Source organism: Elgaria multicarinata, chromosome 3 (genome assembly GCF_023053635.1).
Source record: "Elgaria multicarinata webbii isolate HBS135686 ecotype San Diego chromosome 3, rElgMul1.1.pri, whole genome shotgun sequence".
NCBI lineage: Eukaryota > Metazoa > Chordata > Lepidosauria > Squamata > Anguidae > Elgaria > Elgaria multicarinata.
The window spans coordinates 144,892,991-145,036,318 of NC_086173.1; the positions used below are offsets into that span (position 1 = coordinate 144,892,991).

At 45.3% G+C, this 143,328-nt stretch overlaps 5 protein-coding genes across 5 annotated transcripts; all 5 read right to left on the reverse strand.

The window, feature by feature from the left end:
* Positions 1-22,166: 22,166 nt before the first annotated feature.
* Positions 22,167-29,515, reverse strand: RPS5 (ribosomal protein S5). Its single transcript, XM_063122248.1, has 6 exons — positions 29,410-29,515; positions 28,214-28,319; positions 27,856-28,065; positions 24,936-25,064; positions 24,762-24,860; positions 22,167-22,284 (listed from the first exon to the last, which is right to left on the reverse strand). The coding sequence occupies exons 2-6, from the start codon at positions 28,316-28,318 to the stop codon at positions 22,216-22,218; spliced, it is 612 nt and encodes a 203-aa protein (XP_062978318.1). The 5' UTR covers position 28,319; positions 29,410-29,515; the 3' UTR covers positions 22,167-22,215.
* Positions 29,516-31,526: 2,011 nt separating this feature from the next.
* TEKTL1 (tektin like 1) lies at positions 31,527-49,137 on the reverse strand. The gene is made up of 7 exons (XM_063123461.1): positions 48,572-49,137; positions 40,386-40,490; positions 36,909-37,107; positions 34,515-34,681; positions 33,487-33,582; positions 33,216-33,329; positions 31,527-31,748 (listed from the first exon to the last, which is right to left on the reverse strand). The coding sequence occupies exons 1-7, from the start codon at positions 49,127-49,129 to the stop codon at positions 31,548-31,550; spliced, it is 1,440 nt and encodes a 479-aa protein (XP_062979531.1). The 5' UTR covers positions 49,130-49,137; the 3' UTR covers positions 31,527-31,547.
* An 8,265-nt stretch (positions 49,138-57,402) lies between these two features.
* LOC134396869 (1-acyl-sn-glycerol-3-phosphate acyltransferase alpha-like) lies at positions 57,403-81,724 on the reverse strand. Its single transcript, XM_063123462.1, has 6 exons — positions 81,540-81,724; positions 73,779-73,912; positions 71,502-71,677; positions 69,984-70,079; positions 61,110-61,182; positions 57,403-57,584 (listed from the first exon to the last, which is right to left on the reverse strand). The coding sequence occupies exons 1-6, from the start codon at positions 81,722-81,724 to the stop codon at positions 57,412-57,414; spliced, it is 837 nt and encodes a 278-aa protein (XP_062979532.1). The 3' UTR covers positions 57,403-57,411.
* A 20,415-nt stretch (positions 81,725-102,139) lies between these two features.
* LOC134395473 (zinc finger protein 883-like) lies at positions 102,140-118,939 on the reverse strand. The gene is made up of 7 exons (XM_063121636.1): positions 118,860-118,939; positions 115,342-115,416; positions 113,228-113,464; positions 109,216-109,851; positions 108,238-109,092; positions 105,369-105,601; positions 102,140-102,175 (listed from the first exon to the last, which is right to left on the reverse strand). Exons 1-7 carry the CDS (start codon positions 118,891-118,893, stop codon positions 102,140-102,142), a joined length of 2,106 nt encoding a protein of 701 aa, XP_062977706.1. The 5' UTR covers positions 118,894-118,939.
* Positions 118,940-129,936: 10,997 nt separating this feature from the next.
* Positions 129,937-131,067, reverse strand: LOC134395475 (zinc finger protein 418-like). Its single transcript, XM_063121637.1, has one exon. It carries the CDS (start codon positions 131,065-131,067, stop codon positions 129,937-129,939), a length of 1,131 nt encoding a protein of 376 aa, XP_062977707.1.
* Positions 131,068-143,328: the final 12,261 nt, after the last annotated feature.

Genomic DNA, 143,328 nt, shown 5'->3' on the forward strand with positions numbered 1-143,328 from the left:
TTCGTCTTATTTACAGCAAGTCTCTTCCTTCCGGCTGCAGCCCGGTTGCCCGCAACAGGTGGGCCCCGTAGGTCGGAGACCGTCGGCCTGCATAAATAGTGTTTAAAAGTGATCCATTTTACTCCTGAACCAAGCCAGTTTGTAGCACAGTCCATGCCGTCGTGCACAATTGGGTCTCCTAAGCACTTTCGTATGAATGAACCTGTAACATGTTAGCCTAAACAGTTCCATTCCGTTAGTCTGGAGTGAATTGATTTTGTACAGTTGTTGTCGAAACTGGCCGAACAAGGCCTGTGATCCAATTCTGATTGCCAGGGCAAGTGACCACAACCAGCCACACATGCACACGCACATTGCCCGCCTGGTCGTGCCTAGAGCCGCTTTGTACTTTGGGATCTCCCACAGCACTCCTGGGATAAGACTGCAAGGAGGTCATCTCAGCATGTAAAGTTGAAGAGGGATGCACAGGGATGATGGAGGAGAGACTTGAAGATAGTTAGTTTGTAGAGGTGGTGGTGGGGGAGGCCTATACATTCCCAACTGCAGAATACAATGGGTAAAAATGGACCTCTTCTCGAAACCTACAAGGCACTTTCAGAGAGAGGGAAAAGCAGAAACATGAAGAGGTTGCCTCGCTCCAGAAATGGGGATTAGCCACAGGAGCACCGTGGTGGTTCCCTTTTACCAAAGGTTCTTAGAAAGAAAACAACGTTCCTAAAAAAAAATTGGGGGTGAACACTTCACACGTCTCAAGCCTGAGAGCTGTTTTTAAAGTGTGGTCTGCTCTTGCGCAGAGGCTTCACCCTCCTGGGTTGGGCAGTGGGGTCACGGGGAAAGGCCACAATTGCCAGTAATGCCTTCATCTCTCTGCCACCCACCCCACACAAGGAGCCACGGTGGAAGACAAGAGTTGGCCAGGCTGCCGATAAACATTAGGAAAGGGGGTGGGCAGCAGCTACTTGACGACCAGCCCTGAGGCGTCTCAGTAGCGTACGTGTGTATGTGTGTGCAAGCATTGTGCCTGCATGTGTCGGTTCCAGTTTCTCCCCACACGTTTCCATTTTGAGCACTTTATTGTCCCAGCAGGCGTGGGGAGTAATTGAGTGCTGCCCGGGGTGGGTGGGAGCTCAGATGCCTGCCAGACATTTCCCATCCGGCATACAGATGTTCTGCAGTAAATGATACAACATGAGGCTTGGACTCTTGAGTCATCTGTGAATTAGATGCTTTCATGAACATGCGTTCCCTCTTTCTGTTCTTGTGCCAGCTGTGAGCAGAGCACAAATTTGGCTTTTGTGCGACTGGGGGCAAGGGTGGGGATCCTAAGAAGTCCATGAAAAGGAATTGTCTTTGCCCTACGCTTTCTCCACGCTCATAGATATAAGCCATGAATTCCCTGGCTTACAGACCAATCTTATGAATGAATGAATGTCTATTCAGGAATATGTCTCAATGAGTTGGATGGGACTTACTCCCAGGTAAGTGCATATATAGGATTGCTACCTTATTTTTTTATCTTTTTAAAGAGAAATGGCTTTTTAAAGTGCAAAACTGCTGGGGATTGAGGATGTGGAGGTTTTTTGGTGCCATTCCAGGCGCTAGCCATTTAGTGCTGAGCACAGCTGGCTTCTGCAAACTTGCAAACCTAGTTCTTTTTTGCGGGGAGAGGGGGTTTCCAACTTGGCCCCACTACTCTAGAAATGATGTACCTGACTCTAGTATAGCTCGAGTGATGAGATACAAAAGAGGGCAGGGCTCCTGCAGCTTTAACTGAAGGGAGAATTTCACCAGGTGCTGCATGCATACAAATGACACCTGCTGAAATTCCCTTTTCTGTACAACTGTTAAAGATACAGGAGCCCAGTCCTCCTTTCCATATGGTCACCCTAGGTCATGGGCTCTCCCACACTAGAAGCATTCAAGATGCAGCTGGACAGCTGTCAGGGACACTTTAATGTGGATTCCTGCATTGGGCAGGGGGTTGGACTCGATGGTCTTATAGGCCTTCCAACTCTACTATGATTCTGTGGGCTCTTAGAATTCCTGGTTGGTAATATCTCAGATGTGGATTTGTTTATATGCATATTATTCTAGGATATGACTTGGGGCTCAGTAATTGCTTCTGGTGTCCCGCACCACACACACCACCACCATCATAATAATTTTGCATCTGGCTCCCACATCTCAATGGACCTAGTATATTGACTGTCACCTTTTAAAATCAATTCATACCTGTATGTTTTGGGTTTTTTGGTGTGATCTTGCAGGATTTTATTATTTTTTAAATATGCAGAGCCATTCTGGAAAAATATTTATTTGTGGGAAAGACAGAGGGAAAGGGGGAAAAGGGTATTTGGGGAATCTCTTCATTCAGTCCCCTCGGTAGCAATGGCAGACAATCTCCGTATTGTCAAGTGTCTATCATTTAATGAGGTGTGTGTGGCAAGGGTGAGTCAATAGAAATCAGTTTGATCAGCTCAGGGAAAGCCATAAGGAGAGAGAGAAAAATAAACACACCATCAGTCCAGAGCAAGCCCTCAATGTGTTCTTTAGAAATCCGTGAGATTGCACTTCGGATAGATTTATTTTATGTACATGGCTATGTGAAATGTAACATGCCAGGCTCAGAAGGCAGACTTGAAGCTTCTCGGGGCAATGGGCTGCATTATTTTGCAAGCTGGACTAATTCCCATGCAAAATGGTAGCAACGAGGCAGCTCTGACGAGCATCTGAGAATGAGACGCTACCAATTGTGGGACCAGTAGCATAAGTAGGGATGAAGCCATGTTGGCTCTTGTACAGCTATGTAGAGGGGAGAGACTAAGACCAAAATAAAAAAAAAACAATTTCTGGGGCACTAGCTTTGAGGGATGCGAAAGTGGGGCGCCAGTTTCATTTTTGTTTATTGAACCAGCCCTTGCTGCTGCTGCTGCTCCGTTTATAGCCGTTTGATCTGTCTGTATTGGCAGCTGATCATTTTTATCTGCAGGCTTTTCACTTTACCAGCTGATTTCTGCATTGTAGGCTGCTGTTAAAGGCACAAGAACAAGCCAGGCTGGTCTCCCCCCCCCCCCCCACCAGCCAGTTGGCAAGTCTAGTCCAATAACAGTTACGGCTCTTTGCTGGAGACGGAGATCCCAAGCCCAAAACGGATTGTCCTTGCTGATGCATCGGTTACCGTCTCCCACTGTTCTCTGTTGCCAAGCAGGCCCTGGGGCCTTTAATAACCATATGGTAGGTAGAAATTTAGCGGGTGAAGCCCTTCTCTCCAATTACTGGATGTTAGGGAAAGCTTTGCTGTTTGAAATTATTATTATTATTATTAATTTATATAGCACCATCAATGTACATGGTGCTGTACAGATTACACAGTAAATAGCAAGACCCTGCCGCATAGGCTTACAATCTAATAAAGTTGTAGTAAACAATAAGGAGGGAAAGAGAATGCAAACAGGCACAGGGAAGTGTAAACAGGCACCGGGTAGGGTGAAGCTGACAGTATAGGGTCAGAACAAACTCAATATTTAAAAGCTATAGGGAAAAGAAAAGTTTTTAGCTGAGTTTTGAAAGCTGTGATTGAGTTTGTAGTTCTCAAGTGTTCTGGAAGAGCTTTCCAGGTGTAAGGGGCAGCAGAAGAAAAAGGACGAAGCCGAGTAAGGGAAGTAGAGGCCCTTGGGCAGGCGAGAAGCATGGCATCAGAGGAGCGGAGAGCACGAGCGCCTTCTGTGCAGCTGTTCAAGGCACAGAGGCTGTCAGGAAAACAGCAGCAGCCCTGCTAGCAAGTGCAAGTAGAAGAGCCAGGGGGAACCCCGGGAGGTGCCGCAGGCCGGATCTGGCCCGTACACTGGCGGTTCTGCACCCCTGCTCCAAACCTACCTGGAGTTAAAAGCCCACAAGCTAATTCCACACACAAGTTCCCATCCTTGTCCCTGTTCCATAAGCTAGAGAAGCGATCAAGGCCTGGGATCTGGGCTTGACGTTCGCCTGATCTCAGGGCCAGCACCAGCAGTTAGCATCACCAGGCCCATAGTCCTGACCAGGGGTCCATTGCTGACCTCACGCTCCCACCCCAAGCCCTGTCAACCTCTTCAAGTGCATGAACAGTGACCGGAGCAAGCAGCAGCTCCTGCTTGCCTCTCCCTCTCCTTCATGGCAATGGCACAGACTGGGCTCAGAGGCAGAGGACAAGTGAAGGGGCCACAACAACAGAGAGGCGAGGACCCGTGGGGAAAACCTCAGGCCAACACTTCCTGGTCAATACATGAAGCAGAATGAAATGGTAAACTGGACGGTACAACATCAGGCCCCATGTGTGTGTGGGGGGGGGGTACCATCTTCAATGGCTTTCCCATGTATCAAGCTTCACGCCTGTAAAAAAAACAACCCTTAGCACATCGAGATGATTTAGCTATAGCACATTCCTTGCTCTGCTAGTTTTCTGATTGCAAGGAGGGTTTTTCATTTGTTTCATTTTGTCATAGAGAAGCATTCCAAAAACGCAGCGCGTGCACACCCATCTGAAATCATATACTTCAACCTTCTTGAACCTCGTGCCCTCTGGATGTTTTGGATTACACCTCCCAGCATTCCTGACCATTGGCTATGCTGGCCGAGGCTGATGGGAGCAGAAGTCCAAAATATTAGGAGGTCACCAAGTTGGGAAAGCCCAGTACGTGTTCTACTTCGGCAGGCCTCTGCCATCTTGTTCTGCTGCAATGCACAGACCGAGTGTAGGGCTTCAGGAGAACCCGTATCGTACCCCTGCACTGAGAAGATGTCACAGGCTCCCATTTTCACTGCCCTGCTCCTTCCGAATGCAGTCAGGGGATAAAGGAGGAACTAGACCATGGGATATGATCTAAAGGAGACGTGCACCTGGCTGTCCATGGTGGGAACTTCCTGTGCAGTTCCAGCAGCAACTCTTTGGTAAAGTGCTAGTGCAACCACTGCCTCTGCGGATAAAGTTGAGCCAGGTGAGTTCAGTTCCTTCCCTGCCCCAGCATCCTGAACGAGGCAAGGTGGTCTCTGTGCAATCAGAGACTGCAACTGGCACAGCAAACAGAAGGAGAGGCAAAACCCCTCTCTTCCTCTTTTTAGCCCTATGGCAAAGGCGGGTTCTTTGTATAGGAGTGGTTTCCCCAGGTGTGATTTCCCATTGAAACATACATGGAGGGCATCAAAAAGATGAAAATGCCACAGATGATTAAGCCGACTGTAACCACGAGGGCTACCGCCAGGGCCACATAGAAGGGCCAGCCGGAGAGCCCGCGGCCTGTTCCTCGGGGGGCCGGCCTCCCGACATCTACGCTCAGGCTGATGGTGTCAAGGGGGGCCCCTGGCTTGGGCCCGACTCGAGCAGCGCCCCCCTTGTTCCCGCCAGGCAGGTACAGCAGGCCGCGGCGGCGGTCGAAGCGCACCGAGCCAGGGGGAGCGGGCATGGCGGAGAGCTGCTCCAGCAAGTCCCCGCGGGTGGGAAGGCCCGGCAGCCCCTTGCGGGAGGGCAAGGTGGTGAGCGCGCGGCAGACGGGGCAGGTGAGGCTGTTGACATCCTCAGAGGAGACGTTGATGCGCGCCAGGCACTCCAGGCAGAAGATGTGGCTGCAGCTCAGTTCCTTCGGCACTCGGAAGAGCCGGTTGTAGGGGGTGAAGCAGATCACGCAGTCGAGGGTGCCGGGGTCCGCCCCGTCCTCCTTGCAGTCCGTCTGCTGCGACAAAGGCTCAGGCTGGAAGCTGATGTTAGGGTGGGCCATGGCTGCCCCGGTCTCTGCGCTGGGCCCGGAGACGGACGAACCAAGGGCCTCGGCGTCTTGCGTCAGCAGTCAGCATCTCTGCTCAGTTGTCCAGGAGAAACAGGCTGGGCCTGTGTTGACATTTCTGGGAAGGAGAGTGAGAGAGGCCAAATATTTACCCTAAATGATAAGGGACAGTGCAGCCACAATGGTTCAGGGAGCTGCCACCTCCAGGTGGATTCAAAAGGAGGCACGGCACTGCAGCTGGATAAAAGGTTAGGAAATGCAGACAGGTGGAGGAATGCAGTTTCCAACCACAGTCTCTGTCTCTGTACCTCACATGCACACAGGCAAACTACCTACCTTTCCATCCATATTCTCTCTTGCACATGTGCGCATGCAAAGCACCTCCTTTTCCAACCACAGTTATTGCCTCTCTCCCTCACATATGCATGCAAAGCACCCCCGTTTCCAACCATAGCCATTCTCTTCCTCTCCTGCACACATGCGTAGCGTTTTTATTACAAGATTTTATGCCTGCTATTGTCAAGAATTTGAATTTACAATTATTGGTTCCATTATCCCCAAACCTTATTGCCACTGTTTAGGCAACAGACAATGTATCTGTGATGACAGAATGTACAGGGAGCGGTTGAGATTTAGGTAGGGTGACCATATGGAAAGGAGGACAGGGCTCCTGTATCTTTAACAGTTGTATAGAAAAGGGAATTTCAGCAGGTGGCATTTGTATGCACTCAGCACCTGGTGAAAGTCCCTCTTCATTACAACAGTAAAAGCTGCAGGAGCCCTGCCCTCTTTTGTATCTGATCAAGAGGGCAGGCCTCCTGACTCTTTAATGATTGTAATGAAGAGGGATTTTCACCAGGTGCTGAGTGCATACACATGCCACCTGCTGAAATTCCCTTTTCTATACAACTGTTAAAGAGACAGGAGCCCTGTCCCCCTTTCCATATAGTCACCCTAATTTAGGCAAGGATTTTCCTATTTTGAAGCCATTGTTCCATGATCCCAGCCTTCCGAACTTGGTTCCCTCTAGATCATTTGGGCTACAATTGGGGGATGCAACACATCTGGAGGGCACAAGGTTGGGGAAGGTTGCTTTATCCCATCCGAGAGCCTTCTCAACCATCTGGATACCTAGCCATTCTTACAGAATTGCCCCAATTGCTATGTAAAGGCACAACACCTTTCTGAAGAGGTCAGTCTTGCACTGGTGCTCAAAGGAGTCTTGGTTTGGCCTGTTCCGAAGCAGCCTTCTTAAGGGAGTAAGTTCTGCAGGAGTTGAGGTCCCTACCCTGCGGAAAATCTGCTTTCTCCTACCAGAAATTTTTCTTCCTTAGTGTAGGGTGACCATATGAAAAGGAGGACCGGGCTCCTGTATCTTTAACAGTTGCATAGAAAAGGGAATTTCAGCAGGTGTTATTTGTCTATATGGAGAATCTGGTGAAATTCCCTCTTCATCACAACAGTTAAAGGTGCAGGAGCTATACTAGAGTGACCAGATTTAAAAGAGGGCAGGGCTCCTGCAGCTTTAACTGTTGCGATGCAGAGGGAATTTCCCCAGGTTATCCATATATACAAATAACACCTGCTGAAATTCCCTTTTCATTACAACTGTTAAAGATACAGGAGCCCTGTCCTCCTTTTCATATGGTCACCCTACCTTAGTGTAAGGAATAGTCATGCAGGGGGCATCTCCTACTGATCTTGATGAGGCCGGGCTCACAGAGATAAATAAGGTACGCAAAGGCCAGGCTGGTGTAAGGATCTAGAAAAAGAAAAACATGTTCCTTCCAATTCCCCCTCACCTCCCAGACTGCTAAGGAAAAATTAGAGGGGGAAACCGAAAATTAGAGATTTTGGGCTCACAGAAACAAATAAGGTATGCAAAGGCTGGTCATGTAAGGATCTAGAAAAAGAAAACCATGTTCTTCCCAATTCCCCCTCAGCCCCCAGCCTGCTCAGGAAAAATTACAGGGGAAAACCATTCCATTAAATATTTTCTTTCCCAGTTTTTCTACAAATGTGATCAAAGGAAGAACAAAATAAGTTACTTGGTTGACAAGTACTTCGAAACTACTGGAAGCAAACTTTCGAGTTACACAGAGCTCTTCTTTAGGCAAAAGCATGTGTCAGATATTCAGCTGATATAAACCTGGGAGAAAGCAAATGTTGATGTTACAGCCCTTGCAGCTTGCCTCACACTTGCGCTGTTGATGCTGTGATGTTCACAGACGGACTCAGGCAGGAAAGGGGTGCACGCTTTGGGGGCACATTCAGCTTGCAAATCTTTCCAGCCTGCGCACATGCTCCTTGAGCCGCTGCAAGAGTAGTGTGAGGCACTTGCGCATTCAGGTGCCTGCAGTGCCTGAAATGTCCAAAGCCAGAGTCTAGAACTCATTAGAACAAAGGAGCAAAAGACAATTATGCTAAGGTAGAACTAAGTGAATTACAAATGGCCTTTTTCTTATGCATAACCTCCAGGGATAGTGATAAAAGAGCAGCAGCAAGTTATGAATATCTGGTTTAACCGCCCAGAGAACTTTAGCTAATGGGCGGTATAGAAATGTAATAAATAAATAAATAAATAAAATTAATTTAACCAATCTTCTTATAAGAGTACCTTGAACCCAGATTACTACTGGAAATAGAAAACTGCCCTGCAGACTAGCTTTTGTTAAAGCGTATTTCTCTTTCCAGTACCAATTTGGGTTCAAAGGACTCTTATAAGAGAGCCAGTAAGTTAAAACAGACATTTGCAGCTGTAAGAATATTGTTATTACCACGCCCAAAGAATTTAACAAATTTTGAAGGAATGCAAATATTTGTGTTTCCCCAAAAATGTCATTCTTCCCCCCCCCACTTTTTCCTTTGATATTTCAGAAATCTTTTCATCTCTAACCAGCATGCCTAAATCCTCCCCAACGCACTTCTCCTCCTTCCCAGCTCAGCAAAACGTCCTCTAAGCCACTCTGCATGTCGCTGTCCCCATAACTGTCTCTTTACTATTTCAACACTCACCATTGCTTAGGGAGCTCTTGTGTTGCAGAAGACAGGACACCTATAGTATCCTATATATTTTTTCTCAAATTATAGATGATCCCCTTTAAAACCCGAAGTATTCCATACATTAACAGACCTCTGGTAAAACTCTAGGATTGCTGAGTGAGTAGGGGAAGAAAAAAAAAACCTCTTGTGCCTTTAACAAAAGTCTGATCTGTACAAATCAGCAAGGGATGCTTTTCACAGAAAGGAGATAAGTGTTATCACTGGCTAACGTCTGCATCACAAGCTACTGTTAAAAGCACAATTGCAAGGCCTGATTTTCAAAGTCTTGGCAGCTCTAGGTCATATGCCCTCTACTTGGGGGTCCTGAATGTCGACATCCAAAGAAATATCCCACCACCAGAATGTTTTTAAAATGATGACATTTCCTTCCTGCCCCTGCATCCCAGAAGTTCATTTTAGCCTTACAACAAGCCTGTAACAATTTCTAGAGGGTTAGCCCATATTAGCCTGTGTTGCAACCAAAATGGCAACAACCCTGCAAGGTAGGTTTATGCTGCAAACGGTGAATGATTGAGGCTGCAATCCTATAAACCCTTGTCTGAGAGTCAGTCTCACTGACCGTGTTGAAACAACACGCTAAGCCACAGTGGCAAAGCATTTTGAGCTAAATATTATGGCCTAGCGTGTCATGTGTACCATGACTTAGCATGTGGCGTGAACTATTCCTAATGTTCCAAAGTGCCCAAGGCACAATACGACACAATATATATACAGGGGGAAATAGTGATCATTAACCTTATTTATTTACAAATATACTTGATGCATCACCTGCATGATCATAGATGGCAACTGTGCATACAATTTACTCATAAGACAATCATCTTTTTACAATAAATACTTTCTAATACACAATATACATATATCACAGTCACAGTTTTAAGATACAGTCAAGTGCTGGTAATGACATCAAAGTAGTACTGTTTCAACTATATTTCTAGTACAAGATTGTGTTTATTTTCTTAATTCTTATCAGCGTTATGAACTTGACAGGTCTCCAGATTATTATCCTCTTTTCGCAATAGCTTCTACGGAAGAAACGCAACAAACGACGAGTCGGCTGAACCCAGTTAATTATTCTGGGTTAGACACCTCCAAAGATCATTGTGGGGTTGAAGCCAGTCGCGTTTCTCCAGGCTTGAGGCATATATCGGCTGTTGTTCATTTTGGAGGCTTCAACCCCACAATAATCTTTGGAGGTGTCTAACCCACAATAATTAACGGGGTTCAGCCGACTCGTCGTTTGTTGCGTTTCTTCCGTAGAAGCTATTGCGAAAACAGGATAATAATCCGGAGACCTGTCAAGTTCATAACGCTGATAAGAATTAAGAAAATAAACAAACACAATCTTGTACTAGAAATATAGTTGAAACAGTACTACTTTGATGTCATTACCAGCACTTGACTGTATCTTAAAACTGTGACTGTGATATATGTATATTGTGTATTAGAAAGTATTTATTATAAAAAGATGAGTAAATTGTATGCACAGTTGCCATCTATGATCATGCAGGTGATGCATCAAGTATATTTGTAAATAAATAAGGTTAATGATCACTATTTTTCCCTGTGTAGTATTGTGCCTTGTGCACTTTGGAACATTAGATTATTTATACTACTACCTTCCTTCTTTTTTTATGTGAACTATTCCTAACCACGGTAGCTACATATACACAGTTTAAACACGCCTACTAACCATTTGCTGCAAAAGGATTAGCAGCCTTACCATGGCTTAGCATGTTGTCTGAACAGGCCCATTGAAAACATTCTATGACTCAATAATCTTTCTTTTAATTTTCACCATCATCAAATGTGTGAGATAGTTTAAATTGAGATAGGCAATGATCCAGGGCCACCCTTTATGACTGAGGAGGAATTTAGATGTTAGGTTTCTTCCATGTAAGTTAACTAATATCTACTACCACATACTGGTATCAGGGTGACGGGTGGGAAACCATAGTACAGCCCACGCACGCCAGAGGCACCAGGTGCAATTACTGGTGACTCCAGTGTAAAAGATCAGGTGGCAGGAATTGGAAAAGACCTATGACCATGGAGAGGTAGAAATTTAGGATGGGAGAGAGTACCTATGGCCCCCCTGATGCTGTTGGACTACAAATTCCATCCTCCCTGACCATCAGCAATGCTGACTGGGGCTGAGCAGAGCTGGAGTGCAACAACATCTGGACACTGACAGTTTGGGGAAGATTTGGGGAGGCACTGTCCCCTGCACCAGCATACAGTGGCCCTGTTCAGAAGACACCTTAAACCATGGCTTTAGCTATGGTGGTTAAGTCAGAAAGCCAGGCCCTGTTCAGAAGACACCTTAAACCACGGCTTTAACCATGGTGAATAAAGCAAAAGGCCTTATTCACCGTGGTTAAAGCTGTGGTTGAAGGTGTCTTCTGAACAGGCCCAGTGTGTACCGTTATTTCTGTATTGCTCATCCCATTGTTTGCAGCATCCAATGGGGTGCAAACATAACCTACACAGCCTTAATACATGCCGACTGAACCACAGAATTAGGACACGTTGTTGGGTGGAGGATGGCTCTTTGGGCTTGTTTCTTCTTAGCAGACCGCTGTGTTTTCCCTTCCTCTGGCCACTGCTGGGAACTTTCTAGAAAGGTTTCCGAATTAGAATTCTACTCCTGCCTTGTAGCCCTGATCAAGCAAAGCTGTTTGCACACAAGACGAGAACTGCACAGACAGCTGATAAGCGCTTGGAAGTTTCCACTTGCGCTGCCCAAGAGGCCAACTGCTTTTCAGTTTCAGTTTGACAATTTAACCTGAGAAGTCTTCAGAGAACCCTCTAGCTCTTCAGTAGTTTCCTCTGGTATTCCAATTAAAAGCTGTACAGCACCATGTACATTGATGGTGCTATATAAATAAATAAATAAATAAATAAATAAATAATAATAACTGCAGAGTCCGAGGTTCAGGAACTGGACACCAAGTAGGTGATGATCTTTTAACTCCACAGGGCTTCACTGTAGTCAGAATTCCCCCTAATTCCAGATCTGGTGCACTACCCCGTAGAACAGGGGTCAGCAATTTATGGTCCTCCAAATGTTTTGGCCTAAAATCCCCTGACTGCTGCCCGCTTCCTTGGCTAGGCTGGCATTTGAGGCATTAGATACTGCTCCCTATGCTGAGTGAAATATTCCCCTCCCCTAACTACCCAAAGCACCTTGGAGATCCATTCTCATTTTTAAACAGTGAGCAGAAATTGCCTTCAGAAAAACTTCCTGCAACTTTGAGGACTAGAAGTATGTACTTTTCTTTCTTTCTTTCTTTCTTTTAAAAAAGGAGAGATGCATTTGGTAGTTGCGTTTTGCCCTCCAAGGGGCAGTTTCAAACCTGATATCTCATAGCCATGCACCTGTGTATTCATTTGTCTAAACCCAAACAGACGCCTTCTGTCCCCCGTCAACTGGAGCAGCGACGAGAGAGCCCGTGCACGCCAGGAAACCACCGAGTGCATCATTAGGAGCTTCACCAACTTGTGGCCCACCAGGAAATTAGCTTTTGGCCGCAGTTTGCTTTCCCTTGAACTTGCCCCAATAAGCTCCATATGCTCCCACACCCCAAGAAAGCCATCCATCCATCCCCCTCTGGGTTGACAACCTGATTTTCGCCCTCACTGCCAGCCATGCTCTGAACAGCTGCCCTAACCTTAGGCCTAGGTGCACCTCCCAAGCCCTACTGCCTTGCCAAGTCTCACCTGATCTGCAGAGGCAGGAGTTTCTCCACGCTCCGGGATCTCAAGCCAGCTCCAGCTTCCTGCTGGGTTCACTTCTGGCAGCCTCGTCGGTGCTCCGAGCACTTTTGGGCTCTCTCCTGCAACGGTCTCCTGCCTCCCGCTGCCGTACTCGTAGCCACTCCCTGCCACTGGAATCTGCCCCCTGGAGAGAATGTATTCCTAGGTCACACCCTCCCTCAGGGCTCCGGCTGCTGTGGGGCGAGGCAGGGGTGGCCGGGCCGGTGCCGCCACATTCTCTCCTGAAGGCTGTTTGGGAGGAATTGGCCTGCACTGAAGTCGGCGTCATAGTTCCCAGAGTGCCGCCTTCTGAGCCACGCACCCGTTGCGGCCCACAGATATCAGCTCTCCCACACTAGAGGCCCCTTCAGCCCCACTGCCCAGTAAATAGGGCCTTACAAATTACTCCCCTCCAAACACAAGTCCTTCTTTACCACATTCCAGTAAGTACACTTATTTTACTCCTTCGGATCATGGGTATATAGAGCAAAAGCCCTCCATTTCAAGGAGGGGGGTCTACTCCCCCCACCCCCGCCCATGACTTCCCATTAAATAATTTCAGAAACCATCACTATTTGTTTGCATTGAAATTCCACATATCTGTAGGCTGATTACAGTGTGTTATAAATCTCCCTCCCAAATACGCTATTTTCTTACACCGATGGTCAGGGAGCATTACTGATGGTCAGGGAGGATGAAATTTGTAGAATATGAGGCGCAAGAGCAGTTTTGTAGATAATGGCAGTAAGAAGGTTGGCTCACTAAGGGAGGGGACCCATGGAGGATGTCTGACTTTTATCCAAGTGCCCTCAAAACCTGGGACAGGGATTTTTTGATAGTGGTGGTATGCTGAGGGGTGCCTTTTTTAGTCAGCACAAAACTGTAAAATCAAGCGTTCAATAAACAGATAATCACAAGTTGCCTCATCCATAGAAACGTGTTTCATTTATTATAGGATGTAATCGTATCAAACCAAATTGTAGTAGAATAGCCAGGGGTGTTGCTAGCTTCTTAAAAGATCCGGGGGCACAATAACCAATCGAAAGTTTCAAGTGTCTGCCAGGTATTCCAACGCCTTTGAACTCATTGGCATATGGAAGCAGGTTTACTTCTTATCGAGCAATTGGGTAGAATAGCACCTTATTTCTCTAAGTAAAGGTACTAGAGTACTAAAAATATATAATGACAAGTGAGACCTGCAATAGCATACTGTATCCCTATCCCCCTAAGAAGCGCTTCTCTTCAGGGATTTCCTATCCCTTGTGCGCCCCTTCCAACTCTACTATTCTATGATTCTATGGTGGCTGTGATGTCAGTGGGGTGGTGAATCCACTCTGGGGTTTCAGGTTTTTTTTAATGTATTTTATTGTTGTAAGCTGCCTTGTGAGGGCTTCTGCCCTGAAAGGCAGCCAAGAAATGGTTTAAATAAATAAAAATAATAATAAAATAATCTTCAAAGGAGCTGACATCGGGGAGAACTAAACTTCGCTAGTTTTACCTCTGTAGGGAGTGTCCTCCACCTCCCAGCATATAGCAATCACTCCCTTATCTTGCTTCCTTATTTCCCCCTATTTCATTTCCAAACTGAGAGGCACTCAAGCACCTGCATTTGGTAATAAGAGGAAGTATTTTCTTGAAAAGCTGAAAATTCAGTGATAGGGGCTGGGATATCCCTGAGGCCCAGCCTTGCCATGCATCCTGGCCACAGCCATGTTGTGAGGGAGGGATTAGGTACCAACATCTGCAGCTGCAGAACACATGGCTCTTTAACCTCCTACAGCTTTGTGTGGTCCCTGTTCAGGTCTGACTGGCCCAACCAGCCTACCTTAACTGACAGAACCAGATCTCAACTGCCTTTGCAAGAACTGAACTCAGAGACAGGGATGACCCTATGGAAAGGAGGACAGGGCTCCTGTATCTTTAACAGCTGTATAGAAAAGGGAATTTCAGCGGGTGTCATTTGGATGAATGCAGCACCTGGTGAAATTCCCTCTTCGTCTCAACAGTTAAAGCTGCAGGAGCCCTGCCTTCTTTTGTAAGTAATAAAGCCAGCAGATGGCAGTCTCCCTTCATCACGGTTTCTGGCTGTATGTCATCAAGACACAGGATCTGACCTAGGACTAGAGCAGCCCTAGGAAGAAAGTAGCTTTAACTGTTGCGATGAAGAGGGACTTTCACCAGGTGCTGCATGCATACAAATGACACCTGCTGAAATCCCCTTTTCTATACAGCTGTTAAAGATACAGGTGCCCTGTCCTCCTTTCCATATGGTCACTCTATTCAGAAGATGCTGGGGGTGCGAGGGGAGTGATATTCCAAGACTGCAGAGAAACCCCCCCCCCTCTCTTTGGCCCTCCTTGCTCTGTGTGAGAACCCCAACTCATCCTCCACACCAGATGTACCAACTGGAGAAACAGATGCAGAAGAAGAGGAAGCACCGAGCACCTACATTTTTCATTGCGTAGAACAGGATTAGGCAATCTGTTTCCTGCTTGATAATTTGGACTACAACTCCCATCAGCCCCAGCCATCATGGTCAATGCCCCCTCAAATGCCTTCCCCCCCCCCCAAAAAATATATATATATTAAAGATCTTCCTTCACATCTGGTCTGGACCGAGATCCTTCCTTGATGTTGACCACCACTTACTTTTGTCTGCCACAAGACCGTCACTCTCTGGCAACACAGGGAACTTTCTTCCTAGGACTGCTCTAGTCCTAGGTCAGGTCCTGCGTCTTGATGACATACAGCCAGAAACCACGACGAAGGGAGACTGCCCTCTGCTGGCTTTATCTTTTGGCAACGTCGTTTTTTAAACTTACAGCAACTTTTATTGGCCAAAGAAAGTGTGTAAGCGTGTGCGTTACACAACTCTTGGGCTTTCCCCCTCCAACTATTTCTACCAGTTCCTGGCTTTTCTACGTCTATATAATGACATCACCACCGCAGCACCACCTTTCCATTTTCCCAGGCGTTTTACTTTTTCAGTGCTGTATTAAATCTGGTACTGTTATTTTAAATCTTTGCACTGCTGCTAGGTTCTGTTTGATTATTATTCTCATTTTATACTGTAGCTTTAAACGTTTATATTGTATTTTATTGTGTTGCATGTTATGATTTTAATGGTTGCAAACTGCCCAGAGAGCTTCTGCTACAGGGCGGCATAGAAATGTAATAAATAAAATAAAATACACAATCTTTAATCCAGTGCCTGCTCCCACCCCATGAGACTGTTCAGGAGGAGTGGTCCGTCAGAGCACTTGAGTTTAAAAGCTATTTATTACATTTACATCCCACCTTTTTTCCTCCAAGGAACCCAAGGCAGCATACATAATCCTCCTCTTCATTTTATCCTCACAACAACCCTGTCAGGTAGGATGGGCTGAGAGTCTGTGACTGGCCCAAAATCACCCAGTGGGTTTCCATGGCTGAGTGGGGCCTAGAACCCAGATCTTCCGACTTCCATTCGGACACCTTAGCCACTACACCACACTGGCTCTCTATGCTTTTAGCAACTGCTTGTATTGTTAAAATCACCTTCCTACCTCTCCACCACAACAGGCTGTGTCAATTGCATTCATAACAGTGGAGAAAGAAAATGGGTACAGGATAAAGGCCTAAAATTTAATGGTTTTACACACACAAAAACACTACTAGGTTTAAATTATTTAAAAACATTTTTTCAAATGTGTCCAAAAACTATTCAGAGTCAAGGGAGCTGTGAAGAGAAGGTGCAGTGTTTAATTTTTTTAAAGCGGCCCTGGCAATTTGGCCTGTGGTGCATCCCTGCCATCTGAACCAGAAGGAAGATCAACTTCTTCATTCTCAATGACTTGGGAAAGGCTGCAGTTATAAGAAAGGAGCTCTGCACATGCTCACAGGTCCTTTTTTGTATGAGGGTGCAAGGCAGGAAAGCATCCAAGATGAACACAAAATGGGAAGAAATCTCAGGATGCTATAGAAAAGTTTATACTACAAAAGCCTGACACGTTTGGGCCTCTTGGTTTTTTAAGGCCTTCTTCATAAAAAAAAAACAGGCAACACAGCGTGTGCATACATGTACGTATTATTTCAGCAAAACGCGTAAGTTTTATAGGGTTCATTGCAGATATCGCCTCTTATAATCGAAAAAGGTTTTAAGTTCTGTGTTGTCTGTGAAGCCATCATGGCTAGCGGCCATTGATACCTTTAAGCCACAATCCTATGTATGCTTAGACAGAAAAAAACCCACACAATTCCCAGCATGCCTGGCTGGGGCATGCTGGGAGTTGTAGGACTTTTTTCTGCATAGAATTGTGCCTTAAGGCTATCAATGGCCACTAGTCATGATGGCTTCATGATGGCTTCTCAATACAGCTACTGGAGAACATGAGTGGGAGGATACCTTTGCACTCGTGTCCTGCTCATGGGCTTCCTATAAGTATCTGGTTGGCCACAAAGTGCTAGGCTAGACTAACTAGCCCTTTGGGCTGATACAGCACAGCTCTAATTGAGTAAGAGGAGACCTGCTTGTTGAGACCGTGTTGATTCTTCTTCAGGCAGATGCAAAAGAGAGATGGCTCAATACAGAGGGGTTGGGCTAATGGTACCTTCCGGGGACTTTGTTGTACTTAATACCAGAGTCACGTGCAAATATTTACAAGTACAATAGGGAGATAGGTTTGTATATAAGGAGTTGCTTTGCCTTATCCACGAGAGTCACATCTATAGCAGTAAGATTTTGATTGACAGCTCTCCAAGGTCCAGGGCCGGCTCTATCATTAGACAAAGAAAGGCGGCCACCTTAGGCAGCCGAGGCTGGGAAGCAACCGCTAATTGCCAGAGGGCAGAGCTGTGTACGCCATGCAGCCTGGCCTGCCATATCCACCCCCAAAGCTAGTTAGCTGCCCGCAGATGTGATGAGAGGATGCCGTCCTATCAGCAGTGCTGAAATTAGAAGATTCAGGCACCAGCCTGGTTGGCTTTTTTGCTCCTTGTCCTTCACCTCAGACTGCAAAATGTCGCACGCCGACCTGAGTAAGTTCACAAATTGAGCTCTTTCCAAGCACCCCTACAAGGTTTCTCTTTAAACAAAATTATTTATGGAGAACAGAGTTACAATGTAATGGAGTAGGGCAGGAAGTTTCCCACACCGTTCCCAGGGTATTTTGGTCAACACAAAGCTTTTGGCCTTGGGGTAAGCCTAGTTGCCTGGTATGTGGTCATAACTTGTTCCAAGCGGCACTGAAAGTGACATGCAGCAAGACAGGTGGGACCTGCCCCACGAGTTATTGGCAGGGTCAACTGGGGCAACCCGCTGTTTTACATGCCAGGGACACACATTTTTCAGTGTGGGTGGCTGACAGTGGCTTTACGTGGTCAACAGAGTCACAACACATCCTCATGCAAAGCTGTGGATTTACGAAACCTGTGGCCCTCCATATATTGTTGGGACCACAACTCCCATCCCCATTGGCCTTGCTTGCTGGGGCTGATGGGCATTGAGATTCAAACACCTGGAGGGCCACAGGCTTTCCACTGCTGATCTCTTTCAAAAAAAACTATTTACATATGTGGAAACGACCACTGATGTATCTAAAGTGACCTACAATCAAGCAACTTTGTGATCTCTACAGCCATGGAGCAATTATTCATGTTTGCTCCATGGAACTTCCATGGAACAAAGCAGTTAAGATGGAGACAAACAGGAAAGGCTATGGTATTTGTATTCTGCTTGTGAGCACCAGACCTTATTAGGTTGACCCCTTTTGGAAACAGTGCAGTGAAGTATATGAACCTTGGCCTGATCCGGCATGCAACCCTTACATTCCTACCTTTTCATTGAGGTTAGGGAAGAGTCCTACTGCGAAACTGACTGGGTTATCATGACAAAATCTTTGTAGGAAACAAATGGCTTACATAGATACAGGAAGCGGAATGAGAAAAACTTTTTAAATAGTTAGAATGCGCTCTGCTTTGCATGTGATTTTTAGAGCACTTTGGGGATGAAAATCACAGCCCGGCACACATTTGTCATTCAAAATCTTTTGTAGTCATGTGAGTGCTACAACATAAAAGCATTGTTTGTGAACCTGTGCAGGGGTGGACTGTGAGATGTACCTTCAAAACAAGTATTTCAAAACACTTTTCTTTTCAAGAACAGGTCTTACAAAAGGCATAAGCTTGTGTTTAGATGCAGTTCAAATCCCACGTTTTTTATGGTGTGTATGACTGAAGTCTGAAACTCAGCGACTTGTGTACATAATGAACACACAAGTTATCAGTGTGCACCATCTCTAAACTGGAATGGAAAAATCTCCAGAGGCCGGATGACTTGAAGCAAGGTGAGTGGCATTCCAAGCTAGCACTTTCAAGTAAAGGTGCAAGTGTACACACACAACACCTTATCACCAATGGAAGATGAACAGATGAGGTAACCTAACCCCTTCTGCTACTGCAGCTAAGTGGGTGATGATACACAGTTCTGGGGAACAGCAACTCTTCCACATTCCTTTAAGCAGGTTGCGAATGTGATCCACATGTATGCGTTGGGTGGGGGAGACGGACAATGATCGAAACTCACTTCAGCCATGAACTCACTAGCCATCCTGTGTAAGTTGTGCCATGGATACGCTATGGTCTGATACAGCTAAAGCTAAGCAGACCTGGGAGGGAAACTGTGTGGTGGGCCAAAGTATGCCACCTTCAGTTTCATGATAGAAGACAGATAAGACATGTTAAGCCATGGTTGTAAGCATTGTAAGCCTGCGGGCAGGGACTGTCAAGAAATATTTGTGTAAGCCACCATGAGAGCCTTTTTTGGCTGAATGGCAGGATAAAAATGCTTAAATAAATAAAAATAAAATAAATGGTTAGGAGCGAACCATTTATTAGCTGGCTAGTGTTTAAACCATGGTTATGCGACATGCTAAGCCATGTTTAGCTCTAACCAACATGGCTTAGCATGTCATCTGAACAGGGTCAATGATTCTGTGGGTATGATTTAAATTGTAACCTCCTCAGGAAAAGGCTATTTTGATAGGTTACTTGTTTTATAAGGTAACATGTAAATGCAAAAAGAAATAGTACCATGCTAGAATTCCTATTCCTAATATAGTTGCTTTTCAATCTATGTTTTTTGTGTATACTGTATGTTTTTATGGTTTAAAATTTTGTATATTTTGTTTGAATCCCAGAGAGCTTCAACTATGGGGCAGTATAGAGATGTAATAAATAATTTCCAGCTGTACATGATTTTAACAATGTCAGTGAATACCCAAGGAAAATTATTCTCCTTGGATGTGCATAACCTCAGTGGAACAATCTACATAAATACAAACCAGGCTTAGAGGATTACCCGTGAAGACTTGATAGGTTTAACTTGAGAAGGTACTTACTCATGCCAGATGGAACTGATGAAATTTCTACTGTTAGAGGATTGCTTAAGGTGCCATATAATTCTTGCATCTGTCATTGTGGAACCAACTGAATGGAGGATCTTCCTATTTGATTGCACTGGGGCCTTCATAGGAAGTGTAGTTTGGATCACAGCTTTTTAAATTTATTACCTGCTGCTACACAATGCCACACAGGACAACTCTGTCCGTTACATCTAACCGCCTAGGAAATGAAGGATGAACCAATTCCCGCCTGACACCAGATATTATCTGACTCACATTGGGCTGCTTATGATGAGAGGCCTTTAATTCAGTAGCAAAAGGGCTAAACCACTACAAGGTGGCTGTATGATTTGGCCTCCAGCCACACTGTTAACAGCCACTCAAGGCTGGTTAAGTAAAGGCCATGGGAAGTCTGCTCAGCTTTGACAGCCTGGCTGGTTCTTAACATGCTGTCAAATCTTAAGTGCCATTGCATCAGAACTTTCAATTCCACTCTTAGGCAAAGCAGGAATTTAACTCCACTTTAATGTCATGGGCTTAGGAAAAGTTGATAAATATCATGCTTGCAATACTGACACTCCAATGTTACCTTACATAGGTCTGCAGCCACAAAAGTTAACATAACAGTGATTGCTGGTTGGAGCTTTGTTTTGAATTGCCATTTCAAAGAGTAGGTTTTATTGAAATAAAAATGTTATGTTTTGTGGTGGCTTTTATGCAGCCAGCCTTGGCAAGGTTTTGCCCTAAAAGGCAGCCTAGAAATACCTAAGCATACACATTTGCATTCTTACATAAGCAAATGCATTCTGTGACAAAGAAATATGCACTAGCCTAGCTCTCCAGATTGTGTTAAGACTTACAATTCCCATCATGACAAGTCAGCATGACCTTTGGAAAAGGCTGCAGTAACTGGCCACACTGAAAGTCCTCCTTGCCAGCCTCGTACTGTGAGTTGTTCACAGTGAATTCAAGAGAGCAAAGAGCTACTTGGAAGGGGATACCTACTGTTTCCTCTGCTGCTGGGCGAACAAAAAGGAGACTATCTATTACTCCTGTTCTCAAGGAAAACCATGCCAGCGCCTCAATATGATTGCAATAGGCATTTATAATGAAGTCAAACATTTAAAAAGCTGAGCAGGACAACATATTCAGTGAAAGAATTGCAAACTCCAAGTAAGCAATAGCAGGGTGAGCGGCTCCTCAAACCCCTGCAAAGTTGCCTGGTAAAGTAGTTGCTAAAAGATGTTCCCTCCTGACAAAGGGGCCAATGCTGATTTAAAGAACTCTGTTCTCCCAAAATGCTCTTTCCCCAGGGAGTGTCTTGACTTATGTCCAGCCTTTCCTTTAGAAACCACAAACCTCCCTCTCCCATGCACTACTGTCCCTTTTGTGACAACTCCCCACCCATTATACCATGGACACTTAGCCGGCTCCCATCAGGGCCTTTTACCACCCCTGGTACCCAGGGCACATGAGTCCACCGCTGATCCTTGGAATAAGCACGCCTCTTACCTCACATGTAGATCTTAGTTTAGAACAGAGGCAGGCAACCCAGGGCTGACCAAATCCTATTGGAAGTTGCCCTGCATCACACCAAGTGTGACACCACGCATCACACTCTTATGCCACAGTACCTCTACAGAACTACAAGCATTCACAGCTCTGTGCCTGCCTCTCATGACACAGTGATGATATTGCACTTAGTCAAGTGGGTGGGATGTGTCAAAGATGGGCAGAGACGTGTATAGAGCACAGCCACCTTCCCCAATCTGGTACCCTCCAGATGTTTTGGAAGACAACTTCCAGCATTCCTGACCATTGATCATTCTGGAAGTAGCTGAAGGGAATTCAAGTCCAAAACATCTAGAGAGCACCAGGTTGGGGAAGACTGGTGTAAAGGACAGCAAACTGTCAAGCTAACAGGAGGACTCTAACTCTACAGGACACAAACGCAGTGTCTGACAGGACTTCAGCAACACTGCAAACCAATCTGCAGTGTGCAACGTGACCGCACCTCTCCACTTCACTAACAGTTGAGTCAATATACACAATGCCTTTGGATGGCGCTCTCAAACCACGACCCATCATCAAAAGCAAACTGCCTGTGAGGAGATGACCAAGGAAGCAGGAGCATCAGAGCAGACAATTTTTCTCTGATTCAAGTCAAAATCCCACATGCCTCAGAAAGTAAACTGCAATTCAGAGAAAATGAAACAGTATGAAATAAAATTTATTTGCTTCGGACTTCCAGCATGGGCTCTTTAACGGTTGGACTTGGCCACACGCTCCAGCTCATCCTTTTTCTTGATGGCATAGGAGTTGGAGGAACCCTAGACAGGGGAAAGAACAGTGAGATGCAACCCAACAAAACAAAAAGCGTTCCCCCACCCACCCCAGCCTCGCCTGAAGCGTTTGCTCAGATAGTCCCTCCCCCACAAAGGTCTGAATTCCAGTCACGCCCAGAGATCACAGCGGAGCTTCTTGGACAGCAGAAGGCCCTGCTGAAGAATAGCTGGTCCAATTGGAATAAACAATGCACATGAGCGAAAGGTTAAATAAATTATAGCTCAGATGTCACTATATCATCAGCCCTTTTTGTGCCAAATACCAGATTACATTTCAAGCTGTCAACTCACAGCTGAGAAGATGTTGGCAGCAACTCTGTTATTAAGAATGCTGTTAACAGCTGGAACTAGAGCATCCATGGATGTAGCAGGAAGGTATTTTCTCAGTTTCAAGTCTGTATTTGCTGCTTTAAAAGCTAACACTCTTATGTTGGGCACCTCTGCAGGAAGCTTACTATTAAAGCCTGCAAGCTGTGCTACACTTATTTTAGGTATTTTTAAGCCACCTTAATGGACAGAACACTGTCAAGGCGGCATCCTGTAAGAAAGTTAAGAGCCCTGTTGGATCAGACCAACTAGTCCATCTAGTCCAGCACTCTGTTCACACAGTAGTAGTCAACCAGATGTTGACCAGGGACCCACAAGCAGGACATGGGTGCAATAGCACCCTCCCACTCATGTCCTCCAGCAACATACATACATACATACATACATATATATAGACTTACTGCCTCGGATACTGGAGCTAGCACATAGCCATGAAGACCTGTGCCTATTTATAGCCTTCTCCTCCAGGAATTTATCCAAACCCGTTTTAAAAGCCATTCAAACTGGTGGAATTCATGTGGTGAATTCCATAGTTTAACTATGCGCTGTGTGAAGAAGTACTTCCTTTTATCTGTCCTGAATCTCCCACCAATGAGCTTCAGGGGATGACCCATTTCTAGTATTATGAGAGAAAAAATTCTCCCTATCCACATTCTCCACACCATGCATAATTTTGTACACCTCTATAGGTCTCCCCTTAGCCTCCTTTCTTCCAAGCTAACAATCCCAGAAGTTGTAATCTTCCCTCATAGGGGAGATGCTCCAGTCCCTTGATCATTTTAGTTGCCCTTTTCCACATTTTTCCTGCTCTAGGATATCCCTTTTTAGGTGTGGTGACCAAAACTATACACAGTATTCTAAGTGTGGTCACATCATAGATGTGTATCAAGGCAGCATAATAATGGCAGATTTATTCTCAATTCCTATTCTAATGACCAAAATGGAGTTTGCCTTCTTTACAGCAGCTGCACACTGGGTTGCCATTTTCATGGAGCTGTCCACCACAACCCCAAAAACCTTTCTTGGTCTGTAACCACCAGCTCAGATCCCATTAGGTTATACTTGAAGTTGGGATTTTTTGCACCAATGTCCATCACCTTACACTTGCTTACATAGAACTGCATCTGCCATTTGGATGCCCACTATCTCAGCTTGGAGGGATCCCTTTGGAGCTCCTCACAATCCTTTTGTGTTTTAATCACCTTAAATAATTTGGTGTCATGGGCAAACTTAGCCACTTCACTGCTCACTCCTAATTCCAGATCATTTATGAACAAGTTGACAAAACTGGTCCCAATATAGATTCCTGTGAGACCCCACTACTTACTTCCCTCCATCAGGAAAATTTACCATTTATTCCTACTCTCTGCTTTCTGTTCTTTAACCAGTGACTGATCCATAAGAGGAACTCTCCTCTTCTTCCATAACCGCTAAGTTTGCTCAGGAGTCTTTGGTGAGGACTTTATCAAAAGTCTTTGGGAAAGTCCAAGTAAACAATATCCACCCACATCACCCCTGTCTAGATGTTTACTGACACTCTCAAAGAACACTTAAGACTTGTCCTTCTATATGCTTACTTTTCTCTTAAATAATGCTTTCAACCAATTTACCTGGAACAGATGTCAAGCTAACCAGCCTGTAATTTCCTGGATCCCTTTGTAAATTTGGTGTTACACTGGGACAGAGGCTGGGCTTAGGGACACATTGCATATTTTGGTTAGGAGATCAGCAATTTCATATTTGAGTTCTTTTGCGTATTCTAGAATGGATACCATCCAGCCTGGTGATTTATTTGCTTTTAATTTGTCAATATCTTGTATATCTTGCAGTTCAAGAAAGCTGTCTTAGCAAAACAACTCACAATCAGTATGACAGTGAAAACAAAATAATCTTGTGGCGCCTTAAATGCTGACACTTATGGCATTAAGGCCATTACACAGTTACAGTAGGGGGCATATTTACTATCCCCTTCACCTGGCTTCAAAAGCTGTACTGCACCTATGTTGAACAAGTTTAGAAAGTGCCAGTGCCAAGGCCTGGCCTCTGTGCATTCCTGCCCATGAAAACGATCCTGGATACTAGCTGCTATTGAAACTTGAGATCCACCCCCCACCATAGTTTGGCTTCATTCTCACCTTAGCTGCGTTGATCAGCTCATCTGCTAGGCACTCAGCTATGGTCTTTATGTTACGGAAGGCAGCTTCACGTGCCCCAGTGCAGAGCAGCCAGATAGCCTGTAGAGAGACATAGAGGTAAGTTGACAAGAAGAGTCAGCCGAGACAGTAACAGCCTTACAGGACCAACCATACCTGATTGACACGACGCAGCGGTGACACATCAACAGCCTGTCTCCTCACTGTACCAGCTCGACCAATACGGGTAGAGTCTTCACGAGGACCACTGTTGATGATGGCATTCACCAGGACTTGCAGGGGGTTCTGTGACAAAGATAAAGCAGGTTAAGACCACAAGTGTAGCCTATTCGGGGAGGAATATACAGATTTTACAACAGCCAATATCTCCTAGAACATAGTCCTAAAGTCACATCTTAGACCGTTTCTCCTGTAAAATGGACATGCATCGCACAAGTCCAGATTAGCAAAAAATACTCTGTTCATATGCCAGAATGAATATTATACTACAATTCAATTAATTTCACCGTTGAAATTAAACTACAAGGCCCTACCAGCCTTCAAGACAATGAGATTAGTTAACTATCAGAACATTCTGCAGTTATCTCTGCAACAATCTCCCAAATGAAGGAGACAATTCCCAAAGCATAAATATGCATCTATCTGTGGAAAAGACTGAGATCATCCTGTAAGGCCTACCTGCCCCATCCATCAACCCTGAATATCTTGTGAGATGAAAACCTACTCAATCTCTCTCTCTCTCTCAAACACACACACACACCATAGTATATAAAAGAATTACTAACCATAATATGAGCCATGCTATGAACAGCAAAACAAATTTATTTATTTATTTATTTATTTATTTAATTTCTATAACGCCCAATAGCCGGAGCTCTCTGGGCGGTTCACAAAAATTAAAACCATTCAACGTATAAAACAACAGTATAAAACCATAATATAAAATACAATATAAAAGCTCAACCAGATAAAAACAGCAACAATGCAAAATTACAAATTTAAAACCATGTTATTTAAAATTTATAGATTGTTAAAATGTTGGGAGAATAAAAGGGTCTTCACCTGGCGTCTAAAAGCATATAGTGTAGGTGCCAGGCGAACCTCCTTGGGGAGCTCATTCCACAGCCGGGGTGCCACAGCAGAGAAGGCCCTGCTCCTCCTGGTAGCCACCCACCTCACTTCCAGTAAAGTTAGCCCAGTAAACACAATGTATGCAACTCTATACCTATTTTGTTTGTTTTGTTGAGTTTTTGGCCCATACATATAGAAAGCTCAATAGTTGAGATGTCCACTGGAACTGCCCAATACCGTATTTCTTCAATTCTAAGACACTTTTTTCCCCCATATAAATATCTCTAAAAATGGGGTGCATCTTAGAATCGCGGGTGTGTCTCAGGGTTTTTTTTCTGTTGGTGGTACTGAAATTAGTGTGCGTCTTACAACCAATGGCGTCTTACAATCGAAGAAATATGGTAATTAAAGTACTCATTAAAATGCTAAAATATTAATTTCTCCATGACTGCTGAACCCCTGCTAAAAGCTATCCCAAACAAGGTGATCTTGTAGGAGCTCTGGAAACTTGCAACTCAAGTCTTCTATGTATAAATTATGGCTACTAACAGTTAAGAGAAATAGCTGTTGAATAACCTCTAATAATCTCTTGTGCGAAGGCTGCAAGGAGATCAACCAGACCCTGTATTGCTCTCTCCCCAAATCTTGTGCAGCAGTACTTGCTCTCAACATCAGAGTACTGCACTGCACTGTGTTACAGCAACTACCAATCTCCCCTGGCCTTAATATCAGAGGAGGAGGTTCATGCAGCTAACATACCAATGCAACATATTTCAGACCTGGGAGAGCTCAGCACTATAGTTGCAGAATCGTGGGCATCTTGCCAGGGCAACTGCTCTCCATTCCTGGCAATCACACAGCTGCAACATACACATTTAACAGTACCTTGATCATTGGACCATAAAAGTACAGATTTAAACCTCCACTCTGACCAACATCAATACAATCCTGAAAAACACTAATACCAGAAGCAGTAAGCCAATATACACCAGCTGCTGGGGAGCATGGGCAGGAGGGTGCTGTTGCAGCCGTGTCCTGCTTTGTTGGTTCCTGGTTGACAGCTGGTTTGCCACTGCATGAACAGAGTACTGGATTAGATGGACCCTTGGTCTGATCCAGCAGAGCTCTTCTTATGTTCTAGAAAGGAAAGGAAAGCAATCTCTCGTGCAAGCACTGAGTCATTACTGACTCTTGGAGGGACGCCAGCTTTCGCTGACGTTTTCTTGGCAGGCCTTATAGCGGGGTGGTTTGCCGTTGCCTTCCCTGGCCGTTATTACCTTTCCCCCAGCTAACTGGGTACTCATTTTACCGACCTCGGGAGGATGGAAGGCTGAGTCGACCGAAGCCGGCTGCATGAAACCAGCTTACGCTGGGATTGAACTCAAGCCGTGGGGAGAGTTTCAGCTGCAGAAACTGCTGCTTTACCACTCTGTGCCACACGAGGCTCTCTTATGTTCTAACACAGTGTTTAATACCCCACTCGCAATGGCATGATTTGATACCTTGTTAAGTTAAAAAGTCTGCAGTTTAAGTGTGATTTTCAAGCTAAGCAATGCTTTAAAGATGCTTAGGTATGCTATGTGCAGCCTTCCAGGGCATTTTCTCTAGATCTGTATTTCTTCAAAATAAAACAACTGGAAATCAATTTGGTTTGCCTTTTAATAGGAAGTAGTAATGGGCTCCATCAGTGAGTAGGGAGGCAGCTTTGATCTTCCATACTTTCTTATGGACCAAAACATAGCAAACTATTATTCCCAGAATGCACTGCTTGCATGTGACAAGAGCAGCCAGTTATTCCTTAAGATTACTCCTTGATTGCTACCTAATCAACGTTTTCTGCCGTTTCATTGTGCATGGCTAGGTCTCAGGAAAAATTTCCAATGTTTCCTTCTGGTGAATTTGAATCCATTTCCTCTTCCCCTGGCCTTTAGGATCAAAAGCACATCTCATTCCCACAAAGCTTTTCTGCCCAGTGTCTGCGCATGTGTCCTCTTCCCACACTCACCTCTCCTGTGAGCAGATGGATGATCTCAAAGGCATGTTTGATGATGCGCACCGTCATGAGCTTCTTGCCGTTATTGCGCCCGTGCATCATCATGGAGTTGGTGAGGCGCTCCACAATGGGGCACTGGGCTTTGCGGAAGCGCTTGGCAGCATAGCGGCCAGCACTGTGGGGCAAATACTTCGCATATTTCTCCTTCACAGCAATGTAATCCTACAAAAGCATAAGTAAAGAGCCATGTGTTAGGAGGATGGGATTTTAGGAGGAAGGCCAGCCTGCAGGTCTCCCCCATCCACAAACTCAGCCAGAAGACAACACTGCCATAGTTGTGCCAGTTCATTTACACTCTTTCTTCTCGTACCTGCAAAGAGATGTCGCTGATCTGCACATCATCTGTGCTCCATTTCCCAAACAACTTGATATCAGGGGTCTCTGCCACAGCAGGGGCTGTTTCCCAGTCAGTCATTCTAAAGACAAAAGAGAGAGCTATTAGATTCTAAATGGGCCTACCGCTACCCTTCTGGCACTCCGATAGAATATGCTTTTATTGCCACACAAAAGTGGCTTTCTAACAAGTTTTAAGTGAGGACCTATATGTGTGCAGGCCTTTGTACAATTGCATGAAGTCTGTCTCCCATCTACAGACTTTTGTACCAAATACCAAAGGGTAGTGGGTTACATGATATACACAGCATCAAGGCAGGGCTATGCAACACAACCCCACTGTCTATTCATATATAGAAGAAAGGGGGATTTTGAATACCAGAATATGGATGCAGAGACCTTATCTTTGGATAAAATGTGGAGGCTTTGTGACTGCCCTTTTCCCTTCCTTTTGGAGGAAGAGAGAGCGAGATCTGCTCGTTTTCTTTTGGGAAGAGTGGGGAAAAGATGAGGATACGTGAGTTGGGCATCATATTTGGTGACAGGGGGAAGTAATGGAGGAGAGGATGGGAAAACAGGAAAAGCCCAGCAAGAGGTGAGGTACATAACAAACCCAGTAAAATGAAATATTTGGGGGTGGGGAAGGGGCGGGAACACCATGTGACTGTTAAACTTGGTCAAAAACTGTAGGGAAGCCCTTGTTAACTCTTGTGCAATCCTCTTTTTTAATGGTTTATAGCGTTTTATCCCGCTTGGGGATGATGGGAGTTGTAGCCTAATGCATCTGAAAGGCGCGGGGTGGGGGGTGAGAAAGCAACCCTAAGGAGTAGCTCAGGCTGATGTAACTGGCGATCCTTTCTCCCGCGGCAACTCCGTGTAGGGAATACGTGGGAATTTGAACCCAGGTGCTCCCCGAACACTCTTGCCCGTCTGACTAGAGCAGCTTTACCGCCGCTGCTGCCCTCCCCTGGATTTCTCTCGCCCTCCCTTCCTCGGCCGCCGCATGCCTGGCAGGCAGAGCTCTCCCGGCCGCCTTCCCCACCCCACCCCTTCACGTGGAGGGCCCTTTCCAGCCCTCACCCTGACCGGTATCTTCTCCGCTGCCCCACGAGCACCACCGCCACCCTCCTCCGACCACACTTGCGCCCCCTTCCCCGCGCGGCAAAGGCTCACATGGAGGATCTTCGCTCCCCTCCCCGCGTCCCGCTCGCTGGCTCAGGCGGAAAAGGGCCACACACGGGGCTACCCAGGGTCTTATCCACGGGCTACCGGCTTCCGGCCACACCGTGCGCATGCGCACCGCCGCTGACTCCTTCCATAGAGGCGAACGAACTCCTCGCGTGGTTTGGCCCATGTTCTGCGCCTGCGCAGCTTTCCTCCTTTTCCGCTTCCGCTTCCGGGTGGCGGTTCGCAGGGTTGGTTGAGAAAAGTCTGTTTTTCTTAGGTTATGTTCCTTTTTCTTGTTGTTGTTGTTTTAAGAAAAGAAATCCTGCTACAGTTTTTCTCTCGCAATTTTAATCAACGATGTCATACAAGCTACGCCTGCTAAAATCCGTCTTTTCCACATAATGACTAAAAGTGCGCGAGCCCTGCTCTCCCTTGTATCTGGCCAGCCCATAATAGCGAGGCCTCTAAGGCAGCCTTCCCCAACCTGGCGCCCTCGCGTGGTGTCAGACTGCAAGACCCATCGCTCCCACCCATCACCGCCTCACATATACAGACATTGTTGCTATGAAGTCTTATTTCTAAGCTGTTACAGATACTGGCATACCCTAAATTCTCTCCAGGCATCGCTCTAGTACTGCTCTGCCCTCGCCAGGCTCTCTCCTTGCAAACCACAACTGCTCCATTCTCAGTCATGCTGTTGCCATTCCCTGCACTGCCACATGAGAACCCCAGATCTCTTTATCATTCACTGCCCTTGCTCCTGGTGCAATAGTGCATTAAAATTGAAACTAGGACATGGTGGAAGTAGTTAAGCCACATTAACTAATATGGTGCATAGGAAATGTGATCATACGTACTTGGCACTACTTCTAACCATTCTCTTAACCCCCAGCCTGTCACTTTATTGACTTTAAACTAATTTGGTTTCTGTCTTTTCGGCATATGTTGTATTAATTGCACTGTTCACATATGCACACCTCTTCTCCCTCTCCCATTCCTTAGCCTAGGAGAAACCCTGCTGCTGCAGGCCTGTGTTTTAGAGCCTTGCCAGGGAGTTATACATAATCCTGTTAATGAATCTGTCATGTTACCAGATTTGTGTTTGGAGTCAAGATGCAACCTGTGGCAAAGTGGCTGTCTGAGTGGGCTGCCTCTTACAATGTGGATGCTGTCTGGTGAGCCCTCTCCTAGCTTGATTAGTCCTGGTGTGCTCACCTGGCAGCACTGGGTGGGTAAGAGACACCATATATATTTCCTTCAGTTCCCCGGAGCAGTGCTATGGCACTGTGGGAAACTAAAATAACCCTTGGCCACTTGGTGCTGTGGGTAGACATATTTAAGGAGGGTCAGGGCAGGCATTATCAGTGGGCTGTGCTGTGGCTTCAGCAGCTACCAAGAATACAGCTGACATCAAGCCTGAATAGACAGACAATACCATCAGTAATATTAAACAGCAGGCTTGCAAGCTATTTGCACCTAAGACTGATCCTGGTGACAGGGATGCCAAAGAAAGCAGGAAGATTTCTCATTCTCCCATGTGTACTGCTGCATATAGGACCTAGCCACCTCCTCTCTCATTGTAGGGTGGACTCTGAAGTCAGAAGCTAGTTTCCATATAATCTTGACCCCTGGTAAGTTTCAACGAAGCAGTGAATGGAGGAGGATCTCTCCTTCCTCCATCTCTCCCACCTTCCAAGCTGATACCTAGAAAAGCTGGCCAGTTCTTAAATTTGGAGAGGAGAACTTATCCCTTCAAGAAGAGAACTCAGAACCCCCATTTTCACACAATTCTCTAACATTGACTGTATAGTTGATATTTAGAACATAAAATCACATTAGTGACAGATTTGGAACAGTACTAACGCTTCTTGCAATGAATGAAGTCAAGCTCCCCTTAAGACTCTTGGGATTGCATTTCCATCACAAATCATGCTTTATATTATAATATTAATTTAAACCTAAGATGATTTGGTTTCTAGGCAAGCTAGTGTACTTCGTGCTAAAAGACTGCATTTAGTACTCCATTTTGCGATCACAAACAGTCACATATTCCTGCTTCACCAGTTGAGAAGAAATTCTTCTGGGCCATTCTAGGGTGTCCCACCTCTTTATTTTATGCTGTTTATATTCATTTGCTGTGCTTCCTAGGTGTAGACCAGTTCAAGTGTCTCTTTCATGTTGGTGCGAGGATGCATACGGCGCTGCCGCAGCCGTCTAATGCTGCCATCCACGTCATAGCCTGTCTGCTTGTCATGAATGCATTCACGCAAATGACGCCGAGTGGCTTCTAGGTGCAGGATATTATCAGCTGTATCTTCTATGGCGCGATCTAACTCTGCAGTAGACTAGGGAGAGAAGCAAGAGGACAGGAGGTAATACACATGTTTGGGAGCCAGAGAAGGCATCCCTATCAGCTTCACATCCATAAAGTGGGCTTGCATCATATTGAGCTGGGCAGTTAGTTTGATTTAGGAAACTTTTAAGATACTTAGGGTTGTTTTATCAGGATTCCCATCACCTCTGAGCTTGGAGGCCGACAAGTATCCTGTGCAGAGCAGGAAGAGCACGGAAACAATCTTGATCTCTGCATTTCAGGTAGATAGGTGGTTTTTTTGCCCATTTAGCTAGGGCTCTGCAGAGGGGGAAGGAGGCTAGGGAGTGCTGGGGATAGCTCATATCCCCAATTCTCCAGTCCCCTCCCTGCCCACAGAACCACCCCTTTTCCTTCCTCTTTGAGGCCCCTTTTGTGAACTTGGAGAGGCAGCCTTCATATGGCCTACAACTCCCATGATCCCTCATTGGTTATGCTGGTTAGGTGTGATGGGTGTTATAGATCAAAACAAGCCACAAGTAGCCCACCCCTGTTCTAACAGCACTAGTTCTAAATACGTTGGTGCTGATGCCCAGGTTTGAAAACCTTGGGAAATAAGTTCTCAATAGGAGTACATCCCATCAGCAATGTTTCAAGCCTGCCAGTGGGACTTGCGTGGATAGGATTGGGCTTCAAGTATTCAAGAATGTAACTCTTTAGAAAATGTTTCAATTTCTTATAAGGGGCCAAGGTCAACTGCTGAAGAGACCAGGCAATCTGGCACTTGAGATTTTCCCAGTCCTGGTCTTCAAATGTGTAAGGTCCCAGGTTCAGTCCCTAATACCTTCAGTTAAAGACTCTCATGTAGCAAGGCTGGGAACGAGACTTTGCTTGAGACCTCAGAGAACTGCTGCCAGTCAGAGTTAATAACATTAGGCTAAATAGCCTAATCACTCACTATGGCAAGTGTCTGAGGCCATAATCTAGCTCAGTGGTAGAGGTCAGACTTCATATATGCAAGCTTCTAAATCCAGTCCTGGGTATCTCCAGTTAAAAATGGACCTCCGTTTAAAAGGCTGGGCAAGATCTGTCACTGAGACCTTAGAGAGCCATTGCCAGTCACAGGAGATCTCTTTGGGCTAGCTGGACTAAGGTGTAGTTCACTATAAGGGTCAGACAAAACCAGCGAATCTCCAAAATAATCCAGTAGAAAAAAGAGAACAATCCTGAGGATGTAGAAAAAGAAAGTTTCATTCTTTAAGAACATCTTGAGCCTTATTCTCTTGTTTGCATCATGGTTCACCATAAGGCAGCTTATGTCTTTTTAACTTCCACTACTCAGAGAAGGGGGCAGCCAATCAATATTCTTCCAGATTGCACTGTCACCAGTATCCCTGCTGAGCAGTGATCATGCCACACCTCATAAGTGGGGTACCATATCCCACCTGAAGGCCTGTCTGGGGTAATGTACCCCACCTGATTGTCCCTACTGCCCCTTTACCTGGTTGAGGATTGCAGGTTCAGGCAGCTGTGTTCCCACGTGTCTTTGGTACACCCGCACCAGTGGCCGGGTCAGCTTCTCTCGTGTCTCCAGGTACTTGCTACAGTCAGGGCCCTGTGGATATGACATGATTAGAACCAAAGATGAATTCTGAGAGTAGGGAGGAAAGAGGAGAACAGCTCTTCTCCTGTTAATCTCCAAGCAGCCAGGGCTGGAGGGGGCAGGTTGAAGGAAACGATACTAGTGCTGCCTCCCAGCAACAGCTGCTCACCAGGGTCATTCCCCGGGTGATGAACATTTCATGTTGGAAACGTTGGCAGCGGTGCAGGGTGCTGCGTGTCCCTCCCAGGGTCATGTCCAGCCGTTCCTGCCAGAGAGACGGAGAGAGAGAGAGAAAGGAATCACTGATAGTTGTGTGCTATCTTAAGTATTCAAGGCAGTGAGCCTGTGTGCACCAGTTGCTGGGGAACATGGGTGGGAGGGTGCTGTGCACTATGTCCTGTTTGTTCATCCCTGGCCAATGGCTGGTTGGCCACTGTGTGAACAGAGTGCTGGACTAGATGAACCCTTGGTCTGATCCAGCAGGGCTCTTCTTATGTTCTGGGCGGGCTGGAAGCCTGATTAGGACAAACATCTTGTATTTGCATATCACCCAAACTAAAATATAAATGCCCATTGATACCAATGGAAGCTTTGCTCTCATTGCAGACACCAGCTGTGCGGGGAGAGGGGTGGTTCTGATTTGGACCCAGGATGGGGACAAACAATGAGAGTCTCTTTCCCCATCCAGCTCATTCCCTTTCCCCTTCATCCCTGCTATATATTTTTTAAACAATTACACAAGAGCTAATGACGCGAATCATGCCTAGTTTGGCCCTGAGCTACTGGCCATTACAACATCTTGTGGCATTGGCTTCCATCAGTTAATTATAGGGGGAGCAGAGAAAGGTGCCCCTGGCTCTTCTCCCAGGAGAGGGTGAGAACCAGTGACTCTCTGCTCTGCAAGCAATACCAACCAAACCCATCTATCATGAATGCAGGTGGTGTGTGTGTGGTAATTGAATGTAAAAACCAGTTTCTATATTGCAGCAGCATAGAAAAATCAAAAGGGAGAAACAGTTTCATTTACTCTGGGAAACGCAAGCAGGAGATGATGTCCTAGCAATGCCCACACTGAGGCTGAACCTCGGCAGTAAAGACACATTTGGGGGCCAACCAGTGGTTCTGCGGATGCACGCAAGAATAACTTCACACAGAATGCAGCACATGTATCAGCTGGGATGTTACATCTTCCATTACCTTATGAGTGAGAGTCTCCTCCCTCTTGCCTTGCAGGCTGTTTTCGATGACGTTGTGGGCTGTATAACGAGTGTCCCGTGCCTCATCGATGGCCTTTTGCAATTGAACTATCACGTTCTTCGTAAGAAAGGTGAGGCGCCGGGCGTCTTCTAGAGCCGCTGCACACTCTGGAGGGCAGAAGTGGCAAAAGGGAAAGATGAGTTCTTCTCAGTTCTCGATTGTGAATGGCGTATGACATGCACACACGCACCCAGCTTCGGTCACTTTTCATTGCTAGGGGAGTATTCTCTGACATGTTGCCCGTTACTCTGTTCTAAGGAGAGATTCTACTGATTTGAGTCTAGCCAGTGTTTTTGCCATTGAACAACGCAATACAGAATTAACGGCTGGGGCGATTTAGACTTGACCATATTTTTGAAATGCCACAGATTTTTCCTTCCTGTTACGTCATTTTCCCGCCTCTGCTGGCGCCCAGACAGCCATTCAGGACCACAAGCAGTGCCCATAGCAATGGAAGGGCTGCTTCTCTGATTTGGCATCTTTATCATCATGAGGCCCTAAATCCACTTAGAATCATCGAATAGCAGAGCTGGAAGGGGCCTATAAGGCCATCGAGTCCAACCCCCTGTTCAATGCAGGAATCCACCCTAAAGCATCCCTGACAGATGGCTGTCCAGCTGCCTCTTGAAGGCCTCTAGTGTGGGAGAGCCCACAACCTCCCTGGTTAACTGGTTCCATTGTCGTACTGCTCTAACAGTCAGGAGGACTGGAAAAGCCTGGAATCTGAATTATGTAAGCAACTGCTAGGAGAGACCACCACTCTCACCAATGAGTCCAAAGTATCTTTTTTTGTATCTTTTGGATAGGTTTTGTTGTACTTGTAAGCATTTTCTGAAATGTGGGATATAAACAAGAAAGAAATATCCCCTTCCCTATTGTGTTTCATTTTGATTTTCCCTTTGTCTCTTATGTGTCCTTCTTTGCTCCAGTGTAGTGCTTTTCGCAAGTATGCAAGAACTTCTTCTTAAGATGCCTTCTCCTATCAGAGGTTAGCTATCATTACAGTTATTTTTGTTTTTGAATGCCACTGCTCTAAATAATTGTATAGACGTACAGCTATACCATTCCTTCAAGTTCTTTAACCATGTTGTTCATCTTCTGCCCCCTGATCTTTTCCCTTGTATATTTATTTATTTATTTATTTATTGCATTTCTATACCGCCCAATAGCCGAAGCTCTCTGGGCGGTTTACAAAATTAAGACAATTCAAAGTATATAACAACAGTATAAAACCATAATATAAAATACAGTATAAAAGCACAATAAGTTGGAGTATGGTGTATTTTTCTCCTCAGATAATATGACCAAGATATTGTAATGCAAACAACAGTGCAGGAATGAAAATGGACCAGAGACACAGAAAGGGATGTACAGCGCACTGGGGTGCTTCCTTGTGAGAAGATGCATTCAAGAGGAAGGACTCCAGCCTGCTGCTTGATGCATGAGCCTTGGGAACTTAATTGCAAGCAGTACTACTTGTGAGTATGCACGTTAGCTGGCTGTTTCAAGCAGTTAGCTTGGAGGGACCATAATCCTCTCAATAAGTTCCATCCGATGAGCGTTTTATTGCATTACTGGGCACTCACGGATTCCTCGGAGGTAGCTCACATGACGTCATCTGCCTCTCACTCGCCTTCCACCCCTTCTCGTCTTCCTTGCGCCGCAAGAAAAACCAGAAAAACTCCGAAATATTTTTAAACCGAAGTTGCTGCTCTCTCCCGTGTGTGGGAGAAGCAGTGTGTTCACTACGCCCTCGTGTACCTTGTTTACTTCCTGTTTGAAAACATGAAGTAACTGAGTGTCCACAGAGAAGCGACGGTAGCCAGCGGCTTTGGGTGACCATATGAAAAGGAGGACAGGTTTCCTGTATCTTTAACAGTTGAATTGAAAAGGGAATTTCAGCAGGTGTCATTTGTATATATGGGGAACTTGGTGAAATTTCCTCTTCGTCACAACAGTTAAAGCTGCAGGTGCCCTGCCCTCTTTTAAATCTGGTCACAGTATAGCTGCAGTATAGCTCCTGCAACTTTAACTTTGTGATGAAGAGGAAATTTCACCAGGTGTGACATGCATACAAATGACACCTGCTGAAATTCCCTTTTCTATGCAACTGGTAAAGATACAGGAGCCCTGACCTCCTTTTCATTTGGTCACCCTAAGCTAGTGTTTCTTCCAAGGTGTGATGGAGCTTAATGTCAGAACAGACATTCATTGCCTTGTGTCGGATGCTGCAGCAACCACAGCATTTTATATTCTATAGTAGGAGCCTTTCTTGGGTTCTTATGCATTTATGTTTCTTTTCTTACAAAAGTGAGGAAGGGCTCTTTTCCTTACCTGGTGTGAAGGGTCCAATGGGATCAGGTTGGGGTGTCTCATTTCGCTCTACCCAGGGAGATGAGGGCCGGCTCAGTCCGAGCCAGGAATCACGCCCAGCCCCTAGGAGAACCATGCGCAGTGGCTGTGGCATCAAGTCCATCACACGGCCACGTTCTCCGCACAGTGTGTCCAGGTTTTGTCTGCATGTCCCCAGCGCCTGTAACAAGTAGGGCAGTTGTGAGGAGGAAGACAAGAAACTTCACTTCCACCCTACACTTTCTCTCTCCAAGAAATATAAGACTTTGGTCTGTGTCATTCCACTTGGCTGCAGCAGAGGGAGAGGTGAGACAGCAAGGGCCGCTCTGCAGGCCCAGAACTGATCAGTGACCATTCTACCTAGTCATTATGTAGCTTCATCATGTAACAGTATGAAAAAGTATCTGCATTTGTTTATTTTCCTCCTCCCACCTAACTTCTTTTATGTACATTGATGGTGCTTTATAAATAAATAATAATAATATTTATGTATTACATTTCTATACCACCCAATAGCCGGAGCTCTCTGGGCGGTTCACAAAATGAAATGAATGGGAGTTCTGTAAATAACTCCGCATGGCAAAATATAAAATGTTAAAACAACGGCAATCTGTAACATTTCCCTAAACATTCCATGAGCTGGTTTTATGTTTTAACATGTATTCATTTGTATTTTATTTGCTTTGTAGGCCACTACAAGAAGAACCCTTGAGGTTAAAGAGCTTTTTGTTCTATCTCTCTTAGCTTGTAAGCCGTTATTATAAAATGTAAACAGCCCCTATGCTTTTAACGTCATTTATTCATTTATTTATTTATCGCATTTTTATACCACCCAATAGCTGAAGCTCCCTGGGGATTCACAAAACTTAAAACCATTCAAAGTATATAACAGTATAAAAACATGATATACAATACAATATAAAAGCACAACCAGGATAAAATCAGCAGCAGTGCAGAAATACAAATTTAAAACAGCAAAGTTAAAACTGAATTTATGAATCTATGAAGCCACTGGGTGAGATCGTCAGAGAGACTGGAGTCTAATGTCATCCAGCTTTATTTCTCTCTGTCATCTGAGTTAGGTGGTGAGGCTGGGCAGGTGCTGAACCAATGTTTGGATTTTGTTATGGTCTGAGTGAGAGCCAATAAACAGAAGTTGAATCCACTTGGGAGATTTAAAATCCACACTCCACATGGAGGATTTAAATCTTCTGAACTGGTTCTGTATGGTATGTATGTGTGTGGTTCTCATGTCCAAGAAATGGGTGTGCAACGTGTTCTAGACAGGGTTGCGCTCCCCCTGAAGAGCAGGTATGTAGTTTTGTCACTTGAGGTCCAGGTGGCTTCCGTGGTTTGGAGTGTGTTTTACCAGCTTTGGATATTTTGCCAGCTACAACCATTCCTAGAAAGGGATTATCTGGCTATGGTGGTCCATGTTCTGCCAACCCCCTGATTGGATTACTACAATTCATTCTACATGGGGCTGCCCATGAAGATGACCTAAAAGCTTCAGTTTGTGCAGAATGTGGCTGCCAGAATTTTAACTGGTGTAACCAGATGGATTTGCACTACACCTCTTCTGAAGGAGTTGCACTTGGCTGCTTCTTTGCTTTGGAGCTTGATACAAAGTGCTGGCGCTTGCCTTGAAGTCCTAGACAGCCTGGGACCCAAATACCTGAAGGTGTCTCTCCTTATATCAGCCTGCCTGTGGCTTGAGATATTCAGGGAGGCTCTTCTCCAAGTACTGTCATTTGGGAAAATATGTGGCAACTAAGAAGTGAGCCTTCTCTGTGGAAACCGCCGCCCGCCCCCCACCATTGTGGATTACTCTCTCCCATCGAGGTACGACTGGCAGTGAACTTGCAGTCTTTTTGGTGCCAGGCCAAAATTTCTTTATTTGCCCAGACATTTTAACTGGGGGCTATGTTGGTCAATCTGTTCTGTTGTTTTACATGTTTTATCGTAAGGATTTCATTTTATTTATTTATTTATTTATTTATTTATTTATTACATTTTTATACCGCCCAATAGCCGAAGCTCTCTGGGCGGTTCACAAAAATTAATTTTACTCTTATTGTGTATTTAACTTGTACTTAATTTGTTTAGCCGTACTTGTTGTATACCACCATGGTATCTGCAGGGAAGAAGCTGATCCGCTGATTTAAAATATTTTTAATAAATCATAAAATACATTGTATTCCGTTATTTCCTCCATGCAACTGCGTCCATGGGGACCCTCCGTGTGAAGGATATTAAAGCCCCTGAACTGTCATGTACGTGATGTTTGTTTATGGAATTAAGGTGAAAAATGCTTCTACCACAATTTGAGTGATGTCCTCTTAGGACAAAGGGGATAGTTTCCAATTCTGCCCCATCGCTAGCACTAATGATGTTGCGCTAGCATAAACTAATGCTTGTGCAACATAAGTAGCATTTGCTAGTGCAATGGGAAAGAGCAGTGATTTGCTGTCAAATTTCGGTGGCAAATCAGTGCAAGCGATTTTCAAGTATGATTTATGCTAGCGTTAACATCCTTAGTGCTAGTGCTGGCATACGATTAGATACTACCCAGGAAGTCCACCAGCATCAACCAGAGCATCATGGGAGTTATCTCCTGACAAAAGATTGTGGAGGAGTCGCACCACCTTCTGATTCATCTACAGTTTATACAGTAGCAGCTCTATGCTCAAGAGTTTTATGGAACTCAAAAGAGACATGGCAATTCCTTGCTATAAGCTTACAGTGTAAGAGTCCATTTGACCAATCACTGAGTTTTGCGATTCCTCTGCGTGGTACCTAGTAAATCAGACTAAGATCTGGACATGCCGTCTCCCCAGACAGTAATCCAGTGAGTTAAAAATATTGTTTCCCATTTGTGTGATGGTTGAGCAACTAGCTATGGGTTGGAGCTCCACAACCGTGATCCATGCAAATCTCCAGCAGGGTGATCAGAGGATTATTATTATTATTATTATTATTATTATTATTATTATTATTATTTATTTATATAGCACCATCAATGTACATGGTGCTGTACAGAGTAAAACAGTAAATAGCAATACCCTGCCGCATAGGCTTACAATCTAATAAAATCATAGTAAAACAATAAGGAGGGGAAGAGAATGCAAACAGGTGCAGGGAAGGGTAAGCAGGCACAGGGTAGGGAAAAACTAACAGTAGAAAGTAACAGTAGAAGTCTGCACAACATCAAGTTTGGGATCACCTCCCAAGATATTATGACATCCCCTCTTTGCAATGTAGTGAAACTCTTACTGCAGCTTAAGAAAATGTCTTTTATTTCCTCTGCCTTCCATTTAGCACATACAAAAAAGGGCTTTTGGGTATAATAAGTACCAATCCAAAGCCTCCTCTATTCTGATTTCTTTTTTTTATGTGGCAATGTCCACCTGGTCTGCTCCCATTGCGAGACATGGCTTCAGTCTCTGCCTTGTTTCCTACCTTGAGATGATCTTCTGACATTGCCATCATCCCCTCCAGCTTTGCTTTCTGTTTCCTGAACTCCTGCTTCTCCCATTTCATCAATATATCAACCTTGTCGGATATCTACACAACAGGGAAAGAAGCAAATGTTGGGTGACTATGGAGTGAAGTCAACATCAAATTGGACTGTATAGGATTAGAGTGGGCAACTTGTCCTCCAGATGGTTTGTCCTACAACTCCCATCAGCCCTCATCATTGGTTATGCTGGTTGAGGCTGATGGAAGTTGTAGGCCAAAACATCTGGAGGGCCACAAATTGCCCACCCATGGATTAAGAGAAATAAGAGAGCATGGACTTTTCTGATTTACACAGGAATCCTCATGGAAGGCACAGCCAGCTGGCAGCTTCTGGTATGGCATTGTAGTTCTCAGCCAGAAGTGCCAACCAACTATCCCTATGGAAATGGTTACAGTGGAAGCCACAGATTTAGTTGTATCAACTGGAAATCCATCAATCTCGCATGGTATGGAGAATGCGGATAGGGAGATATTTTTCTCCCTCTCTCAAAATGCTAGAACCCGGGGTCATTGCATGAAGCTGATTGGTGGGAGACCCAGGACAAATAAGAGGAAGTACTTCTTCACACAGCACCTTGTTAAATTATGGAACTCACTACCACAAGATGTAGAGATGGCCACCAGGTTGGATGGCTTTAAAAGGGAGTTGGATAAATTCCTGGAGGCGAAGGCTATCAATGGCTAATAGCCCTGATGGTTGTGTGCTATCTCCAGTATTTGAGGCAGTAAGCCTGTGTGCACCAGTTGCTGGGGAACATGGGTGGGAGGGTGCTGTTGCACCATGTCCTACTTTGTTGGTCCCTGGCCGACAGCTGGTTGGCCACTGTGTGAACAGAGTGCTGGACTAAATGGACCCTTGGTCTGATCCAGCAGGGCTCTTCTTATGTTCTTATGGATGTTATCATCCATCAGCTGTTTCGCAAATGGTCATCATTGTTAAGGTAATTATCACTGTCTGTACTCTCTGCATTTCAATTCCCTGTAACCTTGCTGTTTACAATCAGACACATACCAAGTCAGAATGTGCATGTAAGCCTACCAACTGAGGATAATATAAATGCATGGCTTCTGCTCTGGAACAGAACAGAAAACAAAGGGCTGTAGCACTGTGGTCGAGCTTATGCTTTCCATACAAAAGGTCCTAGGTTCAATCCCTGATGTCTCCAGGTAGAACTTGAAAAATTCCTGCCTGAGGCCCTGGAGAACTGCTGCCAATATTGGATGAGATGGAGCAATAGTCTGACTTGGTATAAGGCCATGGCATCATCAACACACCTTCCTTTCTTCTACCTTCAGAGTTGTTTTGCAAATGATGATGGTTCATATATTAGCATGGTAAATTACAAAACCAGGATCCTACTGTGGGTGAAGAACATGCTGTGACCTGTATTTAAATCCTATTATTATCTCAATGCTTTTTCTTATTTACATATGTGGTCAACTTACTATTCTAAAAAAATGGGATGTATCCTACCAAGGGGCTGTCTATACATCTTCAAAGCCCCATGGTGGCTGCAAATCGGCACTGCTTCAGTTATACAACGCAGCCACCGCAGGGATTTTCCCTGAAGCTGTGGTGTTAAAAAGTTGGTAAGTTCTCCAAGCTTTTGTCTCTTCTGCCGTGGGACCTCTCTCCAGGGTTGATCTGGGTGGGGGGGAGCGTTCTAGGGCAGATGGCAACCCTGATTGGTCACCGGATGCCAGGAAGAGATTGGGGGTCAGGCTGCAGTACCTGGAAACATTTCACTCCCTGCTAGGATGGGGATTTCCTTCCCCCACACTGTAACAGCAGTAACGTGGGGTTTCAGCAAGAAGGAGCGGTAAAGCAGTGCCATGAGGACAGGGCCTTAGACTAGACTTCTCAAAATTAATGGGACTTAAGTAAAATCTGGACAGGGATAACCTAGCTTCAGTTGTCCATACTCTGGTAACCTCCAAATTAGATTACTGCAATACCCTCTACATGGGGCAGCCTTGAAGATGGTTCAGAAGCTGCAGCTTGTGCAAAATGCAGCGGCCAGATTGATAACTGGAACAAGGAGCTTCGAACATATAACATCGATTCTGGCCCGCTTGCGTTGGCTGCCTATACGTTTCCGAGCCCAATTCAAGGTGCTGGTTTTAACCTATAAAGCTCTACATGGCTTGGGACCAAGATGGAACGCCTCTCCCGACATGAACCTACCCGTACACTGCACTCAACATCTAAGGTCCTCCTCCGAGTGCCTACTCCAAGGGAAGCTCGGAGGATGGCAACAAGGGAGAGGGCCTTTTAGGTGGTGGCCCCCCGACTGTGGATTGATCTCCCCGATGAAGCTCGCCTGGTGCCAACATTGTTATCTTTTCGGCGCCAGGTCAAGACTTTTCTCCCAGGCATTTTTGTTGAGTCCTGGACTGGACTCTGATTTTCCTTTTCCATTTTTCTGGACTGATCTGCAAATCCTGGATAAAGTGTGGAGTTAGCAAAAGACAATCACTGAAAGGTCAACTTTGCAGATGGGCTTGATTGAATAATTGGACTATGACATAGTGTTAATTTTTCTATTAGTGCCAATTATGTACTGCATCATTTGTACTGTAAAGTGTATATAAAGAGTGTTTGGAATCACTGTAACCAGATTAAATTATCACTCTTGTTGCTGTGAAGACTGTTGTAAGCTGTATATCTTGTGACCATGTGTGAGTATTGAATTGTACATTGTCTTGCCATAACTAATTATATTGTGCCAGTAAAGTATTTATTTTTGTACACTACAAACAAAAATCTCTGCCTTATATTTTTGAGTCTTTGCTGTATTCATAGTTAAGGGCCGCTGTATACTCTGCTATCACTGGGAGTCTGTGTTTTACAGCACGCTTAAGTTCAGTGATTACCCCGACAGGTTATGGGCCCAGTATCCCAGACTGGACATAACTCTAACTCTTAACAGAGAAACAGTAGGACTGGATAAGGAGAGTAAAACCGTGCATTGACAAAGTGCCCTGGAGCGTTACTTTTTGAAAGAACGTTTGGGATTTAGACAAAGGAAAAGGCTACTTCGAATAGTCTATTGTCTTGCAAAGAGTCACACGGAATCTGGCAAAAGTTGTTTTTGAATTTGAAAAGGGTTTCTGAGGATTCTAAGCTAGTCAGTCCCTAAAAGGAAATTCAAACATCTGTAAAAGAGTTGAAAAACCAACTAAGTTGAAGTTATGGCAATTCAATTGGGAAGCAATGTATCAATGGAACTACTCACTGATGTAAATTATCTTACATGGTCTTTTAAGATTGAAATGAGCTTAAGAAACCAAGGGCTTTGGGAAGTGGTAGTTAATCCTCCCGATGAAGGCTTAAACACAGCGGAACTGAGAGAGTGGGCTCGACTTTCAGAGCGGGCAAAAGCTCATATAATTCTTTGTATGAGGAATGGTCAGCTATTCTATGTAAATAGAGAGGATGCTGTTCATGAAATCTGGACTAAATTGCGCCAGGTATATGTAAGGGAGACAGCAGGTTCTTGAATCAGCCTAACACGCAGGATGTACAGGACTTTGTTAAAAGAAAATGGCGATGTTGGAAAACATTTGCAAGAGCTGTGGGAATGTTTTCAAAGTTTAGCATTGGCCGGTTTTCCTATCTCAGAAGAGATGAAAGTGTACATTGTTTTGTCCAGTTTGCCACCGTCTTGGGACGTGTTGGTAACAACCTTAGAAGGTATGCAAATTAACGAACTAACCCTTAATTATGGCTGTGGAAAGTTGATTGAACAACAACAGAAGATACGCATAAGAGCTGAAGCTGCGAGCTCAAGCGGCAAGGCAGACTCATTAATGCAATGGTCTGGGAACGAAGGGGTTAAGACTGTGACTGTGAAAAGAGAGGAAACTGAATCTGCATATTCAACCTCTAAAAAGCCCAAGCCGCAAAAGTTAATTACTTGCTGGCGTTGCGGTTTGAAAGGACATACCAGGAAGGATTGTAAAGTTAAGATACAATCTGAGCAAGTTAAAGAACCACAGTGGAAAAGAGCTTCTTACCAGAAGAAGTCGGTTCAGCTGGTTACAGCCGGTGTGGCTCATAGATTCGGCTTGCAGTGCTGTGATATCTACAGAAGGGACAACTTCCTAGACTTCCGAGTATCTTCAAAGAAAAGTATAGCTCTGGCTGACGGCTCATGTTTAGACACAAGCGGAGAAGGGACTTGTCAAATTGAAATTTTGAATGAAAGCTTTGCTAATGCTCTTTATGTCCCCAATTTGAGTTATTCTCTTTTAGGAGTCTCTAGCCTAATAGAGAAAGGTTTCTCTGTATCTTTTGAGAAGGGGAAGTGCTTTATTTCTAAGCACGGAGAGCTGAAGGGGATGGCTAGTCTGAGAAATGGCTTATTTTTTCTGGACGGAAGCCAAACAGAGGAAGAAGGAATTTCTTCAGGTTGTATGACTAATTTACCACCTCATGAAAGTTGTATTCACTTGTATTACCGGAGATTGGGACATGTTAATTTTAAGTCTCTTAGTAAAACTCTCAGTTTATCTGGAGGAGTGAAAGTGAAGAGCTGCCAGAAGTACCTGGACTGTGCTGTTTGCAAGATTGCAAAATCTCGTGTTGCCAATATTCCTAAAGTGAGAGACTGGAGACATGATGAAATTCTTGGAATAATTCATATGGATCTCACTGGGCCTTTTCCAGAAAGTTATGGGAAGGCTAAATATGCCCTGGTCATGCTAGATGACAAAATGCATTACTCATGGATTTATTTGTTGAAACAAAAATCTCAGGTTTTAGACACGGTGAAGGAATGGGTTAAAAAGGTGGAGAGGTCTTTGCAAAAGCAAATACAAACCTTTTTCACGGACCGTGGAGGCGAGTTTAAAAGCCGGCAGTTTGATGAATTTTGCAGGAAGTCTGGAATTTCTCATAAATTTTCAGATGCAAAGTCACCATGGCAGAACGGAAGCGCAGAACGGAGGATCAGGGTCTTAAAATCTAAGATGGAATGCCTCATGAAGGATGCATGGCAGAACCCCAACTTTGGGGAGAAGCGTTTGTTGCTGCAAATTATCTGTGCAACTGGACTTGGACTTCATCAATTAATAATATTCCTTTCTCCTTAATTTTTGGAAAAACTCCTAGTTTGTAGCATATCAGAATCTGGGGATCTTTTGCCACGGTTAATGTTCCTTTAGCTCAAAGGAAACAGTTAAGTCCAAAGGGGATTAAATTGAGATTCATTGGGTATAAAAATGGGAGTTGGAGATTTTTGCTGAAAGGAGGAAGAGTTTTTGTTACCAAATCTGCCGTTTTTGCAGAACAAAGTTGGGAATCTGTCCACGATAACCCTGGAATTTTGTTGGATTTGAGTAGCAGAGAAGCGTCTGCTGAAGCGGAGCAAGAAAACAAGCAAGCAGAACAGAGAGAGGAGGGAGAAATCCCCCGCAGGTCTCAAAGAGGTAACAAAGGCATACCTCCCGATAGGTTTCAAGCTTGTAATGTGAGCTTTGAGCCTAATTCATATGCAGAAGTTAGAAGCTTAGGTTCTTTTGAAAGAAAACAATGGGAGTGTGCCATGGAAAGCGAGTTACAGAGTCTGAAGGAGAACGAAGTTTTTGAAGAAGTTGTTTTGCCTCCAATGCAGAAGTCTTTGACTTACCGGTGGGTCTTTAAGCGCAAGCAACTTGAAAACGAGGTTTCTAAGGAAAAGGCTCATCTCGTCGTTAAGTGATTTAGTCAGGAAGGGAGGGACTTTAACGTCAATTTTCTCTACTGAAAAATCAGAAACTTTACGCTTTGTGCCTATTCTATACAGTAAAAGAAAACCAGCCTGGAATGCCCTGAAAAGAGTCTTAAGGTACCTCAAGGGCACCTTGGAGCACGGGTTAAATTTATCTGCCGAGTCAGATGGGAATTCATTGTGCTATGTTGATTCAAATTGGGCTGGCTGTACTGAAAAATAGAAAATCCACGTTTGGATATATGTTGATGTTTGGAAGTGCACCAAAATCATGGAAATCCAAGAAGCAAGAGTTTGTGGCATATTTCTGCAAGGCTAAGTATTGTGCTGGTGAGTGGTAAAGTTACTTGACTGATCCAGTAAATAAAGGACTTTAGGGTCCCGGTGGAGAAGCCAGTGACTGTTAAAGTTCAAGCACATAGTTATTAAATTCCAAAATGTGAAAGAACACATAGGCAGTAAAACATTGAAGTTAGCTTACTGTGGATCCCAGGACAATTTGGCTGACATCCTTACAAAACCGTTAGGAGCCATCAAGCACTGGGAGATTTGTGAAACGTTAGGTTTCAGGCAGGGCTGAAATGTAATTGATTGTACAAATGTTGTTGTTGTTTTGAAATATTGCAAAGTAAAATGAAGGGGTGTTGAGTCCTGGACTGGACTCTGATTTTCCTTTTCCATATTTCTGGACTGATCTGCAAATCCTGGATAAAGTATGGAGTTAGCAAAAGACAATCATTGAAAGGTCAACTTTGCAGATGGGCTTGATTGAATAATTGGACTATGACATAGTGTTAATTTTTCTATTAGTGCCAATTATGTATTGCATCATTTGTACTGTAAAGTGTATATAAAGAGTGTTTGGAATCACTGTAACCAGATTAAATGATCACGCTTGTTGCTGTGAAGACTGTTGTAAGCTGTATATCTCGTGACCACGTGTGAGTATTGAATTGTACATTGTCTTGCCATAATTTATTGTGCCAGTAAAGTATTTATTTTTGTACACTACAAACAAAAATCTCTGCCTTATATTTTTGAGTCTTTGCTGTATTCATAGTTAAGGGCCGCTGTATACTCTGCTATCACTGGGAGTCTGTGTTTTACAGCACGCTTAAGTTCAGTGATTACCCCGACAGGTTATGGGCCCAGTATCCCAGACTGGACATAACTCTAACTCATAACAGAGAAACAGTAGGACTGGATAAGGAGAGTAAAACCGTGCATTGACGAAGTGCCCTGGAACGTTACTTTTTGAAAGAACGTTTGGGATTTAGACAAAGGAAAAGGCTACTTCGAATAGTCTATTGTCTTGCAAAGAGTCACACGGAATCTGGCAAAAGTTGTTTTTGAATTTGAAAAGGGTTTCTGAGGATTCTAAGCCAGTCAGTCCCTAAAAGGAAATTCAAACATCTGTAAAAGGGTTGAAAAACCAACTAAGTTGAAGTTATGGCAATTCAGTGATTACCCCTACAATTTTAACAGCATTTTAACAATATTTAACAAAGTTAAGTTTGTTTTTAATGGACCCCAGAACTGTTGTTTTTAAATGGATACTGTTGTTTTTATACTGTTGTTTTTATGTTTCTGATGTTTTTTTAAATTCTGTATACTTTTTAATGTTTACCATTTTTAACTATTGTAAACCACCCAGAGAGCTTCAGCTATGGGGCGGTATATAAATGTAATAAATAAATAAATAAATAAATAAAATAAACTACCATTGGGTACAGCCCATTTGGCACAACCCAATGTGGCATCTACACAATTGAGATATTGCTTCCTGTACTTCCAGGGCATTTTACATAAGTACACAGGTGACTAGACAGAGGAGTATAGGACATACCGTATAAGAGTGTTATAACATTATGCATGGTGTAGAGAAAGTGGATAGAGGGTTTTTTCCTCTCCCTCTCATAATATGAAGCAGGACATTCAAGACAGGCAAAAGGAAGCCTGTCTTTACACAATGCATAATTATCTTACACAATTCACTACCAAAGCATCTGATGATGACAGTGACTGGTTTAGGTGGCTTTTCAACAGAATTTGACCAATTCATGAAGGTAGCCTATTGGATGATCGGGGCAGTAACCGCGTGTTTACCAGACATAGAGAACAGGCAACAGGAAAAACCATGTTCGTGATTTTTCTAGAGATATTTGGAGGTCTATGGTTGGAAACAGAACGTTGGACTAAGTGGATCAAGGTAATTCATATGTACTTAGTTATGCCATATCAGAAGCACAAGAAATTCCTGAATAGACACAATCTGGTGTGTGCTGCTTTCCTCATCATGTGCATAGGAATGAAAGGTAAAAAATACTGACCCATGCTTAGCAGGTAAGGGGCAGATGGGTTCAGTGGGTCTGTGCATGGGCAGATGGGTTCAACCGGTCTGTGCGGATGTCTCACCTTCTCCGGTTCTGGCCGGTGCTCCCGGATGACTTGACTCTGCTTGTTGGTCACGAGGCCCTGGCGGATTTTCTCCAGCGTGGCATTGAGCAGATCTCTCATCCGTACCATCCCCTTGAACTGCTCATTAATTTCGCTGAGGGCTTGGCGCAGACGGCTCACCACCAGGCGTGTATCCCTGATGTACTGGGTCACGAACTCATTGTGCTTGGTGTTGCTGTAGTCTCGGAAACACGGCAAGGCCAGCTTGCAGACCCAAGGGGGAGGCTTGATTTTGCTCTTCCACAGGGTTACCCCTGGCCCCTCAGGGGGCTTCCTCTTCACCTCTCCAGTTGCCAGGACATCCATCTTGAACTTCCAGGAGTCGGTCCTCAACTTGCGCTCATAGGGTGTCTCCTCAGGCTGGCCCGGAGGTAGCGCTGGACACCACAGATCAAGCGCCTCCTTCCCGCAGCGCTTCGTCAGCTTTGTGGTCTCTTGCACCGTCATGTGGGTGTCCTTGTGCCATTTCTCGGCACCTACCTGCCCTGTCAGCAAGTGGGCAGGTGGAGGTCCCATGGCTGGGATTGAGCTGCCAGGGGAGAGGAGTCAATAGCACACTGCAGTCCTGCTGTAACGTAACAAGACAGGATTCTACCACAAGTACAGCAAGCAGAAAGAGCAGGCTACCAAGTAGGGAAGCCCAACCTAAGACATGCAGTGCGAGGAGACGAGGACCCTGATCAAGGGCATCACGGTCTGAGATGGGAGGGAGGGAAACCAGTGTGTAGGCATGCCGAAATGGATCCTCCTTTTGCCTGCTAAAATGCAGGGCCTGCTATGGCTCAAGTATCAGCACAAGTTGAACACACAGCCTTGTCTAACCCCACATGATGCAGCAATCTCTTTTGTGTAGTGACCTGATGGGCTGCACCGAGCCTGAGCAGTGGTGTTATGGTAAAGGGATTGAATCAAAAACAGGATCCTCTTATCCATAGAAAGCTGTTCCAATTTGTTCCACAGACGCGAGCGCGATATAGAATCAAAAGTCGATTTTAAATCAATAAAGGCTGCAAAAACTTTGCTGCCTTTAGGGGCAGAATATCTGTGGGCCAGGTGAGTCAAGACCAAACAGTGGTCAAGGGTTGAGCAGCCGGGTTTAAAACCAATCTGCTCAACACCCAGTATGTCATGCTCAATGGTCCATGCCTTTAGTTTGAGGCCTAAATATCTGGCATAGATCTTCCCCACTATCGATAACAAACTAATAGGGCGGTAATTAGATGGATCATCTTTGCGGCCTTTTTTATATATTGGAATTATAAAAGCTTTCAGCCAAACGGCAGGAATAATGCCTGATTGGTTAATTAAAGAGAATAAAGAGGCCAACAAGGGGGCACACCAGCTGATGTTACTTTGAATCAGCTCTGATGGTATACCATCAGGGCCGGGAGCCTTACCAGGTTTAAGCTGATGGATTAAGTCTTCCACAGTGGCAGAATCAACCGGGGGCCATTTCTTTTAGATCTTCTATGATCGCCTGACTTTTAATAGTTAATGGTATGTTCAGTTTGCTTGTATGTAAAATTTTATTTGCTGGAATGGTCTATTGACCGCAATAAACTGTTGAAGTTGAACACCCAACTCCTGCTCAATCACACACCCTAACTCAAGTTGAAAGGAGCTTAACAAATTTAAAATTTTATCATTCCCCAAACCTCAACATGTGCAATTGCTAATTTGGAATTCACACAGCACATAGTTAAACTCTGCAACTTGTAAGCACAAGATGAAGTGATGGCCACCAATTTGGGTGGCTTTAAAAGGGGGTTAAACAAATTCCTGGAGGAGAAGGTTATCAACGGCTACTAGTCCTGATGGCTATGTGTTACCTCCAGTATCAGAGGCAGTGTGGCTATGTACATCAGTTGCTGGGGAGTATGAGCAGGAGGGTGCTATTGCACTCGTGTCCTGCTTGTGGGTTCCTGGTCAACAGCTAGGAACAGAATGTGGGACTATATCTACCCTTGGCCTGATCCAGCAGGGCTCTTCTTATGTTCTGGGGTGGGGGGTTGTTATCATTCTTATTCTAAGCATGTGTGTGGCAATATTCACTTTTCAGGTGGGTTGGTGGATAACATATTATCCTTTTCTACAACAAAATGGTGATTACTTTTGATTAAGGATGCAATCCTATGCATACTTAGAAAAAAATCCTACCAGCATTCCCCAGCCAGCCTTTTTTTCTGTCTAAACATGCATAGGCTTGCACTCTAAATGAGTTTAACATCAGGGCAGCAGAAGTCAACTCCATTTTATTCCTTTGGCACATTCGTATTATAATTTAAATGCATTTAAAATGCAAAACTGCACATGCTCGGAGGATTTATCCTCTTTTGGCCTCATTTTGGGTAATGCTTTTCTTCTTTTTTGGCAGTGTGTATATGGCCACCCTAGCAGGTGTACCTGTAACCCACAACAACGCAATTGCATTTGACATAAATTATTCTTAAAGTACATTGTACCAGTAATAGGCTGCATTCAGGCAGACATAATTTCAGCAGCGAACCTGCTTTGGAAGTGTGTCCAAAGCAGTGCAGCCCATATGCTACCTTCTCTTCTTGATCTACTTAGAGAGAAACTTTTTTCTGGGTTTGAGCAGAAGCCAGATTTGCACAGCACCGATTGCGCAGTAACTATTAATTCACTCACAAAGCAACCTTCCAGTGCTGCGCACAACTGTGGAGCAGGGAGGTAACTTTGTGATTGACACAACCGAGATCTGTTCAAGGACTGCCTGTTTAGTATTGCGCACATTATTGCTCCGTTTGGTTGCACCCTGTGCCTATTAAAAAGCCACCTCCCTCACCTTAAAGCAGTTTTCAATTCAAAACAGGAAAAGAAACAGGAAAAACCTGTAAACTCCCCCTGCTCCATCAAATAAATAAAAACTTAAAGAGCTAACTATGCAAGGGGGGGGGGAACCCCAAAGAAAGCAGCAGTTTTCTTTTGACATGCATGTGTGTGGTGGTGGGAATTTGATCTTGAGGCCATTTGTTCAACAGTGAAGGGTGGGAGATACAGAACTCGCGCTGCAGTAACCCCCCTCCCCAGAGAAATATCTGTACAAAGCCCTGTTTTCAGTACCAATATTATAAAAGGGTGGATCTGAATGTATATCCCTTTACTGTATACGCAGAGCCAGTATAGTGTAGCAGTTAGAGGATCAGAGGTGGGCCCAAGAGACCTGAGTTCAAAATTTCACTCAGCCGGGAAGCTCACTGGGCAACTCTGGGCCAGGCAGCCATGATCTGTGAGCCTAACCAACAACCTACGTCATTGTGAGGATAAAATGAGGATGGAAGAAGAGGAGAGAATGTGATATGCTGTCCTGAACATCTTGGGAAGAGGATGGAACAGCAATGTAAATCGTCATCATTGTTTCATCGTGATGACAATGACGTTTTATTATACTATTGTATTTTATGGTTTTAAGCTTCGTCTTGTAAACTGCTGAGAATTTCAGCTAATGGACGGTATAAACATGTAAATAAATACGACGGAGCTTGTGGGACTACAGAGTAAACGGAGCCCAGTGGACTAGGCCCTCTGGGTTGGGTGTGTATGTGAGACTTGGGAGGGGGATTATTTCTGTATTATTGCAACTGGTTTTAAGCTGCCTGGAGGTATAAATCTTCAAAATAAACCAATCATATTCCACGAACGACAGCATACTGTATATTGCAGACCTCCTAGGCAAGAACACACAAATGGCCTCGCTGGATCAACCCCCAAAGTCAAATCTACTCCACCCTTTCCTCCAAGCCTCATTGTTGGTGGAGCCCAGTCTTATCTGTCTTATCTGTGGCCAGGGAGTACCCAAATAAGAAAGGGGTGAATGAGCACAATACCAAGTGTAGGTGATGGAAGAGCCTCCCATCCATCCACACACACCCATCCCAAAATGGGAGCATTGAGAAAGATCAAACACAGCACCTCTCCTTCTGACTTGGAAGAGGTCAATAGGGTCAGAGTTTGGGGAGCAGGGAACACTGAAGGTGGATGGAAGGGTCAGATGAGATGGGCCCTACTCAAGCCATGTTTACCTGGGTCCAATAAGGCGGAGTTCTGTAGGGCAAAGTTAAGGGCACAGGCCTCGGGTCCAGGCTTGAGGGGAGGGTATGCAAGGCATGTGTGTTGCCTCACCAACAGATTGTGAATTCCTCCTCCAAACAGGATCTCTCTGGCATAGGCCAAGCCGTCCCTGTCGCTTCAGCGGTGCTGGTTGCCACAGCAACAGGTGTTCACCTCACAATGCTGCCTTCCTCAGATATGGTTTATACGGCAAAGGGAGCAGCAGAAGCCTGATTAGGAGCACAGCTGCCAGCCAGGCAGCCTCCCCACGGCGAGCCGACAAAATGTGGGGCGTTTTGTTTTGTATGCAAGAAACAGAGAAACAAAGAAATGGGAAACTCCTCCCATTTATTTCTTTATTATTTGTTTGATGACATTTAATATCCTGTTTGTTCTTGAACAAGCATTGAGAAAGGGGCAACATTCCATACTGAACCTGCTCCCACCCACCCCCGTCTTGATGGCAGAGCTTTGGTGCCTGGCTCCCACGCTTACGTTCCTGCCCGACATCTGCATGGGACGGAACGCAAGTGTGAACTTTCCCCTGGGCATTGAAGGGGAAAGGAATGAGGCAGCCAGGAGGACGAAGAGAGGGAAGCCGGGCCCCTGAACCACCTCTCCCTCCCTCTGACCTCCATCTGACTGCCCATCCCCCCTATTTTATTATCTGTATCTGCGCAGCTGAGCAGATACAGATAATAATAAAAAGGGGGGGAGGAACGGGCCCCGTTCCTCTACTGTCCCATTTTTTTATTATTATTTTCCAAGGGACACAGGGCTCTCCTAAGCTCCTGAGGTCTGCCCCTTCCCTGTCCAGCCCATGGCGACCAATCAGGGAGCGACATGGGCTGTGACAAGCCTCCGCTGCCTAAAAAGATGGGGTAAGTACCCAACTTTTTTTCAGCAGAGTTTCTGAGGTTTGCCCCCGGATGGCTTCTCAATTGCGGCTGCATCATGTAGATGACATGCCGCTACTGTGAATCCACCCCAGGGCAAACCCTTCATGTAGACCAGCCCCTGCAGTGTATGTTGGGAGAGAACTGAAAGTGGAGTTTGGGAAGTGGAGTTTGTCCCACACCTGAAAAACCTGTACTGTAGGGGAGGTACTGTGGCGTTACACCCCACAAGTCAATTCCCAAAGGTATGCCTGCAGTTTGTAAGTCTGTGGTTTTTAGAATGTTGGCCTGAGTGGGCGGAGTTAGAATGTCTTGGGAGGGGGGAGGAGTGATATATAAGGAAATGACTGAGGGGATTGAGAGTTCTGTTCTGTTCTGTTCTTTCCAGGGAGACTTGTTAGGGACTCTTAGAGTCTGTAGTTCTCTCTGTATTTATGGTACTTAACTTCTGGGAAATTTGAGAGTCAGTGTAGTGAGTGGTGTCTTTAGAGTGTGGTGTGCACGTAGTGGAAGTATATAATTCAATACTGATAATAAAGAAAGTTCAAGAGTGATTGTGTGAGTGAAAGGAAAGCGCGAATGTGAGGGTGACAGGATTGTATGGATGGTTTCAAAACGGTTTTTAAATGTTGTTATTTGAAACAAAGCTTATGAACTTCTAAAAATAAATTTTGATTGTTTATTTTAAAAACTACCACGAAAATCCCACGTGTCTGTTTGGCATTTATCATCTTAAGTTTACACATTCAGCACCCACTCGGACAATAATTCACCTCAACAGATATAACTCACAGCGCATTATTATATAAATATTAAAATCCATTCTCCATTTTTAACCCCTTTCTCCACATAGTTTGGAGGAAGGTGGTTTTTATCCCTTGCCTCAGGCGTATCAAGCGGTGGTGCTTGGCTTGAGCAAAGAGTAGCCTCGGCCGGGTCTGGTGTTCAGAGCCTGTGTCGCCCCATAAGAAGTGGTGGCAGACGTGAGGTCTAGTGTTCAGGGCCTGTGTCGTGGCAGGTACATCTGTCGCACTTGGGTCGAAAACTTCTTCCACATTTCCTGCGCTTACATTAGTTCTGAGGTGGCTGAGGAGTGTGTGTGCGAGTGTCTTGTCTTTCATGGTACAGTCATCTCTCCAGCAGCCTCCCTGGCTCCCCACACTTCAGTTAAAGTCCAGGGGAAGATGTCACGAATAAGTCCTGCCCCTCGGGGTATTTTCAGATCAGGAAGTGCAGGCAGCCGGGGAGGCTGCAGAGTGATGGAGAGAGATAATATAGAAAGAAAAGAAAATACACACCGAATCCCCGACCACCTCACAATGGTAAAGTAAACTCATACACACCACGAAAAGAAATTCTATTGTGCCCTGAGAATGAGGCAGAAAAAGGGAAACCACTTTCATGCTGGAAGAAAACTTCTGGGAAATCGGAGGACAGATTTTGGCATAGTACTCACTCCACCTCTTCCCTGGAGCTGGACACAACACTTCATCCTCACACCTCCTACCGGGCTGGCGGAGAAGGAGTGGTATTATAAGCAGTGGTGTAACAGCAATTTTTGAAGAACAGGCACTCATCATATTGTGAACCCCTGAGAGTTTTACTAAACTCAGCAGTAGATAAACAAAATTACATAAATCATGACAACTCCCATGGCCGTGCCTCCAAGGAAAGTCCCAAAACCGTAAGCAGTTGAGTTGATCCGTATCAACAAACTAGTTGTAGCAGTTTTCATCACCACCAGAAGCAGGTCTGTTGTAAAGCTAATGGGTCGCCCATTTAAGACCTGGCCACCCAAAATACTAGGACATACAAGAGATAGATTACAACAATATACTTTTACTTGGAAAATCTATTTTAGCCCCAGCTACTGTGAGGATTGCAGCTAAGCTCAAAGTAGACACGGAAATCAGGGGTGGGGTGGGGTGGGGTGGGGTGGCAGGTGACAAGGCCAGCATTAAAAGCATGGTTGGGCCCTTGCCAAAGGCCTACACCCCAGCAGGGGCCCACTGACAGAAACCCATTGGAAAGGCTCCTCTTCTTCACCACTGCAACCTGCTTGTTCACCTTCCCCTCACTCGGGCACAGACGGCGGTGGTGGTGAAAATGAGGAGCAGTAGCTGTCCCTGCCTGCTTGCTCCTTGGTTTTCTGCCTGTCAAGCACGCAAGTGATGGCAATGATGAGAAAGAAGAGCAGCTAGTGACAAAAGCAGTGAGGCTGTAGGCTCACTGAGGGAGGGAGCCCATTGAGGGTGTCTTGTCCAAGGGCTCTCAAAAATCTCTTCACCGGCTGCCAATTAGTTTCTGGGTGAAGTATAAAGTGTTGGTTATCACCTTTAAAGCCCTACATGGTTTGGGTCCAGGCTACCTGCGGGATCTCCTTCTCCCGTACAATCCGCCCCACACATTCAGGTCCTCTGGGAAGAATTTCCTTCAGCCAGCCAAAATTAGGCTGACAGGTATTACCCAGAGGACCTTTTCTTCTGCCACTCCCAGACTGGAATGGCTTGCCAGGAGAGGTTCGTCAACTTAACATTCCTTCTGAATTTAAGAAAGCCATAAAGACTGATCTCTTCCGGCAGGCCTACCCAGTTGAATTTTAAGATGCCTTTTTAATAATGTGCTGCTTTTAATAATGTATTAGTTTTAAATGTTTTAATTAGAACACCTGAGAACTACCAACTCAATCACAGCTTTTAAAACACAGCTAAAAACTTTTCTTTTCCCTATAGCTTTTAAACTTTGAGTTTGTTCTGACTCTATACTGTTAGCTTCACCCTTCCCGGTGCCTGTTTACACTTCCCTGTGCCTGTTTGCATTCTCCTTCCCTTCTTATTGTTTACTACAACTTTATTAGATTGTAAGCCTATGCGGCAGGGTCTTGCTATTTACTGTGTTATCTGTACAGCACCATGTACATCGATGGTGCTATATAAATAAATAAATAAATAATAATAATAATAATAATAATAATAATAATAATAATAATAATAATAGTTATATGTATTTTATGGTGTTTACGTTTGTGTTGTACCCCGCCTCGATCCAGAGGGAGAGGCAGGTAACAAATTATTATTATTATTATTGGAGATAGCACTGGCAGATCACATCATTGTTCTTGCTAATCAAAAAGCCTCAGTGTTCTGCCCCCATGAGCTCCACATTATAAACATCTGCACTAGGGACAAGATGTACCCACAATCCACCCTCAGAAATTTACCACTTGGGAAGGGCCACAAAGAATGACAACTAGGGCTGAAGATATTTTTCTGAGTGAAAGTTCTGAGATTTTTCTTTCTCTTTCCTCCGTAGAAGTGTGTGTGTGTGTGTGTGTGTGTGTGTGTGTGTGTGTGTGTGCGATGGCTGCCTTTCTCTCCTCCGCCCCCATTGACCCAGAGCAAGGCTAGGTATGGGATGATACGGAGGATGCAAAATGATGGCCAGGCGGCCAGTCAAGTTGCTGCTGTTGCCATTTCCCTTCAGGAAAAAGAACATGTTGTGCTACATCCCCTCCAATGGTGAGCCCCACTTCCGAGAAACTGTTGGAGAATTTTGGTGAATTGACCCCCCACCTGCCCCCAATTTCTCTGCACACAGATAGACCTTAGTTAGACGTCCCGGGATCGTCCCTGCCTGCTTCCGGGATATCCTGTGTGTCATTTACATGAACAGGGATGACCCTGTGATGATCCCGGGACAAACCTTAGGTCTAGCTAAGGCCATAGTGTGGAGAATTCCGAGAGGACCCTTTAATCTGTATACTCTGCCTTCTAATGCCAGGGCTTCTCACAGAGAGCTTTCATGGTCCAGCAGCTGGGCCACTGAGAGCAATTAGGTTTTGCAGTTGCCTTCTTTGGTGATGGATGCTTGCTTCCCATAATCTTTAGATATCTCATGGTAGGTGGAGAGCATGGTCTCCCGCACACGGTTCATTAATTCTGTGACATCAGCTGAACTCAGTCCCTCGGTCTTCACTGGTGGGAGAATCCGGATTGTCACTTCCCCTGGGAAGAGAGAAGGGACATTTCAACATGAGGCTTTTATCCCGCACCTTTACTGGGGCTTCTGCTCCTGTATTCTTTGCAGGATTAAGAACAGCTCCTTTACACATGATTTTTCAGGGGATTTTCTCTCTGTGCTGTGCTAAATATTTCATTATACAGCCACTAGATGGCAATGTGATAGAGCAGAATTGCAGAAATACACAGCCTTTTATAGCGACATTCAGAAAATACTGAATTTTCCCCAATCTTAAAAGAAAAAGGGATAAAGGTTACAAAGCATGGGAGAGGCCCTGGAGGATGACAATGTCATGTAAGGGATTGCAAACTACCGTGAGTGAGAAATCATGAGTGCACAATAACAGCCTTGTGTAGAGATGCCCCCAAATAAAGGGACTGCTGTACAGAGCCAAGCAGACGATGAGCCACCACTGTAGCTAACAGCCAGGGAATATCAGATGAAGCTGAAACTAAAGTATAATATTCACTAGTTTGTATGAAACATAGGCCCTTCCTACCATCTGAAAGAGTCTGGCTCTATTCCCCTTACTTCAGTATTGGGGGGTGGGGGGCATAGTTTTGGAGGTAGTGTAGTGCACAAGCAATAATGTCAGCTTCACTGCCCTGACATTTCCAGTGAAAGGATCTCAAGCGGTAGTAGTACTCTACTAGAGACCTTGGAGTGTTACTACAATTTTATGTTTGGTTAGACTTGTAATTAGTTCTGCCAGGAGGGGTGGGTGGGGTCAAAAGCAAGCAGGTGCTCACCACTACTGCCACTGCCACCTTCTGCTCCATCTCTGAACCGCCCAGAGAGCTTCGGCTATTGGGTGGTATACAAATGTAATAAATAAATAAATAAATAAATAAATAAATAAATAAATCTCTTGCTCTGAGGGATCCTTTTTCAGGGTGAGCCTCTGCATTGCTGCCACATATCTATGCTTTATGCAGAGTGAGACACAGGGTGCGCATCAGAGGCAGCAACAGTGACTGCTTTCCTGCTGCAACATTTCCTGCAGTGAGAGAGTAGCCAGCAGGACTCTACAGAGTGCCCATCTGCCCTATGCCTCACTATGAGATCCATAGGGTGGCAGCATTGGAACTCGCAGCGGCAAGCGCACAGGATCCGCTGACTAAGGCAGGGGATTCACCCTGCCTCATGGGAGGGCCAGCCCTGTGTTTAGACAGACTATTAAGACCTTTTTGTTCTGCTGCACCTTCTGTTCATCCCACCACTTGTTTATACCTCTCATCTATCCTGTGAACTTTCTGTTCTCATTCTCTCTCTCTCTCTCTTTCTCTCTCTTGTTTTTCAAAATATATTGAGTGTACGTTATTGATCATTTTAATTTATGTTGCAAGGTTCCATGACATTCACAACAAGAACATAAGAAGACAGCCATACTGGATCAGACCAAGGGTAGATCTAGTCCAGCATTCTGTTCACATAGTAGACGACTAGCTGTCAAACAGGAACCCACAACTGGTGTACATAGGCACATTGCCTCTGATTCTAGAGGTAGCACATAACCATTAGGGCTAGTAGTCATTGATAGCTTTATCCTCCAGGAATTTAACTCCCTTTTAAAGCCATCCAAATTTGTGACCATCATGGTAGCAAATCCATAGTTTAACTATGCACTGTGAAGAAGTACTTCCTTTTATCTGTCCTCAATCTCCCATCAATTCATTCAGCTTCTCTGCAGATTCCTTGTCCTCCTTCAGTACTCCTTTAACTCCATTGTCATCCAATGGTCCAACTTCCTCCTTAGCTGGTTTTCTGCTTTTGATATATTTAAAGGATTCTTCATCGTTGGCCTTGCTTGATATTGTTAGCAATATGCTTCTCAGAATGGTTTTTTGCATCTCTTATTGTCTGTTTGCATTGCCTTTGTGTAAGCTTGTGCTCCCTTTTGTTTTCTTCACTTGGGCAAGCCTTTGATTTTCCGAAGGAAAACCTCTTTTCTCTATAGCTTCCTTGACAATGCTCATTACCCATGCTGGTGACCCCTTAAACTTGGTGCTATCTTTCCTAACCTGTGGTATCCATTTTAGCTGTATTATTGTGGTTTTGAAGGGATTTAATTCTCTTGACTCCCCCTTTTGACTTCCTTTCCACCAGTTCCCTCATTTTGGAGAGGTTTTCCCTTATGAAGTCAAATGTGACTGCACTGGATTCCCTTGGCAATTTCCCAGTGTGGTTACTGTTTCCAATTGGTTCAATGACATTTACACCTCATAGTAGGTCCTGGGCAAACCTCACTTAGGATTACATCCAGGGTTGCCATCCCTCTGGTCAATTCCATGACCAACTGTTCTAGGGCACAGTCGTTTAAGGCATCAAGAAATTTAGCCTCTTTGTCATGACTAGAACATGCATTTATCCAATCAGTCTGGGGTAATTGAAGTCACCCATGCTGGACCAGACCAATTCTTACTTAGGGGATGTCTATATGGCTTCTTTACCCCAACCTAAACGCGCAGATTTGTGTTTCAGGACACATGACGCAGCCGCCCATTCGCTGTAGCGCCGGGTTTTTAACTGGAAAATGCGCAGATTCGTAGTTGCGATTTACCACAGCTTTTGAATCAATCTTCGAGTTTGCACCACATTATAGTTACATGTCATTGCGGGAGTTAAATCAAATTTTGAAATGTGGGTGTAGCTTTGAGGGCAGGACAAAGTGATTGGCTGATTTCCTGCCTTCCCACCAACTGCGTCCTCCTCTGACTGCCTCGTTCCTTCCCAGTTTTCATTTTTAATTAAATGAATCTGCGGAGCTCCACAGATAGAGCTTCTAAAATTAAAACAACAAGGGGGGAATGGGCAGCCAGAGGGAGGCGATGTGTTCAGTCCCCCTTTCGCATCCTCCTCCCTCCCACCCCGAGTTTTCTCTTATATGAATCTGCGGAGCTCCGCAGATGAAGCTTTAGAGTTCCATAGCCTTGTATGTGTGCATGTGCATATTAATAACTGCACTACCAAAAAAAAAAAAAAAAAGTTCACGCCCACCGGAGTAACTTTGCTCCGCAAGGGCTCTCATATGACTGCATATTCTAAGCAGTAAATTCAGAAGATATATCATTGTTGCTGCTGCAGTGTGACGCTCTTTGTCTAGATTCGAATCTACAAAAATTTGGGTTTATATTCAATGAGGAGCAATCTCGTTGTCATATAGATGGGGGCTTAGTCCAGCCTTCTGTTTGTGCTAGTGGCCAACCAGATGCTCATGGGAAGCTCACAAGTAGGGCATGAGTGCAATAGCACGCTCCTTCTGTTCCCAAGCAATTGGTATTCAGAGGCATGTTGCCGTTGATCCTGGAGATAATATACTTTCATCATGATAGAAGTATTGATAACTGGAGGGGGGAAAGGTGGCAGGTTAAGTATAACACTCGTTCCACTCTCCCTCCCACACATGGGGGTTTGGAAAACTGTGTTTGTTTGCTTCATCACATGCCATTCCAGCTCCAGACAGCACCATAGACATTCATTTCCACCCCATTCCTCTTCCATCTAGCTACCTGTTGTGAATTTTTTCATCTTCGTGTTAAGGAACGGCTGGAAGGAGGACATCACCACAGCAACAATGGGTACCTACAGAGACGTAGTACAAATCACATTAGAAATATTTTTTTTCTTAAATTTTTATTGTGAGTATCAACAAACAAAACAGAAAATACATTATGAAAACGGGGGTGGGGGGAAACCCATAGATTGTGTATATAGAATTATCATCATTTCCATTGTATGAACTGTTAAAAAAAGAGGGGGGAGAATTATACAAAGCTTTCAAGAAAAGCAGATCAAATATCTGCATATTTATCCATTTGCAAGTTGCGTCTATATAACACTCGTTCAAAAGTTGATAATGTTATTAGGTCCTCGATTCTTTGCATTATAGGAGGTGTGAATTTGTCCTTCCAATGCGATAATATAAGGCTTTTGGTTATCATAAGGGCTCTGAAGATCCATCTGCTCTGACCATGCGTTAACTTCCAAGAAACCGGTAGGTAATTTAGGAGGACATGCACGTTCTTCCATATTATAGATTGTTTCAGTACAAAGTTCATCCTTATTATAACCTCCTCCCAAAAGGAGGCAACTACTGGGCATTGACAAAACATATGAGTTAAAGAAGCATTAGATGCATTACATCTCTAACAATTATGCAAGTTAGACAAACCATTATTGAAAAGGCATTGCAGAGTCCAATAGAGTCCAAAAAAATGCAGAATAACACATAACCTAAGATATGCAGGTTGCTTACCTGTAACTGTAGTTCTTCAAGTGGTCATCTATGCATTCACACATATGGGCTCTGCGCCTGCGCGGAGACTGTAACCGGAACCTCTACTAGCTAGGCAAAATGTTTTAGGCGGGAACCCCTCCCCCACGCCACTGCGCATGTCCCTGGGGTTCCCGCCGTTGCCTCAGTTTACAGGAGTCCTACATTGTGCCCCCATAAACATGGATGTATTACTCAATAAAACGTACTCAAGCATATACAACATACAATATAGCCCCTATGTACCACCAAGAGGGGATGGTGGGTGGGTTGTGTGAATGCATAGATGACCACTCGAAGAACTACAGTTACAGGTAAGCAACCTGCATTTCTTCATCGTGATCTCTATGCATCACACATATGGGCGAGTAGCAAGCTGACATACCTGGAGGTGGGTTGGTGTGTCATCTTAGGACCTCGGAGTGCACCGTCCTCCCAAAGGAGCAGTCTTGCCGTGCACAAGTGTCCAGATTATAGTGCTTGACAAACGTGGATGGAGTGGACCACGTCGCTGCTTTGCACACTTGTCTTAGAGGCACCCCTCTGCTGAAAGCTACAGAGGTTGCCATGGCTCTGGTAGAACGAGCCGTCACTGTTTGTTGCAACTTCAACTTCAACTTCGCCAAAGAATAAGCCAGTTCAATTGTCTGCACAATCCATCGCGACAACCGTTGGCATGATACAGGGAGTCCCTTACGTGGCTCTCCATAGCAAACAAAAAGTTGTTTAGTTTTCCTAAAGCCTTCAGTTCTAGCCTTGTAAAAGGCAAGAGCTCTTCTTACGTCTAGCATGTGCATCAATGTATCCACCACAGTAGTGGGATTAGGAAAGAAAGCTGGTAGAATAATATCTTGCGACAGGTGAAAGCTTGAGACTATCTTATGCAGAAATGCCAGGTCTGTGCGTAAAACCACCTTGTCCTTGTGAAATGTGGTATATGGAGGGTCTATTCTAAGAGCTCTGAGCTTGCTTGCACATCTCGCCGACGTTATGGCCACTAGAAAAGCAGTCTTTAGGGATAAGAGCCTCAGATCTGCTGTGGCCATAGGCTCAAAGGGCTTCTTAGTAAGCGATTGTAAAACTACTGAGAGACTCCACGATGGAACGATCTCCTTAACTACAGGTATAGTATTCTTTAAGCCTTTTAGAAATGTTTTTGACAAGGGGTGAGTGAATGGCAAAAACCCATCCACACCGGTATGAGAGGCTGTGATCGCTGCTAGATGAACTCTAATTGAAGAGAGCTTAAGTCCATTCTTATATAATGACAGCAAATATTCAAGTATCGTGGTGATTGGGCAAGAGGTTGGTGTTTGATTTTTATGTAGGACATTTTTTAATTTTTTTTTGCCATTTTGCTGTGTATGATTTCCTTGTCGATGGTTTCTTCGATGCCAACAATATATGGTCTACTGTCAAGTTCTCGGTACGGTAGGATGAGTTGGAGTTATCCTCCAAGCTGTCATCTTGAGCGTGGAGAGTTCTGCGTGTCGAACCCTGCCCTGGTGTCGAGACAATAGTTTTGGTATCGACGGGAGTCTGATGTAGTTCTGTCTCGATAGCCGAAGAGCGTGTGGGAACCAAGCCTGTTGAGGCCACCAAGGCATTATCAGGATACAGTCCGAGTCGTCTGTTTGGATTTTCGCTAAGACTCTTATCAGCAAAAGGAATGGGGGAAAGATGTAAAGAAGATCCCCTTTCCACATTCTGGTGAACGCGTCTCCTAGAGAGTTCTTTCCTTTTCCTGCTCTGCTGCAGAATCTGGAACAAGTTGTGTTTTTCTCGGTGGCGAAGACATCGACAGCTGGGTACCCCCAGTACCGAAAAAGATGTTCCCTCGTTACGGTATCGAGCTCCCACTCATGGTCGGAATGGAAAGACCTGCTGAGTGAATCCACAATGGTGTTTTCTTTCCCTGCAACATGGATAGCAGTCAGGTAAGTATTTCTCTTTATACACCAGTTCCATATCCTGATCACAGATCGAGTCAACGGGTGTGATCTCGTTCCACCCTGTCTGTTGATGTAACAGACTATGGTGGTATTGTCCGTAGCAATCAGGACGTTCCGACCCTCGATGATTTGAGCAAAGGTCTTCACTGCATTTTCCACTGCTAAGAGCTCTAGATGATTGATATGCTCTTCTTTCAAATTGGGGGACCATTGACCCTGGGTGGTGAGAAAGTTGCAGTGAGCTCCCCATCCATCCATGGAGGCGTCGGTCGTGATCGTTACCGAAGGCGATACTTGTTGAAATGGAACCCCTTCCAGTAAGTTTCCCATCGACAGCCACCACTTCAGAGATGCCCGCACTTGTCTCGGAATCGAGAGAAAAGTTCTGTGGGCATTGCGTCGAAGGTCGAATGTTCTTAAAAACCACCCTTGCAAGACTCTCATTCGCAGTCTTGCAAATCTGATCACTTCAGTGGTTGCTGCCATCAGGCCCAAGAGCCTTTGAATTGTCCACGCCGAGAGTTTTAATCGGCCCTCGATATCGAGGATGAGATCGCGAAGTGTTTTTGCTCTGGACACAGGGAGATATGCTCTTCCGTCTAGGGATGATAGAGTCACTCCTATGAAGTCTATTTTCCTTTGTGGGGTTAAGACGGATTTCTCCTCGTTCACCCAAAGTCCTAAGGAATGTAATAGGTTGAGAGTCGTAGATATGTTGCTCTGGAGCGTGAGGTTGTTGTCCGCTACCAGGAGCCAATCGTCTATATATGGGTAAATATAAATTTCCTTTTGTCTCAAGTGAGCGCAGATGACCGCCATCACCTTTGTGAAGACTCTCGGCGCAGTCGCGAGTCCGAAGGGAAGAACGGAAAACTGGAACTGTTGAGTCCCGATGGAGAAACGTAGGTAAGTTTGATGTGACTTCCTGATGGAGATGTGGAAGTAGGCATCCCTCAGATCTACCACCGCGAACCAGACCCCTGTATGAAGGAGCTGGAGAATAGACGTAACTGTTGTCATATGGAACTTTTTGGGGGTGATGTAATTGTTTAATTTCCTGAGATCCATAATTGGTCGAAGACCCCCATCCTTCTTCGGGACTGTGAAGTAGCGCGAAAAGAACCCCTGGTTGGTTTGGTCTGCTGGTACAGGGGAGATGGCTCCCTTTGTCAGCAGGGTTTGTGCCTCGAGAAGCAGAGGAGGGGAAGGCGCTGTTACTTTCACTCCCGAAGGAGGAGGGGGGGCATCGAATTCGATGGCATACCCCTCTTTGATGATGGTGAGCACCCAGGAGTCTGTTGTTATTAACTCCCATTGATGGAAAAAGGGTGCCAGGCGGTCTGAGAATGGTGGTAGATCTGAGGTAGGGAAGTCAAAGATGCTGCTTCTTTGAAAAGTCAGGCTGTCGTTTGTTGGACTGATATCTGCCTTGGTAAGGTCTCTTCCTTTGAAGTTGTTGCTGCTGACGCGGCTGCCTGTCATATTGAGGGCGCTGCTGCAGCTGCTGTTGAGGGAGAGATGGTCTTGTCCAACGTCTTGGTCTATATTGGACTACAGGGGCAGTAAAGCCCATCTTTCTTGCGGTGGTACGTGCCTTATAGATTGAGTCCATGGCGTCGTCTGTTTTAATATTAAACAGGCCTTCGCCGTCGAAAGGCAAGTTTTCAATTCGAGACTTGGTCTCTTGTGTTAAATTTGCTGATCTAAGCCAAGCGTGCCGTCTTAAAGAAATAGCTCCCATCATAGATTTAGAATGAGAATCTGTTTGGTGCCTTGCTGTGCTCAGTTGCTGTCTTGCTATGACAGATGCTTCATTCTGAAAAACTCTGGCGAGTTCCCTCTTGTCCTCTGGGAGATAGTCGCAGAGGGAGCCGATTTTCTCCCAGAGGAACAGTTGATACCTCGCCATGGTTGCTTGGTAAGCTGCGGCACGGATGCCTAGAGAGGAGGAAGCATAAATTTTCCTTCCCGTTAAGTCCAGTTTTCTGCCCTCTTTATCTATCGGGGCTGAATGGATTCTTTGGGAACGGCCTTGAGCCGATTCCACAATAATTGAATTTGGCTTAGGATGCTGAAACAGGAATCCAGCCTCCTTTTCTTGGATCTTGTACATGGCTTCCAACCTCTTTGAGGTTGGATGCGTGGAAGAGGGGGTCTTCCAAGATAACTGAGCCGTTCGCCGTAAGGTGGGCGGAAAAGGTATGGCAATAGAAGCGTTAGGTTCAGTGTGTAATACGTCGTATATGGGATCGTCTAAAACTTCGGTAGGCTGCTGGATATCGAGGCCGAGAGATTTAGCCATGCGTAGTATGTGTTCAGAAAAATTGCCCATGTCCTCCGAAGGCGAGGCTGGGTCTTGAGAATTCACGGCATCCTCAGGAGAAGGTACCGAAGGAGCAACCGACATCACGGATTCTGAATCGGACCGATAATCTTCGTCCGGAGAAGTGGGTCTAACAATTTGGAGTTGTTGTTCCATTTGTTGCTGCGGTTCTTCCTGGTGAACGATGGCAGTAGTAGTGGTTGCCGTCGGTACCGAAGGGCTGTGTGTACGCCTCTGGTAACTCGATGCTGGTGATAGCAACTGCGGTGGAGGTGGAGCCCTTGGAACTTGGAAGACCCTTGATGGAGGTGGTGGGTGGGCGAAGTATGGATCTGGCGGGTATTGGTGATATCTTCGCTTGTCCTGGAAGTAACCGCGAGGGCGGTAATATTCCCAATCGTACAGCTCTTGTTGGCGGTATCATGAATCAGAGTATTGAGAAACCCTATCCCATTCTGATCTGGGTGAAGTTGTCGTTTCGACATTAGCCATGGCCTTGGTGATGGAGATCTTCAACGTCTCGCATCGGCCACATGTATTTCTTTCTGTACCGCTGTTTGCTGTATCGAGGTAACAGAGACAGAGTCTCTTATTTCTCCTTCTGACATAGAACTCAGAGGTCTATGCAATGGAGTCGGTAGCGAAGGTTGGTTTGCTTCAGCAACTGTCGGTACCGAGGTCAATACCGAGAGTTGGATTGGTCTCGGTATGGAAGACGTTGAGGGCGGAGTTGACCTCGATGCCGAGGACTTTTCGGCTTCCTTTCTTTTCTTCTTTTTCTTTTTCTCGGCGTCGACTGGTTTGGGAGTCCGGGCCTTTTTTGAAATCTTTTTGGCCGTGGACTTTGCCAACGTTTGATCTGGCGTGAGGGGAATCTGTGCCCTATTTTGTGCCATAATGGTCTCCGAGATCACGAAGGAACGTATCGAGCTCTCCTCTTCGGTAGGTTGCTGAGTGGGTTTGTCCATCCTTTTGGGTTTGTCCACTCTTTTTCGGGAGATTGGGTCGGTAGCCCTGAGAGCTTTTTCCCACAAGATGGAACGTAGTCTATCTGCATGGTTTTTCCTCGTTTGTTTGGTGAACGCCATACAATGATGACACGATTCTACTTTGTGGCCCTCACCAAGGCATAAAACACAAAGTGAGTGACCATCAGTCGGTGGAAGCTTAGCTCCACAGGTCACACATTTTCTAAATGGGGCCTTTACTGCCATGTGCCTGGGCGGCGCCCACGACCTAAAGATCGCTGTTTGAGGAAAAACTATTTCTAATACATTTATATATATATATATATATATATATATATATATATATAGGAAGAAGAACTTGGAGAAGAGGGGAAAAAAAGAAAAAAAGAGGGATAGCTATATACAGAAAGAAGAGGTTTTCTTGTCAGAAGAAGCTAGGAGGTAAGTTACTTCGGTCTATGCACATGGCGGACGAAGAAGAACTGAGACAATGGCGGGAACCCCAGGGACATGCGCAGTGGCGTGGGGGAGGGGTTCCCGCCTAAAACGTTTTGCCTAGCTAGTAGAGGTTCCGGTTACAGTCTCTGCGCAGGTGCAGAGCCCATATGTGTGATGCATAGAGACCACGATGAAGAACCATAGAAGCTTCAGAAACAGATGCTAGAGCAACCATCCATTGGTTAGGCAAAATAGGACACTCCAATTCCCTGTTCCAATGTAGTCTTAAACTATGGGTATCATATTTACTTGTTGCTATTAAATACTTATATATTTAGAAACATAGAAGCAGTCTTATACTGACCTAGTTCACAGGTAATGACAACTCATGTTTTAAACAACTCAGGGATTGTCATGCACAAGTGGAAGAGGACTCTGCTTTTAAACAGCAACCTACAATTTTGTTAACTTCAAGTTGTTTAACCCACAAATAACCCAAAGTGTCCGGGTTTGGACATCATACTAACAACCTACAAATGTGTGTTCATGGGTTGTCTCTGCAAACCAGAAGCAGTGTGCAGACAGCCCCACAAATCACGGGCAGAGTTCAGGGTGAGCCAGGAAGCAGATCATAAAGAGACCAGATTTGGAGGGTTAGGAGGCATAGCATCAGGGCCCAGCTTCAACAGTGCAGTGGGCCTTGTATTTTATAACTAGAATTTGATCAGAAGTAGTCTGGAAGGGTCTGGGCCTATTCAGCCTGTGGGATGTCAGAAGCTGGGTGAGTTTATTTCTCTCAACGTTCTTAAAGCAGAGTTAGAGAGAGCCCCCTACTCCCTGTCCAGCTGCTAGTTGGTGTTAGCAAGGAGGGAGGCTAGAAGCTCTCTGTGAGAACCTAAAAGAAGTGGGGTGGGGTTTGCTATCTGATTCCAGAAGAGTGTAACTGTTAAGATTTTGCCATGGGATTTCCTACAATAAAGAAGTCTCATTTATTTGGGTGTCCTGTCAGATTGCCAGCATGTATGTGTTTGAAGGATCACGACACATAGCCTAAGGCAGGCTTTTGCAACCTGGTGCCCTCCAGATATATTGGACTGCAACACCCAGAATCTGCAGTCCAACCCACCTGGAGGGCACCAGTTTGGGTAAGGTTGGCCTGATTGGTCAGGTGTGGTATTAATCAGGTGGGGGTGGGGTGGGGGAAGAATCCCTGGTTTGAACCACCTGGAATGCAGAACTTCTTTCAAGCCAAGAGTCAAATCCCATTTCAGAGAAGTTCTTGGAGGCCATGTTCTAGTGACGGGCAGGATCAAAGGCAAAAGGGAGCAGGGCTAAAAATACTAGCAAATTTTGTCTTAAACCTAAAAAACAAAATAGATTTAAGGAAAAGGATATGTATAAAAATATCTATAGTAATTTTTAATATAAAAACTAGGGGTGTGCAAAGCTGGTCTACTCCTCCCCAAAATTCAGGGTGGAGCTCTGATGAGGTGATTTTCCGCTCCAGTTTTCAGAATGGGTCCATCTCCCTGCACCTTCGGGTAAAACCACTCCATTTTCAGAGAACCACACTATTAGCATCAATGGGAAATAATTAACAAAACTGTTTACATCTCTGTCATTTTTAAAGATAAAGAGATGGAACTGGGCACCATGGTAACTCTTAAGTAGGGCTTTAGCCATGCCAAGTTGGATACACATCCCTTTATGCCTTGATTTTTAGGATTTTAAAAAAATTCCCCCACTCCAATCACTCCCCACCCCATGCGCACGCACGCACGCGCACACACACCAGATGCACTTCATCATCTCTCACATTGCCTAAAAAACCTTTGGATACAGATCCATTTGGGGCTTTGAATGATCATCTAACTGCATTGTGGGTTTCTGCACTGCAAGTTTGGAGGTCCATCGAACCCACCCACCCCCATTTTTGGTGCGGAGCGCAGACCCCTAATAAAAACTAATAATCCACCAAATGTTAAAACAATAGATTAGCAGTACAAGGGCTGTAATTACAATTTATATATATTTTCCCCACTGATGAGGATCAATTTGGTAGAAACACGTTTGGGACATAAGCACTGTATATTTGTACAGGCCTTTTGCTGTGGGAATCAGTATGGCAACTGTGCATGCATATTATACTGTTGGACTACTAATCTATTGTTTTAAAGTTTCTATATTAAAATTATATACACACACACACACACATAATTTTCCTTAAACCTGTTATGTTTTGTTTGTGAATGGTTAAGGACAGAATCGTTTTACTGCTGTTTAAAGCTGTTACTGCCAGGAACTAAGCCTTAGGACAGGTCTTCCAACCTTTTAGAATGCATAGTGTTTTGGGGCCTCCACCACTGGTATATCGGATATATGAATACATGACAGGCGTGGACAAGTGGAAGCCGGCTAGATGTTCTTACCTGGGCTTGGATGGCCAGATGGAAGGCCCCTTTTTTGAAAGGCAGCATGCTGGATTCATAGTTTCGAGTGCCTTCAGGGAACACCCAAACTCGTAGCTGGATGGAAGAACATTGACACATGTTCGAACATGACTTTCCTTCCTCCTCAAGTGAGAACATAAGACAGAAAACCTCTGTCTTCTAGCCTCTCCCTTGCTTGGGATTACTGCCAGTTACTTCTCACCAGTTCTGACACCACATCTCAGTAAGGCAAGCTGTATTTTCCTGGCATTGGTCACATGTTCCTATTCAATCAATTGAGGACAGGAAGCGCCCACTGAACAGCACTGGGTATGAAACACCTTTCCTACCTGGAACTGGAAACATTTGCCTTTATTATCCAATTTTGCATGCTCAACCTGTTCCACAGGCCAGACCACACCCTCCACCCAGGACATCACACGGCCTGACCCCCAACACGCACTCGCTCAGCACAGGCTTTGAAAAGTTCCTGATTGCCTGGAAGTGTCGAGCCCCTGGTTTTGTTCCTTACCTCCTCTCAGACAGCTACCTGTGGCTCGGCCCTGACAGCGGCCCTATTCAGAAAACATCTTAAACCAGAGCTTTAACCATGGTGAATTAGGCAAAAAGCCTGATTCACCATCATTAAAGCTGTGGTTGAAGGTGTCTTCTGAACAGGGCCAGTGGCTAGCAGCTGCTTCTACCATTAGCCAGAGTAGGGCTACTGCTTCAACGAGCAGGTTTTTGGTTTCATCTAAAGGCTACAAATTGCTAGGTGGTTGTTGTTGTCTTTTTTCCTGCCAGGAAGAGGCGCTGGTGGGATTTTCTGCCCCCAGAGTAGTGCCAAAATAATTTGGCCTTGGGAACTGCATACTGTGATTTCCAGGAGATGGGGTCTCATTTGCCACTCAGCCTCAAGCAGCCATATGGCTTGGGTCAGCCTTGACACTGAAGCCAGGAAGACCTCGTTGTCCAGGCAAGGTCCCTGCTGCCCTGATTGAAAGCTTTTTGAAAGGCCTTCCTGGACGCAAACCAGAACCTGAGAGGCGCTCACTGCCCAGGAGTGCATTCTGGGAGCTGTAACATGGGGCAGCTGCATACAGAACCTAAGGCCATGGGTTCAACGTGTGGCAACTCCTGACATATCTGTGGGCATGCTGGATGTATGGGGGGCACTGAGGTATGTGATGTTGGACATGCTCCCCCCTTCCACATGTAGAATAAACATATAGAATGGAGCACCTAATACAGTGCAGCAAGGACAAGTGGGCTTTCAGGCCATTCATGAGCCCTGTTGGGTTTAACTCTTTGAAATCGAGTCTTAGTTCTTAATAGTCTGTGGATGGTGGCAATGATATTTACCTTTTGGGAACTGGGCTGTTGGGGCTCATTCTGGTGAGTCCAATTGCTGCCTGTGTAACTTCAGGTCAGGGCTGCTGTTAAGCACAAGATGAGAGAAAGCCCAACTGGACCATTGGTGATTCCATGGCAGGACACGCTTCCCAGCTCATTACTCACCTTGTCTCGAACCATGACATCCCGTATTGTTGACATGGTCTCAATAGCTTCTTCTTTCTTCTTGCGGTTAATGAAAAAAAAGCCAGCCAGCCAGCAGTGCAAACCGACAAAAAAATAGTATAAGACCTCTCTCTTGACAATGAGGGTGGATCGCTGTGGCCAGATCTGAAACATTCCTGAAAAGAAAGGTGGTTGAAACCAAGGTCAGTTGTAACTTTCTTCTTCCTAACTTTTTTGTACAGTCCCTAGTATGAAATACAGCTGGGGAGGGGCAAGGAGTTGGATTTGGGCCAGGGAGAATTGAGTTCAAATCCCTGCTCACCCACAAAGCTCCCAGAATGATCTTCAGCCAGTCACTTTTACCCTAGCTTGTCCTGAGTTGCTTGGAAGAAGGCTGGGATACACACACACACACACAGTGTATCAGTCTACCCTGCCTCGCAGGGTTCTTGTGAGGAGAAAATGGAAAGACCCTATGTATACCCAGCAACTTGGAAGAAGGGTGTTGGAGTACAAATGTAATCAAACACTGGAATGACCAGAACCTCTTGAGTGACCTGGAGTGGGGATGTGGCAGCCTCTGCCTGACTTTGATAATTTCACTCATTTGTGTGAAGTGGTGTAATAAATGAAATGGCGCTACACTCCAAAAAATCTTCCATGTCTTTTTCCTACCATTCTCATTAAAGAATTTTTTCCCCCCAAAGAAGAATATTTCACTGAATTTCTGTGGGGGGGGGTGGATTACGTTAACCTTATAGCTACATCACATCAGCAGTTTATTGCACACTCGCCATGCCTGGTATGTGGTTTTGCAGCCCAGTACTCACATGATGTCGTCCCTGTCCTACACTCATTTTACCTCTTTCCCTTCATTTTTTGTTCTTTTTTGGAGCGGGGAAAGTCTGGATTATTTTCCCCAAGTGACTTTAATGTGCCTTTAAGCCTCTGTGTAGTGCTGTCCCCTCACTTTTCCTTTGTTGGGGGCATGTGCTTTGAATGGAGTCTTGCTGATGAAAAGGGTGGGCAGGATGGTCCCACCCTCCTTGCTCTCAGCTCCCTCATTTTTAAAGATAAAGACATGAAACGTGGGACCTTGAGAGCTCTTAAGTAGAGCTTTCAGTATGCCGAGTTTGAATCAGATCGGTTCATCCCTTGATGTTTTAGGAATTTTTAAGTTTCCCCCCTTAAACACTTTCCCTGATAGTCCACCAATGGGAAAATCCACCTGTTTGCGTTTGTGAAGGATCTATTTTCCTTTACTTTGATAATACAAAGCTGTACATTTCCAGTTCATAAAATAGAGATCTGCTGGTTTCCTTACTCAAGAATAAATCTCATTGATTTCAACTGCATTTACATCCCATACTAAAATCCGATGCACGCTTACCATTGAGTAAACCCCATTGAACAGAGAGACACACTTCTGAGTAAACAAACATAGAACTGACTTTTAATAGTGTGGTCACTCAAAAACATTTTTAAAAATCAAAAACAGCAAACTGGCAAGAAGTGCTCTGCAACTCTATGCTCCCTGCCCTCTTTTGTATCTGGTCATTGAGGGCAGAGCTCCTGCAGCTTTAACTGTTGTGAGGAAGAGAGAATTTCACCAGGTGCTGCATGCATGCAAATGACACCAGCTGAAATTCCCTTTTCTATGCAACTGTTTAAGATACAGGAGCCCTGTTGTGGGCCACTCCTGCATTATAGCCCAGCACCCGTCTAGCCCTTCCAACTCGGCAAATGAAAAAGACCATGCAGCCAACACAACAAGGAAGTCCAGGTTGCCTTGATGGTTGGCAATGATGCCATACGGCTCTTTCAGGTCTAAGTTCGTAGCTCCCTGCACACTGATCTTCATGCCATAGATGTATACAAATGATGGTCATGTTTCCCTGTCAAAGTTTCTTCTTGTTTCTACATTGCATTTTGTTGTTGTTGTTGTTACATTCTGTGGCCAATTCAAAATAAACTGTCTATCTAAAAACATTTAAAGCTTATATTTTAGTACTCCTCTGCTTCCATTATTATGTCAAAACTCCATACTTAACTTTACCCATCCACTTCCACCAGTGGTGATCTCAAGTTATTTCCTCCATAAGACAATTCCTGCAGTGCTACTGCTGCTGCTTTCTGCATGTTTCCCACTGCAATCTGGGCTCCATTGCTTCACCTTGATCAAGCAGAGATGTGTTGTGGACCACTCCTGCCTTATAGCCCAGCACCCGTCTGGCCCTTCCAACTCCACAAATGAAAAAGACCATGCAGGAAACATACCAAACCAGTCCAGGCTGCCTTGATGGTTGGCAACAATGACATATGGCCCTTTCAGGTCTAAGTTTGTAGCACCCTGCACAATCAACTTAATGCCATAGATGTATTTCAGAGGGACCATAACGAGGCGAAGGATTCTAAAACAAAGAAGAAAACACAGATGTACTTTACAAGGGTCAAGGAACTGAAGAAAAGAAGATAAATGTTATGAGTAGGGCAGTTGTCTGCTAGAGCCTGCTACAGGGGTTCAAAAAGTGCTCTTCCAAGGCCCCCAGCCTCCGCTGCCCCCCAAAATACAGCCGCACACTTGCAGCACTGTCCACCAGCAGGATGGCTGCTTTACTGCTAATTAGGCTGACCATATGAAAAGGAAGACAAGGCTCGGTCAATGGCTTATAGTCCTGATGGCCATGTGCTGGCTCTAGAATTAGAGGAAGTATGCCTATGAACACTAGTTGCTGGGGAACATGGGCAAGAGGGTGCTAGTGTTATGACCTGCTTGTGGGTTTCCTATGGCCAGTTGGTTTATTTTTTACATTTCTATATCTCCCAATAGCCAAAGCTGGGAGTTCATAACAACACAAACCACAAAATACAACATAAAATACAATATACAATTTAAAAGTTTAAAACTACAGTATAAAAATAAAATCCAAAATAAAACCTAACAGCCTTGCAGAGATTTAAAATACAATAAGAGATTGAAAACAGAGCTGAAAGACTAAAATGCCTGGGAAAATAAAAAAAATAAAAAGCCCTTCCTCTAGCACCTGAAAGAGCTCAATGTACATTCCAGGCAAACTCTCTGGGAACTTATTTCATAACCTGGGTGCCACAGCAGAAAAGGTTCTCTTTTTGGTAGCCACCCACCTCATTTCCTTTGGCAGGAGCTACCAGAGCAGGCCACTGAAGCTGATTTTAGGGTCTGCGGCAGGTAATGATCCATCAGATAACTTGGCCCCAAGCCATTAGAGCATTGAATGTTAATACCAGTGCAACCCTCTTCAGAAAAGGTTGAACATCACTTAGGCGGGCAGACAAACCACCTACTAACAATACTGCCATCTTGTCTAGATTGAATGTCAGTTTATTGGCCCTCATTCAGTCCATTACTGGGTTCAGAACAACCATTGCCTCACCTGGAATTGACGACAAGGAGAGATAAGAGCTGGGTGTCATCTGCATATTGATGACCTCCGTTCTCATCTCTGGATAACCTCCCCCAGCGGTTTCATGTAGATGTTTAACTAGGGTGACCATATGAAAAGGAGGACTGGGCTCCTGTATCTTTAACAGTTGCATAGAAAAGGGAATTTCATCAGGGGCCCTTCTACACAGAGTCTTCGGGGCGCCTGGAGTGCGCCTGCAGTGCGCCCTGAAATCGATGATGTAGACAGTACCTTAAGCGTTCCAAGAAGAGGTGGAGGAGGAGGAGGAGGAGGAGAAGGCCCCGCATCGCCCCTCACGGGGACGGGGTGAAGAGTTGCCGGGCCCTTGGCGCCGCCCACCTGCCCGCCGTTCTCCTGTTGCCGGTGAAAGAGCCACCCGGGTCATAGAGCTCGGCAGAAGAAGCCGGCGGCGGCTTCTTCCGCTGAGTTCTCCAAACCGGGTGGGCCCAGGTGGCTCTTTCGCCGGCAACAGGAGGTTGTGTTATTTTTGGACCTCTTCCATCAACAACTGAGATTAAAAGGCTGGTATTTCACCTTATCAGCACTGCCTAAGTAATTGGCAATAAATCTAACCACCGGAAAGCAGAGAGAGAGAAGTCTGTTTTTATGTTAAAGGACTGGAGAGTGATTTGATTCTTGCCCAGAATATTAAATAAACAAACGTTGATGTATGCCTTATGCCGAACATTAGAAATCAAAAAAGAAATTAGATAAGATCACCTGGCAAAGGCATAATCGGCCTTCAAATCACAGCGCAGCCCGTTTGGTGAAACTGTCGTTGTCTTCAGAGGAAGATTCCGACAGCGAAGCGAACATGGCTGCAAAATCTGGCAGGCAGCCAGCTACCATGGATGAAATTAAGGAGTTCATACGCACCAACAATGACGTCCTTTTTTAAAAAATGGATGAACACGCAGAGAAGGCGGGGAAAAGAATGGATGAGTTGGCTGACAGGATTGTGCAAAATGATAAGAGCATAAAAGTACTGAAAGTGGAAGTTAATTCATTGGAGAAGCGACAGGAGCTGTTTGAACTTAAATGTAATCTGGAGTTCGACGCCCATGAGAAAAGATTGATTCAATTAGAAGATCAGAACCGAAGATCTACGATTTGGATTAAGAACTTTGTGGAAAAGTCAGGAGAAGATTTGAGAAATGTAATTCTTGGCTGGTTTAAAGAAATGATCCCTGATTTGGAAATAAAGGATTATGAGGTGGATAGGATTCACAGGGTGGGAGCTGCAAGATCCATAACTGCACCAAGGGATATCCTGATGAAATTTGGTAACTATTTTAAAAAAGAGCAAATTATGAAGAAATTAAGGCCTTTGGTTCTGATGCAATTTCAAGGCGTTTCAGTTCAAATTTACAATGATCTCTGTCAGCAAACAATCAAGTGGAGACGCAGCATCAAACCAATTACTGAAACACTTAAGAGGAATGCAATAAATTATTCCTGGGGTTACCCTGTTTTTTTGAGGTTTACGTATGGTGGGAAGCAACAAAGAGTAACCTCCTTGGATCAGGGCATGGAGCTGCTGAAAAGCTTGGGTCTGAATGCTAGCACAAGTAAAAAAAAAGCATCTGGAGGGGAAGAAGGAGCTGGATCATCCAAGATGTGACATTTTTGATAATGAGATGATAATATAGAAGTAATTTTAATTTTAAATAGAAGGCTTGCTGGTTCGGGGCTGTGGGCTCATTCCTCCCCCCCCAAGGGTAAAATAATGGCTGGAGAATTAGACTTACAGGGATTTAGTGGGGGGAAAAGAGGTGGGAGGGAGGGGCAGGGTTATGGTAGGGGGGAGGGAGGGGTTTGAAAGGGGTTTCATGTTTTTATGTATGTGAATTTGAGTTTCAGAGCACAAGGGATCAGAAAGAAGATCAAAAAACTGAATATGGATAAGAACATAAAGATTTCAACGCTTAATGTCAAAGGTCTGGGGGCAGTCGTGAAATGGAGAGAATTGAGCAATTGCTAAATAGAGAAGGATCTGACATTATATTTTTGCAGGAAATGCACCAAATTAAGGATGGGGTAAACGAAATTCGTTTGAAATGGTCAGTCTATTATGAAAAGTCATTGGGGACTTCAAAAAAATGGAGTGGCCATTTTGATTTCTAAAAGAAGTGGATTTACTTTGGAGAATATAAAAAAGGATGGGAAAGGTAGATATCTTCTGATAAAGGGTCAAATTGAAGGTAAAGCATATACGTTGGTTAATGTTTACGCCCCAAATGAGAGGCAAAGAGAATTTTATAAAGAATTATTTAGAGAAATAGAAGAATTTAAGGAGGGATATGTCATTCTGGCTGGAGATTTTAATATGGTTATGGACAACAGATTGGATAGGTCAAACCCCACTAGTGTTGAAAAGAGGAATAATATTACTATATTGAATAAATTGATAAAAGAAAAAGATTTTGTGGATGGCTGGCGTTTACTTAATGGGGCGCAACCTGGCTTTACATACTATTCTCCACTTCATTATACATATTCTAGGATAGATCATATTTTTGTCTCAAAAGAGTTTGCAACTAAGGTTTGTAAAATGGAATTGGGGGTAATTAAAGTAACAGATCACGCATTGCTAAGTTTAGATTTTACAGTTAGAAAGGACTACAGAGAAGCATTTAGGTGGAGATTGAATACAAAGATATTTAAATATAATAAAGTGGTGGAAAAAATGCAAAGGGAATTGTCAGAAACTTGGGAGATTAATGAAAAGGGAGGAATGGCAAGAGCAGTTGTTTGGGATACCATGAAGGCTGTAACAAGAGGGATTTGTATCAGAGAAACAATTTAAAGAGGCAACAATTTAAAGAGGTAATTTAAAGAGGCAACAGGTTGCAGCGCAGGAAAAGTTGGAGGAAGAGATTAAGAATTTGGAGAAAGATTATTGGCAATTTAAAAACAAGCATAAACTAATAGAATTACAAGCAAAGAAAAAAGAATTAGAAAATATAAATTTAGAGGAAGTTCAGAAAAATTTAATTTATATGAAAAGAGAGTATTTTGAAAACAGTAACAAAAATTCTAGATTGCTAGCCAGACTCACACAAAAGGAAAAAGCTAAGAATGGGATAGGAATAGTGAAAGATAAACAAGGGAACTATTGTCATATAATGAAGGGTAAAATAAAAAAATTTCAAGAATTCTATCAAGAATTATATAAGGAGAAGGATATTCAAAAAAAGAAGATGGAAGATTATATAGGAAAGTATATGAAGAGGGAATTGGAAACAGATCATAAAGAGTTAATGGAAAGGACCATATCACAAAGTGAAATTGAAGAGGTTATAGAGAATTTGAAAATGGGTAAATCACCTGGGGTAGATGGTTTAGGACCAGAATATTATAAAGTTTTTAAAACGTTTTTAGTACCAAAATTATTGAAGTTATATAATGATATATTGGATGGAGAGAGGATTCCAGAATCATGGGAACACTCGTTGATAATTTTAATTCCAAAGCCAGATAAGGATTTGACTGTCCCAGATTCATATAGACCTATTTCGTGGATGCTAAAAAAATTTCAAGTATTTTAGCAAAACGATTAAATAAATTTATAGATAAATATATAGGGGAAGATCAATGTGGATTTGTAGCAGGCAGACAAATGCATAATTTAGTTGGAAGAGCTCTGCATGTGATACAGGTGATAAAAAAGACAAAGATTAAAGTGGGAATTTTAGCGCTGGATATTTTTAAGGCTTTCGATTGTGTGAGCTGGCAAGCTTTAAAGATGGTTTTAAATAAAATGGGATTTGGAAATAGATTTAAAGCTATAATAGAACAGCTATACTCTCAAAATACAGCCGTAGTGGTAGTGAATGATGGAGTTACGGATAAGATACGACTAGCCAGAGGGAGAAGACAAGGATGCCCACTCTCACCTGTCCTGTTTGTAATGGTTATGGAATTATTGGCAAATGCAATAAGAGATGATGGGGAGATAGAAGGGATAGGTAGTAGTAAAAAAATAAAACTGAATATGTTTACGGATGATACTTTGTTAACTATTAAAAATCCAATAGGAAAGATGGAAAGAATTAAACAGCAGTTGAAAGAATTTGAAGAAATTACTGGGTTAAGAATAAATTGGTCAAAATCAGAGCTGATGTTATTTAATTATTCTAAAAAGGAAGAGAAGGAATAGGAAGGAAAAGAAACAGAAATGAGAATTAAAGAACAGATTAGATATTTGGGAATTAGAATTACAAAAAATTTGGAGAGTTTAGAAAAAGAGAATTTAAATAGTTTAAAAAAAGAGATTTTAGCAAAATTGGAAAGATATAAAAGACTGAATCTATCATGGTTTGGAAGAATAGCATTAATAAAAATGAAGATTTTAGCAAAGATTAATTTTATTTTTAGGATGTTACCAATAAAAAATTCAGATTTAGAGTTAAAAAGTTGGCAGAATATTATAAATAATTATTGTAATGGGGAAAAGAAAGCAAGGATAAATAAGAATAAATGGTATTTAAGCCAAAAAAGGGGAGGATTGGGACTCCCAAACATTAACTTATATTATGTAGCTAATAGGTTAAGACATATTGTAGAAGCAATTTTAGGAGTAGGAGATTTAGCTTGGATGGAGGATAAAACTACAAGTAATATAGAATTGAATTTGGAAAATGTATTTTTTAAGGAAGGAGGTAGGAAATGGGCTGAAAATATAGATAATCCCCTTTTAAAGTTCCATTGGGACATTTTGAATAAATATAAAAAGGATCTGCTCTCGAGCAGCTCCCCTTTAACACCGGTAATAATGCTAAGGAATTTCCCTGAGGATTTAAAGAGTAGATTAAGTAAAGTTTTAATAGAGAAAAATAAAATGAAATTAAGGGAATGGTTAGGAGGGATGAATTCAAGAGAGGAGATGGAAGAGGTTTTAAAAGATAAAAAAATTGACTTGGTTAAATTATTGGCAATTGGAACAATGGACTAAAAATTGGGTAAGAGAAAATGGAGATTGTAGAGAGTTGTCGAAGTTTGAGGAACTAATTGCTAAAAAAGAAATTGATAAGGGAGAAAATACAGTGACAAAAGGGTTAATGAGTGAAATATATAGAATATTACTTGAGAAAGGGGCGATAGATAGTGCAGGAAAATTGGTTTGGGAGACAGATTTGAAGGTACAGATAGGACAGCAGAGTTGGGGAGGAATATGGAGACAAAGAGTGTTGAGAAATATGTCAGTGAGAATAAAAGAGAATTATTATAAAATTATATGGAGGTGGTACCTAACCCCGGTTAGGCTAAACAAGATAAATAACCAGCATTCAGCAAATTGTTGGAGAGGTTGTGGGGGAAAAGGAACGTACTTACATATGTGGTGGGAATGTAAATATGTGCAAAAGTTCTGGAAGATGGTGTTTTCTGAGATTGAAGAAATTGTTGGAATGAAAATAGAAGAAACACCAAGAGTTGCATTACTCTCACTATATGAAGATTTAAAACGTAATAAAGAAATTAAAGAATTGAAAACGAATTTGCTGACTGCAGCAAGGTTGATTGTAGCTAGGAACTGGAAGCTTCAAGGTGATTATTGTATTGAAGAATGGTATAAAGAAGTATGGGATATTGCTATTAATGATAAATTAACATGTAACATTAAAGTGAGAAGAAGTATAGCAAAAACGAACGATTTTAAGGAAATTTGGAAACAGTTCCTAATATTTGTGTTTTCTAAGGGAAGTGGGAAACCACCAGCAGAAGAGGTGTTAAGATTTTGGAAACAGGAATGATCCCGAAGGGAAGGGGGAGCACTTGCTATTATGTTGATTTATGTTGGATTATGTTATGATAAAGTATTATACGTTAATAACTATATATTCAAGTAATTTGTTAGGTATTGGTATGTTAGTTGTTACGTTGGTTTGTATTTTATGTAGTAATAAATAAAATCTAATTCAAATAGAATTAAGTTAGAATATATGTTATCAAATGTTTATTTTATATTATTGTGTATTATGTAGTATTGTTTCATTTGTATTGATGTATTGATTTGTATTGATGTTTAATAAAAAGTTTTTTAAAAAAGGGAAAAAGGGGGGGGCTCTACATTTCCCTCCTACCCCCTACCCCTCCTTAAAAACAGAAAGGGTCACCTTCCCTATTTGAAGCATAGGCCCTACATTGAGAATTTGAGAGACCTACAGAAAAATGGATATTTGCCTTTTTCTTTGCTTCGATGGACTTCTGTATAAATTGCTGAATCCCCCTCTACACCTCCGAATAGATTCTTTTAATAGTAACTATTAGTTTTGTGTGTCTATATTTTAAATTTTGTACTATCAGCACCATACAACGTTCGCCCCCCCGCCCATCCCTACACACACACAGTGCCCCTCTGAGGTCTGCGCCCTAGGCGGCTGCCTAGCTGGCCTAATGGTAGCTCCGGCCCTGTCTCTACTCTTCTCTCCCCCAATTCCCCCTTCTTGCTCCCATTGCTCCACACAAGCTCATTTGCTCTTGAGCCTCTACGAAGGGCCTGTGTGTCATTCCCTCCTATGTTCTTTATAGCATCAAGCTCACCATCACTAAAATGGCAACAACACCCAAACCATAGCATATTAGTAATACTTACCTTCCATTTTCCACAGTTCTTCTCCGGATTAATATGATAGGAAGGAAAGCAACAGACCAGAAAACTATCCAACCATACAAAAAATAAACCTTAAAGTAATATCTGAAGGTGTTGCTGTACTGATAGAGAAGCAGCCCTGCAATGAAGAAAAGGAAGAAATTGATTAGGCCGAGAGAGTGGGCCATGATCTCTCCAGCAGCCAAAGTCATCTGCACACAGCCTGCCTCTGCAGTGTTTTGTCTTTTATCTATGCTAGGGATGCAACATGCCCAGGTATGAAATGCATGGCACAGGACTAACATGTTTAAGCAAGTATATCCCAGCAAGCGCAAATGCTGCTCTTAGGTTGAAGCAACAGGGCTGGGCGTGGGAGGCAGGAATTTGCATAGGTGCACAGTAGCATGTCATTTCTGTGACGGAGCAAGGCGATCAAAAGAAACATTCCTTCATCCCGATCAGGGCAATAACATAAGGCAGCCAACTTTTGCCTCCGTGGGATTTTTTTTTTCTTTAACAAAAGGCATTTACCGTTGGCAACAGACATGGAGAAAGTGGGAGAATAACAAGTCTGACCTGCTAGACTTATTTAAAGAGAACAGCATTTCAGGGTTTTCATGGCAACAGTAATGTCTGCACAATAAGAACTGTGGAAGAGCCGTGCTGGATTGGACCAAATGCCTCTCTAGCCCCGCATTCTGTTCCCACAGTGGGCCAACCAGGTGTCTCTTGAGAAGCCCACAACATGTGTGCAATAGCATCCTTCCATTTGTGTTCCCCAGTTACTGGTGTACTGCCTCTGACAGTGGAAGTAATATACAGCCATCATTACTGGTAGCCATTGAAATCCTTCATTAATTTGTTTAATGTAGGGTGACCATATGGAAAGGAGGACAGGGCTCCTGTATCTTCATCAGTTGTATAGAAAAGGTAATTTAAGCAGGTGTCATTTGTATGCATGCAGTGCCTGGTGAAATTCCCTCTTCATCACAAGAGCTAAAGCTGCAGGAGCCCTAGCCTCTTTTGGGTCACTGAGGACAGGGCTCCTGTAGCTGTAACTGTTGTGATGAAGAGGAAATTTAACCAGGTACTGCATGCATACAAATGACACCTGCTGAAATTCCCCTTTCAGTAGAACTGTTAAAGATACGGGAGCACTGTCCTCCTTTTCATATGGTCACCCTAATTCCCTTTTAAAGCCATCTAGGTTGGTGGCCATTGTTAATCTGGTGCTAAAAGGGTTACATTATGCTGCTTGAAGAAGGCTACTTCAGGTTAAATATGGATGATTTGATCTGGAATGGTGGAATGGCTTGAGTCAGGGTTTTGGGGAGATTTACAAGAATACCCCCTGAAAGACCCCAGAGTCATATCTGAAAGACCATCAGAGGTATATTCCAGACCCCTGAGCCATGGACATGAAGACATTGAAGTTTGATTCTATGCTAATTGATTTTATATTATTAACTAAGGGCTTTGCTAGACCTACCTTGGAATCCGGGCCTATAGAGGGGCCAGGCCGCGCTAGAAGTAGCACGGCCTGTCTGCCCAGTCTATTTATTTTTATTAGGGTGACCAACTGTCAGGATTTCCCCGGATTTGTCCTGGTTTTTGTTCTTTCCATGGTGTCAGGGGGGATTTTCTATAATTTTCAATAATGTCCTGGAATGACACACCTTCCCCTTTAAGGCTGCCATTAGCATGGCAGGAGGGAATGACATGCTTTCTTGAGGCACATCATTCCCCCACCCCGAGCTCCAATTGAGGTCTGAAAGGGGAAAGTGGGTCATTCGTGGACATTATAGAAAAGGCCCCAATTGGAGTGGATGGTGGTGGCACAGAATGAAATCCTTTCTCCTCCTCCACTCCAATCGGGTTCTTTAAGGTGGCGGGGGAATAACGTACTTTCTTCAGGACTCAGAAAGCTGCTTCCACACACACACACTAGGTGTCCTCTTTTTTGGTTTCCCAAATATGGTCACCCTATTTTTATTATTTATTTATTTATATATTTATTACATTTTTATACCGCCCAATAGCCGAAGCTCTCTGGGCGGTTCACAAAAATTGAACGTGACGGGATCTAGGAAAGCCCTGTCACGGCTGCCATTTTCTTTTCCAGTTAAAGCGGCCGCATGCACAGGAGTGCACCAGTGCTAAAGGTAGGGATTTTTTTTTTAAAAAAAAAAATGGGTTCCCTGCTTCCCTCTTCCCCTGCTTCCCTCCCCCCCCACGATCTCCTCTGGCCTGCGATCCCCCCGATCTCCCGTAGCCCTCCGTTTCTCGCCCCCCCAATCTCCCATAGGTCACGATTCCCGCCTCCCCATGTCCCCACCCTATCCCTGATGTCCGCAGCGTGGCTGGTCCGCCGCTTTTCCCGGCTACTCAAGAGTAAATGCGGTAGCTGGGAAAAGCGGTGAACCTGGCTACATGCCTGCGGTCTCAGGCTCAGCCCAAGACCGCAGGAAAAACCAGGCTAAAAGAGGTAACTACCCTGCCTGAGCCCGGGATACCCTGTGCATCATCTGGACGCACATGGACAAGCCCGGGCCTCGCACTGGGCTAAAGCCTCGTCTAGCAAGGCCCTAAGACTCTAGCTAAGACTTGCAGGACTGTCTGTGAAGAAACGGGGGTGAGGAAATCACAATGGACTTTACAAGCAGCTTTTCAGAGGACATTCCAGGCCACAGTGTGCCAGGAGAGTGTGTGAGCAAGCTGAATGAGAGAACTGAGCATGCTCAGACGTCCACTAGGAGGTATGCACCTGCTCGTCCACGAGGAGGTATGCACCATATCTCGTGGTATGCACCTGCTGATAAGAGAATGCCCTCACTTGAAGTTGGGCATGGAAAGTCATAATACTGAGCAAACGTAGTCGACAGAAGCAAATAAGGCGGAGACATAACAACGGTAGAAGCGCAAGCTGTTATTAGCGAAGTTTGTAAAACCTGCTTTGGCAACCGTAATTCTTTTAATTGATCTTGTATTTGCATTTCATTCATTTCTTGTAACCAGAGAGAGAGAGAGAGATTGCATACTTATATAACTACCATGCCACTTGTTTAATTTTGCAACTTTTACAATAAATAGATCCTTATTTACAATCATGTCTGTGGTGATGCTTGTCAGCTGGGATTAAATGTTTGTCTGTTTGGATTAGCACTGGTTACCCACTGGGGTGTTCTGAACCCATTTGGTTTAGGTTCTGAGGTTAAAAAGGACCAAATTTATAGCCATCACTACAACTTGTGGCAGCAAAATCTGTACTTTAACTATGCACTGTGTGAAGTATTTCCTTTTACCTGTCCTGGTTTCTCCCTCCAATCATGGAGCTCTGGAAAAATGGAGATCTCTAGGGTACTGGCCCCCAATTTACTGGGGGAAAAGGGCCAGAGGATGCATTCCCGGACTTCCGGGAACGCGTCCTCCAGCCCCCGTCCCCAGCGTCGATCTGGCCTTCTGCTTAGCTGGCGGAATTGCACCGGCCGAGGGGAAGGCCTCCATCGGCCCTGGAAAAGGTTGGGGACGTGTTCCCGGACTTTTGGGAACACAGCCTCCAGTCCTCCCAGGGCCACTCTAGGCTTCTCCTGGGCCAGCGCAATGGCGCCGGCCCTGGAGAAAACAGAGGGGAAGACCTCCATAGGTCCTGGAAGGGGTTGGGGGGTACATTCCCAGACTTCCAGAAATGCAGCCTCCAGCCCCTCCCATGGCAATCGTCAAAAGAGTGGGCAGCTAGGTGGGTGGTCGCTGCAGACGGCCTGCCCACGGTCGGCCAATTCGGCCCCAGCCCAGCCCTTCCTGGCCTGCCTTTGTAGCCCTGGGCTGGGCTGGCCATGGAGCTGATCCGGCCTGGCCTTGGAGCCAGCAGCAGGTGGGCACAGCAGTGGGCAGCGTGGCTGCGGAGGAGAAGCAGCTGAACAGCAGCAGCGACAGAGCAGCACCACCACCAGTGGGATGAAGGTAAGTTGGCAGCTGCTGCATTGGTTATTCGGGTGGGGTGGAGGAAACACATGATCTTCCCCTCCTGTGCTGTCCCCCTCTTGGTTACGTCTCCCCCCCTCTTTCTGCCAGCCCCTTCTTTCTCTCTCTTTCCCTTTTACTGTTCCTCCCTGCCCTGCAAGGTGCCAAGGCAGGAAGAGATCTCTCTGTCCCCGTTTCCCCTTTCTTTCTTTCTCTCTCTCTCTCTCCATTCCTCCCTGCCCTACAAGGCAGGAAGAGATCTCTCTGTCCCCGTTTCCCCTTTCTCTCTCTCTCTCTCTCTCTCCATTCCTCCCTGCCCTACAAGGCAGGAAGAGATCTCTCTGTCCCCGTTTCCCCTTTCTTTCTCTCTCTCTCTCTCTCTCCATTCCTCCCTGCCCTACAAGGCAGGAAGAGATCTCTCTGTCCCCGTTTCCCCTTTCTCTCTCTCTCTCTCTCTCTCCATTCCTCCCTGCCTTACAAGGCAGGAAGAGATCTCTCTGTCCCCGTTTCCCCTTTCTTTCTCTCTCTCTCTCTCTCTCCATTCCTCCCTGCCCTACAAGGCAGGAAGAGATCTCTCTGTCCCTGTTTCCCCTTTCTTTCTCTCTCTCTCTCTCTCTCTCTCTCTCTCCATTCCTCCCTGCCCTACAAGGCAGGAAGAGATCTCTCTGTCCCCGTTTCCCCTTTCTCTCTCTCTCTCCCTCTCTCTCTCTCCATTCCTCCCTGCCCTACAAGGCAGGAAGAGATCTCTCTGTCCCCGTTTCCCCTTTCTTTCTCTCTCTCTCTCTCTCCATTCCTCCCTGCCCTACAAGGCAGGAAGAGATCTCTCTGTCCCCGTTTCCCCTTTCTTTCTCTCTCTCTCTCTCTCTCCATTCCTCCCTGCCCTACAAGGCAGGAAGAGATCTCTCTGTCCCCGTTTCCCCTTTCTCTCTCTCTCTCTCTCTCTCCATTCCTCCCTGCCTTACAAGGCAGGAAGAGATCTCTCTGTCCCCGTTTCCCCTTTCTTTCTCTCTCTCTCTCTCTCTTCATTCCTCCCTGCCCTACAAGGCAGGAAGAGATCTCTCTGTCCCTGTTTCCCCTTCTCTCTCTCTCTCTCTCTCTCTCTCTCTCTCTCTCTCTCTCTCTCTCCATTCCTCCCTGCCCTACAAGGCAGGAAGAGATCTCTCTGTCCCCGTTTCCCCTTTCTTTCTTTCTCTCTCTCTCTCTCTCTCTCTCTCTCTCTCTCTCTCTCTCTCTCCATTCCTCCCTGCCTTACAAGGCAGGAAGAGATCTCTCTGTCCCCGTTTCCCCTTTCTTTCTCTCTCTCTCTCTCTCCATTCCTCCCTGCCCTACAAGGCAGGAAGAGATCTCTCTGTCCCCGTTCCCCCTTTCTTTCTTTCTTTCTTTCTTTCTTTCTTTCTTTCTTTCTTTCTTTCTTTCTTTCTTTCTTTCTTTCTTTCTCTCTCTCTCTCTCTCTCTCTCTCTCTCTCTCTCCATTCCTCCCTGCCCTACAAGGCAGGAAGAGATCTCTCTGTCCCCGTTTCCCCTTTCTTTCTCTCTCTCTCTCTCTCTCTCTCTCTCTCTCCATTCCTCCCTGCCCTACAAGGCAGGAAGAGATCTCTCTGTCCCCGTTTCCCCTTTCTTTCTCTCTCTCTCTCTCTCTCCATTCCTCCCTGCCCTACAAGGCAGGAAGAGATCTCTCTGTCCCCGTTTCCCCTTTCTTTCTCTCTCTCTCTCTCTCTCTCTCTCTCTCTCTCTCCATTCCTCCCTGCCCTACAAGGCAGGAAGAGATCTCTCTGTCCCCGTTTCCCCTTTCTTTCTCTCTCTCTCTCTCTCTCTCCATTCCTCCCTGCCCTACAAGGCAGGAAGAGATCTCTCTGTCCCCGTTTCCCCTTTCTTTCTTTCTTTCTCTCTCTCTCTCTCTCTCTCTCTCTCTCTCTCTCTCTCTCTCTCTCTCTCTCTCCATTTCTCCCTGCCCTACAAGGCAGGAAGAGATCTCTCTGTCCCCGTTTCCCCTTTCTTTCTCTCTCTCTCTCTCTCTCTCTCTCCATTCCTCCCTGCCCTACAAGGCAGGAAGAGATCTCTCTGTCCCCATTCCCCTCTTTCTTTCTCCATTCCTCCCTGCCTGCAAGGTGCCAAGGCAGGGACGGATCTCTCTGTCCCCATTTCCCACTTGAAGGCTGGGCATGTTGGTGGGGGCTGGACACGTTGGTAGGCACACCCCCTTGGGGTGGCCATGTTGTCCTCCTTTTTGGTTTCCAAAAATAGGGTCAACCTAATGACCCCGGGTTCTAGTGTTATGAGCAAGGGAGAAAAATAGCTCCCTATCCATATTCTCCACACTTTGAATAATTTTACTCACCTTTTTGCTAAGCTAAAAAGCACTGGTGTTGTAAACTTGCCTCACTGGGGAGTTTCTCCAGCCTCTTCATCATTGTGCTTGCTTTTTTTCTCCACCTTTCCCAACTCTACCATATCCTTTACGAGGTGCAGTGACCAGAACTGTACACAGTATTCCAAGCATAGTCGCACCATAGATTTGTATAAAGGCATTTTTTTGTATAAAGGCAGTTTTTTTGTTTTGTTTTTTAGGTTTTTAAAAAATTATTATTCCTTTCTTAATAATCCCTAGCATAGAATTTGCCTGTTTCCACACCTGCTGCACACTGGGTGAAGTTTTGATTGAGCTGTCCATCACAAAATCTCTTCCCTGGTCATTCACTGCCAGTTCAGACCCCATCAACGTATAGGTGAAGTTAAGGGTTTTTTTGCTCCAAAATGCATCTCATTACACATACTTGCATTGAACCACATTTGCCAATTAATTGCCCATTCACCCACCTTAGGAAATATCCTTTTGCAGCTCCTCTTAATCTATTTGAATAATTTAGTGTCCTCTGCAGACTTGCTAGTCATTCCGAATGGATGTAATGTCGCCATGAAGCACCCAGACGGAGGGCCTTCTCTGTAGCGGCACTCACCCTCTGGAAAACCCTCATGCAGTTCAGGAGGCAGAGAATGTGGCATCATTCAAATGCCTCCTGAACACACACTTGTTCACCCAGGCTTTCCCTGAGCAGCAAGTAAATGAACTACACCACTGCATTTTACTGTTCCATTTTGCTGCTCTTTTTAAATTGTTGTTTGGAAGTGTTTTAATGCTGTGTTTTTATGCTATGTTTTAATAGGGTGTTTTAAGATTGTATTTTAGTGTTGTGAGCTGCTGAGCGATTCTGTTATATTCAGCAGTAAATAAATCTTACAAATAAATAAATAAATAAAATAGGCCACTGGGCTGCATGCCCAGCAACTGAATTGCTTAGAACAGAAACAAGCTAGCCTTATTTTCAATGTTTTCTTCTTTCATTTCATTATTCCCAGTGAGGCTTTGGCTTGACCACTTTATTTTTGAACGTTTTCCTCAACTTTGTTTTAGAGTGTGTTTTGATTTCTTTCCAGGATCCTATACTTGGGATCCTGGGAGAGGTCTTCTGATCTCCATCTGATGCCCCAAGAGCTTGATCCTCAGATCTTTGCTTGAGATAGTTAGCTACAATTTCCCTTTTCACCCACCCCCCAACTTCACTTAATCTTTAGGCTACATGGCTATATAGCTGGAGGCTTTAGGAACTGCATTTCCCTAGCATGGACTGGGCAGACTCCAGATAGAATTAAGTAACAATCCCAACTGGGGGGATTCTACACGTCGTACTGAGGGCACTTCCATGCGCCCCCGGTGCGCCCCCAAAGTGATCGTGTAGCTTGCCTGTTCGAAGAGCTCGGCAGAAGAAGGCGGGGTGCTGCCTTCTTCCGCCGAGCTCTCTGACCCGGCCGGCGAGGAGGTAGGTGGGTGGCGGCGGCAAGGACGCCTCTTCCTCGTCTCTTCCCAGGCAAGCTACACGATCGCTTTGGGGGCGCACTGGGGGCGCATGGAAGCGCCCTCAGTACGACGTGTAGAATCCCCCCTGCTGATAGTTTTGCCTGCCGTCATTTTTTATTGCCGTAGCAATGCCCGTGTGATGCTCTACATCAATTTGTCTCATATTGTTTTTCTAGGAGTTCTCAGTAAGTGCTAAATTGTCATTCATTTTGCAAGGTGTACTCCAAGGGTAGGCCATGTGGTTTCTGTGGGCGCCATTGTCCCTCTGGACACATTTCTTAGTGCCCACCAAGGTGCCCTAGCTAGAGTAACCAGATTTAAAAGAGGGCAGGGCACGTGCAGCTTTAACTGTTGTGATGAAGAGGAAATTTCACCAGGTTCTCCATATATACAAATGACACCTGCTGAAATTTCCTTTTCAATGCAACTGTTAAAGATACAGGAGCCCTGTCCTCCTTTCCATATGGTCGCCCTAGCCCTAGCCCTCCCACTTAAAATAAATAAATAAATAAATAAATAACATGTTTTCTTACAATTGCTGTGAAATGGACATCTGTTGGTGGCATTCTCTTTTGTACTCCAGGGAAAAGACAACCATTTCCCTCCTTCCAGATATCACTGCTTTGTTCCAAACTTACCAAACTCTAAAGGTTAGCTTGCTGGGAGAATAAAAGTAGTTTTACCAGGGGATGGAGATGAGATCCTTTCGCTGTATAAGAAAACAAGGGCCTAAATCTACACCAAGCAGGATATAGCAGTATGAAAGCGGTATATGTCAATGGGCCGCAATAGTTGTCAGTGCACTTCAATACCGCTATAAAGCAGTAGTGTGGCTCCTGCCTCTCATATACTGCTTTCATAGTGGAATATCCTGCTTGGTGTAGGTTAGGCCAAGGTTTAGAAATACCCATGACTGTTCTGTGTATCATAGAATATAGCAACTCTCAAAAAAGCCTGAGACTTTTAAAGTTTAAAACAAACAAATATGTTTCTGGTCATCACGGGTTCCAGTACTGAAACAGAAGGGATGCCTTCATGGCACTGAGTTGCTGCCGCTTTGCCTCTAAACCTCACAGTTTTGCTGTTGCAGGGTGGCGGCGGTGTTACAAGGTAACTTCTGTGAGCAGTACTGACTCCATTTTGAAGCAACCCAAAACCCCACCTACAGACTGAGAGCATTCACAAAAGGCCTAGGTCAAGTAACTATTTCCTGATAGACTTCTTCAAATGTATTCTCCAGAGAGAAAGACAGGGGTCAAACTAAGCAGAATATGAATGCTGGATGGCAAGAGTCATACCTGGTCATACACATGCTAATGCAGCCCTGTTGCTGAACTCCAGGCTGCATCAAGTACAGCCATCATCCCAAATCACCCTCTTTTGTTCCCACAGCAAGTAAATCTTTAGATAAGATCATACAAAAACCCTCAAGTTTAAGGGAAGCTCTCTCTCTCTCTCTTGAACCAGAAACACAGAGCATACTACACATTCCAGTTTGCGTGAGCAAGCTGCCATGGGTGAGTGCTTTGCCTTGCTGTACTCTGAAGGATGACACGGCAGGCCTGGAAATTCCTCATGACAGCAAACTGTCTTTGGGATTAAGGGCTTGGTCGTCGCAGCCTCTTTATCTCAGTATTGTCTATTGTCTTAGGGCAGTGCGTCCTGTTTGACTTCCAGCTTAACCCGGGAACAAACATGATGAGAAAGCTAGCTTGGCACACAAAGGTGATAAGGAAAGTTGATTCAGCATGCAAACAGGACAATGAAAGTTAACTCATCAGAAGAGGAGGGGGAAGAGGAAAAGGGTATATAAACTCTCTGTATGTCATAATAAACCATGATTCTCATCATCACCTCCTGGCTCTCACCTCGGTGTGTGAGATTCCTTCAGAGTGGCGCCCGAACAGGGACCTAGCAGCTGGTGCACCCTCGTCTCTTCTTTTTTTTTAATTTTTTTTTTAAAACATAATCATTCTTAACATAAAAGTGCACCCCCCACCTCGGGATCATTCCTGAGTCCAAAATCTGATCGTTTCTTCTGCTGGCGGTTTCCCACTTCCCTTAGTAAACACAAATATTAGGAACTGTTTCCAGATTCCTTCAAATTCATTTATTTTAGTTACGCCTTTTCTCCACTTAATATTACATGTCAATTTATCATTAATGGCTATATCCCATACTTCTTTGTACAATTCTTCAATAGAATATTCCCCTTGAATCTTCCAGTTCCTAGCTACCATCAATCGTGCTGCAACCAGCAAACTCGATATCAGCTCTATAGTTCCTTTTCCACACTTTATATCTTCAAATAGTGACAGCAATGCAATCTTTGGTGTTTGTTCTATTTTCATTCCCACTATTTCTTCAATTTCTGAAAACACCATCTTCCATAATCTTTGTACATATTTTCATTGCCACCACATATGTAAATACGTTCCTTTTCCCCCACAACCTCTCCAACAATTTGCTGAATGCTGATCATTTATCTTATTCAATCTAATCGGGGTTAGGTACCACCTCCATAAAATTTTAAAATAGTTCTCCTTTATTCTCACTGATAAACTTCTCAACACTCTTTGTTTCCATAGTCCCTCCCAGCTCTGTCGCCCTATTTGTACCTTCAAATCTGACTCCCATACCATTTTCTCTGGGTTCTCTCTAAACTCCTTCTCTAACAATAATTTATATATTTCACTCATTAACCCTTTTAAAACTATACTACCTCCTTTCCCTTTTTCCTTATTTACTATTAACTCTTCAAACTTCGTCATCTTTCTACAAACTCTATTATCTTTAATCCACTTTTTATTCCATTGTTCTAATTGCCCATATTCTAACCAAGATAATTTTTTCTCCTTTAACAATTTTTCCATATCCTCTCTTGTTTTTATATCTCTTAACCAATCCTTTAATTTCATTTTACTTTTCTCTTTTAATATTTTACATAATCTACCCTTCAGATCCTCTGGGAAATTCTTTAACATTATTATCGGTGCTAAGGGAGAGTTGCTCGGAAGCAGCTTCCCTTTAAATTTACTCCAAATTTCCCATTGAGTCCTCAGGAGTGGATTATCTATACTTCCAACCCACTTTCTCCCTCCATCTTTAAAAAAAACATTATCCAAGTTCATCTCTACGTTACTTAGAATTTTTTCTTCCATCCAATATAAATCTCCTACTCCTATAATTGCTTCTACAATATGTCTTAATCTATTTGCTACGTAGTATAATTTTATATTTGGGAGACCCAATCCACCCTTTTTTTGGCTTAGATACCAATTATTTTTATTCACTCTTGCTCTCTTTTCTCCGTTACAATATTTATTAATAATATTTTGCCAACTTTTTGCACCCTCGTCTCTTCAAAGACCCCTCGTCTCTTTGAGACCCCTTCTTGCGGTAAAGTATGGGCTGTAATCTATCCCACCCCCAGCAGAAACATGCCGCGGAATTAACCCGCATTGTCCAGAAGACAGGAGGGCACGGAACAGAGTCCTTGTTTCAGAAGCTGGTTGGGGAGATAGGGAAGGTCTGTCCATGGTACCCGGAGTGCTGGTCGCTCCGGTTGTCCGATTGGGAAAAGATAGGACTATTTTTCATCAAGAACCCCGCGCCCCTGTTGAGATTCTGCTTTCTTGGTTTCAGTGTTGCGTAGCTCTCAAAAAATTCCACCATCTAAATTCAGCCACTTTGCCTACTGGCGGGTTAAGCGTTAATCCACCACCCCAGTACAAGGCAGTCGAAATTTGTAAGCCAGCGCCCCCTGTGGCTCCTGCTTTTGTATCGGCACCCACTCCTGAGGAAAGCCCGCCTCAGTACGTGTTAGCTGCTAGCGGTTTGAGCATTAATCCGCCACCACACCATAATGCAATAGAGATATGTAAGCCAAAATCTTCCCTAGCCCCCACTTTTACGTCAGCACCAGTTCCTGATCAGCAGCCGCCGCAAATTGTTTCGCCTCGGCAAGTTTTAGAAGCCCAATTAACTTGCGGGCAAGGAGACATGGCAGAAGTGTCAGAAATGTTTTCCTTATGTCCTGTCCACGATACAGGCCAAGTAAATCCACAGAATGCCTGTATTGTAGATTATAAACCCTTGTCAAACCCTGTCTTTGACACACCTCAAGCACAGATTGTTTTGCCAGCAGCAGCAGCCCAGACCGTGGAAGCGGACAGGCAGCCACTCGCATCCGCCTCCCCCAGGCAGGCAAGCAGGCAAAGCGAGCTCCCTTCATGCGTCCAGCTGCACCTCCTTCCTCCCTTCCTTCCTCCCCAGGCGACAGGCGCAAAAGCCCCCTCGCCATCCTGTCAGCTCTGCCTCCTCCTCCTCCTCCGTGCCGCCGCCCGCTGCCCACAGAGCCCGGATTTATCAGCAAGGCGGCTGGGTAGCGCAGCGCTGCCGCAGAGCTGCCACAAGCCATGGGCGACAAAGGTACCAGGTCAGTGCTAGAGAGCGGGTGGGGTGGGGTGAGAGCGCAGCAGGTTGCCCGAGCCGCTGGCCTAGGCTCAGAAATGCAGAAATGCAGACCAAAGCCCGGCGCCATTGCACGGGGAAGACGGCTGCTTGGGAAAACGGGCCAGGGAAGTGCGCTTCCTCCCCGTGCGACGAGCTGGCCGCGTTCCGACAAGCGCGCCTTAAGTCCCGCATGCGCCCTGAAGCCGCAAAGGCCAGCTTTTTCGTGTTTAAACTCGCAGGCTGCCTCCCCTCCTCTCTCGTCGCGCGTGCTTTGTCTACCCTCCGCAGCATGCCTTCACACGTTAACGCAGGTTTGCCCCAGCCCAGCTCCCTTTTCCAGATGTATCCATGCCATTACAGGGCCAGGCATGAACCCTGAGCCAGCAGATATGATTAAAACCTGCAAGAATATTGGCACAGCCTCTCACCATGTAAGCATTTTAGCTGCAGCTCTTGTAAAAGGAGCTAAACCAAAAGGAGCTTGTTATAACTGTGGCACGCCCAACCCGAATTTAATTCCTCAAGATTTCCAAGTTGTGGTGATTGATTTGAAAGAATGCTTTTTTACTATTCCTCTGGCAATAGCTGATCAAGAAAAGTTTGTCTTTACAATCCCTCTTACCTGGCTTACGACAATGCCAGTATGGATAGAGCCATGGCCACTCTCTAAAGATGAACTCATTGCTCTACATGAATTAGTTCAAAAACAACTAACCCTTCCTCCAAAAATTTCCTTAATGGAATCACAACAGCTTCCAGGCACCCTTAATTGGGTGTGCCCTTACTCACTACAGATCTCTGATCACTGCTCTTTCAAATGCTCACTCTTAAATCTCACCCCGCAGACTTCATACAGCCTGGGCAAAACGCTTTGCGTGCCATTAACAGTATCCTAACCTCCTGTTTTGTAGACAGGCTGCCTACTGTAAATAAGGCTTTAACACTTTTTATTCTTCCTACCAAGCGGCTCCCTACAGAGTCCTGGGCTTAAGCCATGAAGGAAAAACCTATTGTGTTGAGTGGCTACATTTACTCCATACCCCCCCACACACAATATTTACATGCCAGCACAAGCTTATGAAGATTTAATAGCTGAGGCAGAAAGCGTGCCCTTCAAAGGCTTGGTTTAGACCTGGCAGAGATTTGCTTTCCTCTTACAAAATTGCAGATTGAATGCCTCCTCCAAACGTCTGTCGCTTTGCAAGTAGCTTTCGGTGGGTTTGTGGGGACCTTCGCTTTTCACCTCCCCCCTGACCCTTGCTTTTCCTGTGTATTAACTCATTACTTCCCGCTATGAGACCTCCACTCTCACATTCCACTCCCCCATGCCCCCACCTTGTATGCAGATGGGGGGGAAAGACGAGGCGCAGTAACCCACCTTAATCCTGTCACCCAACAGTGGGAAGCTCGGTACACTCTCCCTCAAGGGACACCCCAGCGCGCAGAGGTAGCCGCTGCTATTTTAGCGCTACAGATGTATCCCCTTTCAGAATTGAATCTTATTCTGGACTCCCAATATGTGTGCTTTGTTATTGCTAATCTGCCTGGAGCTTATATTACTCCAAAGGTTGATGCAAATCTCATGGCTCTCTTTTTAACATTGCAACAGGTTTTGCAAGACCGTAAACATCCTTTTTTTGTAGCCCATATTCGAAGTCACTCAAGCCTTCCCGGACCTCTTGCCGAAGGGAACGCTCGCGCAGATGCTGCCACCAAAGTTACTTGTGCCTCTCTTTTTACAGATCCTTTTAGCAGCCACGCTTTCTTTCATCAGAATGCACACGGCCTCGCCCGTGAGTGTCAAATACCCTTAGATCAGGCTAAAAGAATTGTGGCTGCCTGCCCTCAATGCGCCCAAACCTCACCTGGTGGGGAGCCAGCGTTTTTCCATATTTTTCCATATACCCTCAAAATCATTTGTTTTTGCTATACCTTTTTTCATTTTAATATTACATGTCAATTTATCATTTATAGCAATGTCCCACACTTCTTTATACCATTCTTCAATACAATAGTCTCCTTGCATCTTCCAGTTCCTGGCTACAATCAGCCTCACAGCCGTCAACAGATTCGTTATTAACTCTTTCGTTTCTTTATTACATTTAAGTTCTTCTTGCGGTGAAAGTAGTGCAATCCTTGGTGTGACTTCTACTTTAAATCCCACTATCTGCTCAATCTCATAAAAAACCATCTTCCACAACTTTTGCACATGTTTACAGTCCCACCACATATGTAAATACGTTCCTTTTTCACCACATCCCCTCCAACAATCTGCTGAAAGCTGATTATTAATCTTATTTAATCTGACCGGAGTTAAATACCACCTCCATACCAGTTTGTAGTAATTCTCCTTTATTCTTACTGACATATTTCTCAACACTCTCTGTCTCCATAATCCCTCCCATCTCTGCTGTCCTATCTGTATCTTCAAATCAGTCTCCCAAACCACTTTCCCACTACTATCCCTCACTCCTTTCTCAGTTAATACATTATATAGTTGACTCATTAACCCTTTTACCCCTATATTTTGTCCCTTATCAATTCCTTTTTTTTCAATTAATTCCTCAAATTTCGTCTTCTCTCCACACTCTCTATTTTCTTTTACCCAATTTTTAGTCCATTGTTCCAATTGCCCATAGTTTAACCATGATAATTTCAAATCTTTTAAAACATCTTCCAACCTCTCTCTTGTATTCATCCCCTTTAACCATTCACTTAATCTCATTTTATTTTTCTCCTTTAAAACTTTACCTAATCTATTCTTTAAATTTTCAGGAAATTTCTTTAGCATTATCACTGGTGTTAAAGGGGAATTAATTGAAAGCAATTCCTTTTTATATTTATTCCAAAGTTCCCAATGGAACTTCAAAAAGTAATTATCTATTTCGTTAAGCCAATTACCCTTCCCTTTTTCCTTAAAAAATACATTCTGCAAATTTAGCTCAATATTATCTAATGTATTTTCTTCCATCCATTCTAAGTCCCCTACCCCTAAAATTGCTTCAGCAATGTGTCTTAACCTGTTTGCTATATAATAGTACTCAAGGTTCGGGAGACCCAATCCACCCTTCTTTTGATTTATATACCATTTACATTTGTTAATTCTTGCTTTCTTCTCCGCATTGCAGTAATTATTTATAAGATTCTGCCAACTTTTTAACTCTAAATCTGAAATTCTTATTGGTAACATCCTGAAAATAAAATTGATCTTAGGCAAAATTTTCATCTTTATTAAAGCTATTCTTCCAAACCAAGAAAGATTCAGTTTCTTATACTTCTTTAGCTTTTCTATTACCTCTTTTTTCAATCCATTTAAATTTTCACTTTCCAAATCTTCTAAATTTTTAGTAATCTTAATACCCAAATATTTAATTTTTTCTTTACTATTCAAAACTGAAGCCTTCCCTTCCCATTCCTTCTCTTCCTTTTTAGTGTAATTAAATAACATCAACTCGGATTTTGCCCAATTTATTCTTAACCCCGTAACTTCTTCAAATTCTTTTAACTGCTGTCTAATTCTTTCCATTTTGCTTATCGGATCTCTAATAGTCATCAATGTATCATCTGCAAACATATTCAACTTAATTTTCTTTCTACTACCTATCCCCTCTATCTCCCCATCTTCTCTTATTGCATTTGCCAACAATTCCATCACCAATACAAACAGGACTGGCGAGAGTGGGCATCCTTGTCTTGTCCCTCTGGCTAGTCGTATCTTATCCGTTATTCCATCATTTACTACCACTACAGCTGTGTTTTTAGAGTATAACTGCTCTATTATTGCTCTGAATTTGTTACCAAATCCCATTTTGATTAAAACCAACTTTAACGTTTGCCAACTCACACAGTCAAAAGCCTTAAAAATATCTAGCGCTAAAATACCCGCCTTATTCTTTGACTTTTTTATCCCCTGTATTGCATTTAAAACTCTCCCTATTAATGTATGCATCTGTCTGCCTGCTATAAAACCACATTGGTCTTCCCCTACATAATTTGCTATAAATTTATTTAATCTTTTGGCCAAAATAGTTGAAAAAATTTTAGCATCTTGATTTATTAACGAAATTGGTCTATATGAATCAGGGAGAGTCAAATCCTTATCCGGTTTCGGGATTAAAATTATTATGGAATGCTCCCATGACTCTGGAATCTTCTCCCCTTCCATTATTGCGTTATATAATTTCAACAACTTTGGCACTATTAATGTTTTAAATCTTTTATAAAACTCTGGTCCCAAGCCATCTACCCCCGGTGATTTCCCTACTTTAAGCTGATCTATGACCTCCTCTATTTCACATTGCAGTATGTTACTATCCATAATTTTCTTATGCTCTTTTTCTAATCCTTTTTTCACAAATTTACCCACATACTCTTCCTTCCTCTTCGTTTGAGTATCTCTTTCCTTGTATAAATCTTCAAAAAATTGCTGAAAATTTTTTATTTTATCCTTCATCATATGACAATAATTACCCTGCCTATTTTTTACTGCCCCTATCCCATTTTTAGCTTTTTCCTTTTGTGTGAGTTTGGCAAGCATCTTCGAGTTCCTGTTACTATTTTGAAAGTATTCCCTTTTCATATAAATTAAGTTCCTCTGAACCTCTTCTAAATTAATATTTTCTAGTTCCTTTTTTTTTGCCTGTACTTCTATTAATTTATATTTATTTTTAGTTTGCCAAAATTCATTTTCCAGCTTCCTTATCTCATTCTCTAAAGTAACCTGCCTTACCTCCTGTTGTCTTTTTAGATTACACATTTCCCTAATACAATTCCCCCTAAACACAGCCTTCATGGTATCCCAAACCACTGCCGTTCTTGTTCCCCCCTTCTCATTTATTTCCCATGTTTCTGACAGTTCCTTCTGCATTTTCTCAATTACTTTATCGTACTTAAATATCTTAGTATTCAGTCTCCACCTTAATGCTTGTTTGTAATCCTTATCAACTGCGAAAACTAAACTTACTAGTGCATGATCCGTTACCTTAATTGTCCCCAATTCCATTTTACATATCTTAGTTAAAAAATCTCTGGATACAAAAATATGATCAATCCTGGAGTATGTGTGATGGACTGGAGAATAAAATGTAAATCCTGGGTCAGCCCCTCTAAGAACTCGCCAAGAATCAACAAAATCCTTTTCTTTAATTAATTTGTTTAACATAGTGATATTGTTTCTTTTTTCTATCTCAGAGGGATTTGACCTATCTAGTCTATTATTCATAACCATATTAAAATCTCCAGCCAAAATAGCATACCCCTCCTTAAATTCTTCAATCTCTCTTAATACCTCCTCATAAAATTCTTTTTGTTTATTATTTGGAGCATACATATTGATCAAAGTATACATTTTCCCTTCCAATTGACCCTTTATCATAAGATATCTCCCATTCTCATCTTTTTTAATATTTTCCATCACAAACCCACTTCTTTTTGAAATCAAGATGGCCACTCCATTTTTTTTGATGTCCCCAAAGACACTTCGTAAAACACTGGCCATTTCAAACGAATAACATTATTTTTTTCCTTAAATTGATGAGTTTCTTGCAAAAAAATTATATCAGAACCATCCCTATTTAGCAATTGTTCAATCCTTCTCCTTTTTACGACCGCCCCCAGACCTTTAACATTGAGTGTTGAGATTCTTATCTTCTTATCCATATCTAATTCTTTGAACTTCTTCTCGATCCCGAACGTGTTGAGAACTTAACTTACATACATAAAAATACAACAACCCACACAAACCCTTCCCTCCCACCCCACTTCCCCTTCCCCTCCCATCTCTTTTCCCCCCAATATATATCCGGGAGTCTAACACTCCGGCCATTATTTTAACCCTTGGGGGGGGGGAAAGCAGCCAGGAACCCAAAGCCAGTAGGATCTAATATGATTATACTTCTTATCATCCCTATAATATCCACTTTACACCACTCCCCCTACTGCACCTCTTTCTTCTTCGTCATCACTCTTTGCGTTACCACCGGCTTCTCCTTGCGGACCCAAACCTAAGCTCTCCAGAAGCTCCATGCCTTGCTGAAGGGAGAAAACCTTATGATTTTCCCCCTTATATGAGAAACGCAGAAAAATCGGATATCCCCATGCATAGGGGATTTCCCTCTTCTTCAATTCCCCTGTTATAGACTTGACACTGCGTCTCCAATCCAAAGTTTGTTGGCACAGATCATTAAAGACCTGCACTGTTGCTCCCTGGAACTTCAGCTCTCCCAATGCTCTTAACTCCCTCATAAGCTGCTCTTTCTTGTAATAACTTGAAAATTTCACCAGGACATCTCTGGGAGATGGAGGGGAAAGACGAGGCGCAGTAACCCACCTTAATCCTGTCACCCAACAGTGGGAAGCTCGGTACACTCTCCCTCAAGGGACACCCCAGCGCGCAGAGGTAGCCGCTGCTATTTTAGCGCTACAGATGTATCCCCTTTCAGAATTGAATCTTATTCTGGACTCCCAATATGTGTGCTTTGTTATTGCTAATCTGCCTGGAGCTTATATTACTCCAAAGGTTGATGCAAATCTCATGGCTCTCTTTTTAACATTGCAACAGGTTTTGCAAGACCGTAAACATCCTTTTTTTGTAGCCCATATTCGAAGTCACTCAAGCCTTCCCGGACCTCTTGCCGAAGGGAACGCTCGCGCAGATGCTGCCACCAAAGTTACTTGTGCCTCTCTTTTTACAGATCCTTTTAGCAGCCACGCTTTCTTTCATCAGAATGCACACGGCCTCGCCCGTGAGTGTCAAATACCCTTAGATCAGGCTAAAAGAATTGTGGCTGCCTGCCCTCAATGCGCCCAAACCTCACCTGGTGGGGAGCCAGCGTCAACCCCCGTGGGCTTTCTGCTAATCAACTATGGCAAATGGACATCACACATATTCCTACCTTCAGTCCTTGGAAGTATTTGCATGTTACCATTGACACTAATTCAGGCGCTATATGGTCCACTCCACAAAAAGGAGAAACAGCCAACCACGTAATCGCTCACCTCTATTCTGCTGTTACTGCTCTTGGCCGCCCAAGGAAAATAAAAACAGATAATGGGCCTGCATATGCTTCCAAAGCCTTTTTAGACTTTTGTACAACATGGGATATTGCACATAACATGGCATTCCTTATAACCCACAAGGACAAGCCATTGTTGAGCACGCTAATTGCACCCTAAAAGAATGCTTAGCCAAGCAATTACAATCCTCCAGTCCGCGAGTACCTACTTTAGGCTGGGTCCAACAACAACTTAATAAAGTCCTTTTTACATTAAATCAATTGAATGTCCAGCCCTCAGGGAACACAGCATACCAAAAACATTTTCAGACCCAAGAACCTCTTCCCAGACCAAATGTGTATTACAGACAGTTACTTGACATAACATGGCTTGGCCCCATGGGGGCAAGGCTATGCTTCTGTTCTTTCTCCAAACAGGTCCTTTGTGGGTCCCAGCCCAAGCAGCCAAAGTTGCCCGTGATGTCCTGGCACCATCAGTCCCTTAACCCTGTTCCAGAGATGTCCGAAGTATCCTTACGTCCAAGAGCACGTCGCCCATGCCGCCCTCGACACCATCCGCTGACATGGGGCCAAGTCAAGAATCTAACGGACCAGGCTCAGAAGCTTTTATGGCAACAGCAAGCAGAACCAACACCAGAGAATTTGTGTCTTGCCACATTTGCGCCTATCACTGCAAAATCTCGTTTATCCCACTGCCTTCTGATTGTGACAGTGAAACTGCTCTGTTAACGCAAAGAGAACACATAGGACTTGCCCTGCAAAATCAGCAGCCATTGACTATCTACTTCTCCAGCAACACCTGGGCTGCGAAAGCATAGAAGGCATGTGTTGCTTTAATCTGTCGGACAATTCCCACAAAGTACAAACTCAACTTGGACGCTTACAAGCAGTTGTAGCCCAGATCAAACAAGATGTGCCTGGACACTGGTGGGAGGGATTGTAGTCGTGGTTCCCTCTCAGCTGACTAAATTCTCTCTTGAAGTAGAGTATTGTATTGTATTAATCACTGTATTAATAGTCGCCTGTTGTCTTATTCAATGTATTCCTAATCTTGTGCAAATGTGTAGCCACTGCTGGCAAAGAAATACCGCTTTGAAACCTTTTCACCCAGATCAAATACAAATGTTGTATAAACAGCTTTCTCACCATGTGCCTGAAGTTTATCAGGACTAGCTTGCTCTGCACAGTAATAAAATTAATAGAAAAGGGAGAAATGAAGGATGACACGGCAGGCCTGGAAACTCCTCATAACAGAAAACTGTCTTTGGGATTAAGGGCTTGGTCGTCGCAGCCTCTTTATCTCAGTATTGTCTATTGTCTTAGGGCAGTGCGTCCTGTTTGACTTCCAGCTTAACCTGGGAACAAACATGATGAGAAAGCTAGCTTGGCACACAAAGGTGATAAGGAAAGTTGATTCAGCACGCAAACAGGACAATGAAAGTTAACTCATCAGAAGAGGAGGGGGAAGAGGAAAAGGGTATATAAACTCTCTGTATGTCATAATAAACTATGATTCTCATCATCACCTCCTGGCTCTCACTTCGGTGTGTGAGATTCCTTCAGTACTCTTTTCCTCTTCACCTAAACCCAGGAGTTGCAACGCTCCCCAGTTCCAGACTACAGGAAAGGGCTGCAGCCCAGGGAAAGGTATATTGCCTTTAAAGATTCCCTTTACTCTTTCCCCTGCTGTCTCTGTGTGTATGCTCTTAAGTCTCAAAAAGTCTATTTTTCAGTCTTGAAACTGCTTCTAAGCCTCCACTTGCTCTACTAATTTCCCCAAAACTAGCTTGTGCCTTTGTATTTGTTTCAACCTCAATAAATGTGCCATTGTGGCGTTATCCCCTTCAGTGCTGTAAGTTTCTTGAGTAAGAATCGCCTTACTTAGTCACAGACGCTCTATTGCCAATGTCAAAAGATTCCTTATAAGCGGGTGTAAGTCTCATTAGAACGTGTGCAAGTTTGTACACGGGTCTAATGAGAGCACATCACGTAACAGTGGGTAATCCTGATGGCAGGAGGCCACGTGGGCTTAGGCGCCACACAACCCACCACCCTCTCCACTGTAACTTTAAGACTGAGAGACTGATGAATATGGGACAGCTGCTATTGGCTACCTTGCAGGGGTTGGACTTGGAAGTGATAGAGCACTGGAGGCTGCGGGGGTGGGTGGGTGTTGTTGGAGAGAGAAGAGACATGTTGTGGGGATGCAAACAGGCAGTAATGCAAGTGAGGCTAACTAACATTCCCACACATGGCCAAACAGCTGCTGCCGCAGAAACAGCACTGCTCTCTCACACTGCTGCCACCGGAGGACTCGTGGCTGGGACTTGGGACAGCAAGGGTAAGCTTCACAGACATGTGAGTGTGTACAGAAGCAGCAGCGATCCCTTCTTCACCTACGCCAGCAGACAGCATGGGGTTTTGAAGTACCGGAGCCCGCCCCCTGTGCTCTTCCCAGTATCCGGCGACCAATCTGGGTCACCATCCATTCTGGAACACCCCCAGGTTAGACACCAGAGCAAGGCCACACAGAAGAGCCACAGTAACCTCACTACCAAAGAAAAAGTCGGCTTCTTTCCCCGACGTAAATGCGCAGATTTGCGTTTTGGGACAAATGACGCAGCCGCCCATTCGCCGCAGCACCGGGTTTTTAACGCCATAATGTGCATATTCGTAGTTGCAATTTGCCGTGACTTTTGGATCAACGTCTGAGTTGGCACCACATTAGAATTATGTGTCCTTAGGGGAGTTAAATCACATTTTGACGTGTGGGCATAACTTTGAGGGCAGGACAAAGTGATTGGCCGATTTCCCACCTTGCCTCGTTCCTTCCCGCCGTTTTCATGTTGATGGTGCTTTAAAATTAAAACAAAGAGGAGAGAACAGGCAGAGAGAGGGAGGAGACATGTTCAGTCCCCCGCTCGCATCCTCGTGTGCTCCCTCGTTCCTTTCCGCCCTCAGTTTTCCTGTTCTATGAATCTGCTTCACTCGTCTCTATTCCATAGCATCGTATGTGCGCATGAATAACTGTACTACAAAAAAAAATTCAGGAGATAAATCGCTGTTGCTGTTGCAGTGCGATGCTCTTTGCGTAGATTCGAATCTATGAAAATTCGGGTTTATATTCAATGAGAAGCAATCCCGTTGTGACATTTTTACACCGCAGCTTCAGGGGAAAGCCCCGCAGTGCCTGCAAATCGGCAGCTGCGTCATATAACCAATGCAGCATCAATTCGCAGCCACCATGGGGCTTTGAAGGCACAGAGAGAGATTAATGTAAATGAAAGAAATCCATCTAATTTTCTTGCTTTGAGAGCCTAGCAAGATTCATTTCAAATAGGAGGCAGGGAAAGAAGGGGAACAATATTATCTTCCCACTTTTTACTCTCCTGTTAACTGATATCAACGTTTAAGCATATGCTACTATAGGTATTCTGCATTTTCCTCTTTTATTTTCTTCACAGTTTAAAAAATTTACCCCATCTAAAATATTATAATAATAATAATAATAATAATAATAATAATAATCCAGATTTACACTTGATACAACCCCCCAACAACACAAATAAAAAATAATATAATAATTATAACAATAACAACAATAACAAGACTAATTTAAAAGGCTTCCATGTGCGCGTATGTGAAAAGCTCATCAACATTTTGGTTTGTTGAGATTCACAAATCTAATTATGAGGACGAACTATGAAACATTTTGAACCTGGAGAACTTGGGAGCCTTTTCTCACAGGACATTTCTACACTTTGCCCAAAATACAGGTAGCTTCAAGCCAAAGGTTGCAATCTCTTCCAGGACAGAGGTGTTTTCAAACAAGGCACGTAACACCAAAGGAGGCGGCCTCCCTGGTTGTGTTCTCAGCAGCAGCCAAGCAAAACCCGACAGTTGTCTTCGAAGTCTCTCCCAAGCGTGACATTCTGCAGCCTCATCTCCCACCCCAAGCAGTCGTGTTTTCTTTCTACGAATGCACTTCAATATACAGCACCAAAGTGATGGGTGGCAGCAATGCATGCTGGGACTGGAAAGGCCTGATGGGAGGACAGCCTTGCCCAGCAGCGTGAAGGCCAGATGTGAGAAGATACAAAGATTAAAGGGGAAGCCAGCCTGCGATTGCAGCGCACTAGAAACTTAAAAAGCAGGGTCGGGTGGGTTGAACTACCGGTTGAACTATTCTCACCTCCCCCGCGATAAAAAAAAAAAGCCTGAGGAATGTAGATGGGTGACTGTAGTTGGGCGGGAACTCTCACGTGAGAGATCCCAAATGGCTTTCGGGAATTTTAGAATTTCCCCTGAACTACGCAGCAGTACACGGTGGGAATGAGGCAAAGAGAATGTTTCTAGCTCTGCTTTCCCTCTGCTGTTTTCTAATTGCAGCATGTTTGTCATGTAGGGCAGCATTCAAACATGGGATGCTGTCTAAAGTTGTAGAGGCCACTGAATTACCTCAGAACTCAGCTATTTCTTTCCTACTTAATTCTGTTGCAGGTCTAGAGCAAGCTTTCCTATGATTCTGTGGGGAAAGGGGATGATTACAGTGTAGACAGGCCCAATGTCAGGGGTCGGCACCACCATGGGGTAGTTGCTGACGGTCCGAGCTCTCAGGAGGGCCCGCAAGCAGCTGTGCTGCTGCCACTGCAGCCGCCAGCCTTCTGCTACTCCAGCGGGACAGGCTAGCTTGCTTACGCAATAGCCCTCGCATTCATGCAGCCACCATCTTAGCCAACTTCCCCCTCCTCCGGGCAGCTGGGTGGCAGCAGCAGCATTGGCTGGAAAAAGGGAACAACGGAAGAGCTTGGCTCCCATTGGAGCCAGGCACACCTTGTTTATACTCCACGATGTAATGCCCCAGTGCCTGACACTGCATTGTGGGGCATAAGAAATGGTGGGTGCCCAGCTCCAATAGGAGCTGATTGCCTACTCATCTCCCTTACAACCAGAGATGCCGCTGCAGCAAACCCAGAGGAAAAGGCTGGTGGTAGCATGAGGCTGCCACTAGGTAGCTCCACCCACCCACCCTGAGGAGGAGGAAGAGGCTGCATGAGTGACACCACCATCACAGGTGATGGGGGATATCAGCCTGGGAGGCTGGTGGGTGAAGAGTGGAGCATGCCTGGCAGCCTGTGAAGGCCAGCTGAAGCTTGGTGCTGTCCCTAGGAGTTCTCCTCCCACCCAAAGAAGCACCCAAAGCAGATGGGCCGTTGGAGTGGAAATGCCAAGAGGGAAGGAGAAGAAAGTACCTAAGACTGCAACCCAATGAGCAAACTTATATGGAAGTCAGAGCCACTGAACTCCTTCAGAATTCTATATCTGATAGAGCGCCTTCTCCCTTACCATCCTGCCCAATCACTGAGGTCATTGGAGGGCATGCTCCAGGTGGCTCCACAATGGACCTGTGGCCCAATTGGAATTCACCAGAAGAGCCTTTAGAGTAGTGGCCCCTTCTCTGTGGAAACAACTGTATTGAGAAGCCTTCCTCAACTGACTAGCCACTGTTTTTCTGGTTCCTTTGTTTTAAATTGAACAATTTTAATTTATTTTTAACCTTCTTTCTTTTATTGTTTATACCTATGTTCACTGCTCTGGAATCTGTGTTAGATAATTGAGCGGTGTATAAATATTGTAAATAATAAGCAAATATGTATAGAATTCTAGATGGATAAAGAAAAGAGACACTTGATGGAAGAGCTGGAGGTAGCAGGATGGAGGGGAGAGGAAGACAAAGTAGCGCGAAGGGAAGGGGGAAACGATCAGGCTAGAAGCAAGGGCCCATCCCATCCCCAGAGCAGAAAGCACCAGGCCGGTTTCCCCTAATGCCACAAAGGTGATAAATGGAACCCAATCTTTTATTCCAGATTAATTAAAATATTGCTCTGGAATACAAGGTGAAGGACAAATTAAGCCAACTCGCCCTTTGCGTGCAGGAGCTCCTGCAAGTGCCAGATGAGTGTGCAGCCACCTCTCCCGAAGGGAATCCCCTTATCGATACTCAGCGGTAACAAGGGAATTTCCCCTGTGTGCTGAATCCCCTGGTTATCTACAAACACAGCTCAGAGATAACATGTGGATTCTTTTCCCCGCTTCTTTCCAAAGTCCCTAGGAGTCTCCAGGCCGGGGTGGGTGGGCCTTGGGGAGGGGAGTGGTGGGTGAAGCCAGTGGAGAGAGCCCAAGCCCCGTTGGCCAGATGGACAACTTCCGCAGGCTGGATGAGGTCACGGACCGGAGATTGCCCACCTGTGCTTTAGAAGGATAGAATAAGCCCCCTCTCTTTTTTTCACTTTTAAAATCAGCTTGATCATGTGAACAAAAGGCAGGGTGAGAGTGTGGGTTAAGGGGAAGTTCATTGGTATTAAGTCCTCTTGTGATTGAAAGAACAGGGCAAGGAGGTGGAGGAGGAGGAGCAGTGGCTTTCCAGAAGTTGCTGGACTACAACCCCCATCATCCCTGGCCACATTGTTTGGGGCTGATGGGAGTTGGAGTCCAGCAACATCTGTTGGGCCACAGGCTTCCCATCTCATAGTAGAGTCTCCATCATTTTCCCGAGCAACTGTTGTGACTGCAAGGGCCAAGACGCCCAACCGGTGCATCACGTTGCTTCGCTGTCGTTGGGCTCTGCCATTTCTGACTGCAGGTGTGTGTGTGTGTGTGTGTGTGTGTTCGCACATGCGCGGGAGGCACTGAGTGCCTCAACACTCCCTCGCATTAAAAAAAGGGCCTCCCTGCACATCAAAGCGAAGGCTGCCCCTTGTGAAACTCGACTCTCAGGCTCAGAGTGCAGACAGAGCGCCAGTTGCCCACTGGATGTAGCAGGGTTCCAATTCCCACCAGCTCCAGCCAGCCTGGCCAATGGCAAGGGATGATGGGCGTTGTAGTCCACCAACGCTAGGAGTGCCAGTTTCTTCTCACAGTGTGGCCTCATGGGAAGCGTCAAAGGAACCACCACCAACAGGACGAAAGCTGGCCTGTGATGAACAGTGGTGCTTCCCAGATGTATGGACAAGGGGGTGGATGAGGAGGCAGCGGCACTGCTGTCATAGGAAAGTAAGTGGGATAAGGAGCGAGACTTGTGAGTGGAGAGCAGGGCGCTCAGGCTGAAATTCAGGAGGCTGCAATGGAATGGAAAGGGAGCCTTGGGAGGGAAGGAGCTAGTTTATTAGGGAAGGGGCCTGGGCCCCGCTGGGAGCAGGAGAAGGGAAAGCCGGATGGGAAAAGCCACGAGAGGGAAAGGGGAGGGACCAGGGCAGCTCCAGAGCCGGGATGGGGAGGGAGGACGGGGAGGAGGGGAAGGAAGGCAAAGTCGGGAGGGGGCTGGGGGAGGTAAAGGAGGCCGAGAAGGCCGAGGCGGGCAGGGGAGGGGCGGGCTTGGCGGGGGCTGCCCCAGGGCCGGCCGAGGCCTTGTCGTTGCCGTGGGTGCGCTGGTGGCGGTTGAGGTGGGAGCTGCGGCTGAAGCCCTTGCCGCAGACGGCGCACTTGTACGGCTTCTCGCCGGTGTGGGTGCGCTGGTGGATGGTGAGCTCCGAGCGCTGGATGAAGGCCTTGCCGCACTCCCCGCAGGCGTAGGGCTTCTCGCCCAGGTGGGTGCGCTGGTGGGTCAGCAGGTTGGAGCTGACGCTGAAGCACTTGCCGCAGGCCTCGCAGCGGTAGGGCTTCTCGCCGGTGTGCATGCGCCGGTGGATGGTCAGGTCCGACTTCTGGATGAAGGCCTTGCCGCAGTCCGCACAGGAGAAGGGCTTCTCGCCGGTGTGGATGCGCTGGTGCTTGGCCAACGCCGAACGCTGGGCAAAGGCCTTCCCGCAATCCGGACACTTGAAGGGCTTCTCCGCCGGGGGCGCCGGGGGTTGTGGCGGGATTTTGCCCAGGCTCTTGCCGCAGTCCAGGCAGTGGCCGCTGCGTGTGAGGCGCCCCTTGCCACTGTACAGCTGGTGTTTAAGGACCTGCTTGCCCCCAGTGCTGAGGAGGAAGCCCTTCACGTGTTCGGGGCAACGGTGGGCGGCCGCGGCTGCCGCCTGGGCTTGGTGGACCCGCTGGTGCCGGTCGAGATGGGAGCTGACCGAAAAGCCCCGGCCGCACTGAGCGCAGGTGTAGGGGCGCTCGCCGGTGTGGACCCGCTGGTGGCGCTCCAGGTCGGAGCGCTGGATGAAGCGCTTGCCACAGTCTCCGCAGGGGAAGGGGCGCTCGCCGGTGTGGATGCGCTGGTGCTGGGCCAGGTTGGAGCTGCGGCTGAACCGCTTGCCGCAGGCGTCGCACGGGTACGGGCGTTCTCCGGAGTGAGTCTTACGGTGCTTAGAGAGCGCAGAGCGCTGCCCAAAGCATTTCCCGCAGCGGCAGCGGTGGGCGGCCGGGGCCAGAGCAGCGGCCGCCATGGGGAGCTCCTCCTGGGGACCGTTCTGGTGGGTGCGCCGGTGCCGGTCGAGGTGGGAGCTGACGGAGAAGCGTTTGCCGCAGTCGGGGCAGGCGTAGGGGCGCTCGCCCGTGTGCACCCGCTGGTGCCGCTCCAGATCCGACTTCTGGGTGAAGGCCTTGCCGCAGGCGGCGCAGGGGAAGGGCCGCTCGCCGGTGTGGACGCGCTGGTGCTGCGCCAGGTTGGAGCTGCGGTTGAAGCGCTTGCCGCAAGCCGTGCACAGGTAGGGCTTCTCCCCGGTGTGGATCTTTTGATGCTTGGCCAGGATGGAGCGCTGACGGAAGCAACGTCCACACTCGGTGCACTGGTGTGGCCTCTCTGGCGTGGCCATGCCCTGGCCTCGCCCACTACCGTTCAAGTTCTTCTTCCCACACTCTACACAAACACCTGGCTGTTCCACCACCGCCAAGGCCGCACACCTGCCTTTCAGCTTCTTGGCAGCCTTCTCCTTCCGCTGACGGGTTGTCGGCCCGCGGGGCGGCTGTTCTTCTTCCTCCGGGTTCAGCTGGCACTGGCTGCCACTGGCTTCCCCCTCATCTGGGCTGGTAGCTCTCTTGCATGGGGAAGCTGACGGCTCCACCTTCTCTTCTGGGTGCGGCTCCTGTTCAACCTCAGCAGCTGAAATTGGGAAGGTGAGAAGACAGCATGACCATCTCAGTCCCCAAGTCCAGCCTTCCTGAGCCCGGTGTCTTTCAGGTGGGGTGGGCCTCAACTCCCATCATCCCCGGCAAGCGTTAGTCCCTTCCTCAAGCCCTACCCTTTACTCTGCTCCCCCAGCTTCTCCCTTCCGCTTATTTTTCAGAAAACCGAGCTGGAAAGTCCAGACACGATGATGAGCGTCATTAGGAGGGTGTTCAGAGTCATACGACTCTCCGACAGGGTCCTTCATCAATCAGGCCAGATAACACAGAGATGATAGCCCAGTGGCTGCTCCAAACTGTAGGACCTCTCCCTCTGGAGAGCCACCAAAGCCCAAGCCTGAGTGTGTTATGGAAGCAACGTAACGCTTTTAATCTCCTCCTCCTCCTCCCTCTCCCCCCTCAACCGCTGCCCAGGCCTGCCCAATTTCTGCAGGCACTTTACACCTGGAAAGGAATTAGGTGGCTTCCAAAACAGTTCTCAGCCAGCCTGAGTCGAAGGTCCACAATGGCCACTGCTCCACATTGGTTTGTTGTTTATTCGTTCAGTCGCTTCCAACTCTTCGTGACTTCATGGACCAGCCCACGCCAGAGCTTTCTGTTGGCTGTCGCCACCCCTAGCTCCCCCACATTGGTAGCAGGGCAGAATTCAGGATTCTGCTCATCTCAGCTTTCTTTTCTTTTTTAAAAAAGAGGAGGGGGAAAAACATATTTCTAGCCCATAATGCTATAAAACGGCTTTGAAAATATGTGGGTTACACTTAGCGAGAACTCAAAGCCGGAGAGGGGTTATACAGCAGGATTTCCAGTCATCTGGTGGGAAGAGAAGGCTGCAGGGCTTATTTGCAAACATGACTTAACTTGCACAGGTCACATAATCCAGTTTTCCTTGGAGCAGAAATCTAATTTTGTTTTCTAAACGGAACTGAAGAACATTGAACAGGTGGCGACAAGTAAGTTGTTGCATTAGATGCAACCGAAAGATGCACCAACAACCCCCTCCCCTCCCAGCATTTCAGATGAAAACAGGAGTGGGCTCACAACACCCCCGTTTTCATACCACGAATCCCTGCCAAGCTCCTGCTCCTAACACACACACACATACACACACCGCTGAAGGGATCTACTCCCCTACTCCACTGATTTCATAAAAGTCTTTCCTCCACCAGTTTAAAGATATACTTGGAATAGGGTGACCAACTGTCAGGATTTCCCCGGATTTGTCCTGGTTTTTGTTCTTTCCATGGTGTCAGGGGGGATTTTCTATAATTTTCAATAATGTCCTGGAATGACACAACTTCCCCTTTAAGGCTGCCATTAGCATGGCAGGAGGGAATGACATGCTTTCTTGAGGCACATCATTCCCCCACCCCGAGCTCCAATTGAGGTCTGAAAGGGGAAAGTGGGTCATTCGTGGACATTATAGAAAAGGCCCCAATTGGAGTGGATGGTGGTGGTGCAGAATGAAATCCTTTCCCCTCCTCCACTCCAATTGGGTTCTTTAAGGTGGCGGGGGAATAACGTACTTTCTGCAGGACTCAGAAAGCTGCTTGTCCACACACACACTAGGTGTCCTCTTTTTTGGTTTCCCAAATATGGTCACCCTAACTTGGAACAACAGTATTGTCCCACAACAGGGGTGTTGAACCTCTGGCCCGTGGGCCAAATCTGGCCTGCCTGGGATCCTAATCCAGCCCTCCAGGGTTCCCCAGATGGCCACCCGGTTTCCCCCTGATTGTTGATGGTTTGGTGGTTTCCCAGCTTTTGAGCGTGTGTCTCCCCCATTCTAAAAGGCTGAAAAGTTGTTCCTAAGGCTTAGTGACCAGCAGTGAAAACTTTATGCTAATATCTAGTCATATTTTGGCCCCACCCCTTTTAACTTCAGCTCCACCCACCACTGGAATGTGGCCCCCGGGAGCTTCTTTAAAGTGGAATCTGGCAAAAATATATAGAATATATGAAGAAAGAAAAGAATACAACTTTGGCAGAAGCTTATAGGACTCTCTGGGACTCCTGAAAAAGAAGTAGGGCATATATATATATATATATATATATATATATATATATATATATACACATACACACACACACACACCAAAATGAACGAGATAAAAAAAAATACCATCCTAGAAAGAAAAATAGGGGAAATCTATGTGAGATGGGCAGGGGTGGGGGAGGGAGCAGGGTAAAGGAATAAAAGGTGAAGCTTGAAAAGAAAGTAATTTTGTTAAAATTTCTGGCTGAAAAAAAAGTTTACTGTATTTTATATGTTTGTTTATACATATATATTGGAAACTTATATATATATATATATATATATATATATATATATAAAGAGAATCCGGCCCTCGAGTGGAAAGAGGTTCAGCAACCCTGCATTGTATTATCAACAACACAAAATACACCTCAGTGGCTGCAGGGTGCAGAATGGCTGGCTGCGCACTGCCGCATGGCGGTGCCTTGGTGTTCATGCCCATGCGTTGGAAGGGATATGCGCAAGGGGCAAGATGCAGGCACACGCCCATTCAGAGGATGAACATCTAGAGGTCTTTCTGGGGAAGGAGCTGAACCCTGAAGCGAAAAACACACTAACGGAATTGGAGTAAGACCAGCCAAAGCATAGGGTGGGGAATCTGCAGCTCTCTGAACAGGGTTGGATTTCAGCTCCCATCAGCCCCAGCATCAGAGATGATGGGACTTGAAATCCTAACCATCTGGAGGGTGGCAGGTTCCCCATTCCTGCTCAAAAGGCAAGAAGAGGGACTTGGTTGCAGAAAGAGGGGCAATCCCTAGTAAATAGATGTAGCTGGGAGGTATACCACAGGGGTAGGCAACGTGTAGCCCCTGGGCACGAATGTGCTCCTAGACACCTCTCCTGGCAGCTGCTAAGCTGCCAAACCTCAAACACATTTCTTTCTTTTCAAATGAAAACATCTTCTTATTGCCAGTGTGGGACTGTTGTGAAACAGGTTTCTTTCGGTGCTGAAACCTGTGGGTTCAAAGGCGTTATTTAGCATGTTGGGCCTCAGACCAAAACTTCTGCTTTGTACCCAGTCTTTCGGGTGGGTTCCTTATCCTTTGCCACACCTCCCACGGGAGACATTTTGTGCTGGCGCCCAAAACAATTTCTCAAATTGCCAAAGGTGCCCAAGGGCCAATATGGTTGCCTGGCTCTGGTTTGCAGCCCACATCCGCCACACACAAAAAGCAGCCGCAGCAGCTGTTCCCTTTTAAATAAGTGTGGAGTGCACGCAGGAATCGGGCAGCCTCACGGAGGGTTTGATGGCGCCTTTGTCGGAATGTCACACACACCCCTTCTCGCTGCCACCGCAGCTGCTCTGGTGAGACCCGCCCACCTTCGTCCTTGGGGCCCTTGGCCGCCTTCTTCCGGGCTTTGCGCTTCCCCTCCTGGCTCTGCTCCTTCACCAGCTCCCGGAGCATCTTCTCCACCTGGCTCCTGCCAGCTGTCTGCAAGATGAGGCCCAGCTGCCGCCGGAGGTCGGCGTTCATCCCGCCTTCGCTTGGGCCGGCCGCCACCGCCACCGCGTCCTGCGTCTGGGCCTGTTCCACTTGGCCCTGTTCAGATTCCATGTCTACACCACAAGGGGACAAAACAGAAACTGAGAGCAGGGAGGGAGGGAGTTCCCACGTAGGGTGGCCAACGGACTGGTCTGCTATTGTGCCTTAACAGCAGTTTGATGTATAGTACATCAGCAAGGAAAGCTTTTCACAGGATGGAGGTGAACGTTATTACTCACTCACATCTTGCACATCAAGCTGCTTTTGAAAGGCATCGCTACAGAGTTGCCAACAAATGTTGGCAACACTGCTCCCAAGTGTCAACCAGATGCAAAACAAGCAGTGTAGCTCATCCACTCTTGCCCTGACATTAAAGCTAATGCAACCCTTAAGAGTAATGCAACCCTCTCCAGATAAGCCTCTAATATTGGGAGTTGTCTGTGTCAAGATTGTTTAGGCCAGTAATTTTGTTTGGCAGTTCCTTCTTGTCTTTTCCCTGAATCTTGTTTATTTTGTAATAAAGGCTGTTTTATAATCTAAAGCTTTGAGGCTTTAAGGAGTGGGGAGTACTGGATATCCAAAACCAGTCACACACTGGGGCTGTTCGTACAACACGACAACCCACCATGAATTATTTAACCCATGGTGGGGCTGCAACGTAAGAGGAGTGTGCGCGGCTGCCATTTTGAATATGCACTCCACATCCGTTTGCAGCCCCACCGTGTGAACCCAGCAAGAGTGGGTTATGCAAAGGTTAAACAATCTTCACATGGTCTATTTTAGGGTCATGAGAGGGTTGTTTAACCCTCACATAACCCATGCTCATGGGGTTCAGATGACACGACAACCCCCGAGTGGGGGTTGCATACGCAATCCAGCGACCATGGGTGCTGCGGCTCGTTGTGGGTTAAATAAACCAAAATGAGCTGTGGCGCGTCATCCAAACCCAGTCACTGGCTTAGTTCAGACAGCACGTTAGTCAATGCAGTGTGAAAACTCCCCTCAGCGGTTGAGTTTTTAGGAGGTAGTCCCCATACAACATGTTCTAACTGTACCATTGTGTGACTGTGGGCTACTGTGGAGCTAAGTAAAATCCATCGTGACATTTGATTGACAGTTCTTCCGCCCTCTCTCCTCCCCTGCTCCTCCTGATGGTATCCCATCAGCCATTGCTGCAAAAAATAATCCTGGCAGCTCTCCTAGAGTGGCACTCACTCCTTTCGCCGCTCTTGCAAGGGAACTCTGTAACCAGTAGGAAAAGTCCACTCAACACAATAGGAAACTCCACAGAGCCCTCCACACAACACGCAACACAACGGTTGTGCAGGAACTCTCCTCTGCACAGCGTGGAGATTCAGCGTGGAGTGTTTTCCAAAAACACACGCCATGGGGTGGAGTTTTCCCACCAGACATCACATTTCTCAACACTGGTGTAAAAACTCCACCGTAGAGTTCTAAAACCACCATTGAGAAAAGTGTTGTCTGAACTGAGCCACTGGGTATTCAATAAGATCAGATGCAGCCCCAAAAGAGCTCTCAGAGTGGATACCCTGCCCCTTCCAGTTTAGGTGGGGGCACCAAGGTGGATGCACCTGAAGCCCGGAACGGGCACTGCAGGCTGAACATCAAAGCGGCCCTAGCTCAGCTGTAGTGCACATTCTTTGCATGCAGAAGGTCCAGTCTCAAGCATTTCCAGTTAAAAAGGAAGAGAATCAGGTAACGATGAAGAACCTCCTCTGCTAGAAGAACTACTCCAGCTCAGCCTCCCCCAACCAGCCCCCTGACATAGACATTTTACCCTACAACTCCCATCATCCCGCACTCACTGCTGGCTAGAGCTGGTGGGAATTGTCAGCTAAAACATCTGGAGGGGCACAAGTCACCCAGGCCTGCGTTAGGCGGAGATGGGTGGACTTGGAGGTGGAGGTGGGCGGAGGCCATGTGAACTTACCAGACGCCAGCCCTCTCCTTCTGTGGGACTCGGCAAAGGCGGTTATTCGGGGCCAACTGATCGCAATCTCCTCCGCTGGGGATGGGAGAAACAGAGGGTGCAAGTCAGAGAGAGCTGAGCTATGCCATCAGGACCTGAGCAGCCCATAATCACGGAGGCACTTCTTCAGGGCTAACTCCTTTGGATGAAGTGGCCACAGCTGGATGGGAGAGTATATACTTTGCATGGAGAAGGTCCCAGGTTCACTGATTCTGGCCCGCTTGCATTGGCTGCCTATACGTTTCTGAGCCCAATTCAAGGTGCTGGTTTTAACCTATAAAGCCCTACACGGCTTGGGACCACAATACCTGATGGAACGCCTCTCCCAACATGAACCTACCCGTACACAGCGCTCAACATCTAAGGTCCTCCTCCGAGTGCCTACTCCGAGGGAAGCTCAGAGGATGGCAACAACGGAGAGGGCCTTTTCAGTGGTGGCCCCCCGACTGTGGAATGATCTCCCCGATGAGGCTCGCCTGGTGCCAAAACTGATATCTTTCAGGTGCCAGGTCAAGACTTTCCTCTTCTCCCAGGCATTTAACAGCATTGAATGCTAAATTTGTTTTTTAATGGACCTCAGTATTGTTGTTTTAAATGGCTGCTGCTGTTTTTATACTGTTGTTTTTATGTCTCTGATGGTTTTTAAATTTTGTATACTTTTAATGTTTACTGTTTTTAGCTTCTGTGAACTGCCCAGAGAGCTTCGGCTGTGGGGTGGTATATAAATGTAATAAAATAAATAAATAAATAAATATGGCCTGGTAGAGTTACCATATGGCAAGGAGGATAGTGCGCTGGTATCTTTAACAGCTGTATTGAAAAGGGAATTTCAGCAGGTGTCATTTGTATGCATGCAGCACCTGGTGAAAGTCCCTCTTCATCACCACAGTTAAAGCTGCAGGACTCCTTTTCTCTTTTGTATCTGGTTACCCTAGTATGGCCCCTGCAGCTTTAACTGTGGTGACGAAGAGGGACTTTCACCAGGTGCTGCATGCATACAAAGGACACCTGCTCAAATTCCCTTTTCTATGCAACTGTTAAAGATGCAGAAGCCCTGTCCTCCTTGCCATAAGTTCTGGCATCTCCAGTTAAAAGGATTGCACAGCAGGCGATGGGAAAGAGCTTCTGTAAAACACCCTGAAGAGCAGTTCAGCTCAAGTCAACAAGACTGGGCTAGCTAGACAAATAGTATGACCTGGTAAAAGGCAGCTTCCTACCCACATCCTTTTGGGAAGCAGTGAATCGTCAGATGAATATGGTTTCTGCCCCGAGACTACTGCGTTCCCATAGGCACATGCCTGGGAGTAAGCTCTGGTGGAAAGCAGTAGGACGTACTTCTGTATATGAGTAATCCATCAGTTAGTGGGCAAGGACATATTCCAGCTATTTGAGGGTTTTGATTTGTGTGAGAAAAGCCAATTATGGAGGGCGGCCACAGGAGCCAAAAGATTGATGTGAATGGCTTAGAAGGGCACTTCCTCATCTCACTTTAAGCCAGGGGATCCGGGATGGTAGTAGTGTCTCATAGAGGCGACATGTTTAGGAGAAATGGAAATACAAAGAAATATAAGCAGATCCTGGAAGGCTTTTTAGGGTTTTATGATGTGGAGGAATATGAATAGGGGTGGATTGGACGATAGATGGGGAAAACTGGGTGTGTGTGATTTGGGGCTTGTCTATTCGGCTTGTTTACCCCAACCTATATATGCATATTCATGTTTCAGGACACATGATGCAGCCGTCCATTCGCCGTAGCGCCGGGCTTTTAACGCGATAATGCCATATTCGCATTTGCGATTTACCACGACTTTTAGATCACGTTCAAGTTTGCACCGCGTTATGATTAGGTAAATCGCATTTTGACATGTGGGTGGAGCTTGAGGGTAGGACAACGTGATTGGCTGATTTCCCACCTATCGGCTGCCTCGTTCCTTTGTGCCGTTTTTATTTGGAATACTGATGATGATGCCTCATTCCTCCCTCCCCGCTCCCGGTTTGTCTGTTATATGAATCTGTGGAGCTCCACACATATAATTTATAGTTTCCATCGTCTCTACTCCGTAGCATCTAATCTGCGTATATGCGCATGTGCGCTGCACTATAAACAAAATCCAGAAAATAAATTGCAGTTGCTGCTGCAGTGTGAAGCTCATTACCTAGATTCGAATCAATGACATTTTGGGTTTATATATAATGAGGAGCAATCCTGTTGTCATATAGATGGGGGCCAGGTGAGTAGGGGATGGATTCAAGCTGTTCAAAATATTCTTCTATAAAATCTTATGTAATGGTGACTAAACTATATTGTTGTTGTTTTTAATTTTTGACATTTTCAAAAGTTGCTTTAGAAGTTTAGCTTTGAGAAACATTTTAAAAAAACAAAAGAACAAAGAGTTTTGTGGCACCTTAAAGATGAATACATTTATTCTAGCATAAGCTTTTGTGGACCATACCCCCCATTTCATCAGATGCCATCATGCATCTGATGAAGTGGGCTATGTTCCAGAGAAGCTTATGCTATAATCAATTTGTTAGTCTTTAAGGTGTCACAAGGCTCTTTGTTGTTTTTGCAGCACGGCTATCCCTCTGGAAATATTTAAAATACAGCCACCAAGGTTGCAATCGTGTATCACCCAGAGTTTTGGCTATTGGGTGGTATAGAAATACGAGAGATAAATAAATAAAATAAATAAATATACATGGTTACTTGTGAGTAAGTTCCATTGAGACTTGCTTCCAAGTAAACATGCATTTCTTTCGGGTGTCTCTTAAGTCTCACTGATTAATTCTGAGGCAATAGGCTTACATATTACCGTGTTTCCCCGAAAATAAGACAGTGTCTTATATTAATTTTTGCTCCCAAAGATGCGCTAGGTCTTATTTTCAGGGGATGTCTTATTTTTCCATGAAGAAGAATACGGTACACATTTATTGTTGAACAAAAAAAAAGGTCTTATTTTCGGGGGGATGCCTTATATTACAGCGAGAGGCAAAACTGGAAGCAGGTCTTATTTTCGGGGGATGTCCTACTTTCGGGGAAACAGGGTAGTTTCGCAAGTACATACTTTAATCTTCTCGTTTATTTCGAAGTCAACTACATCCTTAATTGGGAATGCTGAAATGGGAGAACATAAATCCCAACTGTTGCAAACAAATTCAAATTAGAAGAATCTGCTTGATACAGATCCTCTCCCCACCCTGTCCTTCAATTCATTTTGGACTTCAGGACAGACCTTGCAACTAATGGTGTAATCCTATGCATGTTTAGACAGACAAAGGTCCTATAACATGGCTGGATGGGGAATGCTGGGTGTTGTAGGGCCATTTTCTGTCTAAACATGCATAGGATTTCACCCTGGTGTGTTTGAAATGATGCCCTTGGCCAAATCCAAGCAATTTACATTTAGGAGAAATGGCAACATAGACAATATACCAAGTTCCTGGTATCTGACAAAACGTACCCCAAAATAGATACTTACCCAGCGAGATCACATTCTCGTAGTTTTCCTGCATGATGTCGATAACAGGGCGCTTCTTTGAAGACTGGGTGCTTTCCTGCCAGTCCCTGAAATGACAAGTGTCCTCCACAATGAACCAGGTGTCAGGACTGAGGAAGCAGAGGCGATAGTGGAGTTCCTCTAAGACAGTGTTCCTCTACTTGGCATCCATTGGTGCCATGGAGATGTGCCATGGTGCCTGCAAGGCTTGTTCCCCCCTCCACCTTCAAAAGAAAAACAATGTACTTTAAAGTCGAAGCCAATGTCAATGTTTGGCATTGAATTTTAGGGAACTCAAGATGGCGGGTGCCCATTGCATATTGGGGCTAAGGAGCAGCTGGGCTTCCTCCCATAAATAACTGGCAACAGCAGCAAGCTGCAGCTCCACTTTTCAAACTGCTATCCATCAAAACTACTCCTTGAAGTTATAGCTTGGGTATTTAAGTGCATTTCCCTCCCCTTAAATAATAGCCAGGAAACAGCATGCACAGCAGACATTTTGTGACTAGCCATGTCCCCTGGAGAAGCCATTTTGTGGCAGCACTCACAATATTCTCTCAACATTCCAAATCTGCGGCAGGACCCAAACATTTGGGGCCCTCTATTCTACTGGAGACTATGTAGGAGAGGGAGACGAGGAGGCAGAGTCATGTCATAATACGAGAAGTACTTCTTCACACAGAGCATAGTTAACCAATGGAATTTGCTACCACAAGATATAGTGATGGCCACCCATTTGGATGGCTTTAAAAGATCAATTCCTGGAGAAGGCCATCAATGGCTACTAGCCCTGATAGCTATATGCTACCCCCAGTAGAAGAGGCAGTAACTCTACATACACCAGCTGCTGGGAAGCGTGGATGGGACGCTGCTGCTGCACTCAGGTCCTGCTTGTGGGTTCGTGGCCAGTGGCTGGTTGGCCACTGTGTGAATAGAATTGCCCTTCTTATGTTCTTATGAGAGCTCAAATCCCAAAGTTTGGCACTTCCTGTAAGCTGCCCAGTGCTGGAAGGAGCCGGTCATATGTGCGCCCTTGTGTGTGCAACTTGATTGCCAGCTATGAGCACTTAAGTCTTTGATAACAGCAGTGAACACAGCACAAGGGCCTTTCCCTAACCAGATTTCACATTGGATAACAAGCTGTGTCTATGACAGACAAGAGTAAAGGACGTTTCAGTATAGCGGCATCTTGAGCACCAGTACGACTGTCTCAGCATACCCAATGAACTACACAGGGCCAATGACCACCACTGGTCCCAGTCAGCCAAATTAGCAGAGTAAAAGCAGGAGGAACATTCACAGTGCACATGGTACCACCACCACCTGCTTTAGTGCAACAGGAATGGACCAGCCCTGAAAGAACCTGGAGGAGTCTTCTGGAGGAGTCCTGATGCACCCAGAAAGTCTTTCTTGATATGCTTCTGGGACCCAGTGCATTAACATCCGTTTTCTGAGGAGCCAGTCAAGTCAGCAAGGTGGGTCTTCGTTTGGCTCAGGACAGGTCACACTTGGGGCACTCAGTAACATTGCAGGCACTAGATTCAGAACAGACAAAATTTAATTCTTCTTCTTCTTCTTCTTCTTCTTTACACACTGCATCAATCACTTGCGGAATTCACTGCCATAAGATGTGGTGACTCAGACAGGAGCTTAAAAGGCTTTCAATAGGCTTTGGGCAAAGAGGAACCCATCCATGACTAATTCTCATGACGGCTGTATAGAACTTCCATAGCTAGGGGCAGCATATTTCTGAATAGCAGTTGCTGGAGATGCAGAACAGGGAAAAGGTTCTTGCCTTGATGACCTGCTGATGCCAAAGGCGTTTGGCTGGCCACTCAGGGATGGAGGACTAGCTAGATCAGTGGTCTGATCCGGCAGGGCGCTTTCCTCATATGCTTAAGCAAGTAACATTGAATTCAGTGGGGCTTACTCCAAAGTAAGTTGGCAGAGGAAGGATTACAGTCCGGGTCATCCCCTCCCTCCTATTGATCCTCCTGCTCCTTTGAGTCTCTCCCCTTCTTCCTCCCGAGAGAGTGGGGTTTTCTGCTCTCTTATTTACCCTTCTCTTTCATTCCCCTGGAGTTTCCAGCTCTTCAGGAGTTAATGGCTAGGGAGTCCGGAGTTGCCTCCTCCTCCTCCCTTGAGGCGGCGTAGTGCCGATGCTTGCAGCCGGATCTAGCCCGCCCCACCCTTGACCAGGGGCAGCTGGGCTAGAGGGGCGTCCCCTTGGGGGAGTTTCCGCTGCTCTATGAGGGGCGGGAAGGAGGGGGGACGCCCAGGTCACTATGGATTCAGCTGCAGCAGCAGCAGCAGCCTCCTGACCCAGGAAGCTCAACCCCGGATATATCCGGCAAAAAGGAGCAAAAAAAGACAGCAGCCCCCTCTGCGGAGAAGCGGCAGCCGGAGCCCTCTGCTGGCTCCCTAGAAATTCCCGGCTTAGCCACATGGTTCTATAAAGCAGCGGTCCCCAGACACTGTGGGATTATCACTCCCATCATTCTCAGCCAGCGTGGCCAAGGGTCAGAGAAGGTGGACGCTGTAGTCCAACAACATCTGGAGAACCACAGTTAGGGACCACTGCTAAACCGTATCCTGCCCCAACCTGGTGCTCGCCAGATGCGGCAGGACCACACACCCCATTATCCCCTGCTTAATGCAGGAATGACAATGCCGGATGTAACTACAGGATCCTTGTCCAGCCTCTGCCCCCAGTAAAGGAGAGCCCACCCATCTGTCACACTGTTGGACAACTCTTACCTTTAGGAAGTTTCTCCTGATCTCGAGCCAAAAATTGCTTCCCTGCTACTCCCACCCATTGGTTGCAGTCCTGCCTCTTGAGCAACATAGGATAAGGTGCTTTCAGATAAAGTGATCCTAGTTCTAACAGCCAGAAGCCGTTGTGTAACTGATCCCTTTTTTCTTCTTCTTCTGCAGGAAGGAAAAAGACAGAAGAAGCAGTGAGGAAATGCAAGAGGGTTATGAGTTAAAGATGACATTGTCTGGATCCCCCAACCCCAAATACTGTGTATGAGGCAGGGCATTTGATGATGTGATAAAAACCTGGCCTAGAAGCACCCCAGTCAAGTCTCCATCTTTGTGACATCCCTTCAGAATATCATGTTTCTCCACAATCTTCTTTTCTCCAGGCTAAACATATCCAGCTGTTTCAGTCATTTCTCGTAGGACTTGGTTGTGTAAAGAAGATAGATTCCCTCTGACCCACCCCACAGATATTTAAATTGCAGGTGCTATGATTGAACTATCATTGCCCCAGTACACATGTGTGTTTTTCTACCCAGCTATGGTAAGGTTACCAACTGACCAAAAACAACATCACATTCCCTTGAACGGCAGTGTGATCTGCACAAATCAGCAAAAGCATTTCACAGCAGATAAAAGCACTGCTACAGGACCAAATGTTGGCAACTCCTGCACTATGGTCCAAAAGGATTTGCAAGGTTCTAAAAGACGAATGAAGCTAGCAGGAAGAGACACCCTTCATCCCAGAGTGCAGGATACGGAATAATGGGTTCAAGTTACAGGAAGCCAGATTCCAGCTGGACATCAGGAAAAACTTCCTGACTGTTGGAGCAGTACGACAATGGAACCAATGACTCAGGGAGGTTGTGGACTCTCCACACAAGAGACGTTTAAGAGGCAGCTGGACAGCCATCTGTCAGGGATGCTTTAAGGTGGATTCCTTCATTGAGCAGGGGGTTGGACTTGATGGCCTTATAGCCCCCTTCTGACTCTACTATGATTCTAATTGTGAATCCCAAGACAGATTTCCCTCTGCCCTGCATTGGCTTTTCTATCTTTTAGAAGGGGTGTTGGTATGGTTGCCTGCTTATTTATTGGCTGTGCTCCTGTGCCTTTAATAGCAGTCTGACATGCCTAAATTGCACAGGTGAAGCTTTTCCAATTATAAAGTGAGGGAGATACTTCACTCTAATAATTTCTGCGTGTCATGCAGCAGCTGTTTAAGGAACAGCAGCTCCACAAGGTGGCAGGACTGGGCATTTTCCAGGATTCCAAGACTAGCAGTAAAATAAATCTCTCTGTGGCTATTATGTGCTGGTGCGACTTAGTGAGCTGGCACATTTTATTTATTTATTATTACATTCATATCCCACTTTTTTTTTCTTTTGCAAGGAATTTAAGGCTGCCCACATGGTCCTCCTCCTCTCGATTTATCCTCACAACATCCCTGCGAGATAAATTAGCCTGAGAGTCAGTGACTTCTGATAATCATGCCTACGTTTGCATTATTAGATATGTTCTGAACTTGAATTTTATCTGGTTCGACTGCTGCTTTTGTTATAACTGCTGTGAATTTTAATTGATTGTTGCTTTATATTTTTATACTGGAAGCTGATTTGGGAACTTTGCATTGACAAAGCAGTCAAAGGGGGTTAATATGTTTTCACTGGACTCAACTGATTCTTTCAAGAAAGGCATCTTCAAATATCTCAATCTATGCGTTCCCATTCTTGATCTGTGGCAGAATATTCTTACTTTGTCATGGTGCACAATGAGACATCTGGTTTATTAGGGCTGAGACAGATGATCTGTCAGTGGCCCTGTTCAGACAATACGCTAAACCATGATATTTAAGTGTTTTGAGCTAAACATTGACCCTGTTCAGATGACACACTAAGCCAAAGTGGTTAAATGTTTGAGCTAAACATTATGGCTTAGCGTGTCGTGTGAACCATGACTTAGCATGTCGTGTGAATTATTCCTAACCATGGTGACTTCATAACTATGGTTTAAACACACTCACTAACCATTTGCTGCAAAAGGGTTAGCGGACTAGCCATGGCTTAGTGTGTTGTCTGAACAAGCCCAGTATAAGCCTCAGCTGCATTTTCCCATTAGAACAATAATCCAAAATATTTGGATTATTTTCTTTGTATTCTCTTTGTATACAGCTATCGTTTGTCCCCCACTCCCAAATCTCTGGTACTCTCAAGCACAGGTGGACAGCACAGCGGTTACTGGTGGAAGTTTTATGACCCCTTTTTCACAGAGATACACAAAGACTTTAATCACCAGGTCATTCATCCTTGCAGAAAGATAGTGGGGAGGAATTACTTCAAGAGTTCTTAATTTACTCACAGAAGGGCTGGGGAACTTGAGGCCCTCCAGATATTGATGAACGACTATTGCCATCTGCCACCATTGGACAGGGGGGCAGGAGCTGATGAGAACTGGAGTCCAGCAACATCTAGAGAGCTACATGTTCTCCTGCCCTGCTTTACTTCTGGGCCACTATTTGAGTTATAGGTAGGGCTGTGCACGCCCTCCCCGAACCACTTCGGATCTGGCCCGAACCACTTCGGGCCGATCCGGACCTCCCCCAATCCGCTCCGGAACCGGGCTTAGGAGGTCCAGATCGGCTCGCTCCGCTTCGGATCCGGGGATCCGTAACGGAGTGGAGCACACCTCTAGTTATAGGGGCAGGCTTCCTTAATATGAGCATAGCTTTGCAGTCAATGCAGTTTGAAGCCAGGGGAGATTAGTAGGCCAAAGGATAGAGTTATACACCTGCCCCCTATTCTGGGGCAGCCCCCCCTCAGGGGAAAGGAGTAGACAGACCCTTCTCTCAGAGGGCTATAGGGGTGCACCATGGCAGGGACGCAGCTTTACTCAGATGGAGCAGGCATGATGTGTCCAACTCAACAGTTCGTTACATTTGCTTAAAAGCTTCGCTGTGTCAAACTAAGGGCTATCCCAACCTTTGGAAAGCCAGGTCTGTTTACTAATCCTGTCATAAAGGAGAGCCCAGAGTCTTAACCCCAAGATCATCCCTCCTTCGTGTTTCCAGAGAAAATGTATGAGAAAAAACCCAGCACTCAACATATAACAAGATTGATTTTTTAATTTTTTATTCCCCTAGTCTATTTTATTCACAACACACATACACACACGCACACACAAATTCCTGCTCACTTCAGACACGGCTGGATCAGAAAGGCAGCCATCTTTTGACCACCACATTCTGGTTAAACCACCACAGGCTTTAACTTCAGGAGTCACTGCTTCTCTGGATGATGGCTGCAGTGTGCAAGCAGTTCTCTACATGTGGGGTGTATCTCTCTTAAGAAAAGCCACTCCAGTTCCTAACCTCTTTTGAAAGGAAGGTCCATCTCCGTCCTGAACATGGTGGGCATCTATCTAAGCTGGGCTCTTGGGTGAGGCTGTAAAACTCGCTACAGGGGACTTCCATTCCCCCCACCCCACCTGCTGCCATCCTAGCTCTGCTCTCATCACCCATTTCACCAGTCATGGGGGTGCAAAGGAACATTTTGAAGAGCGGCTCCTGAACCACTTCTTGGTCAATTTGTAAGTGGTGGAGGAGTATGTCTTGTGGTTGCTAGGAAACAGCAAAGTGCTCCCTCCTTCTTCCCTTCATTTGCCTTAACAGTAACCAAGTAAGAGGAGGTGAATCAAAACACAAAGGCGCTTCCAAGAAGGTGTGGCCCAGGAAGGAGGGAATGGGAAAGAGCAGGGAATGGGCTTGGTTCAGAGCGATCAAGTGTATAGGGTTGACCCTCCTTGGGAATACCAGAGCCTTCCCCAAGCTGGTGACCACCAGATGTTTTGGACTACAACTCCCTATGTGCCACCTCCAGTATCAGAGGCAGGAAGCCTGTATACATCAGTGGCTGGGGAACATGGGTGGGAGGGTGCTGTTGCACCGTGTCCTGCTTAAAGGTCCCTGGCCAACAGCTGGTTGGCCACTGTGGGAACAGAACGCTGGACTAGTTGGACCCTTGGTCTGATCCAGCAGGGCTCTTCTTATGTTCTTAGGTCTAAAAATCTGGACAGCACCAGGTTGGGGAAGGCTGGAATAGCAAGTATGTTTTCTTTTCGTGTGCTGGATTGCTCCTTGGAAACCAGAGATGGACATTGTAAATCGGATTATCTGGGTGGGGTGTTTTTGTTTTTTGTTTTTTTGAAGCAGACCCTCTATTCAGTGGAAGCTGGTGGCTACAATGTTGGTGGGACTGTAGATCCATTCTGGGTTTCAGTCAGAGCCAGCCAGAACTCTAAAGGAGCCATCCAAGGTGCTGAACCTATCTTGGGATTGTGTTTCAGTGCCTTGGATAGTTCTTTCAGAGTTCTGTCTGGTTCTGAGTGAAACCCAGAATGGACCCAAATCCCCACCAAAATCAGAGCCACCACCCTCCGCTGCCTCTACCTGTCCCTCTAACAGCAGTTTGAGGTGCACTGATCAGCAGTAATAATAATTGACTGGCTGCTATGAAATGACTTCCCGTGGCCGATTTCTGATTATTAAACTTCTATTCAAGGGAGAAGAGGAGCAGGACAGGTTAGGTTTCCCCCCTCCCCCTCTAACAATGAGATCTAAGTTAGGCATTTAACACTGGCCTTTGGCTTCCTGATTTGGGCACCCAAAATACACAAGTACTGTACATACAATTTCAACGAGCCTTGGAACATGGACTCCGAGGGCTTGGCTGGGGTGTTTTGAGATCAAAGCGCTTTCAGGAAAATGTGGTCATTCTGGTGCAGGCAGGTAAGCCACATGACAACAAAAGAGGCTGGAAGGGAAACATGAAGTGGCAGAGAAAGGAAAGGGGGGGGGGAATGCGGATATTCCCTAAGAGGGGAAACAGGTTCTGAACAGGCCCCATGTGAAATCAGTGTGCGGATGCAGGAGATGCACAAGCCACCCATTGAAGGCAAGCCAGGGTCGCTTGTGAAAGTGGCCTTTGTTCAGCTCATCCCGTATACCGAAAATTACCCAGATGGCTTTGCAGAGAGACTTTTCCTTTTACACTTGCCAGATCGGAGGCACTGACTGGAACTGCTGAGTACAGCCTTACCCAACCAGGCACACTTCAGGTGTGTGGGACTTCATCTCCCATCATCCTCCATGGGGAAGATGGGAGTTGCAGTTCCACACATCTGGAAAACAGCAAGTTGAGAAAGGCTGTGCTAAGCACTCTCAGTGGGCCTACTTTGTCTTTATGAAGGGGTAAGGTTATAGGGTGACCTTATGGAAAGGAGGACAGGGCTCCTGTATCTTTAACAGTTGTATAGAAAAGGGAATTTCAGCAGGTGTCATTAGTATGCCTGCAGCACCTGGTGAAATTCCCTTTTCTAAGCAACTGTTAAAGATACAGGAGAGCTAGAAAAAGTGCAGAAAAGGGCAACTAAAATGATGAAGGGGCTGGAGCATCTCCCCTACGAGGGAAGGTTACATCAACTGGGATTGTTTAGCTTGGAGGAGACTAAGGGGAGACATGTTAAAGGTGTACAAAATTATGCATGGTATGGAGAATGTGGATAGGGAGACATTTTTCTCCCTCTCTCAAAATACTAGAACCTGGGGTCATCCCATGAAGCTGATTGGTGGGAGATCCAGGACAAATAAAAGGAAGTACTTTTTCACACAGCGCATAGTTAAATTATGGAACTCACTACCACAAGATGTAGTGATGGCCACCAATTTGGATGGCTTTAAAAGGGGGTTGGATAAATTCCTGGAGGCGAAGGCTATCAATGGCAACCAGCCCTGATGGTTGTGTGCTATCTCCAGTATTTGAGGCAATAAGCCTGTGTGCACCAGTTGCTGGGGAACATGGGTGGGAGGGTGCTGTTGCTTTGTTGGTCCCTGGCCGATGGCTGGTTGGCCACTGTGTGAACAGAGTGCTGGACTAGATGGACCCTTAGTCTGATCCAGCATGGCACTTCTTATGTTCTTATGGTCACTGTAGTATAGCTCTTGCAGCTTTAACTGTTGCAATGAAGAGAGCATTTCACCAGGTGCTGCATGCATACAAATGACACCTGCTGAAATTCCCTTTTCAATATGACTATTAAAGATACAGGAGCCCTGTCCCCCTTTCTATTTGGTCACCCTAGTAAGGTAGGAATCTGCTTCCGCTGCTCCGGTGGGATTGTTTGCGTGGGATGTGAGAAAAGATCCTATACCTTCTATCGTAGGAATTGTCCTGCTCCACGTAACATCTGATCCCGTGATACTACACCATTGTGCTCTACTTCTCTGCTATTTAATCTACCCACCTAATCTATTACCTACCTCACAGCCCAATCCAAAGTCCATTTAAAAAGACTCAAAATTGCTTCAAATTATGCCCTCTGGTTGAGGGCTACAGCTCAGTGGCAGACCAAACGTGTCTTCCCAGTTAGAAGGTTCCAGATTCAATCACAAGCTTTTCCTATTCAAAGGATATTAGTAACAGGGCTTAGAAAGACTCCACAGAACTTCTGCCCATCAGAGTAAACAATACCTGGAAAGATGGATCCTTGATCTATCTCAGCTTCACACACCATCTTTGGCTATTTTTATCCCATCTTCCTGACCATCGTCCCACCAGGAAGGCTAATTATACACTGAACCAAATCAAGTGGTGAAGCTGGACTGTGTTATTTTGAGCTGCAGGGGAAGGATCTGCCTATAGAAAACTAGCATGTCAGGGAGGAGTTCCGCCAAGTTCCCCCTCCCCCATGTGCTAATTTTCTATGTGCAGGACCTTTTTATCAATGGAGAAGTATTCAGATATGCAACTTCTTGTTTGTAGCCTGAAGTGGCACAAGCCAGGAAAACATTGACCACTTTCTGCTGATTGTGTAAACTAGCCCTATAAATCTGTGAGAGCAACATCTTTTTACATGCAGATAGGCAGGGCCGTCTTGAAATCAAGCAGGAAGAACGACTAATGCAATGTTTGCAATGGCGGTTTAGAGGTTTGTCTGGAATTGCTATGGCAGCCATCGCCAACTTGGTGACCTCCAAATGTGCTGGACTACAACTCCCAGCATGCTCCATGCACCAAGTTGAAGAAGGCAGCTCTATGGAATGACTCTGAGTCTACACATGCAGCAGAATGCAGTGGCAGAATGGGGCTTTAGAAAATAGGTGGGGGGATACCACTTCTTCTTTTTTTACTGTTCCTCTGGTAAAAATTAGTCCCTGCAAATGGAAAACCAGCAGACCAGGAAGTGAATTGTGCCCCCTTGCATCAGGTCTGCCTGTCTCCCACTCTGTCACCATTGATTGCACCCAAAATTATCTTTGTTGCAAGAGGGCTGTGCAGGAGAACTTTCTGGATGACTACACCTCCACGTTCACTAGTGAAGGGTACAGGTGCCATCTGGATTTTCCATCCCAGGAACCAATATTTCTTGGACTAACCTTTGACAGCTCTGTCAGAAACAAAACATGACGTGGTAGGTTGGTCTAAAGTCTTGTTGGACCAACAGTATTTTGGGGCTATTGTGATCTAACACAGTTTCCCGTGGTCTCTCTCTAAAAGGCCTACTCCGACCCCTTTCTACAAGCAGGCTGAATGCTCCAAAGACTCATATATCATCATCCAAACCAGTTATAACAGTTAAGTGCCATTATGAAGGCTGGGAGTGATTACCGCAATTTTATTCTGACCACAGAATCTGAGTATCCTCAGCGAAGAACGCGCTTTCTCGGCCTGGTGTGCTGATGCACTCCCAGCCAATTCCAAAGCCCTTTGCTCTTCGGCAAGGATGCTTTGCTACTCAGAACGCAAGCCACGTGGACAGGGCCTCCCTCGGTGAGCTCAGCCTTCCCTGGAGAGCCGAAGAGATCAAAGCAGCCATCTTGGAACCAAAGGAGAGGAGCAACAGAAGAAGGGGAAATGATATTTTAGGAATGATATTTGGGGCAAGGCCAGGAAGGTGCTGGTGTGAGAAACCTTTTGTGTTTGACACAATACTTTCTCCCACAGAACGAGCCTGATAAAAAGTTAGGTGAAGCTTTGCCTGCTATTATGGGAACCTAAATTAGTCTGGTGGGTTTGCATTTGACATCCTTTTTACCTCAGAAATCAAACGGGAATATTGGGCCAAAGAGCATATTTGGACAGTAACGGCCCCCAATGGACTTTGGATTGGACTCTTACACCTGGGGAATTCTTCTCAGGAACACTGAAGGCCTGCCAAAGCCAGGGCGCGTCTCTACTACCCCTGCGCACCACCCCCGCCCCATGGAGCCCAGTGCTCTCTAGGATGGACGAGCCGGCCTGGCTCCTTAGCATGGTTCAATCTTCTTGCATTGTGTGGAAGCTGGTATGAGCACAGTCTCCCCTGCCCGGTGGGCGTGGCTGCGGAGGTGCCGGTAAAGGTGGGAGGTGCTGCGGAAGCGGCGCCCACACTGGGGGCAGGGGTACGGCCTCTCGCCCGCCCGCCCACACTGGCGTTTGAGCCGGGCCGAGGCGTCGGCGCAGGGCTTGCCACAGTCTCCACAGGAGTGGGCGGGGAGCTGAGCGCCGTCTGGGTCGAGATGGTGGGTGTGCTGGTGACGCTGGAAATGCAAGGTGCTGTTGAAGCTCTTGCCGCAGTCCGGGCAGACGTGAGGCTGGCCCCCGGCGTGAGTGCGCTGGTGCCGGTAGAGGTGGGAGGTGCGCCCAAAGCGCTTGCCGCAGTCCCCGCAGGAGTAGGGCCTCTCGCCGGTGTGGATGCGCCGGTGCCGCTCCCAGTGTGAGCTCCAGGTGAAGCTCAGCCCACACTCCCCGCAGTGGTAGGGCTTGTCGGCAGAGAGGTGGAGCTGCCGGTGCTGGGCCAGCTGGCTGCGCGTGCCGAAGCTTTCCCCGCACTCCCCGCAGCCGTAGGGCTTGTCGGCGGTGCCGTGGAGCCGGCGGTGGCGGGCCAGCTGCGAGCGCCCCCCGAAGCTTTGCCCGCACTCGGGACACTGGTGGCTCTGGTCGCCCCCCATCAGGTGCAAGCGCTGGTGTTTCACCAGAGCCAGCCCGTCGGCAAAGGCCTTGCCGCAGAGGGTGCACTTGTAGGGCTTGCGGCCCCGGTGGGTGCGCTGGTGCTGGTCGAAGTGCAGCGTCGTGCTGAAGCTGCGCCCGCAGTAGGTGCAGATGTAGGCCCGGGTGACGTTGGCGGCCGCATTGGTGCCGTGGGTGCGCTGGTGCCGGTAGAGGTGGGAGCTGCGGCTGAAGCGCTTGCCGCACTCGTTGCAGGGGTAGGGCTTCTCGCCCGTGTGGATCCGCAGGTGCCGGGCAAAGTGGGAGCTCCACGAGAAGCTCTTGCCGCAATCGCCGCACTGAAAGGGCAGGCGGCCAGTGTGAAGCCGCTGGTGGGTCACCAGCTCGGTGTTGCGGCGGAAGCACCGGCCGCATTCGGCACACTGGTAGGGCAAGCCGCGGGTGGGCATCAGGGCGGGGGCGGGGGCTACGGGGGTGGCGCTGGCACTGGCGTGCGCCCGCTGATGCCTGTAGAGGTTGGAGCTGACATTGAAGCTCTTGCCACAGTCGCCACAGCGGAAGGGGCGCTCGCCGGTGTGCGTGCGTCGGTGCTTGCTGTAGTGCGAGCTGCAGCTGAAGACCTTGCCGCAGTCCTCGCACTCGTAGCCCTTCTGCAGGACCATGATCGGCGGGCCGTCGCCTGCCAGGACCTTGCCACCGCCAACCTGCTGCACCACCCTCCATCGCAGGCTCTTACAAGTGCCGGGGACCATGCTAGCGTCCAGCTCCACCACCTCAGGACTGTCCTGCTGTTGGACATCTTCTTCTTCACTCTCTTCCTCCTCCTCGCTGCCCAATCCCTCACCTGCTGGAAGAGACACAGTTAAGCTAGTAAGGGCAAGATCCTTCAGAGGCTGCTGAGTATCCTTGCCTCCGTGCTCCAGCTGCCTTGCATTTTCCCTAGATGGGCGATTTTAACTATCTAGCTGTAGCACTACCAAGTGGGAGCAAAGGAGGCTGGCAAGCTGCATAACGAAGCTTCCCCAATTTCCTCCCCTGCCCAGGGACCATCCCCTTTTCCCAATCTCTCTGTTCTATTTCCAAGTGCAGAGAGTAGCTGGCATGGAGAGAACTGTACTGGGTACAAGAAGGAGAGGAGAGGGGTGTGGAGCATGGTTTCTGGGCTCTGAGGTCAGAATGGTGGTTCTGATCTCAGATCCCAGAAAATGAACAATCCTATGTCTCTTGCAGATGCTGTCTAGGGGGCACAGGATTGCTCTCTTAAGTTCTAAGAGTCTTCAGCAAAGTTCTGTTTAACATCAATAAATGTTTTAATGTCATTTTATGCAAATTATATTTTGACACAATGCTACAAGTATATTTCTAATAAAAATAAAAAATAGATCAAAATGATTTTTCTTTACTAATTTTCTTTACTAAAGAGAAGAAGGCTATCAATGGTTCCTAGTTCTGATAGCTAAGTGCAACCTCCAGTATCAGAGGCAGTAAGCCTGGACTGCTGGGGAACATGGGTAGGAGGGTGCTGTTGCACTTGTGTCCTGCTTGTGTGTTTCTGGTCAACATCTGGTTAGCCACTGTGTGAACAGAATGCTGGACTTGATGGACTGCTGGTCTGATCCAGCAGGGCTTGTCTTATGTTCTTATGTGATTAATTCTTCTTCTTTTTTATTTATTTATTTATTTATTTATTTATTACATTTATATACCGCCCCATAGCCGAAGCTCTCTGGGCAGTTTACAAAAGTTAAAAAACAGTGGACATTAAAAAGTATACAAAATTTAAAACCATCAAAAAATATAAAAACAACAGTATACACTACTGTTCTTATGTTATTAAACCAATTAAGAATTAAATTCTTGTTAGTACAAACCCAAAACTGAATCCACCTAAAACAATTTCTGGTGTACACTTTGTTTGAAGTGTATTGATTAGTTGAGGGTAGTTAAACTGACAGCCAGAGGGTTCCCAAATACTGGAAGTGTAGGTTGATAACACTCAGCAAAGACCCAAACTTGTAAGAATCCAATGAGCCAAGTAAAATATTACATGAATGGGAAACAGAACAAGAAGGTCAAAAGCCAATATACTGGAGAAGAGCACCTTCCCTACCATAGGGGAAATGTCCAATTAGGTCTTGAGAGTAAAAGAAAAACCCCAAATCAATCTTCATCTTGACAATGCAGTTTTTGGGTCCAATCCAGCAACCCATCCTTTCCAACATCTTACTTCCAGGAGGAGGTACAAACTCTGGTTGCGTGTGTTACTATACACACATGCCCAGGAGTTGAATGTGCACAGGATTGCAATGTGAAACGCTCATGTTTGAATCAGTTGACATTTCTTAAGCTATGTGACAGCCATAATAATCAATGATAAAAGCCTTCATAAGCTTCTACCCATATTTCCAGGCTGTTCTCTCAACAATAACGGGTGAATATTAGGTTTGAAAAATAAAAAAACCTCTCTGTGAAAAGGATGAAAAGGCACGGTTCTCAATTTGACCACTTCTGAGCAACATGTCACACTACATATGCACAGAACATACATATATATATATATATACACACACACACAGAGGGAAGGAGGGAGGGAGGATTGCAATAAACACTGGGTTAGATCCAGACTTAGATGTGTGCAACAGGTCAGGTGGAAGTAGACTTCACTGCCTTTCCTCCCCTGCCCTCCTAAAATGCGACATGGAAGGTTGAGGATCCTGCTGAATGGGGTGAATGGGGTAAGAGTTTCTGCCAGAGTTTGGGGGGTTCCTTCTCAGCCCTCTGCAGCCCAGCCAACCCCATTCCGCAGGATTTCCTGATTCTCCATGGAGCATTTTCAGAAAGCTGCAGGGTCTGCCTCGGAGAGGGGCCGTAGCTCAGTGTGGTAGAGCACCTGCTTTGCATGCAGAAGGTCCCGGGTTCGATCCCCGGCATCTCCAGGGAGGGCTAGGAAGGAATCCTGCCTGAAACCTCAGAAAGCCACTGCTGCCAGTCAGTGTTGACAACCCTGGGCTAGATGGCCCCCTGGTCTGACTCAGCAGAAGGTAGCTTCCTATGCTCCTATGAGAGGGGCCAGGAAGTCCACTTCCACCAGTCCTATTGCACACCCCTCAATCTGAAGCCAACCCACTGACCTGATAAATGTGCATTTGGGGGAAGGGGGCACAAAAGAAGGCAACAAGATTCATGTTCTCTAAGGCCGACAGATGACAAATAAAGAGAATGGGTAGATGTGTTAAAGAAAAAGTTTGGGATCCTCTAGCTGGGTGCCTTCCTCACCTAAATTGGCTCTTCTTTTGTTCTCCCTATTGCCGGGCTCTGGGATGCAAGGGTCCTCCTCCTCCTCCTCCTCCTCCTCCTCCTCTTCCACCAAGAAAATCTCATTGGGTTTGGAACTTGGAGGTCCTGCTTAAAGAAGGAGAAGCAAAGATATAAGCCTTCAGTGTTGCTGGGTGCACTTAACCCCGTGCTTCTCCAAACTATCTTCTTCTTTAGTGGCGGCTTCCAACAGCAAAACAGCAACCCCACAGCATTAGCCATTTGCTGATCTTGTGCAAAGTTGAAACTGCTGTCTGCAAACTGTAACAACAAGAAGGGCCTTCTCTGTGGTGGCCGCCTGACTAGCTGCCCACTCAGGCCTACCTGGAGCAAACACTGCCATCTTTTCGGTGCCAGGTTAAGACTGCCCTCTACTCCCAGGCATTTAATGGCATTCAGCAGCATATGATGGGGCATTAATGCCAGTCATCTAAACAGGCTTAGTTTACCAGGATGATCAGGGGTCTGGAAACAAAGCCCTATGAAGAGAGACTGAAAGAACTGGGCATGTTTAGCCTGGAGAAGAGAAGAGTGAGGGGAGACATGATAGCACTCTTCAAATACTTAAAAGGTTGTCACACAGAGGAGGGCCAGGATCTCTTCTCGATCCTCCCAGAGTGCAGGACACGGAATAACGGGCTCAAGTTAAAGGAAGCCAGATTCCGGCTGGACATCAGGAAAAACTTCCTGACTGTTAGCGCAGTACGACAATGGAACCAGTGACCTAGGGAGGTTGTGGGCTCTCCCACCCTAGAGGCATTCAAGAGGCAGCTGGACAAGCATCTGTCAGGGATGCTTTAGGGTGGATTCCTGCATTGAGCAGGGGGTTGGACTCGATGGCCTTGTACGCCCCTTCCAACTCTGCTATTCTATGATTTTATTGGAACTGTTTTTAGCTGTTTAAATTCCTTTAAATTTTGTATATGTAAATTTTCATCCTGTTTTTTATGCTGTATTTTTATATTGTATTGTATTTTAGGAATTGTTGTAAACTGCCCAGGGAGCTTAGGGTATTGGGCAGAACAGAAATGAAATTAATTAATTAATATTAGCAACAACAGCAATAATACTGCAGGGGTGGGCAAACTTTAGGCCAGAGGTGCACAACCTTTTTGGCCTCGAGGGCCACATTGGGCAGTGTCAGGGAGCTGCGCATGTGTGCACTCGCACATACGCACACAAACACAAGCTTGGGTTTTCTCTTGCTAGCACTAGCAAGGGAATCCCTTCCTTATCTCGATCTCTGATGACACGTCAGAGATAAGGGAAGGGATTTCCCTTGTTAGTGGGCCACACTTTTTACGGCACTGCTTTAGGCTCATGGGATCTGTTTTTCACTAGGAATCTGAGCTCCACTAGTTGCAAAAGCCTGGCTCAGGAAGGCAGACACAGAATTATGAGACAAGGTGCTTCTGAGCACAAGCTCAGCCCGGGAATTTGTTTTCAGTACCAGAACTAGATCTTGCAAACAAATCCTCACGCACACAAATCTACTTTTATTCTCTCTCCCCTCTCCCCCTCCCCAGCTTTCTTGATTTTAGCGATCTAACGCGGGTGAGGGTTCTTGTCACTTTTTGTTAACCATTGGGAGTCAGAAACTCTTTCTGACCTTCTGCAAATCATAAAGCGATCTAGATCCACCTTCTGTCCACCCCGGTCGACAGTATTCATTTCTCTGGATTATGTGCAATCAGTTAAGTTTGGTCTGCCTGAACAAACTGCTTCTGCTGACAGGTTGTCAGGCTGTATGGAACCTTTGGCTCCAGATTTCTGTTTCCTAACAATGAAGCTCCAAAGGGTAAGGGCTGGTTCACACATACATATACATCCATCCCTTAATTACTGCAACTGACATGAGTGAATGGGGCACCACAGGTTTAACACCACAGACATGACTTTCATATCTTGTGTGAACCTCCCTCATGTCATTTCATATCTCTGTGTACCAATCTAAGGTCTGCAAGTGGTACTGACTACACCAAAGCGTCTGCTGGCATGCAAACATCTTCCATTCTGAGCTAGATTGAAATAAAATATTTACTATTGATCCCAAATGTTGGGACATCATTTTCAGTTTCCCTTCAGTTCTGTGTTTCTCCCAACATGCTCAGTAACCTCCAAGTACCTATAGCAGCTATCAGTTCAGACAGTTGCTATTGCAGGCACAATTTGCAAGGATTTAGGCCTGTTCAGACAATACGGTAAGCCATGGTTAGGCCGTTAACCCTTTTGCAGCAAATGGTTACTGAGTGTGTTTAAGCCATAGTTATGCAGCCACCATGGTTGGGAATGGTTCACACAACATGCAAAGTCATAGTTCACCTGACAAGCTAAAACATAATGTTTAGCTCAAAATGCTTAACCATAGTGGCTTAGTGTGTTGTCTGAACAGGGTCTCTGTAGAAAACACCAAAGCAGAGCAAGTGTTGCCTCTGGGATTCATAGCATTGCCTCCTTTGGCCTGGTAGCTTCTGTTGTTAGGGAGAAAAGGGTACTTACGCAGTGCCACCAGACTTTCACAGGTCTCCTGGCGAGTTTCCCTAAAAACAGGCTTCTGATTAGAATCTGCAACTAACCACTCATCCTCCATGGTCCAACCCCGAGACAACTCCTCACAGGTCACTGGCTCCTGAAATGAGAAAGACCACCATGCATACTTAGTACCTACTATTCTGACATTCAGATCAGATCATTTTATTGTAATTGACTAATATTCATTACAAAGAGAACAGCATGATAGACCATGCAATAACAGAATAACATCATGTAATAACAGAAGTCTAATTAGTGAATCAGCTGAACAGATCACTGCAATAGCATTCAGAGTGATTGCATGAATATGTTTGGCGGCTTTAGCAAACAAAGCTGTTTTCTACGTAAGGGTTACGATCTGACAATAACCAGCATATTTTCACATAGGAACTTTCTCCCTGTAAGGATGCCAAAATCTGCCCCAGGAATCTCTCCCTGGGATTTTTCTATAGGTGACAATACAGTAAATAGTGTGAGATATCCTCAACTTCTCCCATACCACAGATACAGAACCGTAAGTTTCTTGGAACATGACTGTATCTACCATCCAAGAATGCTGTGGGCATGGTTTGGAAGCGTAGCTCTGTAAATGTGGTTCTCAAAGAAGCAAAAGTAAGGGTTTGTAGGTATTGAGCTCTTTCATGATCTGCTTTAAACAGGTAATACCATCGAGAAAAGTTGGAAGCATTGATTAGATTTAAATCCTGGCTGTTATCTATTCCATATATGAGGTCTCTCAAATTGTTTTTGGCTCCCAAAGTTGTAAAAATATCTGGTAGAAGGCTTTTGGAAGTTAGTAACTCTTGGGATGATTTAGCCCAGCTACCCTTCTTCAATTGTTCTCTCAAGCAAAGCTTGGGGAGGTGGTCTTCTGGCATATCCAAAACCCTCTTAAAATACACAAGGGCTGCCTTCTGAGCCCTCGCTTCTACAGATACTACACTGTTTCTGCTCTGAGGAAGGGAGCTGGGGTCCCTGGAGGTACTGCCAACAATAATCTCAGAAACTTATTTTGAAAACCTCCAACTCCTTCAAAGTCTTATGCCTTACCTCCCACCCCAAATCTCAATCCCATATTGGATTTGAGCAACCACTTTTTCAAGAAAAAACTTCAGTGCTGGACCTACCGACCTGCCTCCCCTGGAGTAGAAGAATTTCAGGATACCTCAAGTTCTGTGCTGTTATTTTCATGTCCTGGAGCTGAATCCTCCAAAAACTTGTCTCATCAAAGTATACACCCAGGTATTTGAAGGAGGAGAACTGATCTATCTTATTTCCACCTAGCTTCCCATTGTATCTGGGGGAACGTTTACCAAAGACCAACACAGTGGATTTAGCGTAGTTAATTCTGAGCTGTTTCATTTGGCAGAAATCATAAAGTTTGTTCAGACTTCTCTTCAGCCCGATTTTGTTCATGGATAGCACTATCAAGTCATCTGCATAGATTAATATTGGAACTTTACAGTTGCCTACTGTGGGAAGGAAGTGCTCTGGGCAATTTAACTCATTTACAATATTGTTAATGTAAAGATTGAACAGAAGGGGTGCTAGCAAACAGCCTTGTTTGATTCCTTTGGTTGTACAGATTTTTTTCGACAGACACCCTCACCCTCATAGTTGTATTTGTATAAAGTTCCCAAATCAGAAACAGCAGTCTCTTATCAATATTGGTCCATGTGAGCTTGTCCCACAAGCGACTCCTATTAGCTGAATTGAAGACTGAGGAGAAGTCAATGAAAGCAGCAAAGAGCCTTTTGGAAGTACCAGTAGTATATTTATAAATTAAATGGGGCAAAACAAAGATCTGGTCCACCGTACTGTGTTCTTTCCTAAACCCAGCTTGTTCCTGATGTAAAATATTATTTTCATCTTCCCCATCCAACAGCTTTTGGAGGAGGAAACGGCTGTAGATCTTTGAGCTAATATCCAATAAACCGATTGGCCGATAGTTCTGAGGTTTAGATTTGTCTCCTTTCTTCTAAATTGGAAATATTATGCTCATCTTCTATCCTTCAGGAAAGATTCCTGTAGAATTGATATGAGAAAATAATTTTGCTAATAAAGTGCCCACTCTTCAAGATTACTCTTAAAGACCTCCGGTGGGATCATACCCTCCCCAGGTGCTTTGCCCACCGCTAAAGCATGGATAAGTTTGCTCACTTCTTGTTCTGTGACTGGGGACCATTCTGGGTGTGCAGCCATGTTAGGGATGGAAGTTGAACCAATATTGCCAGCACTTGTGTCATTCCCAAAGATGTTACTGAAATAGGAGTGCCAAGTATTAGCTGAGATACATGCCTCTAATATGGGATGTGCTCCCTTATCTGCTACAGTAATCAAATCCCAAAACTTTCGCATTCTTTTCCATGGCTGCAAGACCCAACTCCTTCTATTGAACCGTCATAAACATCTTTTTCTTTCTGAGGAGGAGGTTCTTGTAAGCTAAGTAACAGGAAGCCAATGCTTCCAGATCTGCTTTCAGCTTCAGTTGCCGTACCCTCCTACTTAATTGAGACAGGTTCTTTTTAGCTTGTCTGCATTCAGTGTCATACAATCCACCTTTTTGAGAAATCAATCCAGATTGATGGACTGTTCTTGTTAGGAGTGGCCTTAAGGTATTGGCTATAATCACGCTGCCATAAATAGGATCTGCATGTCCTTCAACAATGCTTTGGCGTATTCCCAAAAGATAAGGGCTGTTCAGATGGTGCTGCTATTCTGATCAATGACAAGGACAGTGTCACAGAAACATTCTGTCAGGAAGTAAGTATACTAATCTAGCTTCGATTTTATTCTGTAAGTTCTTTTACACAGTTATTGTCTGATCATTTGGCCTTTCAGGAGGCAGTATAGGTAGAGTGTTACAATTTATTTGTGAGAGTAAGATATCCCTGGAGCTAAAACACCAGATAAGACTCATGTGAAATGAATCCCAACATTATCCTAGACATACAGTAATCACTAATGTAGAATTAGATTTCTCATGTTATTATTTATTTATTTATTTATACATACTATTATTAATATTTATTAATATTTATTTATAAAGCACCATCAATTTTCATGGCGCTGTACAGAATACATACTACTTTTATACTGCTTAGTATCCTAAAATCTCAATGTGGTTTACAATAAATATAAAATATAAAAACAATATATAAACAATGTAAGAACAATATAATCATAAGTCCTACTGAGAGGAGAGCTGTTGAAATGAATGGGACTTAGTTTAGTCATGACTAACTTAAGTCCAATTCATTTCAAAGGGTCTACTTTAAGTAGGACTTACACTGGATTTTACCCAATAAATAATTAAAAACATTATAACCAAAACAATAATAAAACAGATCACGGTCATAGTCAGGGAAAGCCTGTGTAACAATTACATCTTCAAGAGGCATTTAAAATTCACCAGAGTTTTTGCCTCTCAAACAACGTATGGTCCAGTTCTGGTCACCACACCTAAAAAAAGATATTGTAGAGCTGGAAAAAGTGCAGAAAAGGGCAACTAAAACAATCAAGGGGTTGGAGCATCTCCCCTAAGAGGCAAGGTTACAACAGCTGGGATTGTTCAGCTTAGGAAAAAGGAGGGTGAGTGGAGAAATAATAGAGATGTACAAAATCATGCATGGTGTGAAGAATGTGGATAGGGAGACATTTTTCTCCCTCTCCCATAATAGTAGAACCCAGGGTCATCTCATGAAGCTGACTGGTGGGAGATTCAGGACAGATGAAAGGAAGTGGCCAAGTTTGTCGATGACACCCAATTATTTAAGGCTGTTAAAACACAAAGGGATTGTGAAGTGCTCCAAAGGGATCGCTCCAAGCTGGGAGAGTAGACATCCAAATGGCAGATGCAGTTCAATGTAAGCAAGCGTAAAGTGATGCATGTTGGGGTGGGGGGGGACAACTTCAATTATAGCCTGATGGGATCGGAGGTGGCGGTGACCAAACAAGAAAGAGAACTTGGGGTTGTGGTGGACAGCTCGATGAAAATGTCCACCCAGTGTGCGGCTGCTGTAAAGAAGGCAAACTCCATGTTAGGCATTATAAGAAAAGGAATTGAGAATAAAACGGCCAGTATCATACTGCCTTTATTCAAATCTATGGTGCGACCACACTTAGTATACTGGGTACAGTCCTGGTCACCACACCTTAAAAAAGGATATTATAGAGCTGGAAAAAGTGCAGAAAAGGGCAACTAAAACGATCAAGGGACTGGAGCATCTCCCCTATGAGGGAAGGTTACAAGTGTACAAACGTATGCATAGTGCGGAGAATGTGGAAAAGAAGACATTTTTCTCCCTCAGTCAAAATACTAGAACCCGGGGTTATCCCATAAAGCTAATGGGTGGGAGATTCAGGACAAATAAAAGGAAGTACTTCTTCACACAGTGCATAGTTAAATTATGGAATTCACTACCACAAGATGTAGTGATGGCCACCAATTTGGATAGCTTTAAAAGAGTGTTGGATAAATTCCTGGAGGAGAAGGTTATCAATGGCTACTTGTCCTGAAGTCTATGTGCTACCTCCAATGTCCGAGGTAGTAAGCCTGTGTGTACCAGTTGCTGGGGAACATGGGTGGGAAGGTGCTGTTGCACCATGTCCTGCTTTGTTGGTCCCTGGTCGACAGCTGGTTGGCCACTGTGTGAACAGAGTGCTGGACTAGATGGACCCTCGGGCTGATCCAGCATGGTACTTCTTATGTTCTTAACTTTATCTAAAAATGCATTGCAAGTATATAGAGCACAATCCATCCTTCTTCATCCATCCTAACTATAACTATGATAGAAGGTTTAAAGATTTAATACAAGGTACAAGCTGCCAGGATTTTAAAGGAAATTCACACATGGATGCCCATCATCTGAGGACTGAGGACAGCCATCAACTGATGATTCCTGGAATAAGCCACCAAAGCTAGAACTTCCATCTCACCTCACATGGCCTCAAACACAGTTTCACATTCAGCTGCAAGGCATCATGTATGCAATAATTGAGTATGTACATTCATGTACAATGTACAATGTACATTGATGGTGCTATATAAATAATAATAATAATAATAATAATAATAATAATAACAATAATGAGTGACAAGAAATCAAGGAACGTACACCCATGTGAAGCAACCCTTAAGTCTTCTTACAGCTGGGAGGTTCCCACTGCTCCCCTATCTTTAGATGGGGGAGGATCATGAGCTGAAGAAAGTCATTTGCTTAACAAACAGAAGAGCACATTAAAGAACACCCAAGATATTTAACTACAGAGCAAGGAGCTCATTCTGGCCGAGGCTTGACCCCATAACTTATCGAGCACAATGGTTGATCCAGCCCCATTTCCTGATGTTCTAATTTGACGAGAACCTTGCCAAGAAATGCTGCTGGGGCAAAGTCATGCTGCTTTGCTCCTTTTCACATTTGTAGAAGCAAATCACCTTTCTCGGCAAAGAGTTTTGTCACAAAGGCCCAGGAGGTGATGTACAGGGGTATTATATAAATGTGTATGTATACAAAAACATCAGGGTGACCATATGGAAAGGAGGACAGGGCTCCTGTATCTTTAACAGTTGTATAGAAAAGGGAATTTCAGCAGTTGTCCTTTGTATGTATGCAGCACCTGGTGAAATTCCCTCTTTATCACAACAGCTAAAGCTGCAGGAGCTATACTACAGTAACCAGATGCAAAAGAGAAAAAGAGTCCTGCAACTTTAACTGTTGCAATGAAGAGGGAATTTCACCAGGTGCTGCATGTATACAAAGGACACCCTTTTCTAGACAACTGTTAAAGATACCGGAGCCCTGTCCTCCTTTCCATATGGTCACCCTACCAGGATTTGAACCTGTGACCTTCTGCATGCAAAGTATATACTCTCCCGTCCAGCTGTGGCCACTTCCTCCAAAGGAGTTAGCCTTGAAGAAACCCCTCCATAGTTTTGCACTGCTTAGGTCCTGATGGCATAGTTCATCTGCAGTTAAAGCTACAGGAGCCCTGCCCTCTTGACCAGATACAAACTGCTGAAATTCCCTTTTCTAAACCACTGTTAAAGATATATGAGCCCTGTCCGCTTTTTCATATGGTCACCCTAAAATGCAGTAGAAAGTGGATAACTCACTTTGCTCTAGTCATTGGTACCAGCTCTTGCATCTCCCTCCCTTCTCTTGTGGGTGGGGCAATGTTTTTTCAAAAGTAATCCAAGTACTCTTAGGGGAGAAGGGAGTATTTTTGTCAATGCAGCTACAGATTGAGATGGAGCTATCCCACGTAACCTGTGACCCACCAACACGAACATCATCCACAAACACTTTGTTGTGACTGTCCAGGTAACAGACAACTCCTGTTTTTACAGTTCCAAAGAGGAATTACTCCGTGGTGGCTCACCATATGTCCACACACCATATGTCCACACTCTGTCCTCAAATTGGACTGTGTAAAGAGGCAAAGAGGTAGATGTGTGAGGTTGTGTTACAATCGCTGGCCAATCCCATTTTGACTGTGCCATGCACAACAATCCTGCAAATCCCCAGTCTGTTGTTTGGACAAAATAGAAATTAGCCCACAGATGGCCCTCCTGCTACACACAAAATGCTCTATATCTTTACTGTCTACCTGATCATGGTTGAAAGATTTCCTTTCAGTGGACTGGATCCAGATTTAAGCCATATCAACTGTGCTGGCGGAAGTGGACTTCCACGCCGCTCCTTCTCATAACCACCCCCTCCGGTCCCCTGAAAATGCTATACAGAGAACCTGCAGAATGGGGTGAGCTGGGAAGGGGGTCCCCAAAATTGGGCAGAGGGACATTATTTTATTTATTTATTTATTTATTACATTTATATCCTGCCTTTTTTCCTCCAAGGAAC

Bases quoted from the DNA above. Each gene is read 5' to 3' on its own strand.
- TEKTL1 (XM_063123461.1), bottom strand. From the start codon at position 49,129: ATGGGACCTCCACCTGCCCACTTGCTGACAGGGCAGGTAGGTGCCGAG. The intron at 34,682-36,908 runs GTAAGGAAAAGA...TCTGCCCTCCAG, and splicing joins CATTGGACCCTTCACACCAG to AGTGTGCAGCGGCTCTAGAA. The intron at 33,330-33,486 runs GTGAGCAGCTGT...TCATATCCACAG, and splicing joins TCACCCGGGGAATGACCCTG to GGCCCTGACTGTAGCAAGTA.
- LOC134396869 (XM_063123462.1), bottom strand. From the start codon at position 81,724: ATGGCCCACTCTCTCGGCCTAATCAATTTCTTCCTTTTCTTCATTGCA. The intron at 71,678-73,778 runs GTATGTTTCCTG...CTTTCTTTTCAG, and splicing joins AGGCAGCCTGGACTGGTTTG to GAATGTTTCAGATCTGGCCA. The intron at 61,183-69,983 runs GTAAGAACATCT...ACGTCTCTGTAG, and splicing joins ATCTGGCCATCCAAGCCCAG to GTACCCATTGTTGCTGTGGT.
- LOC134395473 (XM_063121636.1), bottom strand. From the start codon at position 118,893: ATGCAGGAAAACTACGAGAATGTGATCTCGCTGG. The intron at 109,852-113,227 runs GTGGGCGGGTCT...TCCCAATTTCAG, and splicing joins CAAGGGCCCCAAGGACGAAG to CTGCTGAGGTTGAACAGGAG. The intron at 105,602-108,237 runs GCAACGACAAGG...CCCTTTTTCCAG, and splicing joins CCGCCACCAGCGCACCCACG to CCAATGCTGCTGCTGCCACC.
- RPS5 (XM_063122248.1), bottom strand. From the start codon at position 28,318: ATGACTGACTGGGAAACAGCCCCTGCTGTGGCAGAGACCCCTGATATC. The intron at 25,065-27,855 runs GTGAGTGTGGGA...TCTTTGTCACAG, and splicing joins TCCATCTGCTCACAGGAGAG to AACCCCCTGCAAGTCCTGGT. The intron at 24,861-24,935 runs GTATGGTTGGTC...GTCTCTCTACAG, and splicing joins CGCTGCGTCGTGTCAATCAG to GCTATCTGGCTGCTCTGCAC.
- LOC134395475 (XM_063121637.1), bottom strand. From the start codon at position 131,067: ATGCCCACCCGCGGCTTGCCCTACCAGTGTGCCGAATGCGGCCGGTGC.